General features: G+C 48.9%; 12 protein-coding genes across 15 annotated transcripts; 8 read left to right on the forward strand and 4 right to left on the reverse strand.

Annotated features, from left to right (window-relative positions):
* Positions 1-4,566: 4,566 nt before the first annotated feature.
* Positions 4,567-5,988, forward strand: LOC101786536 (pentatricopeptide repeat-containing protein At5g48910). Its single transcript, XM_012843691.1, has one exon. It carries the CDS (start codon positions 4,567-4,569, stop codon positions 5,986-5,988), a length of 1,422 nt encoding a protein of 473 aa, XP_012699145.1.
* A 1,150-nt stretch (positions 5,989-7,138) lies between these two features.
* On the forward strand, positions 7,139-14,519 carry LOC101762637 (transcription factor bHLH49). Of its 2 annotated transcripts, XM_004957045.4 has the most exons (10): positions 7,139-9,187; positions 9,327-9,835; positions 9,933-10,050; positions 11,551-12,183; positions 12,334-12,555; positions 12,666-12,731; positions 12,820-12,888; positions 13,117-13,188; positions 13,277-13,453; positions 13,879-14,519. In XM_004957045.4, exons 2-10 carry the CDS (start codon positions 9,759-9,761, stop codon positions 13,993-13,995), a joined length of 1,551 nt encoding a protein of 516 aa, XP_004957102.1. In that variant the 5' UTR covers positions 7,139-9,187; positions 9,327-9,758; the 3' UTR covers positions 13,996-14,519. The 2 variants fall into 2 exon arrangements, with proteins under 2 accessions (XP_004957102.1, XP_012698809.1); XM_012843355.1 differs by lacking the exons at positions 7,139-9,187; positions 9,933-10,050 and having other exon boundaries at positions 9,806-9,835.
* An 8,106-nt stretch (positions 14,520-22,625) lies between these two features.
* LOC101763050 (heat shock protein 90-5, chloroplastic) lies at positions 22,626-27,666 on the reverse strand. Its single transcript, XM_004957046.3, has 19 exons — positions 27,215-27,666; positions 26,890-26,963; positions 26,634-26,759; positions 26,451-26,544; positions 26,265-26,348; positions 25,973-26,116; positions 25,781-25,897; positions 25,644-25,688; positions 25,478-25,558; positions 25,209-25,313; positions 24,990-25,130; positions 24,804-24,896; positions 24,624-24,701; positions 24,250-24,504; positions 24,061-24,163; positions 23,800-23,974; positions 23,610-23,715; positions 23,408-23,497; positions 22,626-23,330 (listed from the first exon to the last, which is right to left on the reverse strand). Exons 1-19 carry the CDS (start codon positions 27,452-27,454, stop codon positions 23,127-23,129), a joined length of 2,355 nt encoding a protein of 784 aa, XP_004957103.1. The 5' UTR covers positions 27,455-27,666; the 3' UTR covers positions 22,626-23,126.
* A 2,294-nt stretch (positions 27,667-29,960) lies between these two features.
* On the forward strand, positions 29,961-31,597 carry LOC111256502. Of its 2 annotated transcripts, none has more exons than XR_002676612.1 (4): positions 29,961-30,209; positions 30,350-30,654; positions 30,867-30,913; positions 31,028-31,597. XR_002676612.1 is itself a non-coding variant. In XM_022824724.1 (4 exons), the coding sequence occupies exons 1-4, from the start codon at positions 30,132-30,134 to the stop codon at positions 31,202-31,204; spliced, it is 438 nt and encodes a 145-aa protein (XP_022680459.1). In that variant the 5' UTR covers positions 29,961-30,131; the 3' UTR covers positions 31,205-31,597. The 2 variants fall into 2 exon arrangements, 1 of the variants encoding a protein (XP_022680459.1); XM_022824724.1 differs by having other exon boundaries at positions 30,350-30,485.
* A 3,659-nt stretch (positions 31,598-35,256) lies between these two features.
* On the reverse strand, positions 35,257-39,473 carry LOC101763456 (phosphatidylinositol 4-kinase gamma 7). The gene is made up of 2 exons (XM_004957047.4): positions 39,241-39,473; positions 35,257-37,821 (listed from the first exon to the last, which is right to left on the reverse strand). The coding sequence occupies exon 2, from the start codon at positions 37,622-37,624 to the stop codon at positions 35,666-35,668; it is 1,959 nt and encodes a 652-aa protein (XP_004957104.1). The 5' UTR covers positions 37,625-37,821; positions 39,241-39,473; the 3' UTR covers positions 35,257-35,665.
* A 32,175-nt stretch (positions 39,474-71,648) lies between these two features.
* LOC101763863 (pentatricopeptide repeat-containing protein At3g12770) lies at positions 71,649-78,657 on the forward strand. The gene is made up of 13 exons (XM_012844123.3): positions 71,649-72,010; positions 72,176-72,286; positions 72,800-73,084; positions 73,707-73,913; positions 74,116-75,933; positions 76,263-76,380; positions 76,480-76,549; positions 76,638-76,733; positions 76,823-76,861; positions 76,967-77,177; positions 77,278-77,419; positions 77,684-77,810; positions 78,134-78,657. The coding sequence occupies exons 1-13, from the start codon at positions 71,998-72,000 to the stop codon at positions 78,245-78,247; spliced, it is 3,351 nt and encodes a 1,116-aa protein (XP_012699577.1). The 5' UTR covers positions 71,649-71,997; the 3' UTR covers positions 78,248-78,657.
* Positions 78,658-80,184: 1,527 nt separating this feature from the next.
* LOC101764800 (uncharacterized protein At1g04910) lies at positions 80,185-83,426 on the reverse strand. The gene is made up of 8 exons (XM_004957051.3): positions 82,922-83,426; positions 82,446-82,513; positions 82,181-82,269; positions 81,936-82,101; positions 81,547-81,836; positions 81,264-81,468; positions 81,030-81,184; positions 80,185-80,729 (listed from the first exon to the last, which is right to left on the reverse strand). The coding sequence occupies exons 1-8, from the start codon at positions 83,181-83,183 to the stop codon at positions 80,486-80,488; spliced, it is 1,479 nt and encodes a 492-aa protein (XP_004957108.1). The 5' UTR covers positions 83,184-83,426; the 3' UTR covers positions 80,185-80,485.
* A 1,248-nt stretch (positions 83,427-84,674) lies between these two features.
* LOC101765203 (protease 2) lies at positions 84,675-94,364 on the reverse strand. Of its 2 annotated transcripts, XM_022824502.1 has the most exons (13): positions 93,946-94,364; positions 92,381-92,538; positions 91,881-92,103; positions 91,642-91,783; positions 91,333-91,536; positions 90,340-90,474; positions 89,933-90,061; positions 89,210-89,601; positions 88,424-88,634; positions 88,092-88,285; positions 87,445-87,935; positions 87,135-87,275; positions 84,675-85,156 (listed from the first exon to the last, which is right to left on the reverse strand). In XM_022824502.1, exons 1-11 carry the CDS (start codon positions 94,305-94,307, stop codon positions 87,731-87,733), a joined length of 2,355 nt encoding a protein of 784 aa, XP_022680237.1. In that variant the 5' UTR covers positions 94,308-94,364; the 3' UTR covers positions 84,675-85,156; positions 87,135-87,275; positions 87,445-87,730. The 2 variants fall into 2 exon arrangements, with proteins under 2 accessions (XP_022680237.1, XP_012698916.1); XM_012843462.2 differs by lacking the exon at positions 84,675-85,156 and having other exon boundaries at positions 86,801-87,275.
* An 11,186-nt stretch (positions 94,365-105,550) lies between these two features.
* On the forward strand, positions 105,551-106,897 carry LOC101765607 (dof zinc finger protein MNB1A). The gene has a single exon (XM_004957053.3). The coding sequence runs from the start codon at positions 105,768-105,770 to the stop codon at positions 106,587-106,589; it is 822 nt and encodes a 273-aa protein (XP_004957110.1). The 5' UTR covers positions 105,551-105,767; the 3' UTR covers positions 106,590-106,897.
* Positions 106,898-109,406: 2,509 nt separating this feature from the next.
* LOC101766020 (protein MICROTUBULE BINDING PROTEIN 2C) lies at positions 109,407-112,190 on the forward strand. The gene is made up of 5 exons (XM_004957054.2): positions 109,407-109,601; positions 109,695-109,743; positions 110,065-110,349; positions 111,388-111,609; positions 111,772-112,190. Exons 1-5 carry the CDS (start codon positions 109,525-109,527, stop codon positions 111,919-111,921), a joined length of 783 nt encoding a protein of 260 aa, XP_004957111.1. The 5' UTR covers positions 109,407-109,524; the 3' UTR covers positions 111,922-112,190.
* Positions 112,191-113,360: 1,170 nt separating this feature from the next.
* Positions 113,361-113,840, forward strand: LOC101752788 (skin secretory protein xP2). The gene has a single exon (XM_004959482.1). It carries the CDS (start codon positions 113,361-113,363, stop codon positions 113,838-113,840), a length of 480 nt encoding a protein of 159 aa, XP_004959539.1.
* Positions 113,841-118,208: 4,368 nt separating this feature from the next.
* Positions 118,209-119,392, forward strand: LOC101766430 (fasciclin-like arabinogalactan protein 1). The gene has a single exon (XM_004957055.2). The coding sequence runs from the start codon at positions 118,289-118,291 to the stop codon at positions 119,108-119,110; it is 822 nt and encodes a 273-aa protein (XP_004957112.1). The 5' UTR covers positions 118,209-118,288; the 3' UTR covers positions 119,111-119,392.
* Positions 119,393-121,896: the final 2,504 nt, after the last annotated feature.

The following is a 121,896-nucleotide window of genomic DNA, read 5'->3' on the forward strand; positions in this document are numbered from 1 at the left end:
GAAAAAAAATTAAGTCAGAAATGCGGTGGATAAGAAGATAAAAAAAAATTGCAGCGACACCATTCCGGCAGTGTGATACTTAGTTTCTTTCGAACGGCGTAGTGCCGGAGGCTGCTATGCCAAATGGCCAAATCCCCTGTTCTTAAACAATGATCTCCATAACCGTTAGTGACCCGAGCTGGGAGCACATGCAACATGCTGCTCCCAAGAAAAAGTTTCACGGCGGCTGCCTCCAACCCACTGCTACTAGGCCTCAAATCTGCTCGTGCTGGTGCTGTAATGTATTATAGTACACAGCATCTGCGATTGGGGTTTTGGATTGGATGAACACAAGCTCCCCTTTTTGCTAAATCCTGTGCACAATCCACATGTGCCGATACAGTTTTCACGGACGATTGCAAGACCAAGCAACAGTTGAGAATACATGCGTGTGTTGGCGGCTGAACTGTTTGTGACCAGGATTCAGCAAGAAAAATCACTTGCTTTTTCGGCGAGGGAATACATGCATTGGGGATTAGCAGAGATTAAGCAGAAGATCCAGACGAAAAGGCACATGATCCGTGACCTAAAACCTGCAATACAGATCGGAGAAAGTGAGAGCAGCAATGGGGGCAGTCAAATCACAGGCATCGGCGACAAAGTGGTACGCTGAGTTCAGAGAGGAGACGAAATTCATCACCAGACGGGACTAGTCGTCACCGGCATTGGCCACAAGTTGCAACAAACGGCTTTGTGGTGTGATGACAATTTCAACACTTCCTATTCCTCTCTGAGTAAGGATTTGTAAACATATTTTTTTCTCACAAAAAATCTGAAGATATCTAGCGAGAATCCAAATCGCACTAGTACAAGATTTTTCACGCATAGAAAAACTTTACATAATATAGGATCCCCTGAAAAATCATCCAAAATTCATGCCTGCATTGAAAAACGGGGCTGACACTGCCAAGTGCCAACACATGGTACCGTAGCGTTGATTAGTCAGAGTGGTACACCAAAGACCCAACCAGGAGCAGAAAGGCAAGCGGCCGGGACGTCTAAATGGCACGCAAGTCCAATCCTGCGCGTCCCGTCCGACCACGGACGGCGGTGCGCCTGGGACTTGACGCGCGAAGCACGCACGCCCCGGCCAGCTCGACCGTACGACGACGCTGGCCGGCCGGATTTGCCACCGCTGGGGTCGCGTAACCGGGGGCCGGCAGCGCCACGCCCCCGCGGCCACATCGGTGCCGGCCACACGGGAGGAGCACCGGCCACCTGCGCGCGCGCCGGCGCCGCCCGCCAACCGCGGCGCGAAACGTCGCCGCGCCCACCCGGCCGATGGCGACGCGGGCCGTCGCGTCCTGCGCCTCGCCTGGACGCCTCGCCCCGCGCGCCTTTTCGGCGACCCAACCGGAGAGCAGTGGTCTCGTAGCAACGTCTCCTTTGCTCCCATTCGCTACTGATGGCGCACGCGTGCGGCGGGGTTGAGATGATCCACTGATGTGAGTGAGGTTCTCCATGTCAGGGTGTCACCCCACCACGGAAGAAAGACGTGGCGTACGGGCACGAAAATTTTTGGGTCTCCAAGTCGTTTACTAGGATTCTAGGAAGGATGATGACGAAGAGGGATATGTGCTTTGGTAAACCATGGCTTCTCTGACTAAATCTCGCATGCATGTGTGGTGTAAACATGCTGATGCGTTTTTCTCTGCGGTCTGTTTTTCCTACCATGTCTATCATAATGATAAATGGAATGCTCCTACATCTCTTTGTAGCTAACCAGTGTTAGAATAGAGATTTACAAGAATTTGTCCGTGAACCCGTGATCTTGTAGCTGCCGAGTTTCATAGAACACTCTCTGCCTCCAATGCAACTGCAGAGAAAAAGAAAATGTTTCACCATGCGCATATACTCATGTGCAAGTTGTGTTTGTTCATCATTAGCCTTTTCTCTAGAAGTTGCGCACTTGCGCATGAACATCTCTTTCTTGGCATAAAGCACAACTCTACTCACATCTGCTCAGATCATTCCCCAGTTTAGATGCCTTTTAATTGTGTTGAGTATTATATTTAGTTATTCATCCTAGTGAACTCCCCTCTCATTGGACTAATGTGGATAAGCCATAATCATATCTCTCTTTTCTCTCGTGCACACAAGCGCATCTCAATTCGTAGGACCTAATTAATTAAGCAACAAGCATTACAAAGACATGCCTAATCGAATCTTCTTATAAAATGTTTTAAGGAGATCGATTTCACAAGGAACCTACACATTTGGATTTGATTCCTAGATTCATTGTGAGTGTTTGGATCTTTCTATATTTATTTCACAAATTAAAACCATATATCACTGAATTGAGTGCCTACTTTGTTGGTTTCTTACATACGTAGGGGACGCTATTCTTATTCTTTTTTTTCCTGTAGTAGACTTAATAATGAAACGCATATGGTGATATTGCCAATCTCAAGATCAACTGCACCAGTCTTCGGAGGTGGTCATATGAGTGAGCATGCGTGCACGTAAGCAAACATTTGGGTTCGTGCTGTGTTTGGGGGAAAAGTATGTCCCATATAAAACAAACTTTTGCGGTTATTTTACAAAGAAAGTAACCTAGGGAATAGAACAGATATGATTAGGACAATTACAAACATAGTGGCTGCTGCCGAGAAAAATGACAAGGTTGGTAGATTGGTTGCTGCCACGAAAAAGGAGTCTCTAGTGTCAACAAAACCTTGACGCCTAAGATTAGGCCAAAACAACGGCACGCAAAAGTTGGGTCGCACCCTCAAGGTGATGCAAACAAACTTTGGCACGCATGTTAAAGTCTGCTTACGCATCTACTTTCAATTAATTAAGCTTACAACAACTAAGGTCGTGACGCACTAGCAGCAATGCGCGGGGGTGACGAGGATAACGAAGGCCATTAGGGCAGGGCAGGGGAAAACTTCTTCTATTGCCACAACATCCAGAGACCAAATTAATCGATGCCATGCCGTCCTAAACCAAAAATGTGTGCGACCAAACTTTTGAAACTTCAGTCAATATTATCTACTACTTACTACTATATGTAAGTGCTAGTTACGAGAATTGCATCGGCAGATTCGCCGTAAACATATTTTTCTTATCTTACTGATTTGCAAAATGTAATAGCAATAATGTTCATGGGTGTCCATTCTGTGTCCAAGTAAATCGGCCCAGATGCAGCACTAATCAAATGGCGAGGACCCAACAAAGGCAACTTACGTTGGTCTCATGGCGACTAGAAGAAGGGCCGCGTCGCCATCGCCCCCGTCGGCACTCGCTGTCAAGCTGCTGACGCCGGGGCAGTCGCCGTCGCCTTTGCGGGGGCACTCTGACGCCGGCGCGCGACGCTTTCAGGTGTCGCGCACGCAACGAGGCGCCTCTTACGCAGGGGGGCGCCTTTTCGCGTGGGTTTCGACTAGTTTTTCTCCCGAATTCTGGCCAGCGTGCGGCTTTGCGGGCTACGCCCTGTTGTTTATGGTAGCCGGATTTGTTTGTGTTTAAATTAGCTCGCTTGACGTGGAGAATAGTGCGGGAACACAGGTGGTGATCGTCGGAAAGCTGTGAGAAAACTGGGCGAGAAAAGGCGCCTGAATGGTCGTCCGAACTCCAAAGGGCGCAGTTCATGGCATGGATTGGATAATTGTTGCGGTTCGCCATTAGCGCATACTAATATTGAAGCGTGGTGCTTCGTTCGTCTTAGTGCCAGCTATGGGCGTGTCTCTTAATTTGTCGTCCTAATCTCGTAGCTAGAAGCACGTGTCTACTACACGAAGAAAGACATTCTATATGATATGGACATATGGCTCATCTCCCCATCGATGGCTCGTTTGTCGATCATGCTAGACATTAATATTGTATATGTACCTACGTGGAGTGGAAGCCAGTGTACCTAACCTGTGGCCTGTGAAGCTTGCACTCTCGTCTCCGTTTCTGGAACGGACTTGTTTTCTTGATTCCAGCATGCATAAGTAAATGGTTCTCGACTTCTCATGTCAAACTTCTTCGTTCCAACCATGTCCACCGTCACATTTATAGCATTACTACAATTTTTGCATACCGTTAACTAAGGAAAGGACCTGCTCCATGTTTCATCCTTTGGCTATAGAAAAGGTTCTTCAGATGGAACTGTAAGAAAATGTTCTCCACAAGGCCTTAAAAAGTTAATATGAATTCTCCATGAGTGGTAAGCACGTTTTTCTTTATCTGACAGTATTGAAGTTTGGTCCTTGTCTCAAACTCTCAAGTTCATGCGAATGGAAGAACAGCTCTAAGGTCCGGTCCACTCTGTTTCGCTCACTGGGACCTATTTTTTCTGGACCTGAGAGCCCAATGCGGCTGAACTTAAGCAACATTCGGTCGGTCCTAGTACTACAGTTGGGCCTCAACAAGGTGATCTGGGCCGGAACAACAGAATCCCACTTGGCCACTTCCACCTCATCCGCTGCACGACGCACGGCGGCCTCCTCGTGCCGGTGCCGTGCGCCCCCTCGCCGGCCGGGCGCGACCCAATCGCCGCCCGCCGCGAGCTCCTCCCCCGCACACACTCCGCTGTCCAAAGCAATGCCTCCCCCAACTGTCCCCTTCTTCCTAACTTCCACCACGCTCGCCACCACTACGAAAAAACCGCAGCCGCAAGCGCAACCGCCGACGCCGCCATGCGACGCGGAAGCCCAGGCCTCCGCCTCCACCTCCCACGCCTCGGCTGCGTCCGCGTCGTACGCCGCGCGCATGCGGCTCAACCCGCACCTCGCGCTCCCCCTGTTCGACCACCTCCTCCGCTCAGGCGCCGACCCGGACCCCGCCGCGCTCGCGCTCGCGCTCGCGTGCTGCGCGCGCGGGAGGGACCGCGCCGCGGCCGCGCAGCTCCACGCGCACGCCGCCAAGCGCGGGATCGTCGCCTCCCACCGCCGCGTGCGCGGCAGGCTCGTCCACGCCTACGCCGTCTGCGGGATGCTCCCCCACGCGCGCAGGGTGTTCGACGGCGGGACCGACAACGACATGTTCGCCTGGAACTGCCTGCTGCGCGGGTACGCTCAGGAGGGTGGGGACGCGGACGCGCTCTGCGATTTCTTTGCCAGGATGCCGTTCCGGGACAGCATCTCGTGGAACACAGTGCTTTCGTGGTGCGTCGCCAATGGTGAGTACGATGAGGCAATCGCGGTGTTCCGGGAGATGCTGGCGAGCCAGGAGTGCCAGCCTGACAGGGTGACATTAGTGAGCGTTGTCTCGGCAATCGCGTACTTGGGGGCACTCGCTTTGGGGCTGTGGGCGCATGCATATGTCATCAGGAAAGGGGTTGAAGTCGAGGAGAAATTGAGCTCGGCATTGATAAACATGTACTCAAAATGCGGGTTCATTGAGGGTGCAGTTTATGTGTTTGAGAACGCTGGAGAAAAGATGAGCTTGGATACTTGGAATGCAATGTTAGCTGGTTTCACAGCGAATGGTTGCAGTGCAAGGGCTCTGGAGCTCTTCACCAGGATGGAGTCAAAAGGATTGGTGCCTAACAAGATTACATTTAACAGTGTACTGAATGCTTGTAGCCATGGGGGGTTTGTGCAGGAAGGTATACGGCATTTCAAGAGAATGTTCAAAGTTTATGGTATTGAGCCTGACATTGCACATTATGGTTGCATGGTGGATCTGTTCTCCCGTGCAGGGATGTTTGAGAAAGCTGAGGAGATCATCCAGATAATGCCGATGGAGCCAGATGCTTCTATGTTGAAGGCCCTATTGGCTGCTTGTAGAACTCATAAGAACTTAGAGTTGGGAAAAAAGGCTGGCCATAGGCTTATTGAGGCTGCCCCAAATGATCACGCAGGGTATGTGTTGCTATCCAACATATATGCACTGGATGGCAACTGGGGAGGAGTGCATAAAGTGAGGAAGCTTATGTTGGATCGCGGTGTGCTGAAGATCCCTGGGAGCAGTTCGGTGGAACTTAATGGCGTAATTCATGAGTTCATTTCCGGAGATAAATGAGATTTGTCAACAGCTTAAAAATACAGGATTTACTCCTGACACTTCACAAGTGCTGCTAGATATTGATGATGAAGATGTGAAAGAGAGCTCGCTAGCTCTTCATAGTAAGAAGCTTGCGATAGCCTTTGGGCTGACCAGCACTGCTCCTGGCACGCCTATTAGAGTAGTAAATAACCTCCGGATCTGCGGAGATTGTCATAATGCCATAAAACTTCTAAGCGAGATTTACGGGAGGAGCATAATTGTTAGAGATGCAAATCGATTTCATCATTTCAGAGAAGGGTCTTGTTCTTGCGGGGATTACTGGTAATATTTTGATTGCAATGATGTTCCTTTATTTTTACTTATTACACTGAAATGTATAGTATATGAGACAACTGTTGCCAATGGTTATTATTGACCATTTGAGAAGAATTGTTAATGTGCCATGAAGCTCATGACTTTATTGCATGTCTATTGAATACTATGGTACCCTTGACCCAACAACATGATTGACATCTCTTATGTCTCAGCAACTTGAAACCTAATTATTGTCCTTTTCAGTCAGCATGATTCAAAACTGAACATGAACCTGAGATGTATGTCCTACGCAAAAGTATCATTAAATTCAGATAAATTTAGCTTCTTTCATATGGTAGGGACTCAGAACCATCAATTGCCTGATACATACTTAATGCTGTTTTTCCTACTGTACTACTGTCATTACACAGTTCAGTTTGTGGGTGGCCACTTCACATGAACTTGCATTTGAAAGAGAAACACATAGGAGAGGCGTTAGGGCCAACTAGGCCTGTAGCTTTCCTTTTGAGGCAGTATGGTTCATTTTAGTTTCTGTCTGGCAAGGAGGGCAACTATACTTTAATTCAACCAGTTAGCTTTTATCATTTTTTTAATCACACATAAGATTCATCTACCTGGTTGTACATTTCTATTTTTGCACATATGATTCATTAAGTGTTTAAATCTTTATTTGCACATTATTGCCACTCACTACCACTACATTGACTCTGTAGAAGGGTTGCATAGCATTATTATATCATTTAATAGGTATGTATGGTCCAGTGCCTTTAAATATTTCATAGTGCCTCCTTGGTTTGTATGCATGTTAGGCTTGGTCAAATTTTTTGAAATGGAGTTATAGATCACAATAAAGGGCAGGAGCAAAGTGGGATTTAGCTGTCCCATGGGCTACACCCTTCACATGCTTTGGTAAAGGCACGATAGATACAATGGACTTGCTGTTTTCTTCTTCCTTAACTGTGAAATTCATGTGCTATTAATGTTTTTTATTGAATATGTGCTAGAAATGTTATATTTCTGATATGGCAATTACCTCCAGTACTGCTGTTCAATATTTCACTTGCATCTTTCCAAAAAAAAAAACTATTTCACTTGCTGCCCTGCTGTTGATTTCGAAAGAGACAAAGCGTTCTGCACAAGAAATTATAGCAGTTATTAAACTGAGCAAAAGTAAAGACTGTTATTTGTGATAAGGACAAAGATCAACAATGTTGTGCAGAGTAATCACTTCCACCGTGCTGTTGTTATTACTGCCTGTTGGATGTAGGGGGGCCTTTGTTTGAACATAAAGACGAAGAGACACCTTTTATGCAAATGCATGCTTATCAGCCATTTTCAAGCACAGATGCTGTCAAATTTGAACATATGTGCTATTCTTTTCTGTGTTGAATCATCAAGATAAGGAGGAATCATCACATTTTATGTTTGCTACTGCTTTAGAGGTAGCACTGAACCCAGAGGGCCATAAGATTTAAATCTAATAAGTAACCCTGTTCCTTTTTAAACAAAATATCTGTAGACTTATTAGAGAAGACCAAGCAAACTTGGTAGTTCTACGTGAAGTATCATGGACAACAGCACTTGTTCAGTTGGATAATTTGCACTCTAGTTATTTGATACATTGAAATAGGCACCAAAAAAGCAAAGACTACTATAGTGAGTGTCCAGATCTAGTACATTATGTCTGTGAACTTTTTTTTCTTCGCACACAAGGCAACAAACACACGCATGCATACACAGATGCGCACGCACATAATGTTATATGATATACAGTCGAATTGCCCTAGCTCCATGCCAATCATTAACAGGTTGGCCTTGACAAAATAAGCAGGCTGCTGCCCTTATCAACTCTATTACTTTATTTCCCCTCTCGGGGATAGTTCTTTAGTGTTCCCCAGATATGTATTTTGCAGTTTAATCTCTAGCTTACAGCTCTAATCACTACTCTAGGAGTATAATAAGACCATTAGCGTACGACATAATGCGTAATTAGGGTTTAGAATAATGGGTAATTTCCAAGTCTTGGTTCGGATGATCATAACTCCCCCAAGGTTACACCTAACATAGACCTTTACCAAAAATATACTCACTTGCATCTCGCGTGCAGCTGGCTTTGCCACGGACTGTGCTTTGTTTATGGTTTTCAGAAAGGTGTGGCATACGCTTTCCTAAGCATAATTAGAGATCCTGTACCCTATGCACATGGGAATCGAACACTGAATTAGCACACAGTGTGTGTACTCGCGTCGTTCAGATATTATGGTCTAGCTTGTACTACAATCGAATCATCCATGTTCAACTCTCATCATTCACTCTTGGTAATGATCCCATTAAGACTGCTTTTGTGTTCTTTGCTTATCGATGCATCTCTCTAGTAACTGTATGCACAAACTTTTGAAGCATGTACAAATTATGGTAGGCGTGGTGGATTTGGTCTGATCATTCTGTTTTACTTTAGAGAAGCTTAGCCTGTCCTATCAGAACCCTTTCTGTTCTCCTCTGGATCTTAGATTATTAGCGTTTATATTCTGATTCAAAACCCCAAATCATTTGTTGGTATGCTCTTCTGATGATTCCCAAGTTTTGAAGGGTGCCAGTGCAGTTTATTGCAGCGAAGAAAAGGAACATCTCTGAAGCTGTTAAGCAGGAGGACAGTCTACACAGGGAGCAGGGTCTGCGGGATGAACGAATCCGATGTCGAAAATCTTATCTTCATATAGCATGGGTTGTGTTTTTTTACCTTTAGACTTACTACCCCAAAAGAGACGATTGCCAGCTAATCCAATGCAGGCACTGCTCCATTTGTTTACTTTGAGTTCTTTGGCTGCTATTTCTTGGAGCTGTTTTGTTTGCAGGAATCCTCTGACTTCGCTAGCCCCTGATGTCCCAGTGCCGACAGGTAGGGCCCTAGCGGCACAAGAAGTCTCATCAATATCAACATTGTGTATCCTGTAACTATGATTTTCTTCTTCCCTCCTCCTGAAGAGTGAGTGAAGGAAAAAAAATATGAATATGACGGTCGCTCTCTTATTTTTCAGCTCGGCCTCAGCTCCTGTACGTTGCCAGCATCCAGCAAGCTCTGAGCACTGAGCTGATATCATCCTGCCCTCGCATTATCCGGTTTCCGCTGCTGCAGGCGATGTGATGCGAGCGCCCAAGCATATGGTACACACGAATATGCACGGCAATGATTGGGAAAGAAGACACAGATCTGTGGCAACCTTTCTGGCGAGCATAATGATGCGCGAGAAGATAATCTGGCGGGTGGTCGGGGCCCCTTCCCCCATCCCTCAATGACTGCACGAGCCGAGCCCGCCCCGGAGCGGCAACGGTGAATGCGCCGCGCCGAGGCCGGCCGCCGCTGCTGTGCACGGAGCCGTGCAAAAGGAGCGCGGCAAGCCGGCAACTGGTCATGGCTCGCGAAGGCGACGCGTATGCCGTCTTCTTCCCGGTGAGGTCAAGAAAGCTGGATGGCCGTGGCTAGTAATCTACCAAGACTTGTTATCCACGTAGCCGGCCTGTGGTCCATTCTATGGTCCATTTCCTGGTGAGTTTGAAGTCCTATCCTTTGCAGTCCTTAGTTTACATTTCTCCCAAGATTCGGTTTCGTTTGCTTTCCCTGCTACCGCTTTAAGAGCGAGCAGCTTGGCGAGGGCGCCACTAATGTTTAGGCAGGAGAAAAGGCAGCTGCTGGGAGACGAGATGGTGGGAGGACGACGAGGCTGCAGCTGCAGCAGCAGCTGTGATGGTGCTGAAAGAAAGGTAAAGCGGGCAGGGGAATAACGAGTAACTTGCAGGCCACTTCTCGCGGTGTTTTAGTGAGCATGGAGGGTAGATTTGTGAGGGGTCCTGGTGCTTTTCTTCAGAAACCCTGGATTTAAAAGCTTAATGGAGGGGGGCAAAAGCGTGTTTGGAGTGAATAAAAGTATTGCATGGGCGGGGGAGGCTTTAACTAATCTAAAGCTAGATTCGAGCTCGCGCGCGCCCCGAGGCTAACGAATAGTTTTAACTTGTTTATTTGCCGCCAAAGAAAGATTGAGATTAGGAGAATCTGAACCCCATCTCTTTCAGCTGTGCCTGAAGCTCGGCACTAAGCTAAGGCTTACAGTTTCCGGTTGGTCTGCCCCTGCTTACAAAACTCGAAATCCTGCTTGTTTGCGACTGAATTTCACATCCAACTGTTAAGAGAGTGGCCTGACCTGAAGATAAGATTAGTGGGGAAAATGTGAAAGAAAAGGGGGTGGGGAGTTTCGTGTGGGTGAAATGAAAGTAGGTTTGCTTTGCTGTTGGGGTAAGTAGCTAATGCCTCGATCGGCACCCCCTGCTACTGTTGACCACCATTTTCTTCAACAAAACTAATCATGCCGATCACGAAGGGCGTGTAAATAATTCTCCGTGCCGGGCATAAAAAAACTGCAACAGTCAAATAATGATTCGGGTGGCATAATTTACAGCCAGGCGCCTTGAGGAAAGCGAGCGGTTGGCGCCCATAAACAAATGCCCGTGAGGGTTGGCACTGTCAGGGATGCCGGGATGGCAATGCTCCTCGTTGCTCTACGCTGCTGTGAAGAACTCTCGATCGGCTCAGCTCAGCTCCCCTTCCTCTTTACGCTTGCTCTCTCTCTCTGATGTGTATGGAGTAAGTAAACAAAAGCAAAGGTAAACAGCATGATTAAAGGGCTGTTAACAAAGATAAAGGCGAGGCCGCCAGGGGCACTTAAAAATAAGCTCCATCAAGGGTTAAACAACACCGGCCATGGTGGTGGTGATTAGGAGGAGTGTAAAGCGGCTGCCTGCAGCTGCAACATCGCCTTGCCTGCCCGCTGTAATCAATCCCTGTGCCTGTGGCTCGCCGTGTACTACCCAGTGCCCACTACTGGTGAAACTACAAGAGCTAGTGAACAATTGCTAGTAGCCCTATAAGTCTGACAAGCCTTTGCCTACAACCTCTCTCTCTCTCTCTCTCTCTCTCTCTCTCTCTCTCTCTCTCTTCTTATATAGTCTAGGCTCTCCCCTCTTTCGTAGCTCTTCTTCCTATGCCTCCTCGCCGGAACAGATAGCATCAGAATCTCCAGTGCCCGGCCATCTTTCCTTTTCCTGCCATAGGCCGTGACGAGAGCTTCTTGCTTGCGTGCTTGCCCCGGCTATCATATTGCCTGCCTACGCAGCCCTCTGGCCAATGGAGGAGCTAGCTCTTCTTCTCTAGCCTTTCTCGTCTCCCATTCGTCCATTGACCGTGGGTGAGCTCTATCTCTGTGCTAGCTGCTCGCTCGGGTACTCTACTCAAGTTGTGAGCAAGATCAACCGATGGACATGAACGAGAGCGGCGAGAAAGGGATGGAGGGCAACGCGTCCTCCGCCGGCGCCGGCATCCCGGTGGAGTGGCAGACCCAATTCAGCGCCGCCGCCTTTGCGTGCCCTCAGGCACAGCAGCATCAGGGCCCCATGATGGACTCCGCGTTCGCGACCGCCGGCATGTGGGCGTCCACCTCCCAGGCCATGGTGCTCTCCGACGTCGGCGGCGCCATGTCCGCCACGCGGGGCGGCGGCGGCTTCTTGGCGCCGGTGCCCGGGTTCCTCCCGCAGGGCCTCGGCCATTTCCCCGTCGACTCCGGCTTCATCGAGCGCGCCGCGCGGGCGTCCTGCTTCGGCGGCGGCGGCGGCGGCGGGGTGATGGGCGGCGCCGGCTTCGGCGCGGCTGATCAGCACATGAACGGCGCGTTCAGTGGCTCCTCCGAGGCGCTCCTGGATCACCAGAGGAAGGACGGCAACGAGAAGGGCGAGCCGGAGCTCGGCCGGAACGGCCACGACGGGGTGCCGAGCTCGGAGGCCGCCGGAGGGGACTGCTCGTCCAAAGGGACGTCGGACTCCAAGAAGAGGAGAAGGCCAAACGAGGTGAGCACTGTTCTTGCTTCCCGTGTCTGAAACCTTTCTACCGTCATTATTTGAAAAGTCTATCGACTCGAGTAGCCAAGTTAATTAACTGGTGAACGAACTAGATGTTAAACTGATGGATGCATCTCTCTGTGTTCTGTCTGATGAAAGGTGATGGGAGGCGATCAGGTTCAATCCTCCAACCTGCCCGCGGATTCGGCAAACGAGAGCGTGCACAGCAAGGACAAAGGCGAGGAGAGCAGCCCGGCAACAACCACCGGCAAGTCGAAAGGGAAGGGGGCGAAAGAGACCTCCGAGTCCCAGAAGGAAGACTACATCCATGTCCGGGCTCGGCGCGGACAGGCGACCAACAGCCACAGCCTTGCAGAAAGGGTACGGACTCGATCACCGGTTGGCACCCCAGTGTTCACCGTTTGGTGTGCAGCTTTTGATGCGCCCTGAAATTGACATGGCTGGTTCTGAAAACTCATCTTTTCCTGCAGTTGAGAAGGGAGAAGATTAGCGAGAGGATGAAGCTTCTGCAGGACCTTGTTCCCGGCTGCAGCAAAGTAAGTCGTTCTAGGGAAACGAAGTTGTGTATTACTATGTGTTTACATAACAATTCTAACAAGTTTATGTTTCATGAACTGAATTCAGGTCACTGGGAAGGCGGTGATGCTTGACGAGATCATCAATTATGTTCAGTCCCTGCAAAGACAAGTTGAGGTAATCATTAACATCCCCCTTGTTATGTCAAAATCTTCACAACTTTGTCTGAACTAATTAAGGGTTTAGCTATGGGCAGCGGTCACTAAAAAGGTAGTAATCACTAGATTTTCTTTAACTAAAAGTAATCGCTAGATATTGATACCTGAATATGAATAATATTTCCTGTAACCGCGATTGCTTACTGATGGCAAAAAGCAAAATATTGAGCTCATATTTATCTCGCAGTTCCTATCGATGAAGCTTGCGACAGTAAACCCAAGGCTTGACCTCAACATAGAAGGGCTTCTGTCGAAAGATGTATGATGCTTCTTGCAATCTCATTCTCCTTTGTTAATTATACATACAAGAATCTAACAAAGCCAGATTTTTCTTCTCCTACCATCAGCTTCTTCGCTTCCCTGGTGTCTCTTCATCTTCCCTCGGATTCTCCCCAGAGATGATCCACCCACAACTACAGCTATCGCAACCAGGCCTGATTCAGGGGGGCGCTGCTGGCATGGCCAATCCAGACGTGTTCAGGAGAATCATACAGGCACAGCTAAGTGCTAAAGACGGATCTCAGGTTAGCATCTTTCCAAAATGATTGTAGTGCACACAATACTCTATTCTTTCTTAAAAATATCAGCGCAGCCAACAGTATTCACTTTAGTATTCAGCTAGCAGTTGACATAGCTCCTTAAGCTATCATGTAGCAACATAATTTTTCCCAAAGATTGCACTTGACAGTCAACAGCCCTTTACATATCCAATAAACTAGCTCAACACCTACATACAGTACGCTCTTTGTAGTAATAGACAATCCATAGATTCCTCAAACACAAAGAGGCTCTCCTACTCAAATGCTTCTCTATTCTTGAGCAAGCTTGTGAGTTTGGCAGCAAATTTTTGGGAAATATGAACAATCTGAACTAGCAGTAAACACTCCTCCCAAGTTCATCCAAGCACACACAGGCTGGCTAACTTTTCGTTTCCGATTTCCTGGAGCAGATGCCCCACGCATTGAATGGGCCGTTCAGTGACGTCGCGCAGATGGGGTACCCGTCCCTGGGGTCGTCGGCACAGGACTTGAGCATCAGGCCGTCGCAGGACGGGTTCCAAATGTGACGCGCAGTCTGGCCCAGCTGCATTGCACATACTAAGAGCAAGCCTTTTTTTTTTCCATCTGATCGACGAACATGCAGGAGCGCAGGGGTGCACACATATAAACTGGCGCTGCTACTGCCGGAGCACAGCAGCAGCCTTTAACTGCGTCGTCGTCCACGGCCGGGTTTTTATTGTGTTCAGAACTGAGAAGAGATCGAGGAGGGAGGGAGCCCCCACGGGCGGAAGCAGCCAGCGCTGCGCTTGGGAGGGAATCTGTGACGTTGCCGGGCTGGATGGCTGGAAATTCTGCCTCTGCTGGGGGTGGTAGCGCCCATTAATCATGGCGCACAGTGCAGTAACAGTGGCTGCGTTTGTAGCGAGCAGATGAGCTGGTGCTGCTTCTGTGTGTGTGTGGCAGGATGTAATGTGGGGAGCTTTTGGTTACGTTCATTCGGTTGCTTTTGTTTTGGATGCTTCATGGATGCTAAACACTCCTAAATGGGGGGCGACGTTTATTAGTTAAAAGATCAAAATATTTCGGTAAATTGTGTTTGTAGTGCAGTGAAGGACGTACGCTATATCGTACTGCATTCTCGTGCATTTGTTCGTCCCAAAGTCATATGCGAATCGTTGGCTTGTTTGGTTGGTTACAGGATCTTCCCTCTTGTGGCGAGATCATCTTTCATCACAGCTTAGGGGAAACGGTGGATGCATGACAGATGAAATGAACTGTAGGGAGAAGAATATGTGCCGGGTCACGACTAGGACAAGTTAAGATCTTTCATCTCAGTCTGGAGAGAGAGAGAGATGAGCTCGTTCCCTCGAGACACATAATTAGCATGAAGAATCGTTCTCACCCCAACTTGCGACTGGTCACGCACAGTGAAACTTCTGTTCACTCTACAGCCGCCGCCGATGTGGACAACCGACGCGACGCAGGCAATAAAACAAGCGGTTTGGTATATTCTGCCGGTGTCGCCACGGTTCCAAGACAAGGCAACGCGCTGCTGCTCGGGCGGCCCCTTTGTATCCGCCCGAGACGTGCCGGACCCCTGGGCGCGACGCCGTACGCTGGCGCGATTCCGGCCGCGTGCGCCGTGCGGCCAGCTCGCTCGTGGGTTCGTGGGTGCGGGCTCCGGCGACCGCGACGACGGATCGGACAAGCGTCTGAGCGTGCGCTCGTCGCGCACTCCGATCGTGCTGCCGGTGGGATTCGGTACGTTTCCTCTCCTCTGTATGCCCGTCCCGCCCGAGCGTGTGCGGCGACCGATAACTGAGCGGTTAGGCCGCCGGATGGAGAGAAGCTGGGAAGGCGCGGAGAGGAGCGCGCGTTGGGCCGTTTCGGAGGCGATCCCGGCATCCCGCTCACGGCTCATGGGCAGAAGTTTTTTTTCCGAACGGACGGCAAGAGAATTGCCCTAAATTTTATTAGAAGAGGAGAACAAAATAAGAGAGAGACAACTAGTGGCAAAAAGAAAAAACACCCCCACATGACTAAAAAATTGGTACGAACACCCCACACGACTACGGACCGACACGACTAAAACACGAACAAACTAGCAAGAAGGAAGAAAACTAAGAAGAGGGTGGCGGTTCCAGCGATCCTGATGCTCGGGTTGCCAACTGATATTGGTAAAACTCTTCTCAAATAAGGAAAGCCACATCATCCACTGGTTTGAAAGTTTTCTGTTGCGTTCCTTCTCCAAATATTCCACCAAAAGTAAATAACGAAGCCATCAAAATGGAATCTATTTTCTTTGTTGATAACGACTCGGCATCTTTTCCACTATCTATGTATGGAGTTCGTGGAATTTTCCCTTGGCAAATGTTGTAGCTAGAACCAATTGACTAGTCTCAACCACACTGCAACGGTGCATGTACAATTTTTGCACAAGTGTTTAGGCGTCTTGGGTTTTGTATTGCAAAGTTTGCATATGGGATCGTGGGGCCATCATCTTTTCTCTAGGTTGTCTGACGTTAAAATTTTTCTATGAAGAAGAATCATGCAAAAATTCTACATTTTGGTTCGCTTTCCAAATTGGGGTAATTGACAGTTTCTTTGTTTGCCCAGAGAATTGTATACGTTATGCGCTCTTTGTAATAATTCACCATCAGGTGTCTATCACCAGATTATTTCATCTTCAGCTTTAGGGTTGCGATTTAGCGGGTGTATCTCCTCCCATAGGGTTGTGTACTCGCTCACCTCCTCCATCGTCGTTAGTGGGCACACTTGTTAGATCCAATAATTGTCTTGTAAAGCCTTATGCACAATAACGTTTTTCTTTTTGATTTGTTGAATAGGCAATGCACTATCTATTTTGGTGCTCTCCCATCGATCCAACTTGAGTGCTAAAAAATTGTTTAGCTGCCTCGGCGCCCCACTTTAACCACCGTCGAGGTGTTAAAAAGATCTTTATCATCCTTGTCACACGGGATGTCCAATCCATTCCATGCATGGTCTTGAGCCATGTTTCCATTGGAACCAACACCAACGAAGTCTAAGTGTCTCGCTAACCTTTATAAATCAAGAATTCCGAGTCCTCCTATGTCTTTTGATATGCACACCATTGACCACTTGACTAGGCAATGCATTGACTTTCTAGTTCATCTCCCTTCCATAAGAAATTCCTTCTCATTCAGTCGATTTGCTTTATGAGCCACTTTTATGCCGGGAACACTATCACGTGGTAGATTGGTTGAGCGGTTAATACAGATTTCACCAAGGTCTCTCCCTGCTGAAGAGAGAGATTCCCCTTTCCAACCCGGCAGCCTACCACCGATTTTGTCGAGAAGTGGCTGAATGTCAACCCTCCTAAGACGTCGGGTATATAAGGGAAAGCTTAGATATTTCCCTGGGAACATGCAAATCTTTCCAGGGAAATCCACCAAAGCTTCTGTTTTGCTCATGTTGATTTGGAGTCCTGAACAATTTCCAAATAAATCTAGCAGCTGGTTTACATGTTGTAATTCCCCTCGATCTGGATTTGCGAATAATGTCGCGTCATCCGCATAAAGTGAGCAACGCAATTTTGCCACCCTCGGAAGAATTTGCTTTAAAAATTCTTTTCTAGCAGCTAGCTCAATTAATTTTTGAAGGGGATCCATGGCTAGTACGAAGAGCATTGGCGATCCCCTTGACGAAGACCCCTGGCATGTTTAATTTGTTTCCCTAGTATTCCATTTTTTTTCCCAAAACCTAGAGCTTCTAAGGTTTCAAGGAGAAAAATCTATGAGTCAAAAGCCTTTGAGATGTCTAACTTGATGAACAGAGTTGTCCTTTTTGATTTATGCAATGCCTTGATCACACTTTGGACATAGGTGAAATTGTCATGAATACAACTTTTTTTGATAAAACCATTTTGACATCCGGAGACTAGCTCTTTTAATCTTGGTGCAAGCCTGGCCGCAAGGATTTTTGTGATTATCTTGGCCAAACTGTTGATAAGGCTTATTGATCAAAAACCTAAAATGTTGATTGCCTCATCGGCAGAAGTGACCACGAACCAGAACCTGAGCGTCAATGAGGTCGTCCTGCACGAGCATAATCGGGTTGACTCCACGGATGTTGGTGCGTGGCGCGTCAATAAAATTCTCCTCGAAGACCATGGCGGCCATCAAGGCAGGTGATGCTGACAACTACCCTGGTGGCCAGTTGTGCACAATTTGCCTACAAGTTCCGGAAGCTCGCTCAAAAACTAAGTGTTGATCAAATGGTCACAACCCTCTTCCATTTCATCGAATGAATTATCCCATTTAAGCATAAATTATTGCGACACATCAATTCAATGTCATGACCAGGAATACGCAAACATCAACTAGAGTTTAGGACATATTTGAAACCTAGGTATATAAGAAACAAAAGAATGAGTAGAAATACATGAATGGGTAGGAACGAGGTTGCAAGAAAAAGTAATAAACAACACATGAATAATAGAATATTTGAATGATAAATTAATATTAGTACATTAATGATGAACAAATTAATAGATATTTACAATTATGCTTATAGTATTTATTCTTTTGTGACTTACATCTTGGCCCCATCACCGTACATGCGATTAGCCGATTACAACGCCATGGCTTAGCTCAGTTTGTTTGATAGATCGAGCCGGGCTGAATTTAACTGAACCTATGAATGAGCCCAGCCGGCTTATGACCCTTGAGCTTTTTTACCTGTTCTAAATGCTAATGAGCTATTGTGGAAAGTTTCCTACAAAGCTTAGAGCTAATTTTCATGTTTCTCCATAAGTACATGCACAATTGTCGTTCCTTTGGAAAGTTTTGTGCTAATTCCTTTGTTCCAATCCGTGAGAGAGAAGATAATTCCTATGGAATGGGATTCCTGTACATTTCCTGCATTCTTCCACCAATACAAACAAGACCTTAAAAGATTGTAAAAGGTATATATATCATCATCCCATTCTGTTTAAAAAACTTCCGTACAATTCATGCAACTGGAACTGTAGAGCGTACCAAATATAAGCACATCTATTTCTATTAGAATATATTAGAATTTCTCCAGATATAGTAAATTAGGATCATTTTACTTGCCTTAGCGGAGGCCACTAGCCCCCTAAGCAATATATTTCTATATAGTCTGTTCATAAGGCTTCTATTTTCTCACATGATTCTAGACCTCAAACTCTAATCTTTCATTGCTCGGTGTGCCCCTCTCAACAAAGGGCAGTGTGGCCTGTACCTATGGCTCATGCTGCCGGTCATGTTGGTTGGCCATCCTATTGTGTTTTTTTTTCAATATGTTGACTGGGGTTTCTCCCTAATCGTTCCATGATTGACCCGCCATCCTCGCACGTCCCTAGAAAGCATTTTCGACCCGCCATAAGCCACTTAGCTCAATGAACTTGGACTAGCTCGTGACACTTACGGCTGGGCTTGTGGACACAATCACATGCCCTAAATATTTTTGGGCAATCTAAGCGCGTCTTGAATTATTTGTTTTCTCACTAAAAAATAATTGGAAGGTTGTGTCTGACCTGGACCTAGTCTTGAAAACAGGGCTTCCTCTGCCCGTAGGACGGTTGTGAGCATGAATTTTAAGCCTAAATCTAGTCTTTTTTTAGCCTAGTCCAACTTTTGCTCAGATTTACGAACCCCTACCTCGAATAGGCATACTCCAACAGTCTCTTCCTCATCTCTAATTATGCAGCATGGTGCGGCCCACGACGCTTTAGAGGATGCCCTCCTACACTGCCTCGATGCTATTTTGTTCGCATGTTGATCTACACTGGCCCATCGTCTCCCGCTACCGATCGGAGTTCCTACCAAATTGCTTCCTCACCGGCAAATCCTCCTTGTGTGGTGCGGCTCCCTCATGTTGTGCTGCTCTGTGCTCCGATCGACAGTTTTGGTAGGCCTAACCCATGCTTTCTATAACCTTGTGTGCCATCGGTCTATCCAACCGAGAGCCCGCGGTCCGCTTTATCTTTTTGGCACACGATCAGTCTAACCAACTTTGCCCCCGCACTTATAGGAACCTGTGAAGGTAGTCCCCAAGTACGATGCGCTTCCTCTCTGAGCATACATCTGAACTCACACATAAACAATCCACATACCTGTGAGTGTACCTCTTATTTCTATCACAACCTATAAATAATTTTTTGTATGTGCATAAATAGTAGACAACATGATTTGAAATTTTGAATCCATGTGAAAGGATTCGTAACTATACATATACACTCACTAAGAGGTGGATATTATAAGAAAACCATATAAAGCTTAATACCTTTAAATATGCTTCTAGACAAAAGATATTATCCTGAACATAGTTGAAAGCTATTATATAGCATCATGTAATGGCCAATACAAGCTATAAGTGTGAGACTTTATAAAAGGGTAGTCATTTCAATATGATAAACTAAGTCCATTGCATTGCTTGTATCTATATTCTATATCTGAAGTTGTAAGACCTCTCTATTTCTCTCATGTACTATCCTCGACATGTTAAGTCACCTTTCTCCACATAACAAATAATCATGAAAAGACTTCATGACAGCTTAGTCTTCACCATTTTTTTTAGAAAAGCAAATGCCGAGGGTTAAGGTTGAACGTCATCATACTTCCTCCATATACAAAAAGTAATACTTTGTGCTAACGTGTTCATTGACGGAACCCCTGGCCATTCAAAAATTATTTTTATCTTTTGAATGAATGACAAAGTAGAGAACAACAAATGTCTTTCATATATTAATATTTTATTTTAAATGTAAAATATTAAAATGACATATATTTAGCAACAAAACATAAAGAATAGAATATTTATACACCCATATGTAAAGTTATGGATATGCGACTAATGTATATTGCTTCTAGAATTCACAAAACAGGTGATAGTGTGTGCATATAAATAACAGACAATTTACCTTGGATAAACTAACGTTGTTATCTTAGGAGATCAATTAGTTTTTGAAGTAAATGTTGACATTGTCACATAATATAGCTAAATTGTCAATGTAGATAGTTTGTTCATGAAAATTTGTATATAAAATTTTGGTACTAATGGATCATGATAATTTTATTCTATTTAATAAAATGGATAGGGTTATATGCTGACATAAACTTTGCATCGTGTTTATCATGTATGTGTGATCTATCGCAAGGATACGTGGTACTTTGTGTCATTTATTGAACTCACGCATGTCTATTCGTGGATTATATGAGAAGAAGACGTCTTTGTTCTGATACCATAATGTATTTGCCTTGCATTAGTCAAGCCAAACGTTTAAGAGCCGTGATCCCGCTCTGCTACTAATCAAGATTGAAACAAAGCTCCATGGTGACCACAAACTAAAATTTGATAGTGTCAATGATGTTGTCCTATATGAGCATGATCATGTCAAATCTATTGACCATGTCCATGGTCACGACAGCTGTAAAGACACCCATCGAGGCCGCTGATGCCGGTAGTCTTTGCTGGCCATAAGTTCTGGTATCGTATACTTAAAAACTAGAATGTTTCTTAAATGATCAGCACTGATTCTTCCATTGCATCAGAATCCTACATTGATTCGATTGTATGATTGTACTTCAATTCAAAATTACAAGATTGTGATAGTCATATGTGTACTATCGTCAGCATTCGGTTTACAACTTGCATATATATATATATATATATATATATATATATGTATATGTATATATATATATGTATATGTATATGTATATATATATATGTATATGTATATATATATATGTATATGTATATATATATATAATGATCAAGGAGATCAAGGATAAAGCAAATCTACGAAGTGCAACGGGCTATGAGGATAAACAATATTATTTCAAATAATATTGTAATAGGCTTTTTTATTTGATTTTGCTTCATGTTGTTGGGAGTTCGAAGCTACTTCTCCACCCACGTCAACCTCTTTGAGCATGTCTTGCTCGGCAGCCTAACATCAACATTTGTTTAAGTAAGTCTCCCTCGACTATACCTTTCTTTTCCAAGTCTTTGGGAAAGGGGAGGAACTTGCATAGCAACTGTGCTAATAGTTTTTCATATCATTCATTTTTAAATTTTAAAAGAGAATTAGTTACAATTGGAAATAAACTTTTTGTATCTTCATCTATGGATCATTTACTCATATTTAATCAATCAAAAAACTTCAATCCAAAATTATGCTTCACAACTCTGTACTCAAAATCGAATTTGTGTTTTTGGATGCAAGTCATTTAGTCTTTAGATCCTAATTGCAAGAATTCTCTCACGCTATTGAGAGGAAAAGAAAGTACTAATTGAGCTTAGCTGGTAAGATTCCTTGTGGTTCCTTGTGGTAGAACCTACCCACACGAGTTTGAGTCCTCTGCTCATTACGAGTGTTTGTATTTTTTTAGATTTATTATATAATTTAACCAGCGCTATTCTTTTAATGGTTAGCATGGTTAGCGATGTGACCGTCGACTTCGTTAATCTTACCGGCTCCCTCTCGAAGGTGATAAGGATAATATTATTATGTACATGTATGCATAGAGGTGAGCGAGCGTCACGGCTTCAAAATTAGGTGTATATATAGATAACCGAATAATGCCGTATGTGAAAAAAATCCATAAAAGCAAACGGTAGAGTTTGAATACTTCCTTGATCCATACACATTTAGCAACTCTCAAGTAGCTAAAGCAAAACTACAATTGATTCAACGAGGAGTTGTTTGAAAACTAGAGATTATACATTCCATCAACAATATGCAAGAAACCCCTCTCGATAAATGTAGTCAATCAGTCATTCAATTGATCTCGTGCTATTTCTTAGCTTCTTCACAGAATTCATAACCATAAATGATCTTTAAACTAGAGGACAACAAGAATTGAAATTCAGCATGGGTGGTTCTCGCGCAGCTACGGTAGGAAGACTAATGATGCGATGATGGCTCTGTGCCCTTTTGTGGTTCTATGCGCATGCAGATGGGGCTCCTATGCAGTTGCGGCTCTGCAGTTCGGCTTACTGACATGTGATCCCAGATCCACGCGTTAAGAACTCAATTGCAGAATAATACTAAAACAGTACTTTAGAGGGTCCACTTTCGCACATGCATGCGTTATCGAGCCAGCACCAGGTAGTCCAGCCCAACACAGAGGGTGAGCACTTTTTGAGCAGGCTATTTCTTTTGTTTTAAGCTCAAATGTACGCAATATGGTCCAAATACGAAAATACATATACAGATGCATGTTACTACTACTCCCTCCATCCTAAATAACAAATCATTATACGATTCCAATAATATACGATTCCAAATATAGCTAATAAATAAATAGGGGCAATTAAGATCATTTTACATGTCCTAAATTCTTTAAGGGCAATCGAGATCATATCCTAAAATTCTTAGTCTTAGGTTAGACTTATGTTTTAGGATGGAGGGAGTATAATTTTTGATCAAAATTATTGGAAGTACATCCATGTTCATCAGCTGGGTCCACCCTTGTGTGCGTGAATGTATGTGACCGCTCGAGATGACACCAAAAAAAGGGCTCTTGAACGCACGATGTGCAACACATTTCGTTGGACGACTATAGCCTACAAAATTTTATCTTCGCAGCACAACCCGAACCATTCGTAAACCTGGCTCTGGTTCATACTTCTATGCTGTGCTCATACACCTTCAAGGCATAATCCTTGCCTGCAGCTGCAGAACTCCCTAATCCTTCCACGGATCGCTCTCGGTCCTCACTTCAGAGGGTTCAACCACCTCTGTCACGGCACCTTCAGAAGAATCAACCTCAACGCTGGCTTCGCTAGAGGTAGCTTCAGCGTCCTCCGTATCTGACCTTCCCCATCTCCCACCAAGGGCCATGGTCATCATCTCGTAGATCTTGCCTCCCAACTCCGCTGGACTTTCAGGCTGGATAAAAGAAGTAAAAGATCACGTCTACGGTCATATTTATCATCCTAACAAGTACATAGGTTTGTTGCACTTACAGTATACCCGCTGGAGATCAGGGCAGCCTCATATAACAACTCAACAGCCCTCTTGGCTTCAGTACTTTCGGGCTCATTTTTGCAAGCAGCCTGTGAAAGTTTGTGATATACAAATGAATTTTACACATTGAAGTATGAAGCATCACAAAAGAACAAACTAGGTAGTAAAATTTTAACAGAGAAGACTGAAGGAAAATCTTACGCTCAGATCCCTGATGATAGGATGGTCAGGATTGATTTCGAAAATTCGTCTACCTCTCATGAACTCTAAGCTTGACGTGTCGCCAAGTGTCTGTGCTTTCATGAGCCTATCAGATTTAAGAATCACATGTTAGGAAAACAAAGTTTTAGGGTAATATTCAGGTTGTATGGGGATCTCACCAATAAATTACCTTTCCATATTGGCTGACCAACCAAATTTGCCAGATACGAGAACACATGGAGAAGAGCTGAGTCGCTTTGAGATCTGGACCTTAGCAACTTTATCACCAAGCTGCTGCTTTATCCAGTCGCATAGAAGAGTATACTCCTGCTTGCTTTCTTTTTCCTTGTCCTCATCGTCATCACCTGTACCAGCCAATATGTATCAGTTTGAGCACTGCCAAACCCAAAGAATTCATATCAAGTCATATAGCAACTAAGGTTTTACTTACCTAATTCCAAGTCCTCTTTGCTAATATCGACAAATTTCTTCTCTTTGTATGTCTGTAAATTCTGAATCGCAACCTCATCAATCGGCTCAATGAGGTAAAGAACCTACAAAAGAAAGATCACTATGAGCAAAACTGTAGCACAACAAGAGGAAAACGATTATCTGTTCAATAACAAAGTTGTCCTCATACCTCAATATCTTTCTGAACCAGCTTTTCCAAGAAAGGAGCAGTCTTTGCACTCTGGAGACTATCGGTAGCAATATAATAGATTGCCTTCTGGGTTTCAGGCATGTTTTCTACATACTGATCGAGACTTATCAAATCTGTCTCATTTTTGGAAGAGTAGAACCGTAGCAATGGTGCAAGACGCTTGTGATTTCCAGTGTCCTCAATGCAACCAAGCTTCATGAACTTGCCAAAGCTCTCCCAGAATTTTTTGTAGTCCTACAGCATGAGTGACAGCAAGCTTCAACATAAATTAAATAATATAACAGCTTTTTTTCTCGAAAATAATAAGTTAACAGCTGCAGATGGAAAAGAAAAGGTTCACTCTTTGCTCATACCTCTTTGTCATCCTTCTCGGCGATCTCTTCAATCATGTCAAATGTCTTTCTAACGAGTCTCTTACGCATAATTCTGACCTGAAATATAGGGAGAATAACCATTATATTCAAACACCAACATACCCTGCATATGCCATGTTTAATCAAATACATTATATGAGAGATTTTTCCAGAACTTACTATTCTACTTTCTTGAAGGATTTCACGAGAAACATTCAGAGGGAGATCATTTGAGTCAACTACACCTTTCACAAAGCTCAAGTACCTGGGAAACTGTAGAGAATGATACATTCAGTAACCCATTCATGCCAACTGTAAGTTGTCTAATATGATGGACAGCTATAATGATACATAAAGGAAACACACCAGCTCGCCATCAAAGTCGTCTGATATGAAGACTCTTTTGACATACAGTCGGATATTTTTGGTCTTTGGATTCATTATCTCCTCATTACTAAGGGGTGCCATTCCTGGGACATACAGGACACTTCGAAATTCCACCTCACCCTGTTTAATACACAGATCAAGTTAACATGTTTAATGCACATAAACAGAAGAAAATGTAAAGTTTGAAACCGCCCACACCTCTGTGGTGAAGTGAGTGTAAGCAAGAGGATCCAGGAACTCATTAAATGTCTTCTTGTAGAATTCATTGTACTCGGTTCTCTCAACTTCCTTTGGACTCCTCATCTGCATGGAAGAAAACAAACCAACTTCAGTCTCTCCAACAGCAAATAGAAACCTAAATCTGTGAATGTACCCATGGCGCATATTTTAAATGAATATATTAGGAATATTGAGCTTGTGGTAGGAATATTGAGATTATGGTATCACATATGTTGGCATCAGCTTACCCATATGGGCTTCGTCTCATTAGCCAATTCCCAGTCCCAGTACTTCTCAGTTATAGTTTTCTTCTTTTTCTGCTTTTCACCCTGTAACAGAAGAGGATACATGTAATACAACACTAACAGTGAGTGAATTTGAAATCAAATAAAATCATATGAGCACAGAACTAACCTCAGTAGCCTCTTCACCTTCTTTTGATTCTTCCTCCTCTTCAACCTGTTCAGATAAAGAATGTAAGTGCAAAAAAGATGGGAAAACTTCGACAATAACTGCAGCAGAAGCAAGCATTAGAATAATCATGTCATTACCTCAACCGTTCTTGATTTCTCCTGCCATGTGTATATAGGGAACGAGACAAACTGCGAGTAGTTCTTAACTAGGCCTTGAATTCTTGCAGGATCAGCAAACTCGTACTTATCATCATCCTGATGTAACAAGACAGCAATAAGAATTCTGCTAGAGGATGGATATCATATTGAACAAGTCTTAAGTTTTCTTACTCTCAAGTAAAGAGTAATTTGTGTTCCACGTGTCAGCATTTTCTCAGGATTGGTTTCTTCCTTGATAACATAAGAGCTGCTGTCAGCCTCTGCCTCCCACACATACTGCTTATCTGCCTTTGGACTTTTAGTTGACACCACAACCTGCAAGGTGACAAAGAATATGCGGAATTACTAACAAGATCTAGAAATGTTTTCAGCTTGCAAAGTGGCTGTAAGAATATTTGGAAAAACAGATTTGGAAAGTGATGCAGATTCATCAACCCAGCCATATGATCCAGATATTCCATACCTTTTCTGCAACAAGGAAAGCCGAATAGAATCCGACACCAAATTGACCAATAAGTCCATTATCTGCACCAAGATCTTTGTTCTCCTGAACAATACAGGGAAAAACAAATTATTATCAACAAAGGAGATGATAAAAGTTGATTATGGAACACAAAACTGATGTAGCTAGATGGACAAAGAAGTGCACCTTTAAAGCCTTCAAAAATTTTGAGGTGCCACTTTGCGCAATGGTTCCAAGACAATCTTTGAGTTCATCTTTAGTCATTCCAATGCCAGTATCTCTGTGAGATTCACAAAACTAGTCTGAATAACAATTCAATTACATTTGATGATTAATCTGGTGGTGGCTGCGGACTAATGAACAACTCACGTGATAGTGATTGTCCCAGCATCTTGGTCGGGTTTAATCCTTATCTCCAACTCACCACCATCAGCCAAGACCGAGGGATCGGTTACACTGAGGAACCTCAGCTTATCCAATGCGTCACTCGCATTACTGGATGACAACATAAATTTTGTTGAGATCAGATGATCAGGAGGTGTGGAAATGCAGTTTGTGAACAGCAATTCATCCTTGGTCATAATAACAGGTCAATTGAATTCTACATGTCGAGAAGATGACTAACCTTACAAGTTCACGGAGAAATACTTCCTTGTGGCTGTACAGACTGTGCACAATTAAGTCCATCAAGCGGCTAACCTGCAGTGCAAAGAGAACCGCCACATAAATACCCAAGCATTCAATTGCAAATTCTACAAAGTCAAGCAGAATTTCAATTGCAAATTCTACAAAGTAAAGCAGAATTTGACGACAGGGTTATCTTCAATGTCACGAAAGGCGAATTTAGCCATAACAAAATGCAAGAGCATGCTGCATACATCCCACAGTGACAATTCAGGCACTCCCAATCCCAAATTCCACCAAACCGGCACAATTTCCCGAACACAAACCTCAGCCTGGTACTCGAACTTCTCGCCGGCCGTCTCCTCCTCAGTGGGCTTCTCGGCGACGGCGGCGTCGCACCCTACCCGGACAATCCTCCGCCTCCCGGCTTCCCATCTCACCCCTCTCGCCGCGGCGGCCCTACCCTGCGGCACGAGCGCCGCCCGCGGCAGGAGCCGGAACGACGGGCTCGGCCGCAGCGCCGCCACCGACGACGCCCCGAGGCTCCTGATCAGAACCGGCGCCATGAGGTAGAGATGGAGACCAAGGCCCCGCGGCTTGTTCCTGCGCGCGTGTGGTGGTCCGGTGTGACGCTTGGGAAGTGACGAATGGATAAGAGCTAGGGTTTATACGGAGAGACGGGGAGAGGTGCGCAGGAATGATGGGTGCTGGGTTTAAGAGGCAGGGGAGACTGCCGGAGGGCGAGGAAGGAGACGAGGCGAGGCGGGGAGCCCGGAGGCTTCTAGAATCGCGTAGGGCGCACGGGGGTGGCGTGTGGTGGGGCCGTTGCGGGCGCGCGGATGGCACGGTTGTGGTTGCGCACGGGGCTGCGGCGGGGGCGCCGTCGGATGAGGCGCCTCGACGGCGGGATGGCACGGTTGTGGGCCGAATACTGACTGGGCCCATGACGTCACACGGCTTTTAGGCTCTACGCGAGTTGCAGCCCGATAACAGTGAGGTGCCCACCGGCATTGGGAGCCCATCCAGCAGCCCGGCAAGACACTTTTCTTCTTTCTCGAGATGGCCCAGGCTCAAAAAATAACCTGCCAGATCCGCACATTTCCACTGACCTGGCCCAGGCCGCTCGCACGGCCGAAGCCGTCGGCGCGCCAATAGGCCAGTAGGTGCTTCTTCACTCACACGGCCCCAACAACATGCAGCCTGTTCGTAGTGCTGGCTGCACAGCTGCAGCGCTGCTGCTGCTAACGTAACGGGCCGATGGTCGCGAACCCGTGTCCCCGTACGCCGCCGGGTGCCGACACAGGCGCTGCCGCACTCCCGCCCGCCGTGTCGAGGTCGTGTGCTGCCTGCGTCCCGTCAAATGAAACAGAAAGAATGAGAGAAAAAGAAAGAAACGGCCGCGCGCGGCGCGCGCAGCACGCCCTCGACTCGACTCCTCCCACCCCGTTCCGCCGCGCCGCCGCAGAACCGGACTCGCCCCCGACCTGCCGGCTGCCACGTGAGCACCGCCGCCGGACAACGGACGCGAACGGTCAGGCTTCACAGTTCACACGTCCCAGCCGCCGTTCTTTGCCTGCCTAGCGCCCTAGCCCCACGTCCTCTTCCTTTCAGGCTCCAGCGGTCGCCGACCGTTCCTGACAACGAACGAGACCGTGCGCGCATCATGGGGGAATGCACTCACGTGCTCCGGACGGGATTGCCTGGCGCTCAAGTACATTTGGAGCCGGACTCCGAGCGACACGAACAGAGGACAAGCTCAGAAGCAGGCCAGCACACAACGGTGGCCTGGCCACTTGTGATTGTATTGTACGTTCATGCCGGCGCCTCTCAAACCCTCCGCACGATTATTTCAAAAAAAAAAACTCCGCACGAGAATTCCAGCTGCCGCGCCCGCCCGTGCGGCTCTGAGTCAAAGATCTGAGACGCCAGAGCCGAGTCAGGCGCTGGAGTCTGGAGCAGCAGCTAGCGCCGAGCCACTGTCATGTGGGTCCCGTCTAACGACCGGCCCCATGTTCAGCGTCTCGGGCTGGGAGACCATGCACCGTCGGGGAACTAACCTTTGCCTGATCTCTCGCGCCCATTTTTAATCCGGCCAGCACGACGCAGTTGGCTCCAGATCTTTGACCGGCCGGGGGGAGCGCTGAGGCTGAGCTGAGATCAAAACAAAGCAAGCATTAGGCCCTAAAAGATTACTGCTTACTAGGGCCACGAATCTTGACTGTCACGTAACGTGGCCTCACACCACTTGGGTAACCTCAAACTAAACCTCCCCGATCAGCTTTAATAATCCGTCTCTCACTCTGTCGACTCACTCGCCACTTGGACGGCTGGACCTCCAGATCAGTCACGCTGCAAGGGGTGGCCCAGCCTCGGTCGAACCAATGGCGCGGCGCCACGTCGAAACGGACACGGACGTAAATAAAGTGGCCGTTTTTGTTTAACTCCGTGTCGTGCAAGCAATTAAGCGCAGATCTTGGTGTTGATTAGCGCCCGCCCGCAGCACAGTGCCGGATCTGTGAAGGAATCCGAGACCGTAGCTAGTGATCTCCCTGCACGCGCCCAAAAAAAAAAAGTACCAAGTACTATAAAGACAACAGGGGTGGATCTCACGCGACGTAACTGCCGATGTTCACTGCTCCCCATGGACGCGAGGTTCGTCGATCCGAAGACACCGCAGGACGACGCGTTCGGATCGGCAGGCGCCTCAATGCAAGGGAAATTGGAGCCCGGGACGGTCGGCCCGAGTGGCCGGCCGCGGCCGGTGCGCCGTGCGAGCACCGGAGCCGCCCGGAGATCGGTTGAATTGGGCTGGCCAGGGGCCAGCCGATCGAACAGCTCCCGGCCTCAGGTTTTGACATCCTCCATGTGCAGTCCAACCAGCGCGCGAGGACCACCGCATCGGTGAGCGGGCGCGAGACAAGCCGGGGATTAAGAAAAAAAACGGGAAAGGCGCACGACGCGACCAGGGACAGTTTGGTTTTCTAGAGGGGGCGTGTCAGGCGGCGATTTGAATACGCAGCGCCTCGCTTTGACTAGCGTTGGAGTCTCAGCTCTTGAGTTGAGATCACTGTGGGTTCAGTTCAGTTCAAGTTCCTCTGCAGCTGCGAGCCACTGGCTCCTGACTCCTTATAAAACCCTGCACCTGCCACCTAAACCTCTCCTTTCCTTTGATTCTGATTCTGAATCAGCAGCTCCGTGCAAGTTGTAGAGCTGCCGAACAAGGGGGGTGGTGTGTGTGGCAAGATGAGGTGCGCAGCTGTTCTTCTGGCGCTTCTGCTCTCCCTGTCTGCGCTATCTGCCTCCACTGCTGAAGCACACGAGGTTAGTAAGTACAGTTTTGCAGGTACCTTCAGTTCATATGGAAGTCGTAGAATTTGGTGTAGTGTTAGTGTATTGATAGTGGTAAATGGTAATCTACTGCTCGCTGTAAATTTCTGAAATTGTTTTCATGAAAAATGCAGGAACGATTGGACGACGATGCGGTATTGTTAAGCGGTCGGAGATGGTTGAGAGGAAGGAGAATAATCGCAGCTACTGGGCATGGAGATGCTGGCAAGAAAGATGAGGTGGTGGAAGGAAAGGGAGCCAAGAGCACAGGTGCAAACGCTGTCCCTGTCCATGAAGAGGAGAAAACTGTAGAGGTTGTCGGGTTGAGTGGTGAGAGTCCTGGGCGTGGGAGCGGCGGCAAGCACAGATTTGCCGGCCTCGTGCCGTTCAGTGCCGATTACCGCACTCCGAGAACTCACCCACCAAGGAATAACTGAAAGTAAAGCAGGCAAATACCTCTCTTGGTTTTCTAGCCTCTGATAAGCGATATCTTCCGACTAATCACCTAGAGTAGTTTTCTAGCACTGCTCATTGCGTAGTCAAGTGTACCTGCAGCTTTTTTGAATGCAAATCACCAGTAGGTATAGACGTATAGCATGAACGTTTGAGGATTGAGCAATGGTCTGAAACGCACCATTTCTGTTGTTGCAGGAGCAGATCAAGAAGCAGACGCACCTGCTGAAGCTGTACATGATTCGGTAAGTGCATTGGTCTATCAATTCAGCGTCTCATATGCCTTTCTGCGGCACACATTTGCTTACCAGTTACCACTGCCTGCTGTGTTTGCTTATATTCCTGCAATCTGCTTTCAGGGTAAAAGGAGCAAGGGATCAGCAACTCATGCCATGTTTCAAGCACCAAGGCAAGGAGATACGGCCGCAGTGATCCCCGAGGTCCTCGGCATGGATTACAACTACAAGCTGGATGCCCGTCACCACCGACCCATCAACAACGACGCTCCGCTGGAGGATCTTGCCAAGAAGCCCTAGGTATTGTGAATATCCTGGAGCATGAGAGAAGCTGGGTCCTCTTGCTTTACAGATACATCTAACCACAATAGCCATTAGCTAATGGTTAGCTTAGCTAGTTAGGAACTCGCTCTCCAAGCCACGTGTAGCCCGTTCTTGGCACTCATGGAACAATCTGAGGTCACTGGAATGGTCAGTTTTGGTTGTAATGTGCTTGTATGGAGAGCATCTGTAATTTCTCACCAGCATTTCTGAAGTTGCAGACAATAGAGACTGATGCTGATCCTTCAGGTAATCACTAATCAGGTTGCAGCATGTGTGCAAACAGCCATGAAGTCATGAAATTCTGTCCTGTGACGGGAGTTGTTTCGGCCCTCTTGGGCCGATGAAAACATTAAACATGTAATGCTTCGGCCCATTACCTGTAAGATGGCCTAGGTTGGGGTTTGTGCTTCGGCCCATAAAGAACACTGCCAGCCTGTTGTTTGTAATGTTGGTGATGAACACCGCCAGACTTATCTCTGATGTAGAAATCCTCCAGAACTTAAGCACCCTAAAAGTTATCGCAAAGTTGAGGTAACAATGCGTTAGAAAACAAAGGAATCTTATATTATTACTCTGGAAACTTTTCAATTAGAATCAAACAAATTCATTTGAAGGTTGTAAATTCTGCCAGGTATATAAACAGTTTGAGGAGTAGTTTGTTACAGCAATAAGTTATAAAGCTAGTCAAACGAATAAAATTCTCAAGAAATCTCGTATCCATTTTATGATGTTCACAACTTCATAATTTTATCAGCAGGTTTGTATGCAGCAACTGTTTCAGATTACAATTGCAGCTGCGCACAAAGTGCTACTTCTTCTGAGAGCAGAGTTACAAAGCAGAAACACTGAAACAGCTACCAGATCTTCTGGTGCTACCAACCAGTCACAATCCCAGAGTTTTTTAATAAAGGGAAAAAAGGCTATGACATTTATCTGTAAAACAAGATAATATCCAAAGGGCAGGTACTTATTAATTTTAGAAAATGGCTGTGACAATCCGGGGTTAAAAAACCATGTGTTTCTGAAGAGTGATGGCCTGATGGGTAGCATTTCAGTTATAACACTGAATTTCGGCACCCCATTCAAATGATGTTCATCAGCAGCTAGTACTTAAAAGATCGGTTCATATACTTTGGTTCAGCTAATAAACCAGCAGTGCCATAGGAAAGACCAGAGTTATTTCTTCAAAAAAAAAAATCTGAGTTACATTCCATCATCCTCATCATCTCCGATCACACTTCCAGATATCTCGTCAGCCGGGAGAGAAGATTTGGCATCACCGCGGACTACGTCAAGGCGATCCGCTCTCGCCCATGCTGTTCATATTGGTGATGGACGTGCTAAATAGGCTGTTTGGAGCTGCCAGTGAGCAGGAGCTGCTCCAGCCGATGGGACACCCTGCAGTCAAGTAACAGTGCAGCATGTACGCGGATGACGTGAACCTCTTCGCCTCGCCCACGGTACAGGAGGCCCAAACAATTGCCAGAGTCATATCCATCTTCGGCAGAGCCTCAGGGCTGGTAACAAATCTGTCCAAATGCTCCATCACACCAATCTTCGGAGTAGAGGGAATGCTGCCAGCAATACAAGCAGTCCTACCATGCCAAATCAGCCAATTCCCAATCACTTACCTGGGAGTACCGCTATCAACCACTGCCATTCCCAAGGGACAGATAAGGCCGCTGGTGGAGAAGATTGCCAACTTGGAAAGGACCGCTCATGCCAAAGAGTGGACGGCTTACACTCACCAAATCGGTACTCTCTACGATGCCGATCTACTTGCTCATGGCCGACCAATTGCCAGCTTGGGCGATTAAGGAGACCGATAGGATACGACGGAAGTTCTTGTGGGCCGGCCAAGATGTATCGGTGCGGGGCAAATGCCTAGTGGCATGGACCACTGTTTGCCTTCCGACAACACAGGGAGGACTTGGGGTTCTGGATCTCAAGCTGGCAGGCTACGTGCTGCGGACACGCTGGTTATGGCTGCAACGTACTGACCCGGACAGAGCTTGGGCTGCACTGCAATTCAAAATTGAGCCGGAAGTCAAAGCACTCTTTGAAGCATCCGTAACAGTCCATGTGGGAAACGGAGAACGCACGCTGTTCTGGACAGACAACTGGATGAATGGCCAGTCTGTATGTGATATGGCGCCGACGCTGACGGCACTTGTGCGGCCGAACATCAAGAAAAGGAGAACAGTGGCGCAGGCGATGGCGAATAGACAGTGGGTGCGCGACATAACGGGCGGACTGTCGTAGAAGCTTTGGTCGAGTGCCTGCATCTGTGGGACACATTGGAAGCAGTTCAGCTGCACACGGAGCAGGAAGATGCAGTTCGATGGCGGTGGACAGCTGACGGCCAATACACAGCCAAATCAGCGTATCAGATGCTCCACAAGGGGCGAACAAGTCTACAAGGAGCAGAACTCATATGGAAGACCTGGGCGCCGTTGCGTGTGAAGCTGTTCCTCTGGCTAGCATGTCGACGGCGCATCTTAACGGCAGACAGGAGGAGGCGACGGGGACTGGAGGCGCACGACACCTGCTTCATGTGTGACCAATCCAACGAAACAGCAGACCACCTGCTGGCCTCCTGTTCAGTGGCAAAGGAGGTATGGTGGCTCGCGTTCTCCTGGGCACAGTGCCAATGCAGCTTCACAGGACCAGAGATGACGATCCAAGACTGGTGGGAGCATCCAGGACCGAAGTGCCTGCCGTGCGGCGCGCTGTAAAACTTTAAATCCATCTGTGCAGATCTCCTACGTATTCGAGAAAAAATGTGCAGTAAATATATTAGGACGCACAAATTTTTTTTGGCAAAGTTCATCAAATTTGAATTTTGTATCTTGCGCATCAGAGCAGCTACCCGATGTTGTTCGCCAGTCCGTGGCGTCTCGCCGGTCTCCGCACAGTCCACGCCAACATGCATCCGCTCGACCGCTCAGCAGGAAACAAACAGGTTCTCCTAGCGAGTACCAAGGCCAGCCCCAAGCCCCCAACTAGAGCTGCCGGCTGCGGGTCCTGCGGCGATGCTTCCGAATCTTTGGACTGCTCGCCTAGTCGCCTGCCCGCCCAATGGCAGCCATAGCGAACCGGACCACGCGAGCTTTTGCACTTTAGGTCCCATGCTGCCGCCGGGATAAGGCTGCGTGACAGCCAGGCCAATGATAGCTGCGGCCGGTCTCACTCTCTCTCCCTCGCTGTCACTCAAGCCGCTCCCTGCTTCCCTCAGCGTCGCGGCGGAGCGGCGTACGCGTCCGTCCATCCATCGGCCCATCGGCAAGCGACGGCGACGGGGCGGGACAACTGTCGCCGTTGGGCTCGGCAGATGGCGCCGCCGGCGATGGACGTCGTCTTCCTCCCACCAGACCGGACTGACCGGTTACTCTTCTCTTGATCGGCGGCGACTCATAGTTTCATCCCATCTCTGCCGTGTGGAAAAAGTGCATGCGCTTTGTCTGGCCCTGAGGCGGACTGGCCACCTAACCTGACGGGAATAAAAGGGTTAAGAGGTCACTTATGTTATGGATAACAACAACACCACCGGTGACGGAGACGAGACACGCAACGACACCCCCCGGAGCCCACAGTCCGCAGGCATGCTGCTGGCGAAATCAGGAACAGCAACAGCCCCGGACTCAACTCCTCCAGGCGCTGACGTCGCAGCAGGAAACTGAGTCAAAAATATTGGCTCTTTTCGCGACAAGATATTACAGGATATTATTGCACGAAAAAAATTATCCCAACTAGCAGTCAAAACAATGCGTGCTAATAAACCATATCTGGAGGTGAGATCGACATGGAAGGAACGGATGAGCCCCCACACCAATCATGCAAACCACGAAGTACGCGCGGCACATGGGATTGGAAAGATCTGTGGGCATTCTTTGACGCTTTCTGAAGCAAGTTCCAGATCGTTCCTTCCAAGTACAAGGCTATCAGCGTTGGTATTTTTTTAACACGTCCTGCACACAAGCTCCAGAGCAGAGGAACAAACATACAGTACAGCCAGAAAACTACAGATAGAGACAGCAGGTGGTATTTATGCATATATCTATAGCGATATCATAGTTCATATCAAGGTAAGCGTCTTCCAAAATGGTACAGCGGCAAAGCCGAAACACAAGGCGATGCCAGCACACTCACCACCATCAGGTAACGGCCGAGATCGAGCCCCGGTGTTGCGAGGTAGGAGTACTATATACATAAAAAGAAGAAAAGAACAACGCATCCCATATGTCAAACACTATGCACAAAACACACCATTCTCCTGGCAAAGATCATCTCATGTAAGGACGGTCTTATTCTCGAACCACCTCTACCGGCTCCATACACCTAAGAGCATATAGTACCTGCTGCAACCTGCAACTGCTGCTGCTGCACACCAGAGCTCGACGAACTACATTACCTCGGTAGCTTTTTCTTCTACTACTTTCAAAACTGGCAAGACGTGCCCAGCCTCGGCATCTGACGCGGGCCACCACCAGTAGTGTGCTTCCGGGCACGGAAGGCGTTGGGGAGCAGCTCCTGGAACATGTCGAGGAATGCACTCCACTCTCTAGGGCCCATGTCCGACACCTTCACAAAACTGGCGCTGGGCGGGAGCAGCTCATTGGCGCTCCTGCTCCCGGACTGATGCTCACTAGCTTTGCCGCTGTAGTTAGTTTTACTCACTTTACCCTTTGGAACACCTGTATGGTAGGCTTTAGATTTCGCAACGAAACCAAGCCGCTTCATGGACGAGGATAGCTTCAAGACAGAAGAAATCTTCTGGGGTAATGCACTGGTCAAGGCATCAGCATCCTCCTTGGTAGTGTAGGTGTTATCCTCGTCCTCGTTCTCATCTTCCTCATCACACTCATCTAACTTGGACAGTGGATTCCTGGAACTTGCCTTCATGCTCCCAAAGTTGCTGAAAGCTGGTAGTTCAAAGGCATCCGAATCATCCTCACCGTCAAGAGGGAACTGGGTGAAGTCATCATCGTCATCTTCAACTCCGGCTTCATCAGGAAGAAAGAACTCTCTTTCCTCAACCCACTTCCTTGCTTCCATGCAGAGAATCTCAAGCTCACTTGGCTCCTCTTCTTTTCCAGTGAACTGCCTGCTCATCATCTCTCCAATCTCGGACAGGCAGAGGCCAAATGCTGCAGCTTCCTTGAGAAATATTGTTGACAGCACCAGCACTCTAATGCATGCCTCACGTATCATGGGTAGCTCCATGCGGAGCATTTCAGCATCTTTTACAGGATCAAGTCTTGCAATGTAATCAAGCTCCTCCTCAGAGAAAGGAACAGATGCCTGCGGCCAGTGGATCCACTCAAAGTAAGGATCTTCTAGGCATTCTGGCAGACAAAGACCATGATCAATAGGAATGAGTTCCGTCTGCTCTCCAAAATTGTCAACCCCAGGGCCAAGCTTCCTCACCAGAAGATTTCCAGCATGCCTATCAGTGTTGAAGATTCTAATGTCAAGTATGCCAATCCTATGCACTGCAGATACAGGGAAGCTTGACGTCCCATGGTCGCTAGCATCAAAATCATGAGGAATGAACTGCTGCAGTGATGCAATCTTGCTCACAGCCTCTGACTTGTTGCAGAAGATTTTGCTTTTGCAGCCAACACAGTCATTCACATTGAACACTGTGTGTGTTATCTTGACCAGCATGGTGGGAGGAACATTGGCAAAGTGATCATAATCAAGCAGGTAAGCAGCAACCTCTCGGAACCCTGTCTCGCCAACCCTCACAGATCTTTTGAGGCCTGGCTGTCCCAGTGCCTTCCCCACAAAACCTTTTGGGTTGTTCGGGGCAAATGGTTCCTCATCAGTTGGCTTGACAATTGCAACACGCTCTCCCCAGATGTTCTTGAAGTAGTAAGCACCACCCATCCCACTGTTAACAGCTACTGGGTCGACACCATTCCTTATTGCTTTGATGACATCCTTAGCAAGCTGCTTCATCCGAGAGGAAGGGCTTGAACAGCCAAGGATTTCAATGGGCCCGCTCCGGTCTCGCTGCCAAACATCCTTTCCAGTAGGGGAGAGGCAAGGTGTGGAATTGCTTCGGTGAATCTGATTCCTTTTGAGAAGCAAAGGTGAGTCATTGCGAATGCTGGTAAGATCATTATTCAGAACCAGATCACCAAAGGTCAGCGAGCTCTCATCAGTGGGCACATTGAGGGCTATCTGCAGCTTCTTTTTCACAGCTTGCACATTTTCACCCCTCTCCAACTCAATGCCAAGGACAGAACCATTGTCAGTTTGGACAAAGACTCTCTTCCAGCTCAGTTGCCTCCCCTCAGTTCTGCTACCTCCAGGATATTCACTGCTGAAGCTCCGATCCAGGACTGCCACAGCCATCTGTGTCTGAACAGGACAGTCCAAGTCCCTGGACATAGAAGAGCTGAAAGGAGTAGCCTTTATCTGCTAGCTCCTCTCGTGCACTCCACCAGAGAAGCAAGCAGATGGGCAGCAAGGGAGAGGACAAACTCTTGCAATTTGAAGCCAGTAGCCTTGGAGAAGAGAAGGCGTTTTTCACCACCTCTGCATCAACTGGAAGCTGGGTATCACTGAACCATCGATTGATATATATCCTGAGAGCAAAAAAAGAGAAAAATGAATACTCAAGATATTGCACAAAACAAGCTTCCATATATTGATAAATGTAAGACTCCAGGCAAAGATAGGAAATATACAACAGTAGCAGAATAAACTTCGACGCAGATAGATTAACAAGCATGTAACAAACTAATAGAGCCTCTCAATTACTTCCTAAACAATATTCTTTGTATCATGTGGTTTGAGGAATCAGTTGTAATTGTACTTGTACCAGTCTTTCATAGCAGGGTAAAGGTAGCATGGTTTCACAAATTTATAACATACGTATAAACCACAGTTGTTGAACAGACCAGGTAGTACAGATTATATGGAGAATAGTAGAAACCTTGCATCTGGGTTTCAAGTTTCTTAACAGGAACATATTGATCAGTATTTTTGACAATGACCATGAGAACATTAGCTAGAATGACGGTGAACTTAGATCCCAATCTCAGGCAGGCAGAAGACATGAATCAAGTGGCATTTAACATCTCATATAGTCATATATAAGCAAGCAACCGTACCCCCTGTTTTATTGTTCACAAAATGAAAGGAACGAACCTTTTTTATTTTCTCTTAGCAAAATGAAACTTAGAACATTTCTCCCCCTTTTATTTACAGAAGGTGATTGTAGATCATGAGAATCGCGTTACAGGAACAAGGAGATGCTCCTATTGTAGGTGTATAAGACAAACCAGTTATTAAGAGGAAATAGCGAGTACCTAAAATGAACTCAGACACTACAGGTGTAGGCAGATTTAAGTTGCATGAAAGCAGAAATGAACTAACATGAATCAATGGTAGCAAGCTTTGTAAGAAATCCCCAGTTCAATTGATTACTCCACAAAATACTCGGAACAAATCGATTTCCCCACGCAGCTAAAAAAACAGAGTTTAAACGGGACAAATTCCCCTTCGCTGACCGGATCAAATCATTCAAATAGCTCCCACGCTTTCACAGCAGCGGGAAACACAAATCCAAATACTGTCTGAAATCTACACACTCGATTAACCCGACAAATAATCTATTATACAGCTTTTAAGAGACAAACTACGCATAGATCCTACACGTTTGTTCAGGGATTTGTTCGCCCCAAATCTCACACTTCCAATTCAATAACACCAGAAAATCACAAAGCCAACATTTCCAAAAGAATAACAACAAAACTCACGAAGCCAGCCTCATGACTATTCTGAAATCCAGTACCCTTCACCGATAGAAACTTTTGAGACGACGCTGGCGCGCTCGATCGACACGAGAAGAAGCAACACTAAATCACTCACAGTCGCAGGTGCTCATTTCGATCAAACACCTCCGCAAAATCCGAAAAATTCCCAAGCCCGCACTAGCCCCACGCCCCCGCCCGCCGCGGCTCCCGTCCAAGCACAGGCTGAGGAGTGAGGTGGGGACTCACCGGCGGGACCGATCTGGGCGCTCGCGGGCAAGGAACGGCCAGAGCGCCGCCTCCCTCCTCCTGCGTCGCCGGAGATCCGACGTCCGGTCGCGTCGCCGGCGCAGATCCGGCGGCCGGACGGTGCGCCGTACGCGTCCCACGGTGGCGCGATTTGTGTGCTTTTTTCCTCTCTTTGTGTGATTTGTCCTTTTCCCTCCGGGCTCAACTCGTCGTAGACCCAAGAGACGGGTTAATGAGATAACCGCGGTTAACGTGACCCCATCTCGCCTTCTTATAGACACGCACATTCTCGAATGGGTCCCTCCAAGTTTCGGTATTTTCATAGAGCTGCACTAATTGAGACCTTCTGTCTTCTGGAATCGCGACAAAAATTGCGACCCGCAGAATTTGGTGGTATGGTACTACGACACATCCCTAGCTCCCTTGTGCAAGTTGGGTGCATGAATTGCACACGACAAGATTGAGGAGGTTAGCTAGTTAGATAGAGCTTGCATACTTCACAAGAAGAAATGAAAATATTATAAATGTGACTCTGGAAACTATATAAAGTGAGTTAAGGATGCGTGGTCTTTTAGTTGTTTTACCTCAATCCACCATGTATTCTTGGTTGTTTTTGAACTATGGTGCCTTTAAACTTTACCAATTTGTTAAGATCACTTATGGAAATAATTTGAGTTGACACCACTTTATAGAGTTTCTTTGAACCATGGCCAAAAGTAACACAATTTATACTGCCCGTGTATTCATGCACAGCTAACTGAACAATTTCTTAGCTCCTAAAATGAAAACAACTAATAAGTTGTGAGCCGTAGCCCTAGTAGGAGCAGTTAGTACAGTCATATTTAAAGTGTAGCAAGCTATCATGCTATGTTTAAAGTGTAGCAAGCTATCATGCTTTTAGGAGCCGAACTAGTTGGTAACAACTTTGCTTATTAAAAGATTAAGAGCCAAAGTGTTAATGAAGTACCGCGCATGACATATTTTGTCTGGAATCAACAGAGTAGACAGCCTTGCATGCATTGCTTTTGAGTAATACTATTAGGCTAGTCTCAGTAGAGATTTCATCAAGAATTTCGTGACCATTTTAAATAATATGCCACGTTAACAATTTTGCAAACATGACAAGGTCATTACAAGGAGAGAGAAAATGGAGTTTCATCATATGTGAGATGAGTTTCATCACTATAAAATCTACAGTTATCAAGTTTTCAACCTTGATAACTGTGCCATAAAACTATACACTGAGACTGACCTACAAGCACTCCTAATTCTACGAACGATTAGTCAGCATTTTTATTATATCTAGTGAAAACCACTAATTATAGGGGTCATAAGAAAAATTTATGATGCCAAGTCCCTGTCCAGAAAAAGAAAATATGGCTGTACTTTTGTGCAAAACAAGCCCTGATACTTCCATGCGCCGAGCGCACACAGACAGACAGGAAATTAATTTCTCGAGAACATAAAAAAAACAGAGGGAGAAAAAGGACAGCAGAAGTGAATTCTAACGAGCCATCAATCCGTCTGTTTGCTTTGGGATCGGAAGGCTCTAGAATCCCCAGTACGCCGGCCTCCACATGGCGCCTGGCGACAGCACGGTGAGCGCACCGGGGGCGGGGCCCGCGTGGCAGCGGCCGCGTCCGGGCGCCGGCCGCTCACCCGCGGTGCGCGGTGAGACCGAGCCGCGCCGCGTCCCCCACGCGCGAGAGCCCCGGGCGCTGCCGGCGCGGGGGCGGCAGCGCAGGGGGCGGTCCAGTGGTAGTGGCGCGCGGCCATCGAGGAGGAGGGAAGGAGGCAGGAAAAAATCTGGCCGCGCCCCCTCGGCCCTCCCGCGTGCGGGGCCCGTTGCCGCGGCTCCCTGCCACGCAACCGCAACAGAGGGCTTTGAGGCTCGTCGTTCGTCAATGTCCATGGTCGTGGTCCGTCCGTGAGGCTTTTTGACGTGTGTTTGTGGCTGAAATTGACCGGGCGGGGCAGTCTAAAAGTTATGCAGATTACCTAGCATATTTGGCGTAAATTTGGTGCAAACATCGTCAGATGATGCTAACGATTTGTTAAACTTTTTGCGTGTTTTCGTGGGTTCTATCTGAGCTGTCTACCTCCAATTTGAAGCTCGAAAGTCTAGCGGCACGAGCAATTGACCACCTGAGTCATATTTTGAACAAGTACGCACCTACTACCTGATTGGCGCTCCACCATCAAGGCACAGTGATGTTTAGTGGAGTGATTGACTGTATATTTCTGTCATGGTCAGCTGTTTTCTCAGTCTGGGCTGTCCATTTCTACCTGATGCATATGCAGCCATGCAGACGCAGAGACCACGGTACCTGTTCAAACTCGAGCGTTGACACCCGGCGATGTGGGTAACACGATTGGGCGACTACTTCACAGAATTGGCACGTACAAAGCGATCTTATTGTAGTTTACTGATTAGCAACGCCATGCAGTCAGAAAAAATGGAAGTCAAGATATTGATACGTGCCTTTTTTTCGCCAAAAAAAATAGATGCATACTATATAGGTGCAGAAATATATTTTGGAGTAAAGAAAACAAAGTTCTCTGTTCCTACACCTAGAGAGCAGAGAACGTGCATGTCTGTCCGTGAAAGATGAGACAGAATTACCTGCTCGATCATTAGGCTTAGGCCTAGAGAATCAATTGGCAGTGAAGGAAGCAGTGCTAGCTAGCCAGGCACTAACAAACATATCATTGACCGGCAGAGAGGAGTGCCCCACTCCACTGCCACCAAAGCGACATCTTTGAACCAGAAATTAAGGTTAGATATATCGTTCCAAATCAAATACAGTACACTCCTCCTTAAAATAAGATAGAATTGTCGAGGAAAAAAGGGATGGTAAGATTTTCCCAACAATTTAATTAATGTCTGTTATAAGCTGGTATACAAAAATTCAGAAAAAATAAGCTGGTACAGATGGATACGGCCTGCCGGCCGCTGTAATGACAAGTTAAGATACATTCCGATTCGCTATACATCAACATGGCACTCTCTGTATGTAACTTCCACCGGCCGTCAGCCATGGCAGAACATTGTAAACAGTGCAGCACCGGTGGACGCTGGATGCCACCTGCTCGTAATGAGTATGTACTTCCTCCATCCTAAATTACTATTCGTTTTAACTTTTCTAGATATATAATTTTTAACATATACCTAGATATATATTATATCTAAAATCAATAACTTTAGAAAAAACTTGGGATTGGGGAGTGGCTCCGAGGCAGGAAGCAAAGGATCCTGACGGGTCGACAGGAGGCAAGGAACCAATGCACGCGGCGGGCCATAAAGTCGCCGCGCACACGTCCTCACGCCCCGGTTCTGAGTTCTGACCGGCCCTGTAGAGGCCAATTAACCCCTGGGCCAGCAGTTCACGCTCCCGCACCGCTACAGGCGACGCAGGAGTACGCACGGTGGCTGTACGACTCCGGAGTAGTAGAGTAGTAAAGTCCACTGCACGCATCGATCATCAGACGTTAAATTAACGCCCCCCGTCCTGCGCCCACTCCTCTCTCCAACCACACATGCCGGATGCCGCCAGATTCTACTTGCACCCCCAAACAAAAATTACGCTTACGTGGATGGATTACGCTGACACCGGATCCGATCGCGCGGCCTCAGTAAACAAAAATATCCTGCAGGGCTCGCGCTAACCTCGCCGGGGGCCCAGGCTTTTACGCAGCAGCTCACCCGTTTGGTGCGGTTCGTTATCCCCTCGCGCAGGCAAATTGCTTTGCTCCGCGTCCACGGACCGATCGGCAATTCGGCAGGCAGGCAGCGGGCACGGCGGGAAGCAAGCAAGCGAAGCGGCCGGACGGACGGGCGCGGCGTCGTGCGCGCATGTGCCGGGGGGACGAGGACGACGACGTGCCGGCTAACCTTGAGTGGGAGTGCACGGTACGACTTACGAGCGGGTACTCATGGCTAGGCGAGCGAGACCGAGCCGAGGTGCAGCGCGCTGGCTGGCCTGCGGCATCGGCCGGCACGGCACGCATAGCTAGTAGTACTAGCTGCCTGTCCCGTGCGTACGGGGTGCGAGGACACGGAAGGTTCGCGAGACCGCGAGGTGGCGGGGCGCTACTGCGTGCGCCCCGTCGCGGCCGTGATGCCGGGGGGCTAGGCAGCGGGCGGGGCGCCTGGTGGCGGGGGATCTCGTATCGTTTGGTGCCGTGCGGGTGGGGGCGACGCGACGCGCGCATGTGCCGCGCCAGTGCCCGCGTTGGAAGCAAGGGATAGGGTAGGAGTTTCCTAGCTAGGCTGGGGTTGAGCGACTACAGAGGAGTGTCATTTACAGTCACCTAAGCTGTGCCTGACGAACAATCCGCCCCATTGAGCGCATTTACACGCTGCGACACCAAGTAGCTACCGCGTACTTACAAGTGCGCCCTGACGCGCGCCCTGAATCCCGTAGCTACCGCTCGTTGTCCGTCCGTCTCTCGGCCGGTGGTGTCTCTACGGAGTACGTTGGCCGGTGCGTACACTGACTCACTGTGAGCGAGCGCGTCTTTATTTTCCACGCACCAAGTGTACGCTAGCACTGACCGCGTGTTTAAATGTACCGGGACCAGCCAGTCATCATGTTCCCCTGGCGCCCAACTGCGCTGCGAGTCCGCGACAGCCGCACGGTGCGCAATGCCAGCTTGCTTGGTTGGAGGTCTGAGCAACCGATAAAAACTGCTGTATGAGAGTTGCTTGTAAATTTAGAGATCTGCCTGATCAGATCCGTTTGGTTGGAAGTATGTGTCTGAGAGTACTAATAAGAGAAAAAGGATATATCATTAATGTATTTGTAATACCTATATATAATTATGATTAACATTATTCTTTTTTATTGATTTAATAAGGTTTTTAAAAAACTTATTTGAAAAAATATCCAATATTTTGTGTCCAATATTTTTTGTGCGCGGCGATCGGGCACTAGTGCCCGGGGCCAGGCTCTGACCCAGTGCTCGGATCTCCTCGAAGCTCTTTCCGCCGGCATACCCCCTGCAGATCGCCTCAAAGTCCAGGTCGAGATAGTGCGTCGCCACCGATGTCAGCACCCCCGACATCTCGTGGAACACACCGTCGAAGATAAGCATTTTGACCGTGTCCAGGACCCCCGCAAGCTAGACGTCAGGTCTGCCGGTACTCGGGCCCGACCCGAGCACCTCAGTCACCACCACATGCGCCATGTCGCGGAGCTGATTGAGCTCATCCACGAGAGCGGACCGCTCTGCTAGTGACCGGGCCAACGCCTCCGCGTTCTTAGTGACCGTTGCCTGGGTCATCCTCAACTCCCCCTCCAGGATTGCACAGGAGACCAAGTCAGCAGAAGGCAGAAAAGGGGTACAAACCCGCCTCAAACTCTCAGGACAGCGGGACTTACTTTCCATTGCAACAACAACTGTGACGCGTCCCTCCTCCGACCACTGCAGCTCCTGCTGAAGAAAGGCATTCCTCTCCCCCAGCTCTTGACTGGCGCTCTCGAGGATGATTTGCCCCTCTTCTAGCTGGATCACCCTCTTTTATAGCCGAGCGGCCTCTTGCTCGGCATGCGCAGGAGTCGCTTGCTCTACCCCCAGGGCCTTCTGCGCCGCAGTGAGCTCCTGTTCGGCAGCGATCGCCCGTTCGACCGCTCGTCGCACCACTTCTTGACGCTCCCGAGCCGCCACCACGGCCTCCGCCAGGCGAGACTCCATCGCGGCAAGCTCCCGCTTGGCGCCGGTCGCACGTGCCGCCTGGTCCTGGGACTCGCGACGGGCAGTCTCCAGCTTGCGAGCAAGATCACCGAACTGCCGCAACGCCGCCGTGTCCCGTTCCTGACGATCGTGCTCCTCTCGGAGGAACCAGGACTTACAGGTCGCTATCATCTCCAGGCTCTGCAGAAATAAGGGCAGGCGCGCTAAGGCAACCGGTTGGATGAACAAAAGACCAGGGGCGAAGTCAGGATTGCAGAAGGCTTACCTCCCCGATGTGCGGCAGGCCAATGGACATGGCCCGGTTGGCAAGGCCAGCTTCATCCAGAACCTCCTTTAACTTCGCCACGACGGAAGTAAGGCCCAATCGCACCGATTGTCCGCCGCTCCCGAGTAGGTCCCAGAGTTCTCGCTCCCCCCATCGCGGAGCACGAACCGAGCCTTCCCCAGCCCACCCGGCTGAGGCCACACCAGGTCGTGAGCCGCCTCCGACCCACTTGAAGATCTGGCCGCCACCCAGGTGACCTCCCCTCCGATGGAAGGAAGGACCACCACCAGGATGTCACGGCCCGCCAACAACGACTCTTCCTCCGCTCCAGTCGCCTCCAACACGCCACCCTCGGGCGAGCTCGGGAGGATACTTGCCCAAGCATGGACCTTGGCCAGCTCGAGGGACATTGGAACCTCTGTTGCTCCATCGGTGGTCTCGAGCCCAGCTTCACCGCCCCCCTCCAAATTCGACCAAAAGGGCGAGCCGACGTCATGCGCCCCTCCTCCGGGTGATACAGGCACCACAGGTTCCCTCCTCACCTCCTCCATGACCGGTAGGGGAGGGATTGCCACAGTTACCACCGCAGCAGATTCTGCCGTCACCACGGGACTCGCCGTCGCCGCAAGGAACGCCGTCGTCGCCGCCGCTGGCGCAAGTGCGGCTGACAAGGGGGGAGGATCAGCCCCATCAACGAGGATCGAGCCAACTCCAGCACGGTCCTCCCATCGCTCGCCATGACCCGCCGCAGGTTAGGCGTCCACTCCGCGTGTACAGGAGGCGGCGCGATGACCAGGGGAGTCGATGACGGATCGCTGCAGAAGAAGGTATGGGAGTGAGAAAAATAGAACCTATTGACACTGTTTTTTGACATGTGTCAAAACTAGTGTCAAAAGAAGCAAAGATACTGATGCATGACACAAGGGCAACGGCTAGTGAAAACAGCCGATAGAGTCACAGAGGTGTCAGCCGATGAAGGGTGACGGGGACCCAGCCGATGCGAGCAAGAGGATTCCAGTCGATCGAAGATATTGGGGTTCGATCGTTAAAAGGCAAGAGAGTCTTGATCGGCGAAGATATTGCAAGACAATGGATATAGAATTGTTCGAGGGAGGCCAAATTCATTTCTAACTCTTGTACGAGTCGTTTTATTTAGACAAGTTTGTTTCTTTAGTTACAGATATTGTATTGCGTCAATCGACTAGGACTAGGAGTCTTGAGTTTAGGATATAAATACAGATCTTGCAAGGTCTGAAAAACATGTACACACAAACAAACAAATCTACTTTATTCGTAATTTACTTTCAAGTCAGCGACTTCGCAAAAGTTCTCTTTTTCTTCACGAGTTCTTCCAAGCTAGCAGGGCTGCATCATCTTAATCTCCGGCTGGATTGTAAGTTCCGCGTTTATCGAGTAATTTTTAGGCTTTAACTTCCGGTGCATCGCTCTTGTTTCGTCTCAATTTATTCATCAAGTTATTGATATTTGCTAGATCTGCAAGTTTATTTGTTTAAATCTTATTGCTTTAGCTTTTATCATCATTATCCAGCTTGGAATAGATTCCGATCGACTTCTTATCCTGTTTTTCAATCAAGAATTGTTCTATAGCTAATTAGATCTGTTTCAAGTGTTGTTCGTGTAGCATTATTTAGGTTGCATTTCAACAATTCCTTTGCATTGATTACGCGTACATCAGCTGACCTAACCGATCGTCCTTTTCATGTATCGGCTACCCAACCGTAACAATCTCCTGGAGCTAATCGGAACACCAGCCGATTTGTTCTCGAGTTTAACGTTTTCTTTGCCCTTGTCAATTAGCAGGTTAAATTGATTGGCACGCCTTGGATCGAGAGGGCTACAACCTGTACTTGAGCGAAGCAGATCTCTCAGGTTTCGTGTGGTAGTACACGAAGGTCACCACCTAATTTTTGCATTAACAGAACCCGAAGTATTCACGCGAGTGAGAAGAACTGCAATCACGTACATGATCGGAGGAACTAGGAAGTCCATCGGATCAGAACCCGTCGGGGGCTGCCACCGGCTTGCTCCAGGAGGACCAAGGGAGAGGGCATCCCAGCCTGTGGAAAATCCATTGGAGCGGCATGTGAGGCATCCCTTTGCCGAGGACCAGGCGCGTCTGCCGATTCGTGGGCACCGTCGAGCCCCACACCGAGGGTTGCAACACCGATGGCACCTCCGGACGGCGTGGCGGCGACCGCGCCCGCGTCGCCTCCCGCTCACGGGCGGCATCCCCATCCGCAGCGCGCTTCCTCGACTCGGGGGCACCAAAAGGTCCCTCCGCGCCGCGCGCTCGGCCAGAGGGTGTAGCAGCGGGCCCGTGGCGCCCAGTCAAAATCACAGTAACGCTCTCGCTTGTCTCGTCCCCCGAAGAGTTCGAGACGTAGGGGTCGGAAGACTCGAGCTCCGCCCCTACAGCCGACGGGCTCTCGCCGCCACGCAGCCGCCGGCTGATTTCTCACTGCCTCGCCTCCTGCCTCTGGGCCTTCACAGCTTTCTTCTTTTTCCTCTCATCCGCAGCCGTCCTTTGGGTCACCTGACGTGCCACGCCCTGTGGCCCCTTTGGGAGGCTTGTCGGGACTTGTAACGCTCGAGCCCCTACAATGTGAATGGCTCAAAATCGGTTGGAAGGACTGGATGAAGGGGAAGCATGCTGCAAGGAGAGGGACATACGAAGTTAGGCCACCTTCCAGCTTGAAAGGGCTCCAACGTTCCACTGAGGGTCGCGTCGGCCCAAAACTGCAACACTTGATCTCCTTCTCCAGCAGCTCCGCTGGCGACACGCGATCGGGATCCGACGGGCCGGAATACTTCCACATTGGCCGCACCCACTGCCCAAGTGGGGCGATCCACCAACGGATGAAGGTGTCAAAGACCCGCAGCCCGTTGAGGCTCTCCTCCACACGTTGCCGCAGCGCCGGCTCAAGGACCTCCATGTGTTTCTTCTGCTTTGAAGCGGGTCCCCACACCTAGCTGTCCTGTCTCGTAGGCCTTCCTCCTGTGAACTCTGGGAACAACGCCTCTATCGGGTTCCAGATGTAGAACCACTCGCTGTGCCATCCCCTATTGGAATCGTTGGGTGTGTACGGCGGGTACACAACCTTGAGTTTCATCTGAAGCGTGAAACCCCCAACCGGGGCTGGCAGGCTCGGCCTCCCCTTTTCCTCCGACCAGGCTCGCCCGGAGAAAAACTTCGTGAAGAGGTCCACGTGCGGCTCTATCCCGAGGTAGGCCTCGCAAACGATGATGAAGCTGGCGATATGCAGCACTCCGTTGGGATTGAGGTGCTGAAACTACAACCCCCAATGGTGGAGGAGCCCACGTAGGAACCAATGCACGGGATGTCCAAGCCCGCGCTCGTGGAAGGTGAGGAAGGAGACGACCTCACCAGGCTCGGGTCGTGGGATGACGTCCCCCGCCACGGGCGCCCTCCAACCCGCAACCGCCTTAGGCGGCAACAGTCCCTTCCTCGCAAAGTCCTCCAGCAGTTCCTCCTTCACGATGGACGCCCTCCAACTCGACATCGCGCGATGGGAGGCGGCGAACTGATCTATAAAACTTCGTTCACTTTCACCCTCGAGCGTCCTCTCTCTCGGAACTCACTACGGCGCATAAGGAAGCTTTGGCGTAAGAGGAGAAGAGGAAGCGGCAACAGTCGAGGAAAGGTGAAAGCATGGGCCAGAAGACCTCTGCCCCTCCCCCTGTTTAATAGGGAAGGGGGCGCGGAGCCCTGGCGGATGGGACGCAACCGACGGGATGCGTCCCTACGTGACGGGGCGCGACCCGAATTGGGCCCACCTACTCCTACAGCAAAGCTGCAAAAAACGGGGCGTAACCGCACGTAAGCGTCCCTTTGGCTTGCGAGGCAGGAGAGCAGGGGGACCCACAATCGAAACGTCCACCGAAACGAGGCCAGTTGGCACTTGGGTTGATCGGATGAAGTGGAGGGACCCACCGTCGGAACCGCCGCCGAACCAAGGCCGGTAGGCACTCGGGTCGGTCGGACGGTTTGAGCCCCCGATGGGAGACAGGTAAAAGCAGGGGAACACTAACGTGCAGGGCGCGACCGACCCCATCACAAACAACGGATACGGACTCCACTCGGGCGTACTTTGGGTGACTCGAGCCCATCCCTCGAATTGCCGAGATAAGCAACGTCAGCTTAACCCCTCCTGTTGCAGAAACTGCGGATAGGGTGATGCCCGAAAGTTATATCGAGGTAACCTGCCGACCCCCGTTTTACTCACTCTGCAAACGAGCACTCACTCATTCATCCATCTCATGCATGCATGCATTCATTCATGCATACATCCCATACAAGCAATCATTGCATTTCAAATGCTTGCGTTGCGTCACGAAGCAATAGCGGTTCATTCAATATGAGCTGCGACCAACCGGGGTTCAAGGACCGGCCTGCGAAGGGCTCGAGGCCGCCTCGCGTCAAACAATGCCAGGAGGGAAGACGCAGATGAAGCCCCAGCGGCCTTCGCCCGACCTGCTCAGAAGCGGACGGGATCATCTTGACCTTCTCGTTCGATCCTGACCTCAAGCCACGTCCTTAGAATCTCCATCGAGGGGAGGCCAGCGGGCCACCTAAGTTGGTCCCCAGAACGACTCGGGCATCTGCCGGGAGGTGGGTTAAGGAGTAGTGGAATACCACATGTGGGCTGTTCCGACCCCGTCATGAACGACGGACCCGGATTCCACTCGGACGTGCCCGTTAGCGAGCTCGCCGAGTGCGTCACTTGAGCCATTGAGGCAAGCGACGTTAGCTCAGCCCCTCCGGTCACGAATACCACGGACGGGGTGACGCATGAAACTTGACCGACTTCGACCAAGCCCAACGGGACTCGGGGGCTCGGGTCGCCATATCCCGACTTGGGGATGTGACCGACGACTCAAGTCGTGATCGAAACGAACACACGCAAGCACCCCGACTTAACACCACGTCCTCCCGATGGACGGGGACACTGGGGTTCGCACCCTCGAAAAGAATGACTAAGTGTTCAGCCTCCGACCGACTCTCATGTCGGCCGCAGGCTTGGGGGCTACACCCACCGGGTGCGCTCGCACGCACCCGGCAGAAACTGAACTAGCAGTCGATCCCCTCCCCGAGAGGAAAGCGCCAGCGTTCGCTTGACTTACCTTTGGTCAAAGAAACGTCGAAGTGTTCAGCCTCCGACCAACTCCTTAGTCAGCCGCAGGCTCGGGGGCTAGACCCACTGGGTCCGTTCACGCGAACCCAACGGAATACATGCTACGAGTGAGTGCCCAGAAACTGGACACCCAACACGACTCGGCGCACCCTTGCAGTCCGCGCCAGTCATCTCCTCGAGAGCTAGGAGTCAGTATTCATCTGACGCGCCCCTGCGGCCCCTGCTAGACGTCCCATCAAGAGCTTGGTGCCAGTACTTACCCGGGGGCTAGAGCGCCTCAACCTCCTTGAATACCCTACGTAACGCGACAAACAAAGGGAAAAACGCCGGAAGTCCCGACAACAATCCACCTCGACGGCACGACGGGCACAAGAATCGCGCATGAAAGGTGAGCTTCTCATTAAGATGAAAACATAAGACAAGGGCTTTACAATATCAGGCAAAGTATGTGAGCACAGGAGCCCGAAGGCTTTACAATATCACGCAAAGCGTGCAAACACGGGAGCCCGAAGGCCTTACAATGCCACGCAAAGCGTGTGAGTAACCTAGGGACTACCCTACAACTTGGGACCAAAAGAAACAAAAAGAGCGTAAGCCGTGCAAGAAAGCTACGCCCAAAACCTCGCTTGCCGACCCATCCTCGCCAGATCTTCTCCGATCTCCTCCTTCTAAGCGAGAGGCGCCAGGGGGCGAGGAAGATGAGGGAACCCAGGCAGCATAGGAAGCTGCGCAAAGTTCTCTCCTCTCTCTATGGTGGCCTGGTACAGGAAGAAAAGGTGAGGAGGGAGTACAAGAACTGCGCTCTGGATCCCTGGGCAAATTGGCTCGAGGCCGGACGCCGCCATCGATGCCTATATATCTCCGCTACCACCACAACAATGCACATGCCTGACCAGGACGATGACCTCCGACGATCGGTGGCCCAGGGTATGAGCGCGGCATGGAGGACAAGGAGGTGGTGCTCCTCCTTCCTCCCGAGGCGGTGCCCTCGTCCTCTCATCCAGCCCCTCATTGCACAACGGATCCACATTACGAGAGTTCTTCTCGCATCGTGGCGCCCGGGCATACAAAAGGAGACTACGAGAAGGAGGTAGAACACCTATTACGATAGATCTTATGGCATCCTGAGGAGCGGCCAAAGCCACCTAGGGCAAAAAGCAAGAGCCTCAAACCTACCGGATCTACAACTTAAGCCATGGGATCTACAACCCGAGTCTTGGGGGCTCCGAATGCGGATGCTTCCCTATTTATGGACCGGGCAAATGGCCAAGATCCGGGAGCGGTTACGGTTCGTGTCCAGGGACGCGCGAGAAAAATGCCCTCCGGCAGGGGGACAGTTCAGCGTCCGCACATTAAAGGTGTCAGGTCTTGAGATGACTGTTCGACCACCGTACATCGAAAATCAAGGCGAAAGTACTGGGTCACGAAGTGTCGGTATGGCTTCCGCACGGAGCCTGTCCTTATCGTCTCGAACATGGGTCCAGATCCCCCAAAGCGGCCCGGCCACTTCGTAAACAGAGCAAAACTAAACAACACCCCTGTGTGTGTGATCCCCCATGACGGGACATTCCGACCGACAACCCCTTCATGGGGCTTCAACACAGCTCCAAAGGGGCTTGGGGGCTCCTGACGGGTTCATAGACCTAGGGTCTTCAATTTGACCACTTTCCCGTGGCACTTTGCCTAGTATGGGGCATAACAACGAACGTATGCCTGGGCCAGCCCAGCTACGCACAGCCAGGCCAAAACCGTGATCCTGCTGACGGTCGATCCCTCCTACCACGAGGCCCGGACTTGTTTTCTGGTATTTCGAGTTCTGTTGGGTGAAGTTTCTTTGAAGCTGAGAAAACTTGTTGCATAGTGCTGGGTGCTTGAGAGGTTGCGTTAATCTCCACTGCTTCGGTGTCACTCATAGGATCGCCGTAAATCTCCTCGTAGCGTTAGTTCTCCCTTGAGTCCTGGCATTTTGAGTACCAAGTAAACGTAGTGTGGTATAGCCATAAACTTAGCCAGAGCTGATCTCCCGAGTATGGCGTGGTAAGAGGTCTCGAAGTTTGCAACTTCAAACCTAATGTACTCAGTTTGGTAGTGTTCCTTGGTTCCGAAAGTAACTGGCAGGATGACTTGTCCTAGTGGTATGGCTGCGTTCCCTAGTACGATTCCGTAGAAGGGTAAGTCTGTTGGAGTGAGCATGTCTGTGACGTCAAGACACATTTTCCTTAGTGTTTTGGTTAAAATGACGTTGAGTCCGCTTTCGCCGTTGATGAGTACTTTTGTTAGTTTTGAGCCTGCAACGACAGGATCGAGTACTAGGGGAAATCGACCTGGTTCTGAGAATTTTGTCCATTGGTCCCTTCTGCTGAAGGTTATGGGTACCTCTAACCATTTTAGCGGTGTTGGATGAGTTGGTTCGATGGCCATGATTTCCCTAAGTACCAGTTTACTGGATCGCTTGGATGCGGTACCCGGGATTCCGCCATAAATGACGTTGACTGTTTTGGAGGCGGTCTGGAAGTTGCCTTCTCCTTCTTCGTTGTTATGGACTTTGTTTTGCCTTTATCTTTTTTCTTGTTGCACTCCTCGGGAGGTGGTGGTGCGGGCAAATCTTGCATTTCTCAGCTCATGTTGTAGCAGTCTATTGCTGAGTGTTTGCTAGTTGGGTGCCATGGGCACTATTTTTTGAGTAGTTCGGTGAAGCTTGGTCCGTCATAATTTTTGCAGGATCCCTTCTTCCCTGAGTTAGTCGTGGAAGCAATGGTGTTGTCAGGTTTCCGTTTGCGATTTTGATTACTCGAAAAGTTGTTTCGAGTATCGCTGTGTCGATTCCTATCCTGGTCATGGTTGTTATTGTCGCGACCGCGGTTGTGATGAGAGCCGAACCATTCTCGCTCTTTGTCTTCTTCATCTGCCCATTGTTGCACCATGACTTTGAGATTTTTGACAGTGGTTGGTCGTCGTCTGCCGAAGTCTTGGTATGTTCGTCGATCATAGAGGCCATTTTGGAAGCACTCAATACATCTGTTTCTGAAATGTCGACTATAGTGGCCTTCTTTTCGAAGAATTGTCGTAAGTAGTCGCGTAGTGTTTCGCCTTCTTTCTGTTTTATTTGACTGAGGTCGATCTTTTTGCCTGGTCTAGTCATGGAGCCGGCATAGTTATTGGTGAAAGCTTTTGTCAAGTCTTCCCAAGAGTCAATTGATCTAGGCTTCAGTGACTCAAGACATGTTAGAGGCACGGGTTCCATGCATATAGGAAAATGGATGTCTTTGGTGTCGTTATTGCCTCCGGCTGCCTGGACTGCCAACGAGTAACATGGGAGCCATTGAATTGGGTCTTGCTTGCCGTTGTACTTAGTGATTCCTGTTGGCTTGAATTTTTCGAGTAGTCTTGTTCTCATTACCCGAGTTGTGAAGGCAGGAAAGTGATTGTAGTTGTCGACTTCTCGCTCGTGTCGACTGTTGATTATTTCCCGTAGGTCGCTGAAATTTGATACTTCATGAATTTTCCTGATATGGCGAGGACTTTTCGCGAAATTGGTGCAGCTGACCTCTCCAACATCTTTTTGTCGTTCTGGAGCTTCGTGTTTGCTCAGTTCTTGGCTGTGTTGCCTTGGTCGGTTGACTACTTCGTTGTGATTCCTTTGTGCTTCATGGAAGCCATTGTTGACTGTAGCACCCCTACTGCCCTCTCGATGAGCCGAATTGCGAGGAACAGATGGGATTGGTGATTCCTTATCGAGTAGCTTGTAAGCTTGTTCTGCGAGTTGTGCAATTAGTCCGTTGCCTCACTGCGCAAGTTGAGCTATCATTTCGTTGTCTCTGTCTCGAGGTATGAGAGTTGATATAAGGTTGATTGAGGCAATTGCTGCGAGTGGAGTGTTGTGCTCTTGAGCTTGTACTGCGTCAAATGCTCTTTCAAGGTTTGTGATGGGAATGTTTGTAGCCAGCATTTGTCGGCGTTCAGCCCGAGTAATATTTCGCATCCTTCTTTGGTTTCTTTGATTGGAAGTTTCATCTTGTGGGGCGTTAGCTGATGACTCGTCCTCTAAGACATTGTCGAGTTGTGCTATCCGTCGAGGGGTTCTCTGTTGGCTAGTACCCGCGTTGTTATTTTGAGCAATGACAAAGACTTCTCTGTCTGGGTAGTAGCTTCCAGAGCTTGATGTTGCGATTTTCGTGGAACTTTCCTTGTGGCTTGAAGTGAGTGGAACGTCTTCCTGGTACGGAAGGTTGTCTATAAGAGCGACGAGGCGTGACTCATAGTTGCGGGCGAGGAGAGATGGTCTCATTCCTGGCCAGTGAACGAATCTACCTTGCGGTGTTGAAGTTATTACCAGACCTTGGGCTGGTCCTGATAGCGGGATCTCTGGGACGTAGTCCGAGTTGGAGTCGCAGTCCTTGTCTTCCCCGTGTTCGAGTTGAGTTCAAGTGAGGAGACCTTGGTAGACCTCGGCTGTATTGCGGAGTCCGTATGGGAACTGTCTTGGAGTCGAAGTCGATTTGTGAAGTGACTGGGAGCGACTAGTCCGAACTGGGGTCGAGTCCGCATCGTAGTCGAACTCGGTGTTGTTGATTTTGAAGTTTTGATTTTTCCTGACCGAATCCTCTGTTTTCGGCTGAGAAAGACTTTTGTTGAGAGATTTCTTCTCCTGGATGTTGATGATTTGGCGCTGAAATGATCCAACGCCGTTGGAGATGCAGAGCCAGGATCCGAAAACGAAGGTTGCTCATGCCTCGAAGGTGAAAGCAGGCTTGATAACGACAGGTGCCATCGAACTCGCGCAGAGAAACTCGACGATTCCCCCTACCTGGCGCGCCAGCTGTCGGTGTTTTAGATCGGCAACCCGCCTAGGGGGTACCCTAGGTGGTCTTTTGTGCGGTAAGGACCATCGAGTATCAAGGAGTCGATGGTGACGCAAGGGACATGATTTAGATAGGTTCGGGCCGCTAGATCGCATAATACCCTACGTCCTGTGAGTTGATTGTATTGAACTTGGGTGTGTTGAAGGAGTTGTCTTTGAGGGGGTCCTTGCCCGCCCTTATATACTCGGGAGGGCAGGGTTACAAGTTTGAATCCTAGTCAGGTACGATCACAGAGTTCTACTCGGTATAGACCGAGTAGTTTCCATATGCACATCTAACTAGTCCGAGTGGGATACGCTTCTTGCCGCGTAGCCCCCTAGTCTCGATTCTGTTCGAGTACGCCCCTTAGTGGGCCGCATAGGACCTACTCGTGGGTCTGGGATGTATGCCCGACAGACGCCTCCATTGGAGGGAGCCAACCGGGGATAGGGCCACAGTCCGACCCTAACTGAGTGCACCCGACTGGGTACTCCCGACTGAGTGCCCCCGACTGGGTACTCCTGACTAAGTGCCCCCGACTGAGTACTCCCGAATGAGGACTTTCGTACCACTTGCACCGATCTCCCCGATCGGGGACGCCCACCCGAAGTGGGCCCAGGGAGCAGGTGGGGAGATAACGAGGCGATGCCCGGGTCAGCCGGCCATACGCAGAGCCGTATTGCGCCACGCCCCGTGCCCGTCCGCACAGTGGCGTCGTAAAACTACCCGCTATGGCGTAGTGGTCTGACGAGGAGAACAGGGACCGAGGACGGAAGCCATATCGTATCCACCGACATGGAATTCGACAAGACTAGGCAGCGTCCGTACACTCACTCTATTATCCTCTCCCGACCTGTAAGGACCGTCCCCTTATACTATAAAAGGGAACAGACCCCCACTGCTTCTAGGGAGACACGAGAGAGACACCCTCTTACACTCTCGCGCGCACGCACACACACTCTTAGCGCTAGCCTGAGCTCCTGCCACTCTCATCCACCGAGACGAGAACGAGGCCACGACTCAGGCGCCTCTTCTTCTAGTCCTCTCGTTTGTACCCGACATCAAACTTTGAGCACATGGGCTCAGGAATAAAGTCGACCGACTCAACCCTGACTAGACGTAGGGCGCGTTGCCCGAACTAGTATACTCCCTCCATACCTAAAAAACCTGACGTTTAGGACAGGATTGTGGTAACCAAGGAATGATTAATTAGGGGTTAGTTTTCCTTCTTTGCCCCTAATAAATATGGTTGCGCTTGCTCTCTGTACGAGAAAGTTAACCAGCTCAACTGGCTAGTGCGCGGAGCCTGCATTGCTGCGCCCCAGGTTCGAATCCCGGCTGCCCCACCTTTTTTGTTGCCCACTTCATTTTGCATGGCGATGGTCCGCTGCATGGCACTGTTCGCCCTGCGTGGCGCGCGCGGACAGCAGTTTTGCTCGGCGCCTGCATTTTCGCTTGGCGCAGACAGCAGTCTTGCATGCGCGCGGGGCAATTGTTTCATTTTCGTTTGGCACTTGTTTCATTTTCGTTTGTTTCCTGCGCGCTCGGATAGCTGATGGTTCGCGCTCGTTTGGAATAAGAAGACCGACGTTTGAGCTTCCTGTACTCCACGCCACTGGCTTATTTATGCGGCAACTTGCTTTCTCTCTTCTCCACGCCATTTGCTTGCTTGCTTAAACGCCTCTCTTTCCTTCTTTCTCAACCATCTATTCTTGCCATCTTCTCTGTCCACTTAACCGAGCAATGAGTGCTTTTTTCCCTGCCTTTGATCTAAACGTTCGTTTGGAAGAAGATGACGACGGCAACCTTCCCATCGATCTCAAGGAGCCAGTTTTGGAAGATGAGAACCACGGTAATGTGTCTTTCTCAGTTTGTTCTTTCTCATTTATATGAACAGCACCCCATGCAAATTATTTTCCTTTCTAAGTGTGGTCTTTCCTTTTCAATAGGAATAGATTTGAACTTACCATTAGATGAATTTGGAGCTGTTGACTTTGATTACGTACAAAACCTCACTAGTACAGTCCTCTCACTTTGTTTTTTTATTTTACTAGTCATGCTGTGCCTAATTTGGAGCTGTTTTTTTTTACTAGTCATGCCGTACCTAATTTGGAGCTGTGTTTTTTTTACTAGTCATGCCGTGCCTACACGGCAACCTTTCTCATTTATATGAACAGCACCCCATGCAAATGATTGTTTTTTCCCCTATAATTACATCATGTCGTGACTACTTTGGACTGTAAATAAGCTTGTTGTTATCATTATTAAAATGATTGGTTTTTTCCTTTAACTACATCATGCCGTGACTACTTTGCACTATTAAAAAGCTTGTTTTTTCGTTTTGCTAGAACAAGATGGTGATGCTCCCGTTCCACTACACCAACCGAAGAATGACTATTCTGATCGTGTTAGACAACAAGTGTATCAAGCATTGTTGATGAGAAGCAAAAATGGGAAACTAGGCAACCATGATACAACAATTGTATCTAACCAATTTGGAGTAAAAATTAGACCAGTTCAGCGCATATGGAGGCAAGGTAAAAACCAACTTTCTCAAAACATTCCGGTCGTGGTTCCTAATCTAAAGAAAGGTAGAAGTGGCCGCAAAGCAATCCCTCTAGATTTGGAAAAGTTGCGGGATATTCCTCTCAAGCAAAGGATGACCATAGAAGATGTGTCTAGTAAACTTGGTATTAGCAAATCTAGGATACAAAGGTATTTGAAAAGGGGTTTCATTAGGCGCCACTCTAGTAGCATCAAACCTTACCTCACTAATGATAAAAAGAAGACTAGGTTGAAGTGGTGCATTGACATGATTGATCAAGGTTTGCTTGATGATCCAAAGTTCAAGGATTTGTTTGACTTCGTGTTTATTGATGAGAAGTGGTTCTACCTCACTCAAAAATCAGAGAGGTACTACTTGCTACCCGAGGAAGATGAACCACACCGCCTTTGCAAGAACAAGAACTACATCCTTAGGATCATGTTCTTATGTGTATGTGCTCGGCCACGATTTAGAAATGGAGTATGTGTGTTTGATGGCAAAATAGGTTGCTTTCCACTAGTCAATTTTGAACAAGCTATTAGAGGAAGCCACAACCGTCTTCGTGGAGAGGAAGTAATCAAACCAATTCAATCAATCACAAGGGATGTGATAAGAGATTTCATGATAAATAGAGTGTTGCCCGCAATTAGAGCAAAGTGGCCAAGAGAAGATGTCAACAAGCCAATATTCATTCAACAAGATAATGCTCCATCTCATTTAAAAGTTGATGATCCTCATTTTTGTGCGGTTGCAAAGCAAGATGGGTTTGACATTAGGCTTATATGTCAACCACCCAATTCTCCAGATTTTAAGATTCTAGATTTGGGGTTGTTTCGAGCTATTCAAGCCATTCAATACAAGAAAGATGCTAAGACAATTAAAGATCTAATTCTAGCAGTGCAAGAGGTAAATGATCATCCATTCGATTGATTAAATTGATCTTGAACAACTAAAGTACTCTACTCACTACAATCTGTTTTTTGTAGGCATTTTTGGAGTACTGTCCAAAGAAAGCAAATAGGATCTTTGTCACACTACAAACTGTTTTGAAGGAAGCAATGAAGGTAAAAGGTTGCAACAAAATCAAGATTCCTCACATGAACAAACAAGCACTAGAGAGGGAAAAGAGGCTGCCATTGCAAATCCCTTGTGAAGCTTCATTGCTAGCCGAATCACTTGCTAGTCTTCCTGTAACAAATTAGAAGATGCAAGTTTATGCAAATTATTAGATGAGTGTATCTTAGGTTTGCAATGGCCAAATTGAGAGATGTTGTACTGTACCTTAGTGCTCTTTGTTTGCTGCTTCTTAATATGCTCTTCCACCTTCTTCAAAACGTCATCAGTCAACTTGATTCTAGTACCATCCATTTCAAGTTTGGCCACATCAGGAATATAGAACTCACAATCGAATTTGTCCATTAGATGGAACCACTTTACTGGCATATCGTAATCTTCGTGTAGAAGTCCACAACGGCCACACCTGCGTGCGTTCCGGCGAGCTTGGTAGCAAGCTTCTCCGAAGACACCGCCAGCGTGGAACGTGCCACAGCGAGGGCATAGAGACTCGATGGAGTCAGGCTCGACGGAGTCGGGCACCATGTCGACTGAGTCTGCAACCATGTCGACGGAGGCCGCGACCTGCTCGACGGAGGCCGCGACCTGCTCGACGGAGTCCGGCACCTCTTCGACGTCCGCGAACGTCTCATCCGAGTCCGCGAACACCGACGAGGCCGCGACCTGCTCGACGGAGTCCGGCACCTCTTCGACGTCCGCGAACGTCTCATCCGAGTCCGCGAACACCGACGAGGCCGCGACGGCGAGCACCTCCTCCGCAACGGACTCCGACGAGGCCGCGACGGCGAGCGCGCGGCGAGCGGCGAGCGCCCTACGACGAGCGTACAGGCGAGCGAGCGGCGCGCTTCCGGCGAGCGTGTGGCGAGCGTCATGGCGAGCGTGCGGCGCGAGTGATCCATTCGTGGCGGCAAGGAACAGCAACGAACTCTAATAGCGAGTTGAGCGTGGAGAGGAAGATGAAGGAGCGAGCGTGCTATGGGAGATCGTGCTGAGGCAAATGAAGGAGTGGCGAGCGTGCTGAAGCCAGCTGCCAGCGTGAATCGAGGCGACGCAATTAATGGGGAGTGAAGACGGGCGGACGGCCGGACGGGCAATCGAAGCGAACGGGCGGCGTTGGCTAGGGGCAATCCAGTCCAAAGTTCACCCTGCCATGGCACAACGTCAAGCTTTGTAAAAACGGGCCAAAGGCCCAGAACGTCGACTTTTTTGAGTACGGAGGGAGTACATCCTGAGTTATTGTGTGCTAGACCATATCCGATCTAATGCACGGCAAAACTACAAATAATTACTTGTCAGCCAGATTTCGCACCGACACTAATATTTTACACTCCATATACTGTAATGCTTCTATGGAAAAGAAAACAAAAAATAAATCGTACTTCAGCTCACTGTAGTAAACGTTGGACTTAATTAAGTAACAACTAGCAATTAAAAAGCTTTAATACATCATTAGATCAGGCAATCCGAGCTGCCGGAGCCAGGCAGTCGATTTTGGATGTCTGAGCCTGCACGCTGCTACCTGCGTCAGGCAGATTGGCAGGATTCCATCCAAACAACGTCCAGTAATCCTTCCAACAATGCCGAGGACCGCATCCAAACAGGTCCTGCATGTGTGCATCAGTTGGGGTTCGGGGAACCTTACAGGAAGCTGCTGCACGCAGGAAAGCGCAGGAACGCTCCATCTAAAATTCAGAATAGCCGCACGACCAGGAAGAAAAAAAAAACGCCGACGCGTAATCAAGGGAGAGGGACGCCGGCCCGGTGAGCTCGCTTGCGGCCGGGGGCGGTGTCCTGATGGTAAGCATGTGTTGGTCGGTCCTTCTCCGACAGCTCAAGCTTTATTAAAGCCGATCGAATCGATCTCGGTCCATCATCACCGCGCCCGTAGCGCGCGCTTTCAGTGCAGTTTACGTCGCCGCTAAAACAGTTTTAGGCTTCCTCTAACCCGGTCATCAGAGCGCACCACACACTAATCACTCGCGCCGATCGGTCGACCACATGCCCACACGGCCCGTACGTGGCACTGTGGCAGGCCCCCGACGCAGACGCGCGAGACGGGTGGTCTAAGCCGGATAAGAGCTCGAGCTTGCCGGCCGGCCTGGCCGCGGCCGGTCTCGATCATGTTGTGCGTGGCATGACGGCCGCGTTAGGTGCGCCGTTGCGGCCTCGCGATGGCCGGCCGCGGCCCAGCCCCCTCGCAAAGCAGCCGGCCGTCACATGGGGGGTCGCGCCACGTACACCCTTTTCACGGGACCAGCCGTTGCAAAAGGATGGCGATCGAGCCACCAAACGGTACCGCCGCGACCGCGGGAGCCGGGCATCGCCCCAGCAGTGTTCATGCATCTGGACATCGGCTCGATATCTTCGAGCCGGCACAGGGATTGGTGGGCACTCGGGCGTGACATGGACGGAACGGCTCGCTATTCGTCTGGCAAAACTGCTGTTAGCGAACGTGCTGTGCCTACTACTACTTGTTACGAGTGTCTGTTGGTTGAAGTATGAAGGCTGGCTAACTGTGGATCCCGGCCCACTTTGTTGGCGCCTGCTACAAGATCCGCAGGAATGGCAGGTACAGGGCACTGAAGGTGGCGCTTTCACTCTGGAAATGTAGGATGAGGACGGACGGGTCCGATCAAATTGCATTCCTGAAGCTTTAGTAGGTGCTGAAATTGTCGTGGCGTGTGTTACTCGCCTCCTGTTGCAAATATAGTACGTTGCTAGATTTGAATCGAGGAGGTTAGATGAAGCAAGCGAACTCGACTTCATCCCAACTTTGGAAATGGTGGCTCGCCCATTTTGGCCAAGACCCAAGAGACTAAGAGAGTGATGCTTTCATTTAGTAAGAGCGCAGGAGCAAGAAATCGTGGACGTACGTGTACGACTGATCTACATAATTTGCATCCACTTCCCATCAAGTACCAAACCGAGGAGGTAGATGAAGCAAGCAAACTCAGACTCAATTCCAACATTGGAAAAGGTGGTTAGCCCACTTTGCCAAAGATCCAAGAGAGTGATGCGTTCATTTACATCGACTTAGCGCAGGAGCAAGAGAACGGTATGGTCGTCGATCTAGTGCATAATTTACACCGACTTCCCGGAAACAAAACGAACAACAACAGAGGGTAAAGTAAGAAGGTCGTTACACCCTGCAGGTTTAGTTCTTTCTCTGATGGGCCGGCCCGCTACACTTTGCAGCCCATATATTTGAGAAATCTTGGTTGATCTCAAAGTTCACTTCACTTTATATATCGAGCATTTCTTGCACCTCCTGTCGCCTCCCTCTCCATACTTCTCCAGAAAGCCAGTAGATCATAAAACTGCATGCACATGATCAGTAAGAAAGCACGGAATGACAGCAAATTTATCGCTGTAAAAGTGTTAAAATACGGTTACATACAAACGCTCACCGTTCTGTAGTAGCTGCCTGTGTCCACGAAGAAAACCCGGCGTTGTTCGTCGTCGTCGCCAGGATCGCTGAACCCTTCATCGAAGGAACTGGATCCCAGGCCGTGTTCTTGCTCTGGCCCTTCCGCCCGGTGCCCCTCTTCCGCTGAGGAAGCGTCGTCGTCGAAGCCGCCGGGCGCCTCGGCGCGGTCGACCTCGATGCAGTCTTGCTTCTGTTCGCGCACCACGCCGCTCGGGGGCTCACGCGCCCCGTCCGGCGGCGGCACGAAGAAGGGCAGAAGGATCCGAGCTGCGATCGCGCAGAGGATGCAGGCAGAGACAGCCATGCACGCGACGGGGAGGAGGATCACGACGGCCGCGGGGGAGACGAGGAGGAGCGCGGCGGTCACGACGAGGCGCACGCACAGGTTCCACGCGCGCAAGGCCAGAGTAAACAGCGATCTGGTGGTGTTGGTGGCAGTGGCGGTGGTCTTCGTGGTGCCGCCGGCGAGAAAAGAGGTCGACGACATGGCCAGTAATGCAGTACCGGGATGGTTAGCAGCTAAGAACCCAGTACGATTTAATTTGTAAGCTAGCACGTTGACTCTTTGTATATGCATGGGCTTCCATCAGGAAACACTGAGAATTGGGATAGACAAAGAAAAGAAAGATGGAGAGAGAAGACATGAGATATGGGCGCAACCACTCTCATCTATGAACTGCAAGAGTCTGAGGAACGTGAGTCTCGTTGCGACGGAGGCGCTCATTCAGACGTGTACACGTGGGGTTCTGGTGACGTGGGGCTAGCGTTCAGTTACACGTCGCAGGGAACTGGCTAGAACTTTACTCGGCTACGACGGCTTGGCGTTGGCGGGTGGCGGCAGCAGTCGCGTCTCATTTGATCTCTCTTCCGAGTTTCAAGACGGGCTCTTTGCCTGGCAGATTGAAATCAGCCCAGGAGAGAGCCCATTTCGTTATGGAAAACCGATCTACATGGGCCCATTCCGTGTAGGAGAGGTTACACGAGAGGATGCTACCCTTGGACTTAGAAGATAAATTTGAACTAATAAAAGGCATCGAGCACGTGATATCCTCGTGACTCCTACCCCAAAATTCTGGATCTAAGCCCTTTTTCCTTCCTTCTCTTATTAACTCATAATCCCATCCCCTTTTGTTGTCCTTTTGCTGATTTGTTGCGAATCATATTCAATTCTTAACAATTGGACTAATTTTCGATCATCCGATCAACGAGACAGCATCGACTCTCCAATTGCTAGGCCGTACACTATAAGAGCAACTCCAAGAGAATTGTTATATACCTCACCAAGCAGAAATTTGACAAGTAATGTAAAAATTCGTGGTCCAACTAAAATCCTATCTTGCTTGTTGTCCCATCCGGCTAGCCAAACTTCTCCTCCCGCTGGTCAAACTTGGCAAGCCAAAGTGTGGGCTAAACGCACCTGCCATTCTATATGTTTCTCATGCGGTCGCTATTGTCGCGCTGCCGTCGATCTCGCGCCACCGCGGCTGCCACGTAGTGAGCCACCTCCCTCCGAAGACAGCGCACACATATGCACCCCTTCCTCCTCTCTTCGCTGCAGTCCTGGCACGGAAGGGCGCCCCCCTTCCCCCTCTCTCCGTTGCAGAAGCAAAACGGAGATCATTGATGTTATAATTTGCTTGTGAAGCTTGCCTTTGAGCTAACCTCAAGAAGAGTGGGGAACCTTCAAGAATATTAATGGCATTGTGAGATCCTGGTAATAGAAAAAAACAATGCCATTCCCTCTCCGATTGCAAGCAATCTATAAGTATCATCTTGATTGGGAGACCTCCAATATTCTTCCCCAAATAATTCAACAATAGCCATCACAAACCTTCTAAGACTCTCTAAAGTAGTACTCTCAGCAATCCCAAGATAATCATCTAAAAACAGTGGCCACACCAAATGCTATCATTCCAAAAGCAGCGGTAATCTTTTGCAGTTCAGTTAATCCAACTAGTCCGACTGCATTTCTTTTTTTACTGAAGTCAGCAGGGAAGTACCTACCTAATTTTTATAATGTTTTTATTCCAGACCTGTTTAATTTGCCGACTTTTTTTGTTTTTTGCTCCGAAAGATTCTCACAAATACGCCCCTGACAGAACCATTTCAAAATCTGAACCCTCAGCTTGGCACCATCTACGCTGGCACCAAGCTTACACGTTTCAGCGCCAGCCATCCTGACGCCAAGGTCCATGCGCAGTTGCTGATGCGGATGCCGACGTGGCGGGAGCTTGGCGCTAGGATGGCGCCATGGATCTTGGCTCCAAGCTCGCCGCCGTACATCTTGGCGTCGAGCAATTTTCCCCGTACCTCTTGGGTTTCGAATGAAACAAATATAATTATTCCAAGAAGTATACTTGTAATTTTCCCCGACGCGGATGTGGATGCAATTTTCACCGTACCTCTTGGGTTTCGAATGATGGATGGTGCCAAGCCTCCTCCACGTCGGCGTCCGCGTCAGCAGCTGCGCATGGACCTTGGTGTCAGGATGGCTGGCACCGACACGTGTAAGCTTGGCGCCAGCGTGGATGGCGCCAAGCTGAGGGTCTAGATTTTAAAATGGTTCTACGAGGGGCGTATTTGTGAGAATCTTTCAAAAAAAAGGGTCATAAAAACAAAAAAGACAGTTAATTTGCTCCCACGGGGATTCAACCTAGACCTATGATGCTACTCAGGTACTCTAAGCACTAGGCTAAAGACCCTCTCAACTTCAGCTACATTTCTCCTTTGCACGAAATAAGAAACATGATTTTGTACAGAATGCACAATGCACATATACAAAGATCGTGCCATTCTGAACCTACAAATAAAGTGAAGTGCCATTACAATACGATCAGCCAAAGTCAAAAACAAAAACTGGGTGTGTACGTAGGATTATCTGAACAATAAAATAAAGAAGAGATTGTTGCATACTTTCGACGAAACAAAACCGACTATACGTAGGATTATCTGAAAAATAGTCCCTCATCAACCCGCGTCATGTCGCTCTGCTCTATCGCGATTAATCACTATATGTCCAGGAACAGAACCTCCAGCACATTAGCTTGGGTTTGGTAGTGATGACGTATCATTAGTGTTGTTGCCATAATGAACTCGTCGTCATCATCAGGTGACGCCGACTCCAAAGCAATTTTCATGGCTCGGCTATGGTGGCTCATTGTGACGTGGTAGTGGAGAAGCAAGCAGGGAAGATATGATAGTGTGGTAAACATGGAGTGATGGAGCACGTATATATATAGGGGTTTAAAATTAGCTGTTGGAATACGAAGAGTGTAAAATAGAGAGGACGTTGGATTGGATGGGGAAATCCTTATTTTTAGAGATGTAAGTTGTTGGGATTTGGAGAGTGAAAAATAGATAGTTTGTTGGAAGAGTAACTTAGTATGGAGAGGAACTAAAATAGAGTCCATTAGAGAGATAAAAATGGATAGTTTGATGCTATTTTCGGCATGCAAGGGTGAACCGCGCGCTACACCTGCATGCAGAGTCCGGCAGCCAGCCAAACCAACCATATTGTTCGCCATTTTTGTCATTTGTATGTACAAATCATAGTCGCATGCGTCCACGCCATGGAATTCGATACGCATTTCCATCCAAAAATGATTTATTTTTTTGAGCCTAAAAAACGATTTATTTGGGTGTGAGAGTGAGATTCGCAGCGCAAAAGTGAACGAAGGAGGAATGCGGCGGGGCCCACTAGGCCACCGGCAGTGAGTTGGCCACATGGGCCTGGCCCGCGTTGGTGGCAGGCCGGCCGGCCGCCAATACTATCTGGCTTCCGGAAGCCCATATATTATATCACTTCCGGTGTTTAAGATTCGTGCAAACACTTTATCCGTTGGATGTGTTTCATATTTTCAACCCTAACTCTCTCACCTTGCTGCTGCCGTGCGGACCGCCGACGCCGTGTGGACCACCGATGCCGTGCGCACCGCCACTGTCGCGCCATCGTTGCTGCTGCTGTTGCTTTCCGCCGTCGCCGCCATGCGCGCTGCCGCTGGTGATGCGTTGTCGACGAAGAAGAAGCTACCGGATATTATTTTTTTGAAATGTTCAATTAGGTTTAAAAAATGTTAAATCTAGTTTTTGAAAATGTTGAATATATTCTATTGAAATGTTGAAATAGTTCAAGAAAAATGTTCAAAATATTGAAAGTAGTTATTTTTTCTAAAAATGTTGAATGTGGTATTTCTAAATATTGAACTATTTCTCAAAAAATGTTGAATGTAATCTTCCGAAATGTTGAATTTATTTATCTATAAATTGAGCCTATTAGTTAAGTATAATGGGCTTTAAAGCCATGTTTGACACCAGGACACGGTACGCAGGAGCCCCCGGCCGGCTCCCTCACGTGACCCGCGCCGACGAGCCAGTCGCTCTCACGAGCAGAGCAAAACTAACCCGCCCTGCCGCCCACCCCAACCAAACCCTCACATGCTCCCACGAACTCTGCTGCAACCCGGGATCAAACCCCACATGCTTAGTTAAATCAATCCTGATTTATTTACTGATCCCTAAGCTGATTCCTTAAAGAAATAGAAGGCCCCTGCGCAGAGGGAATGTCCAAAAGCGAACGACGGTAAGCTCGTTTTAAAAAAAAACTCAGGCTTAGGCATAAGCTTCAGCTCCTTTTTAAATTATCGATCGGAATCTTCCTCTCTGGCACCATGCCGGGCTGATTATTTTATCTAATATAGAATGGCGTGATTAATTATTCCTACCCCGCTCTCGATCGCTGCATGGCTCGCTTCAGAGTTCAGACTTTGTTGCGTGCTGCATGACAGATGGGTGCTCGTTGCTACCTTACTTTTCTCTTCATTAGAGACGGATAGCAGTGGTCGCGTATGTGACGCATTGATTTCTTATTTGGTGATCAATTTGTCGTAGTACAGTAATTAATCTACCTATAAGATGGTAATATATACACGAACCTTTACCTCTATTTTTTCTGTGTTTTTTTAACTAAAACGACTCTGGCACAGTTTTCAGCATGCCCCATGCAGCCCATGAAGCACCCCCAACAATTTTTCAGCTATGGATGAGAAGATGAAGAAGGAAAGGAGGAAGAAAAGGCGAGGAAGGAAGGAGAAGAAGAAAATAAGTTCCCTTATCTAGATATTCTAGATTCGCCTTTGAATGTATGCGTAGTGAAACATTAGAGATCAGGAGATAATTGCATAAGGGATTTACCCAATTTTTGCAAGGCTATATGTTACATTAGTACATTCATGCGGGGTATATATCATCTGAAATTTACGTGTGGCAGATCACATTTTTGCCCAAACCCCCCAAATAAACAACATTTTTTTTGTTGGCACTTATATGTCGTTGTACGAAGGTTTGTCCTTCGTACGTCTGCGTTAAGCAGTGCCATATTATATTTTTCTTAATTGCTCTTGGAGCTCTTGTACATTTACATGTAGCTGTGGACACTCATGTATCCTAAGTCGTAGGGGTGGATCTAGCAGTGGGGCGGTCGGCCTCAAGCACCTCCTATATATAGTTTTAGTCATGGATGAAGGAGAGAAAGGTGGAAAGAGGGTGGAGGAAGAAGGAATGGAGGAAGGAAATAAAGGAACCCTCCTAGCTCATTGTGCTAGATCCATCAGTGCTAAGCTGTTGCTTGTTTATTAATTCATTATAAGACCTTGTGTATGAAGTTGATCTACGTTCAGTCCGGACATAATTTCACGTACAAGAGGGAAGAAAGAAAAGAAAAAAAAGGAAACAACGAGTTGACGAGACCTAGGCATGTCTACACGTTCGATTTGATTAATAACTAGTGAGTGAATAAAAGAGAAAAAGGGAAATTAAAGCGGCGGTGCACACATGGGGATGCCGCTAGCTGCGTGCACGCATGATGGTGCACGCCATGGCCCATGTATCTAAAGCTCCATCGATCGAATTCTATAAGCGAGATATAATATATATATACGTGCCGAGATGGATATATTATAGAACAAACTCCGACATGACAACTCATGCAAAAGTTGGAACGATTTGTTCTCGCTGCTGCTGCTGCTCGCCCTAGATATGGATCGATGGTCGGCGTACGGCTAAGGGTTTAGTGGAAATCATTAGCGGGCCGCACTTTGCCTGACACCGAGATGCTGCTGTCGATCGGCCGGGATGTATATATATATAATAAGTAGTCTTCTCAAGCGGAAAGATGTGCAGAGGCCATGATCGTTTTTCTAGCTTTAGTATAGTGATAATTTGCGATGCCGAAACTGGTCTATCGGCATTTCAGTGTATTACTTACTGCACATGCAAATATGTAGTTTTGACGTACTTTCTCGTTTCAAATTATAAATCGTTTTGAATTTTAATTTATAGGTGTTTATATGTATCTAAATATACACTATATTTAAATACATATAAATACTTATGAATAAAAAATTAAAATATCTATAATTACTTACGAATAAAAAATTAAAACATCTATAATTTGAGAGAGAGGAAGCACCTAGTTGCCCCTGGCTCCTCTTAGTGTTCAGACTTGCAACTGCCGTCTATCAGGAAGTGTCACGAGTTCATCAGCAAAGATTGCACGTTCCCGTGCCCAGTTGTGGTCGGTGTTCATGCTCTCCTAGCTTCTTTACCGCTGCTGCTGTACGCATGTATCATTATCAAGCCGGCTTTATCGATCCTCAGCACGCACACGGCAGGGAGGCTCCACCTCCATGCAGGCTGCAGAGAGACGCATGCATGCCGGTGCCGAGCATGGCCTACCGGTCGGCCCGGCACCGATCCGTCGACACCGTCTCGCGCCCTCTCCCGTCCCGTGGGCCGCCGCGCCTTTTTCAGATCCCGCAGCCGCAGCAGTACGTGCCGCCACTGTTGGCACGTGCGCGTGTGTCAGGGCACACACGTGAGCGCGCGCGCGCGCCCCGCGCCCGGCCCTGATCCTGACGCCTGATCCCACGCGGCCGCGCCGCAGCGATTCCAGAACTGGTCCCCCGCGCGGAGGCGACGGGGAGTCGGGGAGGGAGGCGAGCGGCGGCAGGCCCCGCCCCACCCCCATCGACCATCGAGAGCGTGGCTGGATCGGTGCCGCTGCCGCCGCGCGGCGCGGCTGTTGTTTGCGCTTGGACGTGACGGGTGCCGGCCGGCCGGCGGGGTAGTGCGTGGCCGGGCCGGGCCACCCCGGCCGGGTCTGCACACGCGCACGGGACCTTGTCTCCCGCCCTGCCCCACTGCGTCTCGTGCTCGGCTGATCCGGTCGTCGTACGTGACCATACGCTGCTGACTGGTCTCCACCCCACCCCTCTCTGTGTCGATTGGTTGATCGCCGAAAGAGAGATACCAGCAACCGTTTTGAGTGAAGAAATAGGCGCAGTAGGTCGTTGCACAGCATGATCCCGGGAAGCGAAAGCAAGCGAAGCTTGTGTTCCAGCCACAGCACCCGGGTTCTTAACTTTTCGCTGGGAGTTAGGCCGGCTCCCACGAGGAAGCAGCCAGCTGATCATCGCACGTGTTTTTATTTTGTCGTGCTGGGATAACCACCGGGCATGCGCACGCCCGGTCGTCGTCACCCCAATCGCGACGCGTGACGAGCGGGCACGCGCGTCCACCTCGAGCTTACAGTTTAATTTTCTTTTGTAGGCTTACAGGTTCGCTATCTAGAGTCCAGCGACGCAGCACATTTGGAAGGAACAAAGCATAGCCACGTTTAGCGAAATTCAACTAGCCAATCACATGCTACTAAATCAGTAAGTCTTCGGTGAAATTAGCAGCAGCAGCGATTTGGAGCTGGAGCCATACGTGTCTGTCGGCCCGCCCATACGGCGCGCACGGCGACATGGCGCGACAGACACGACGCCAGCCGGCCTGATCCCTCGATACCACGTACAGGTACAGAGACCCCCGCCTGTTTCCGCCCAGCACCAGCACGCGCGCCCGCCGGGTGCGGGCGCGCGTGGACTCTCAGGGCGCCGCAGTAGCGACTTCGCGGCGCCTTGCGTGCGGCCGCCCGGGTTCGCCGTCACGAGAGCTACCGCCCACGGCTCCGAGGTGAGGCAGGCAGGCCACACGCCGAGCCCCGAGAAGCCCGCTCCGGCGCGCGACATGGCCACGCCCCCACCACGCGCGCGCGGTCAGCTCCCTTCCCTCGGCGTGCGCGCGCCAACGACGGGGACGTGAACCTCGCGTCGCTAGCACAAGGGCAGATCGTCTCGTCTGCGTCTCCCTGTGACCGATCATGGCGTGTGACGTGCGTCCTCTTCGGATACGGTGCGTGTGCTGTTCGAGGAGGCGTGGAGTTTACGTGCCGCCGCGCGCGCGGGGGGTTGCTGTGGTGGGAGTGGGAGTGGGGGAGCCGGCCGATCGGTGCGGCGGGCCACGTGCGGTGAATTCGCCGGGAAGCGAGCGGTCGGCCGGCGGAGGGAGGATGGGGATGGATGACGGATCATCCATATCCTGAGGTCTTATTTTTGCGCGGTAAAACAAAAGGGCGAGTAGATATGGCGCCTTTTGTCTCGTACGCGCCACGTGAAGCGGCCTGCGAGTGTTGGGCGGGCGAGAGCACTGATGACTGAGCACTTGCCGCTTTTTAGCACAGGGTTTTACTTTGCTTCCCTCCGGTGATCGGTTTCACCGACCCGGTTTACCGCGAAGCGACATGATAGAAAGCGAAAGGCGGGGTAAAGCTCAGCGAGACAGAAAGGCAACGAAGGTCAAAGGGCAGCAGTAAACCACAAGGAGTTGGCGTGGACGTGTCCCTCCCTCCCAAGCGATTCTTTCACTCGATCGTACCCAAGTTTGTTAGGGAGGTAGCTCTGCTTTGTGCCTTTGTCACCGATGGCAACCGCATCGATTGCTCCTGTCCTGTGGTGGTTCTCGCGTGGACGACGACGGTGATCCGTCGTCCCTCTTATCTATTCCACGATGGATGAAGGCAATAAGCCCTGACCTGAGCCGAGAAAGGATCGGTGCCGCGGGTGAGGGCGGGAACCGGGGGGAGGAGATCGACGAGGAGTGAGTGGCCTGGCCGAATCTGGAGCGCATGACCCGGCCGTCGCCATCCACGGGATGCCCGCAATTCCCGGCCTCATGTGCCTCCCCCCTCCCCACCCCACGCGCGGGGCCCACGCGCCCCCAACCGTCACGTGACCCCTTCTCTTCTGCCTCGGGTTCGGGCGGGCCACGTCCATCTATCTAATCGCCCCCCCGCCGCGCGCGCCCTAATTAATCATCCCGCGTGCGTGACCCGACCCGCCTCGGGATTAACCCCAGAAGCTTTGGCGCTTTGGCAGAGCAGCAGCAGCAGGGGTACGGCGTGGCGGGTGATTAACCATTTAACCCCCGCCGCGGCACGTGCGCGCCGGGGCTAACCGCCGTCGTCGATCGCGCGCGTACGTGACGCCGTCTCGCTCCGTCTTTCGCCCTGTCGCGCGTGCGTGGTTAGTTGACGGGCGCCACGCGCCGTATAAAGCGTCCCCGCGAGCAGCCCAGCCATAGATTACATAGCTGGCTAGCTGCTGGTGGAGAAGGCGAGGAAGAGAGAAGGCGAAGCGAAGCCAAAGCAAGGTCGGAGAGAAGAGAGAGGAGTAGAGAGAGACATCTCTCACGTACGTCACGTGAGGGAGGACTCTCCGATCCGAGGTGTTTCTTGGACGCGGCTTCTTCAGGGGCGTGGACGACCGACGACGGAGCGCGCGGGGGCTATTGCTGAAGAGAATTGCGGTGGCGAGGAGCCGGCGTCCATGGCGAGGCGCTGCGATTGACGTGCGGCGATTATGGGCATCCAAGGTACGCAGACGCTGCAACAGCTAGCAAAGCTCGCACGGATGGTTACCATGGCTTCCTTCTGTGTTCTCCACACTTCTTATCTCGAACCGTTGCTTGGTGGATGCATATCGATGGCTGAAATTAAGCTGAAGTTCTTTTCTTCTCCGCCCGCATGAGCTCGCGCAGGGAACAAGGCGGCGACGCACGAGCACGACTTCCTCTCGCTGTACACAGCCGCCGCCGCTAAGGACTCTCCTCTCCAGCTCCACGACTCCAAGTCACCTCCTCCCTCTCAAGGTCTGCATGCACCTCTCTCTCTCTCTCTCTCTCTCTCCCATGGCAAATTCTACTCGCTCGAGCTCCGCTGTAGCGGTAGGTAGATCTGCGAGGAGGGAGCTGCACAATTCGTCAGTTCCTGCGGGGATCGGATCAACCGGCGGGAGGAAAAAGAAGCAAGCCTCGCTCCAATTAGTTAATTAATTAACCAGTTACTCGCTCCGACGTGTGACGGTTGGGATTTAAACAAATAAATTCCGTGGAAATTAAGCTGGCTGGCGATAAGAAGCGACAAGCAAAAGCAACGGCGGATCACGTGTGTGTTGGACGCAAGGAGCCGTCGACGGCCTTCCATCCCATCTGGCCGGGGCCCCACCCCCACCCGGCCACCCACGGGCTTTGCCTAATCATGATTAGCCGGACGGACATTATTATCCCATGGTGTCAGTTACATTCTGTTCAACCTTTGCTGCTCTGCCTGCTCACCAGCTAGTAGCTACTGCGGCTGAGAAGAAAAGCCACTGATGCATGCAGGTAATTTCTTCTTGAAGACGCACGACTTTCTGCAGCCGTTGGAGAAGCCGGAAGCGCCGCCGCCGGAGCCATCGCCGACGCTGCCCGCCTCCGGCGCGGACAGCAGGCACCACCACCAGCCGGTGGCCGCCAAGCAGCACGCGCTGCCGCTGCCCGTCGGCGTCGGCACGTTCACCATCTGCCCCGCGCCCGTCTCGGCCGCGCGGCCGCCGGCGGCCGTCGTCAAGGCGGAGCCGCCGTTCGTGCTCTGGGGCCAGCCCGCGGCGTTCCACCCGGGCGCGCGAGGTACGTTCACCATTCGCCATTTCCTTTGCATGCACACCAGCAGTCTAGCACCGGCCGCCGGTCACGCGCACGGCACACCCCAGTTTCGTGTAGCTGGGCAGCTAGCTAGCCATAGAGTTCGGCGTGCTCCCACGCGCAATGCACACGGACACGCCGGCGCTGTCGCGCGTGCGTGTGGCCGTGCGGCGTTGGTTACTCGTGCACGCGGGGTTTACGTGTGTGTCTCAACAGTGCATTAGAGAGAGAGAGAGTGGGGGACGGGCCGGTCTCGTGCATGTGTACACCGGCCAGCAAGCCGGGCCCGTCCGGGGGCCCATGTTGCCCGTGCAATTCAGCCTCTCGTGTCGTGTCGTGTCCCGTCGCGCGACCCATCCACCCACGTGAGCTCCAGGTGCCCCCGGCCACCGGGCCCGGCCCACTGCTGGCCCTAGACGCCGGCTACATCCACGCCGGAGGGGGACGCTAGCTGCCACCGGTCCCACCACCACGCCCCCGGCGTGTGGGGCCGCACGCCTTCCGCCTGCGCAATCCTTCCTTCGGTAGCTGCTGGGAAAAGAAAGGCTAAAGCTAAAGGCGGGCGCTTTGTGTGTTTGTTGTGTTGTGGCCTCCACCACCCCCGCAGGGCACCAGCAGCAGCAGTGGGCGCTCCCCTTCGCCGGCGCCGGGCAGGGCAGGCCGCCGCCGCCGCAGCAGGCGCAGCCGCCGGATAGGAAGGGGCGCGGCGGGGGAGGCGGGGCCATGGAGTCAGGCTCCAGATCCAGCGGCGGCGCGGGGTTCGACGACGACGACGGCCTCGCCGCGCGCCGGGAGGTCTCCTCCTCGCTCAAAGGTACCAACCCAATCCCGCTGAATCTACGAGGAATTCGTTCGTCTTTATTGCTCGTGAGATACGGGATGATGGGAACATGTAATTTTCCTGGAATTTTGACGATTTCCGCCCTTGTTCCCTGTTTTTCTATAATTGTTTTTTTGACGAGAACGCATTCTTGTACTCATCGGGCGTAGTGTTCCGTGTTGTGTTGGTCTAGCAGAGTTGGCGGTGAGGAAGAGGACGGGTAGTGTGGAAGGAATGGGTTCGCACGCGCTGACGGCGCCGGGCGCCGGCTCGCAGTGGCAGCCGGCCCACGTCCACCAGCTCCACGCCCACCTCCTTGTCTCCGGCCGCCTCCGGGGCTCGCCCGCAATCGCCGCGCTCGCGCTGCTCCGCGGCGCCTGCCGCGTGCGCGCGTCCCCCTGCCTCCGCCCGCTCGCCCGCTACCTGCTCGACGGAATTCCCCAGCCGCCCCCACAGCTCCTCCACGCCGCCGCGCGCCTTGCCTTTCGCCTTCGCGCGCCTTCCCTCGCGCTTCGCCACTATCTGGCTCTCCGCGCGCGCCACCCCGCCTTCCTCCCGCCCACACCTGCCATTGCAGACTTGCTGAAGTCCGCCCCTGGCCGTGCTGCGCACGCCCACGCGCTGCGCGTCTCTGCACACGCGGTGGACGCTCGTTTCCTAGACAACACACTCATTTCCATGTACTTAGCCTGTGGTGATGTCTGCAGCGCACACCTAGTGTTTGAGGGAATGGGTGACCGGGATGTCGTCTCATGGACTTCGCTAATATCAGGGCTTGTGCAGAATGGGTGCCCCTTGCAGGGGCTCCATCATTTTGCATCAATGATGCACAGTGAAGTGTGCCCTGACTTTGTGTTGCTCGTATCCGTCCTTAAAGCGTATATGGAGCTTGATGAATTGCCTGGTGCCACAGCAGCTCATTCCTTAGTGGTCAAGAGTGGCTTTGACAATGAACTAGATGTAGTGATCACACTGACATCCATGTATGCCAAGTTCGGGTGCATCGTGGCTGCTAGGGCACTCTTTGATACGGTGCCAACCCCACGGGTGAATGTGATCCTTTGGAATGCCATGATATCCGGTTACTCTAAGAATGGCCTTGCCAATGAGGCGGTGCAACTTTTCAAGCAGATGAGGAAGGTTGCGAGGAGCATGACCCCTGACTCCGTTACCTTACGGTCGGTGATTCTGGCTTGTGCTCAGCTTGGTTCTGTGGAACTTGCGGAATGGATGGAGGACTATGTCCAAGGCAGTGAATACAGGGATGATGTGCTTGTTAACACAGCGCTGATTGACATGTATTCTAAGGCAGGGAGCATTGCACGTGCACGTACAGTGTTTGAACGAATGCACATGCAGGAGCGGGATGTTGTTGTTTGGAGTGCACTGATTGGTGGTTACGGGGTGCATGGCCATGTCAAGGAGGCCGTTGCCCTGTTCGAGGACATGAAGCATGCTGGAGTGAAACCGAATGATGTGACATTCCTGGGCCTCCTATCAGCTTGCAACCATGCTGGTGTTGTGGAGAAAGGGTGGAGCTACTTCCATTCCATGAAACATGACTATGGGATCGAGCCCCGGCACCCGCACTATGCCTGCATGGTGGACCTGCTTGCTCGTGCTGGTCATCTTGACAGGGCTTACCAGTTTATAGAGGACATGCCCATCAAGCCAGAGATGAGTGTGTGGGGTGCCCTGCTTCATGGTTGCAAGATGCATGGGCACTCAGACATGGCACTGGCTGAGTGTGCCGCGCAGCACATTTTTGAGCTGGAGCATTCCAATGCAGGGCATTATGTGCAGCTTGCAAACTTGTATGCATCCGTGGGGATGTGGAGCCATGTTGCTGGTGTCAGGGTCACCATGAGAGAGAGGGGTGTTAGCAAGGCAACAGGGTGCAGCTCCATTGATATCAACGGAGAGATGCACTCCTTCCATGCAGGGGATCATTCACATCCTAGGGCTGCTGAAATTTTTGCATTGCTTAATCTTCTTTCTCCAACTGTAGCCGGAGGTGGAGGCGGACAAGAAATTTTTTGAATGCCCCTTTTCCTGCTTCTTCTTCCTGAAGGAGCATTTGTTACAGTTAGGCAAATCTGGTCATATCTCATAATTTTTTCCCTTGGCATCCTAGCATGAGCATGGATTGTGTTGTGTATCCCTTGCAATAACGCAACCATAGTAGAGCACTTAAATCAACAGATGAGCATGAGTGTGAAAATTTTGCTCCATAAAAAGAAGTGGCACGACCATAATTTCTTTTAGATGAGTAAAAAAGAGCTCACATCATTTTCCGTGCTATTTTGTTCTAATGGATGGTGTTTGTGTAAACATAATTGACAGTAAGGATGGACCGGAAGGGCGGAAGCTGTAGTGATGGTGGTACGGATCAGCGGCCAAACACGCCACGGTCAAAACACTCTGCCACAGAGCAGCGCAGACGCAGCAAGATCAATGACAGGTGATTTGTTTGATTCAATTTAGTGACCAATTTTAAGGACAAACAAGTTTTGACCTCTGTATGGATTATTTTTTCTTTTACTCCACATCATTCCTACAGGTTTCAGATACTTAGGGAGCTGTTGCCACACAGTGATCAAAAGAGAGACAAAGCAACATTTCTCTTGGAGGTAAGGTTTTCAACACTTTCCAATTTTATCGATGTAATCTTCCTCAGTTGATTAACATGGTTCTTTCTTGCCATCCTTTCTAATGCAGGTTATCGAATATATACGGTTTTTGCAAGAGAAAGTAACAAAATACGAGGCAACATTCCCAGAATGGAACCAAGAAAATGCAAAGATGCTTCCATGGGTAATTGCTTTTTGCTCCAAAGCTGCAATACTTGTTACTGTTGTTAGGAAAGGAACAGTCAGTTCTTGATGTAGTTTTACATTTTGCAGTCAAATATGTATTTTCGATCATTCTGGAAAAATGAGCAGGCAAGTGTTTGTTGCTAATAATGCATTTGCCCTATCGAATCTTTAAGATTGTATTGATTTTTCCCGACCAACATCTTATGTATGCTTCTTATTTTTGTGGTGCAGAGTAAGGGACAAATCCCAGGAGAATCCCTGCCTGACCCTTCACATTTCATGAGAAATGGATCCTCCCCTGGATCTAATTTCACTGGGAAACTCGATGATAATCACAACATGGTGACATCTGCAGCTGCATCAGGGGCACAGGATCAGACTGAAACTGATCCAATGGCTAGCATGTGCTTCAGATCAGCAGAAACTCCGGCAAATATTACAAGTATGGTCAATGATCCACTAGTGATCCTGCATTATTCTCCGAGGTGCTTTCTGAGACTCGAAGCAGCACTGGTTACTTATGAGTGTTTCTTTATACGCAGATAATACTTTATCTCAGTCCCAACCCCAATGGACAGGTCCGTCCCCTGTGGATGACTGTGCAGTTAACAGTGAAATGCTTAACAACCAGCCGTTGGCGATCAATGAAGGAACGATCAGCGTGTCCAGTCAATATTCCCAGGAGTGAGTCACAAAGAATATCACTTCTTTGTTACTGATGTTTTTCATACCTAAGTATTTTAATCCTTAAATGTTGATAGCTCTCATAGTTTTCTTTCTTGTTGCTAGCAGTAGGTTTTGCCCACCTGAAATTTCTCATTATTTCATTTGTACTTGTTATTTTACGATGTTGAGTTCAGAGAGCAAATTGTGGCGACTAAGAAATTTGTTAATTTTTGCCACAAATAAAAGTATGTTGATACATCTACATTTTTTTATTCGTAACAGGTTACTTAATTCGTTGACTCATGCCCTTCAAAGCTCGGGTGTAGATTTGTCCCAAGCCAGCATCTCTGTGCAGATCAACCTGGGCAAGCGGGCTGTCAAGAGACCTGCTGCTGGTGTATCCTGCAAGGTATGGTACCTCGACCATACACACAGATTCCCATTTAAAAGATAGCATGCCAGCAAAACTGAAGTTAGTTCAATCATTTGTACAACCTGCATCTAGTCTGAGATGATAAATATGTGATGGCTTCTTTACAATGAAATATGAGCCTGCTTGTTGATGATGGATGTTTTGTGCCTGCGTACTGTAGGTACTAAGCCGTGTTATATGCAAACTTTGAAAGTTGAGTGGTGATTATCACATAGGCATCTGAAACATTGTACACTTTGCACCTACATCATTTATCCCCGCTGATCCATGTTTTGACGTGGCACTTCAATTCTGTGTAGGAACCAACCGATCCAGCATCTAGTGACGAAATAGGTCAGCAGCTGGCAATGTTGGGTGGTGGTGCCGAAGATCTCTCGCAAGCAGCAAAGCGGCATAAACCGGGCAACAGCTGACGATGATGGTTCCCGCCTTGCTCCCGGACCGGATTGATCATTATTTCTTCCCTTCGCCAACGGAAGGCTCTCTGGATTGGTTGTACATTGTGCTAGCTGTGACAGGCTTCGTGATGAACGAGACACCGGCGCATTCTTTCATTTTATCGCCCCCGCCACCCTACCTAGTCCATTGTTTACTTAGTAGAGAAGAAAACAAAACCATGGAGCTTCCATCGCGGATTGTGAAGCCGCTCTTGTACACAGGCTTCCATTCATATGAGAAGCTTCCCCACCCTTTGACGAATCCTATGATGTAGGCTCGTAGTAACCTGTAAGATATCTCCAACAACACTACCTGTTAGTCAACTTGTTCCGTTCTGCTGGGTGCCGTGGCCCCGTCTCAGTGAACTATCTCGTTCCTGTTTCTCCCTCGTTGAATCGTCTGTAACTCCTGATCACCGGTGCCGCCGCTGGCTTCCCTCTCCGGTCCCGCCGCCGCTTGCCGTGGTTGCACGCCACGGCGGGTACCGACTGGGAGCGATCGGCCATCCGTCACGCGGGCGTGGCGGAGAAATTGCCTCCAGAAACTGTGGCCCGTGCTTGCCTGACGTGACGTAGCCGCGAGCGGTGCCGCGCGGGTCAGCGAGTTGACTATCTCGGTGCCGGCGAGTGGGCGGCACCGGCGGTTGCACGTCGGTGGGTGGCGTGGCCTGATGGTCGCCGGACGTCACGGCGGTTGACGGCGGCGGCGGGAGAGATCGAGTCCGAGATACGATGGCGAATCCGTGGCCATCATCTACCGACCGAGCGCGTCTGTTGAAGGCGCGAGTGTGCCCCCTTTGACTATGCGATCCGCTGACGCGGGCACGGTGACCCAGCGAGGGTCGTCGTCGATCCGCTTATTCGGATGGAGTGGAGACAAGCACGAGATGGTCACTCCCAGGCGGGAAGCAAATCTTGTCTTGAGTCTTGACGCGAAGTTGCGGGCTTGCGGCTGCTGCTGCGTGCTGCTAATTGCTAGACCAAGTCTCCAGTCCACATGCACGCACTGCCCTAGTGCGATCATGCAATCCGTCACTGATACACTACACCGGTGCAGTTGATTAGTGACCAACTGGAAAGATTTGGTGGACTCAGCACGCCTGAGATAGAGACCAGCGACAAATCCAAACTCCGGATTCGAAGCCTCCGACAAGCCAGGCCAGGTGATGACCGCGCGTGCTAAAACCCCCGTCACGATCGTGCGCTCGATCGGCACTACGGAAGGGAAGGAGGAAACAATGCGCGGCGAGCGAGAGGGCCCGACGCACGGCGCCGCGCACCATCTTCGCTGGCCCCGGGTGGGGGCCGGCGCCGCGCGAATCCCGTGTTGGCAACCTCATCCACGACCACGAGCTGGCGGCGTTCAGATTCTGGCGCACACACTCACACACAGAGTCTCATTGTTCATGGCACGAGTGCCTTTACCTCAAGGTCCCGAACGAGTTCTTTCTTTGATAAAAAAAATATAAATTAATCTCTGCGTTCGATGCTTGGCACGGACTGTTTGGGATCGTTCGTCGTTGGAACGCTACGGAATGGTTGACGACGGCACATGTACGAGTACGTGCAGCTGCACGTGTGCAGGTGCTTGCAGGGAGGACGGTGGCTTGAATCCGAAGGCGTACTGCTTCGGTTGCGTGCTTGCGTGGCTTCAGGAAGACGGCGGCGGCTTCCGAGTTCCAATGGCTGCAACTCCTCCAAACTTGCGTCACATCTTTGTTCACGTACTTGTCACCCACTCCACTTGAGCGGCTATTAAGCTTCAGGTCAAACATGGAACAAAAAAGTCCTAAAATAGTGTTGAGTTAAAGTCCATGTTCAGATATGATATTGCTGTGCACTTCAGGAAGGAAAAGGAGGAGAATTGCAGTGCACTGCAGGAACAAACGCCCAATTGCACACCGGAGGAACCATTTACTATCATGGCAACGTCATCGGTATGTATTTGCATCACAATGAACATCAATACTGTAACAGACAAAATCCCAATTTCTGTTATCTCTATCTGTACAAACAAAAATTTAAACACTGTTTATTCTTGACAAAAAAAAAAGAATCAGCGAATCACATCGTCAATCTGTGTCTAAGAATTCCCTAACTGAAAGGAGGCCCTTTATCTGTCGTAAGGCTTGTTCATCAGAACAAACGGCGCCAATCCTGTCAAAATTGTACTGTGGTTCTGAGCTCTGAAAGGCAGCGCATGTACTGTGGGTATCACAAGGCTGATAGATCTTCTGGTTGGTGCAAACACTCGTGTGGGTTCGCGTAGAAGTAGTCCTCTTCCTTGGGTTTGTCAGGAATCGCCTGCCTCCGTGACGGTTCGCCCATGCGGCTGGTATGTGATGCCTTGACAGCAGAGGAGAAATCAGCCCAGCGCAGAGTGCCGTTTCTGTACTGATCAACCAGCTCTACAATAAGCCTCCGATCCAGCAGTACCGTCTTCTTGAACCCCAAGTATCTGTGCTCATAATAATTACAAGACATGATCCCATCAGCAGTTGAAAAGTGACTACATGTTTATTATGACAAAAAATCGTGACATTCTACAACATAGCTAAGGATCCTAACTTTTGTTTTTGTTTATGTTACTATGCGATAGTATAGTACAACATAGCTAAAGAAAAAGTCCATATAACATGGAGGAAAGTTGCTTAAACATAATTTGGACAAATTGTCAAACACAGCATCCTCTAGTAAGGATAACCATGCCCGTGAGTTTATTATTGCTGAAAATTACTATTAGGATGTAATTACGTACCTGCGATGACCTTCTACCACTTTTGCCATGTTACCATCGTAAGTGGGGATGAAAATATCACTCTCCAAGGATACCATATAATCCAGTGCTGCCATTTGGGAAGAATGGTTCTGGAAAAGATTGAGATCTGAAGGTAACAGTGTCTCTTTTCTAACCTGATCAGCACCGATAGTAAACAATTTTAGGAACTGAATCATAAGAATGCAGAACTAGCAGTAAAGATGTTGAACTGACCACATTGGGATAAGCTAAGGTAAGGGCAGCCATTCTTCTTTGTCCACCATATATTTCACCTGCGGCAATGTAAATTTGATAACTGCGATCAATGCCGAGCGCCTGCAATACCAGTGCAGTCTCCTCTGGTGTTAAAGGACAGAGCCCATCTTTCCTCTTCGCATCAGAGTCAATCACTTTCTCCTTCCACCACGGGTAGGCATATCTTCCGAGTTCAAAATACAATTATTTTTCAACAATAGATTAAAACCCACTCGAAAAAAATTGGAGGATGGTGTAATACCTCATTTTCGTGAGCTCTTCAGCCTCCTTGTTGCTGCAACCATGTGTGCATCCAGAGAAGGCGAGCATGTCCATCTCATACCGTAAGTGAAGTACTACAAAGGGTCCATTCCGACGGAGAGCTTGAACCAGACGTATGCCCAACTTTTCTATTTCGGGGGTAAATCTCAATGCATTATAATTGACACGACATCTTAGTTTCTGAATCTCCATGGGTAAGCCATTATATGCAAGCCGAGCATCTGTTCTGTTCAGGTGAAGGACCTTGTACTTCCTTATCAGAGGTAGAATCTGTTTTCCCCAAATAAACACTTACAATCTTCACCTGGTTTCGGATATAGTTTCAGCTCATGATGTCGCATTAGCGAAAAAAGGAAGATGCAATCAAACCTGATTATGGTAATAGGAGATATCAGACCAACTAACGGGTGGCATGGAGCGAAGGAATCCCATTTCAACTCTTCTTTTCAGCCTTGGAGGCAGTTGTCTCAGAACTCGGACCTCGTCCCTTAGTGATGCTATGAAGTAGTCCACATCGAATATATCTTGGAAATCACTGTAAAAGAAGTACCAGAATAAATTGAAGGCAAGACAATTGAAAGTGAATTGCAGTGAATGAAGAAAGAAATTATCACCTAGGATCAGCCCAAAATGAAGCTTTATCCAGCTCTGGTACGATAAGAGTGACGTTCAGATACCTTGCAATCGTCACCATATCACAAATCTATTTGACCAAAAAAGGGAAGAAAAAAGTGGAACCATTGGGAATAAGTTTTAGCATTTTAACAACAGCAAAGATTCATAAATATAAACTTTGATATGCAGACATTTTAACAAGTGCGGAAATTCAGAATATAACTCTGTGATAGTTGTATTAAGATTCTGATACACAGAACTTACAGCTGCTCGCATCTGGTTAAGCCCACCGTTGCAGGAGACCATCAGATAGCCATTGTTCTTGTAGATTCCTGAACGTAGTATAGAACAAATCAAACGACTCGCCCTGCTACTATCAGTGCCTTGATATAGTTCATCGACGAATTCATGAAAATACATGACAAATTGTTCGGTCACTAGACAAAACGAGCGCATAATTGAATAGGACTGGAAATAACCCCCGAGACTTTTGCACAAAAAAAACATGTCAACATATCAAATACACCAAAATAAAAGCTGGAAAAACAAAAGAATTCAAAGTTATTATTCTGTTTTCTGGGGAATTGAGAACAGAATCTTTTTCCCGATAAGAAAGGAGAAAAGATGTTCAAAAGAGAATGGCACAAACAAGAAAATTCAGAAATTCCTAACCAAAGAAAGAAGGGAAGCCTGATTCGCAAATATTCCAGAAACCGAGAACCAAGAAACAAGCAATTTACTTTTGGGCGGAAGCGCCACGGCGCGCACTGCCTCCCTCTGGCCGCCATCTGCCACCGCCACAGCCTCCGACGGGTGCTCCACGACGTGGGTCTGGGTGAGGCAGCCGGGCCACCTGGTGAGCACGCTGGGCGCCCACAGCTCCCGGTAGGCCGCGAGGTGGACGACGCACGTCCAGAGCAGCACGGTGCTGACGCGCGCCACCCACAGCCTCACCCGCGCCGGCGACCGCCGCGCCTTCTCGGCCTTCCCGCCGTCGCCCATCTCATCCGAGGCACGACGCCGCAGAGGCACCTCCCTCCAAGAGTCCTAGGCCAGCTGCTCCCGTGACCAAAGCTTAGCGCTGTCTCGGCGTATTGCCTGACTTTATGGTTCTTGGCTCCTTGCCGAAACCTGCGTGCGCGCGCGGGGCGGCGAACGATGACGTGCCCGCGTCGCCGTGGGGGCTGCGACGGCTACCGGCGGCGAGGAGGAGGCGCGTGTCAAGTCGTGCCCGTGTGGGTGTGGCCGCCCAGGGTGGCTTACTTGTACGCGCACGGGGCCACACGGGGCCTGTCCGTACATAAGGCGACGGTCAGCGAGGGCAGGGGCTATGAACCCGTGAGGGAAGACCAATGTGCGGGACCCGGATGTCAGGGGAATAGTAAACATGGACAGGGTGTACGCAGCCTCCGATTTGACTTGAGCACGTATCAGCGGACATTAGCATGCAGTGTGGGGGCTTAGTAAGGAGTGTTTGGATATTAAGTGCTAAACTTTAGCAGTGTCACATCAGAGGTTTGGATGTTAATTAGGAGGACTAAACGTAAGCTAATTATAAAACTAATTGCGGAACCCCTGGGCTAATTCACGAGACGAATCCATTAAGTCTAATTAATCCATCATTAGCAAATGGTTACTGTAGCACCACATTGTCAAATCATGGACTAATTAGGCTTAATAAATTCATCTCGCAAATTAGACTCCATCTGTGCAATTAGTTTTGTAATTAGCCCATGTTTAATACTTCTAATTAGTATCCAAACATCCGATATGATAGGTGCTAAACTTTAGCGGGTGGTATCCAAACACCCCCTTAGTCACATCGACGTTTGTATACTAATTAAAAGTATTAGAGACTAATTACAAAACTAATTGCACAGATGGAGGCTAATTTGAGACGAATCTATTAAGCCTAATTAGTTCATGATTTGACAATATGATGCTACAGTAAACATGTGCTAATGATAGATTAATTAGACTTAATAGATTCGTCTCACGAATTAGCCTCCATCTATGTAATTAGTTTTATAATTAGCTCATGTTTAATCCTTCTAATTAACCTCCGAATATCTGATGTGACATGAATTTTAGTCCGGACTAAAGATCCAAACACCCCCGACGTCCTATGTATAGTATACTTTGTTTAGCATCGACTATTAGTATCAATAAATATAATATCTTAATAAAATAGTTTTATACTATACAAATAGTTTTTATAACGCATACAGTATAGTTTGTGGTCAATCTATATAGAATTTTAAATATTAATAGTAGCTCAGTTTGTTTAGGTTCCTTATATGAAAAACCAGGTTCAAATCTTTGATTCAGCACAAATATTTATATTTTTCTATATTTATTTCAAGAATTAACAACACTAAGTATACGTGCTCCATTTTGGCAATGTCTAGCACCCACGCAGTAAGGGGTATATCTCGAAGTCACTCCGGGTTATCGGGTATGGTATATGTGCATGTCCTCGTAGGGGTAAATATCCATGTATGTACGTATTTATTGTGTTTTTTTATAAAAATAACTTATGACAAATCTTAATATACTTGCATAATTGCATTGGCCATTGCAAGATGAATCGATGAAAAAAAAAAGTAACCTACCATGGGTGACTGGCTGACTGGTGGCTACGCTACGACCCCACGTCAGAATGTTCTTATAACATGATGAAGAGAATAGGCGGACCACAAAGTCAAATGGGAAATGGAAAAGAAAGTGGGTGACAGCCGGAATATCTGTGGGGCTTCTTCCGTGCGGGCGCATAGAACCCACCCGCGGACCCACAACAGCGCCAGAATGAAGCTACGAAAGTGAACGGTCAGGATTTCCAGGATGGACGACGTGGACCTCGGATGGAGAAACGTCGAAAACAGAGGAGGCTGAAGGCCTCATCTCTTCAACTTGAAAACGGCCAAGAGTAGTCCCCTCAAATCAGGCATTGCTTGTAGACGTGAGGTGTGTTTGGTCTGAAACAAATTGTTGCAAGATTTCAGTTGCTAAATTTTGATGGCATCCGTAATTGGTAAGCCGTTTGCTGGTGAAACAAAAATGACTCTTCTCGTAATGGCAGCAAATTTGTCGTGCTATCAAAACTGGCATTAGGTTGAAACAATAATGGTAAGATTTTTGGTATCATCAACAACAGAAAAGTCATCTGTTTGCTAGCCACATTTTATCATGGTCATATTCGCATAGGCATGGGCACGTCGTCACAATTGCATATAAGGCTTAAACGATGCCCGGTTGCAAACCTCTAAAACCTGCTTATGTGTTGTCTAGGATGCGACCATGCATCGCAAGGCAACAAACGGCATGAACATGAACACACGATGAATTTGACGGCTCTTTCTACCTGTCCGTTGGTAACTCCTCCAACCGAACCCTAACAGCAATTGCTTCTCTTAACTCTTTGAACACGGGAACAAGATCTCTACAAGAAACTGTACTGTTTCTGCGAGAAGACACCGGAGTTATGTATCACTGATTGTCCGTCCATAGTGATGTACGTTTATGTACTTCCAATCGCAACTACCACGATATCTCGGTATATTTGTACCGCCAGTCAACACCGTGAACAACTCTGTTCAGAGCAAGTAGTAAGCCACAGCAACAGAATAGCTACCACGCACTCCCATGGTGATGTAATGATCGCATCATAGACCTCGTGGATCGCGATGGCAACCATAACCAACGCACGCCGCCGGCGTCTCCACCAGAAATCGGTGTGGCCCAATGATTCCATGACACCACCGCCGTGGAGCTAGAACTGAAAGCAGGCGCCAACGGGAAGCAAAGTAGCTAATCCCATCGACCAACGACATCACACAACACTGCCATTGGACGCCCAATCCAATTACAATGGCAAGCATGCGCCCGCCCAGCATATAATCGTCAAACCAACAACCACCAAGGTCTCGTGGCCATCCCTAACCATAATTGTGATATGGCACGTCCTGCCTGTGGAGTGTGGGGACTATGTAAAGTTGTGGCCGCATAAGCTCATGCCGGTTGGTACCTGCGGTTGGTGATCATAACCAACTGAACGCTTCCTAACGAGACAATCACGAAATCAGGTGTGATCATGAGTGCATGATAAAATCATGAATCCGGGAGAATGATATGGACTAGATCGGCACTGGGAAACCAAACGTAATCAGATTGGGAGGCTGTTCATCGCATCCTCCAATGAAGATTTTTTTTTTAATCCTCCAGCAAAGTTAAGATTGAATTGGAACACCAGCCAGCAATCAGATCCAGGTATTTTATTCTAGACTCACCTTCAAGCACTCGGTACAGGTGTCTCTGGTATCACCACATCGGAACACTTGAGTAATAGGAGCTGAAAAGGGTATCAGAGTAACAATAACCGCACCCGTACAGTAGAACCTGGTTACGCGTATTGACAAAAACAAGGACACATTGAACTCTGCGACTTGTCCTTGGGGTTTGTTAGCTCTAGAATATTCTATGTATGACAGTTGTTTATATCACGGACCCATATGCACCAAATGGTACTTATTGGTGCGAGCACCGTGCGCTACAAGCCTAAATAATTGAAACACATAGAAAGTGCAATCTTAAAATAGGATATCGCGGAGAAATGTGCTCGGTACGTTTCAAACAGTCATCATTTGCTTTGTATTGATGCATGGACAATGCAGACACATGTATAATAGAAAGGGTGATTAGGATCCTCGCATAAAAAGAAAGAAGGTAACAATGACTAGGACGCTCAGAAATGTGCTCAATACGTTTGAACAAGCCATCATCTAATTTGTAATGTTGCAATGGACATATGTGGCATAGCAATAGGACGAGGACGATACACTCATAAAAAATGTGCACAAGAATGTGACAGGTAACCTGATCTTAGTTTAAGGATAGTGTAAAAACAGCATATCAGCTGCCAGATGAGCCAAGGAGAAGAAAGCAACATGCACTAACCTGGCGCACAAAGTAGAAAGTCAAAATCCACATCCACGCTCAACCATTTATCCTTTGCCCAATAGCTCCTATCTAACACCATGAGGACATCAGCTTTGAATCGCATTCCATGACAGAGCCATGATTCATGCCGATTGGTTTCTGCAGAAAAAGAAAAGGCGGTTTCATGCAAGCAATAGTGCATTACTAAATCATGTTGTAACAGGAGGATTCCTCGACTACAGTATGTCTAAAATATGGCAGACACCATGTTTCTACTGCACTAGCGAGACTTGTTCATACTATGTCAACTAGAGTCCATGTTACTGACCTAACTGATGAGCACTTTGCCCTGGCACTGTTGATTAGCAGCATCTGGGTGTGGTATTTTGAAAGCACAAGTTGATAATCTGCAGTGCAGAAATCCACAACTTGTGTATCAAAAGCCAAACAACACTTCAAGGGTGTGCCACCTTCCAATGCAAGCTCTTTAATCAAATAATTATGACGATGAAATCTTGTCCACTGTGATACAGATCACAAAAGGTAATTATCCTAGCTTTTGCTTTCTGATTCGCACTAAATCTGTTCCATGAAAAGCCTCAGGCATGGGTCCACTAAGCCATAGTTATGTCATCCAACCCCAAGGCCTTCATGAGAAATGCATACTCGAAGGCTGTCTCATCACAGTGCATGAAGCGCCCACCCTCACCAAAATGGCCACTTTGCATATTAGTTTTGAGAATAACTGAATGGGAACAGGATGGGCATGTGATATCTCTCACTTTTGCAACCCACTTAGCAGCTTCCCAAATTCCTACCCTGCCAAACCAAGAAGGAAATGAAGATCTGACAAGGAAACTGATACGAAGAGGGATAATAAGTAAAAAAAATATGAGCTCACAGTTAACATGGAACAAGTATATAGAAATGATCCATGCAGTTCGTAAAAGAATGGATTTACTAGGGGGAAAAAACCTTGTATCATTAAACGAGGCAGTCACCAGGACTGGAGGATAGCATACACCAGGTGATAAGTTATCGTAAGGAGAATAACTGCAGATTGCCTCAAATTCAGCTGGGATATTAGGGTCACCAAATTCTTCATAGTCCAAAACAGTGAGAGGTAAAGTAGGATCCAACATTGTGTTGCAGATATCTAGAAAAGGGACCTGTTTTAATGTAAATACAGGTTAATGATAAAAGAAAATCCGAATAAAACGATTACTACCAGAAGCATAAGTAGGATGCAAAATGAATCCATTTACTTGCCCAAGAATTTGTCTGTCTAATTGAGCTGATCGATTTACCTTGAGAACTGCAGCAGAAAATAAGTCTGGAAGCGTGTTAATGACTGCACCCACCAGCAGACCGCCAGCACTACAGCCTATAGCGCAAAGACGATTTTTGTGAACCAAGCCTTCCTTGATGAGATGCTTACCGCATGCAGAAAAATCTTGAATTGAATTTATCTTGTTAGCTTTGGTTCCTGCCAGATGCCATGATAAATCCCCTCCACCCCTAAAAGATTAGGCTTAAGAATTTAGTGCCTCAAATAAAACAAGAATTTATCAATATAAACAAGGGTTATGACAACAGCAAATGAAGGGGAAAAAATAGTCTTCTGTTCATATTGCAGAGCATTTCTGACTATCAGCAACTTGCATTGTGTCATGCCACATGCAACTAGCCAGCCAAGACAAACTACATGTGGCTGTTCAGACCTCTGAGCAACTTTGGATAAGAATTTCATGACCACAAAACTAGTTTGAGAAATCTGGTGAATATCCCTGTAATAAGGGATTGTTGGATGAGGAACTGGACAGTAAATCACACATTGTTTTTGCCCTAGATGGAGAACCATTTATCCCAATAAGCTAGCAAAAAATGTCTTCAACAGAAACTAAAGGTTAAAATCCATGTACTGCTAAGATTCAGTGGATTAATGGATCCAGTTTTTTTTCCCCTTATAGTGGCTTGTAGTAGCTCCTGGCCAGATATATAGCAATGCCAGTCTGCTTGCCAAATAATGTTCATATAAAATTCTGAAAGATGGTGGGGGTAGTAGTCACTGCAGCTCTGTAAGCTAAACATACCTAACATCTGCAAATGCAAGAACCCAACCTCGAGAGAGGAGACTTAACCTCTCCGAACACCAGCTTTTGTCCAAATCTTCTCCATAAGCTCCATAGCCGTATAAGATCCCAGGTGATTCTCCATGACGATGTGCTTCCCGTGAATACAGAATGACTAAAGGTATCAAAACACCATCATGTGATACAACTTCAATCCTTTTACATGAGAATAGCTTGGAAAGATCACTCCAACTTTGTGAATTTTCAACAAGCTGCAGATTTTGTTGGATGCTTGAAACATTGGATTGCAAGCCCACAGTGCCTAGATTTGCAGACAGGCTAGTTATTTCCTCTTGATGAAGAATGGTGAAAGTTCTTTTTCTCATATCGTAGTCCACAGTTAAGTCTGGAATCTGAGGCACACAAATTTAAAGATTTATAGGAACAAACTTAATTAACCTGCAAATAAGTACTGCACGATACGTTGGTTAATCAAATAGTAAGCAGATGGTTTAATATGACGGAAAACTATTGTTTAACTTTACAGTTTTATGAAATACATTCAATTCTATGGTCAGTGAAGACGTACAGCACTTTCAGTGGTACAATGGAATTTGCTGGACTCTATGCTCTAATGGTGTTAAAAGGAAGCATCGGATACTGAAATTCAAGAAAAGGCCGGCTAGTGATATCTGGAATGAAAATATTATAAGAAAATCACTTTTACATAGATAAAAGCTGTACCACAGGCGATGAAACCACCAGGCGATAAGTAGATGACATGAAATCATTGTTGGATCCAGGAATAATGCTGCACAAGTTTGATGGAATTGGGAAATACCATGGATTGAGAACATCAAGTTCCTTTGGCTCCTGCAGGATCCATAAAGGTAGTAAATCAATCTGATTGCTCTAGGAAGGCTCGAAATTGACAAAAAGAGAAAAAAGAAAGAGAATGATTAGTTCCTATAACAAAAATCAAATACATTTTATAATCCACAAATGTTGTTAATAAAAGTTACAGTACAAGATATGTCAATGCTTGCAACAAACGCTTTACAGTATAAGACAGATGCACATCGAACATCTATGAGTTCTATCTCACTACAAACAAAGCACATTACAGATGATACAAGGCAAAGAAAATATACCTGAACATCACCATCAATTGGCATATTGATGGAGCAAAAAAGGGGAGTTCCATCCTTCTGAAGAAAGAGAACTAAATTATCATGAAAAATGTCCATATCCTGAATGGTGCAGTCTGACCCAGGGAACGCCACAATCTAGAAATAGGCATACAGTTGTGGACTTAGGAAAAGATTATGATTCCTGATTTCAAATAATATTGCCTAAACAAAAAAACTGCTTACATTTTACAACAATGATTTACCCATGCTAGAAAGAATTATATTGAACTTGTGTCCTTCAAAGGTGGATGTGATCAGCATGTTTTGAGATTAAAGAAGGGAAAATTGCAAAAACAAATGGTAGAAGTCAGTGGGGTTTTCAATTACCCACCTACATCAGAATTCCTAATAGTCTCACGCCAACAAGTTCTATTTGTTTTCATATTCCCTCTGTATCTGTTGAGCGGCCAATGCAGCTACAGTTTGGCCCCAACATCTCCCAACTTGTTCGGTTGTTCCACATACCATGAGGAGGTGCTAGAGATGCTATATGCAGTTATGCACGAATAATTGTGCCAAAGCTTGCCAGGTAGAAGAAACATGTCGGGCAGAGATTGCACTCAAACATGAAGAAAATAGAGTCAGTCTCCATGGTGAACATGCCAAACTCTGAGAGAACTCTGGCAAGCTTATTAGGGATAAACCAAATCACCCGTGAGGTTATGCAACAACTACATCAGTTGGTCAACAAGCACAGAGGGTATTTGAAACATACAAAACTTGTTGGAGTTAGACTGTAAATCAAGATGTGAATGGATATTTGGATCCCCTAGCTTGCAGGTGTGTTTTTGTAATTTTCTTTAAAGATATCAATGCTACCAAAAAAAAATATCTTATAACATTACAAAAGTAATAAGCTGCCTAAATACTAGTTTGTGCTCCAGCTCTATGAGCATATCTTCAACTTCCAAAGTGGAAGTTAATCTACCTGCAAACCACAGGAAAGAGACACACCTGCCATCTATCCATCAATGACTTTTCAGCCCTACACCTGGCCAGATAATAGCCTTCAGTCATCATTTCAGTATCATTTACAGGAGCATTGGTAAGGATGTAAAAGAACCCGTTGTGGTGCTCCAAAAAGTACTGAACTTTATCAACTCGTTTCCGTATAGGCCATAAGCCCTCTCTTACATTATCAGACTCCATCACAAAAACCTGCAGCCATATAAGCAAAAAATAAGAAAGATCTATGCAAAAGGGCAGAAGATAAATGTTGTGAAGTGCATTTGGAATCAGAAAAAAGGTATAAAAAAAACCTTCCTCGGATGATGTCCTTGTGTTAGAATTGACAGTCATATACTTAAAATCTTTCGTGCTTGTAATATCCACACAACAGTTTACATCTTCCTCTGTGAAAACTAGAAACCCTGCATCATCCGATTGTAACTTTTTACAGAAAACCCTGTCAAATGTAAGCATATCAAAAACAGAAAATGATCAAAACTGTTCAAGGTTCATAATAATAGAATATATAGCACCTTTAGTGGAAGGGAAATTACTGGTTAGGACGTAGAGTCTCATCGCAGACAGTGTAAAATAAATTTTCACTGTTGCAAGCCCATGCTAAACTAATTACTCCCTTGTCTGGTGAACTAAAGATGACATTCTCAGACTGAAGATCTTTTACTTCAAGGGAAAATAGTTCACCCCCAGATGTATCAACTGTATATGCAAGAAACCTATGATCTGGAGAGATTCGACAGCTCCCAATGTGCACATAACCTGCATAATATCCAAAATTACAAAGTAATAACATACCTAAGCAATAAACATCCTTATTTTGAAAAATCAGTAAAAAGGAGCAAATAAGCATGGTGCAAAGGCTGGGTGCCTTTTCCATGTCTAAAAAAAGGAGAGAGAAAAAACAACGTTTAAACACTAACTGCATGAGCAAAATAATCAATGAATATGACACTATAAAGAAGTAGATAAGGAGATTAGATGGATCTTCATTGTTAACCATGTGGAGAAATCCAAAATAATTCAACTTAACACCTACCATTTTTCTCTGCAACCTCGTTCCAGTCAAGCAACACTTGCTCCTTCTCTGAACCAGAAAGGTAATCAAGCAGGGCTCGTGCTAGACCAAGAGAGGGCTTCAACTTCCTAGATAAAACAGGGTATTCCTTTCCCTCTGGAACATACTGATAATACAACCTGGATCCAAAAAACGAGTTACATGTTCTAAGGTCTACCTCTGGAATTATTTTGCGAAAGTAGAACTGTATATTCAAGTACGAATATATGCAATTTATGGAATTGTACCCTAAATCTTGTACTGTAAACATTCTCCCACTACATTATTTTTTTCACTTATTTTCCAAAATCAAAAGAGATGCACCAAAAGCTACAATTTCAATTAGATGCGTATAGGGTCAAAAATGCCGTGTATCCAGGAAATCGGGCAAAATACATTGCAACCTTTCGAATTGTGGTTATGGAAAGGCAAAATAGGCATTGTGGTACTTAAACTTAGCACAAGGGTTCAAGTTCGTCCCTCAACTTTCAGATTGACCAATTTAGTCCCTCAACTTCCGTTTTTAGGTCAAACTCGTCCTTATGCTTATGTGGGGCTCTATATTAGCATGAGACTAATGCAAAAAGTCACTTTTGCCCTTTGACTCTTGTAGGTCAAACATGTATGTGCTCATACTCCCTTAATACATACACACAATAATATATTTTTTTAACTAACACAATATATGATTTCTAAAAAATATATCTACTCATACTCTTTAAATCATGCATGTACGCAATACACACACACATACTTGTTTGATTACATACATTTTGCATATCATAAGAATTTGATATGCAAAATGTATGTAATCAAACAAGTATGTACTCATATTATTTTGGTATATATACAATTCAGTATATGTACGCATGCTTTAAAATTAAAATTGACATGTGCTCACATACTTATGGTACGGTATACATGCTCCACATATGTATTCATACTCTCTCAATAAACACATATATGCTCATATTTATTTTGGATCATACTGTTATTGTACTTCTAACGGTGGAAATTGAAGAGGGAAAGAAGGATCCAAGGGTATAAAAGACTTTTGGCATCAGTTTCATACTAATATGGAGCTCCATATCAGCACAAAGGACGAGTTTGATCAAAAACAAAAGTTGAGGGACTAGATTGGCCAATATGAAAGTTGAGGGACGAACTTAACCCTCGGTGTAAAGTTCAGGGACCAAAATGCCTATTTTACCTCATGGAAACTGGAAAATGATATTAATCAGACCATCTTAGTACTTGAACTGCCAAAACTAACCAAACAATTCGAACACTTTGAACATCAGATCATGTCATGTACAGTTGTGCTAGTGCTACTGCACTATTAGCTTTAGAATTAAGAAAACAGCCATATATGTAGCTACTGGACGAATTAAACAGTCGATGTGCAAAATCTCAACCATGACTAGATACACTAGCTCAGAAATAACAGGACTAGAATAACGCCATGATATCGCCGAATTTTAGAAAACCGCGTCAATACATTCTAATCCATACTCTACAGGACAACGAGGCAGCGAAATACTACGAACCAAGGGCCCCAGGGCTGAGGCGGTGTCGCAGCGGAAGGGGGCAGCCGGGCGCGCATCTCGGCGGCGAGGCGCGCGCGGAGGCCGCCGCCGCCGGCCGAGCCGACGAAGGCGTCAGCGTAGGTGTTCTCCGCGGCGAGGTGGGACGCGAAGTCCGGGTCGGAGGTATCGCGCATCCAGTGGTACGGGTCACTCCACGACCTCCCGTGCGCCGACACAGTGAAGGGGACCTTCTTCGCCACCGGCGGCGGCGGGAGAGCGGTAGGATTCGGTAGGTGCGGCCGGGAGGGGTGGAGGGAGCTGCGGCGGCAGGAGGTGGCGAAGAGGCGGAGGAACGCGCCGGGGCGCGGGCGCCGGCGGAGCATCGGCCGGTTTGATGGTTTTGCAGTTTGCTACTGCAGTTTGCTGAGGAAGAAGTGGCTGGGGCTTGGGCCTGGTGGGGTTTTGACGAGGTTCAGGCGTCCAGCTACAAGCGTAGTATGTTGCAAGCTCATAAGTCAAAATTCAAAAACCTTACTTTCAAAAAAAAATTCAAATACATTCCCCCCCAAAAAAAAAAAAAGTCAAAACCACATTACGTTATCCTAAACAATCTGAGTAAGCCACTTCTTATTGTCAACGAGTGTTAAATTTAGAGCACTTTATAAAGCTCAGTTACGATGATACTCCCTTCATCTATTTTTATAAGGCATAGTATAATTTGGCGTTTATATTATATTACTTATCGTTATAAACTTATAATCATGGTAAAGTATATTTGATTACGAATCCAACCACATAAAGTTTACATTATAAAAATAAAAAAATTAATAGTCAAATTATTGGTTAAAGATTGCAAAGTTTGAATCTTGATATGCGTATGCGCCTTATAAATAAAAATGGAGTGAGTATTCATGTTGCAAGTGTTGTCAGTAATTAACTTGTTTCGAAGCATGTGCGCCTTATAAATGACGGAGCGAGCGTTCAGGCGATTCCGAAGTGGAGGCACCGCTGTCGCCGGGATCTAGCCTAGTCCAAACGAAGGATCATCTGCCGGCAATTGTTGCCGGGCAGATTGCTAGGGGAGACTCGGCTCGGACCTTGACTGCTACACATAACTGTTTTAGGGTTTCGTGGGAGCGGGCGTTGTTTAACTTGCACCGATCCCTGGAGGCGGTGACTCCAATCTGGATCCAATTAAGTTGGACCTGGAGTTGGAAAGGTATGTTGAGTTGAAGCAAGAATCCGTGTTGACTACGACATTGACGACGGAGTGCTGGTTTAAAACATGCCATCTGGCTAGGGTTGACCTTTTGTTCCTGAGTTGTTGCGCTGCCAAGTTTCTGCCATCCTAGGTTTGGTGTGTGCGATCTCTCGGTGGGGGTGATTAGGGATCTCCGGTGAGGAGGTTGCCCATCCGAAGCTGAGCCCGCGTGCACCAACCTAAGGATCAATACTTTACACAATGGCTGACAGGAAGTTGTCAATGGAGAGGTCTGCGGATGTTGCAGATGGAGATGGAGCGAAGCTGACGGGTTGTAGATCCAATCCAAGGCAGCACCATGATTGTGACATGCAACATGCGATGGAGAAGATTTCCAATGTCAAAGGGAAGTCTATCTAGTCAATATCGGTGAATGAGGACAGAAGGATCATTCTGATGAATAATCCTAACGAGGAGGAGAGGCTAGAAGATGAGGAGGAGTATGACTTCGAAGAAGATGTAGAAGCAAAAGAGGCCAAGAGCAAGTGGATGGTGATGGCTCGTTATTATTCTAGACAGGAGTTCAAGCTTTGGATCATCATCAATGAGCTGAGTAAACTCTGGGAAAAAGAAGTGTCGGTTCCTTTCCAAAGCCTAGGGGAGAATAGATTCATGGTGTGATTCGATTTTGAACGGTTATGGAACAAGGTAATGAATGGAGGACCGTGGAAATTTAATGATGATGATGTTATTTTCGTGCCATATGAGGGGGTAAGAAGGGCATCAGAGGTTATGATTGAATCCATAGTGTTATGGATTCGCATATATGATATACCAGTCGTCATGATGACTGATGGCTTTGCTTGCACTTTGGGTGCAAAGTTGGGGAAGGTGCTAGAAGTAGGAGATGCTCATAAAGATTATAAGAGAGTTAGGTTGGACTTTCCTCTTGATAAAGCCATCATGCATACAGTGCAGCAGAGGGTGAAGGGGCATGGCGTCATGGAGTTTCTGGTGAGATATGAAAACATACCGTATTTTTGTTTCAACTATGGTAGAATAGGCCACGCCCAGAGAGTGCCCAGAGGAGGATGTAGATGGTGGTGGTGTTCACTTTGGTAAAGTCCTGCGATGTTCTCCACAAAAAAGGGAGTGGGCAAGAGGATGATATACCGGCGGCTGAACCTAGTGCGAAGAAGAGGCTAAACTTCAATGGCGACTAGAAGAAGAAAGTTCTCTCAGCTGCAAGTTCATCAAATGAGCCTTTTAGCAGGAGGGTTAACTCAACTAAACAGCAAGAAGAGAAAGCTTTTGTTGAGGAGAATGGGAAGAAGGGCATGCGGATGAGGAGGTTTTGTTGGTATACGAGGTAGGCTACGCTAGCGTAAATCAAAATTTCTACCGCGTATAACCAGGAAGAATTGCCGTATAAGGATCACGGGATTACCACTCGACGCACTACTGGTGCGGAAGATGTAGATATGCGTCGGTGCAGTGAAGACGATCACGTAGTTGTACGTAGTCGATCAACGTAGTCGTACGTAGTCGATCACGTCCAGCAGCTCCTCAGCAGCTCGTCCACGTGCACAGCAAGATCGCCTCCGGTGCCGCGGCTCGTCGTCGGCTCGTCGTGGCTCGTCGGCGGCTCGTCGATGGCTCGTCCAAGTGCTGCAGGTGCAACACCTCCAAGGTATCCACACGTGCAGGGAGGAAGCGTCGCAAGCCGGACTGCTAGATCCGTGAGTTGCAACAGGCGAGGGCGTGGGAGGCGCGGCAAGTGTGTTCAGCCAAAAGGTGTGTCACCCTAGGGCGCCCCCACCCCTCTATTTATAGGGGTTCCTGATGGGCCTCTGGATCCGAGGCCCATTAGTACTCCTAAACCTAATCCAACTCGGATCAGATCCGAATTGGGCTTCCAGCCCCTTAAGTGTGTGACCCTATGGGTTCGGATACGTATAGACATGGCCCGAGTACTCCTACTCGGCCCAATAGTCGGTAGCGGCCTCTAGCAAGACGTGCCAACTCCTATACGCATACGAAGATCATATCAGACGAACCATCACAACATAATATACATGCTATTCCCTTTGCCTCACGATATTTGGTCTAGCTTCAAGCCGACCGCTCTTTCTCGATCCTGCGATTCGGAATCCCTTTGTAGGTTAACTCTTAACCGTACGTAGCATGGCCATGCATTTTCGGATCCGATCACTCGAGGGGCCCAGAGATATCACTCTCAATCGGAGAGGGGCAAATCCCATCTTGATTGACCATGTCTCATAGCATGCTTCTTGACAAACCCGAAAGCTACCTTTATAACTACCCTGTTACGGCGTAGCGTTTGATAGCCCCTAAGTAGGTTGATCCACATCTAGAATACATGCGACAATCTCAGGTCTAAGGACAAAGCGTATATGTTGTTTAAAGAGAGAACTACTTCTCGTGTTGGGTCAGTCCTAACACATGTCTCCACATGTGTCCACATTATTAGTTCAACATCTCCATGTCCATGACTTGTGAAACATAGTCATCAACTAATACATGTGCTAGTCTAATATTCATGTGTGTCCTCACATGAACTCCGACTAGGGACAACTTTAGAATAACCATACAAGTAAAGAGTTTCACATACAATTCACATAATTGCAAATCAATTCAAGTAGCCTTTAATGGATATTCAATGAACACAATATACAAATCATGGATACAAATGGAATATCATCATCTCTATGATTGCCTCTAGGGCATACCTCCAACAGGTTTCCCATGCAGGGATACCCAAGGAGGTCTCAGATGTTTTGATCAAAGGGGTGGCTCAAATGGCGGTAGATCAAGAGTTGCCTAATCTTAATGCGCAGCCTACTCACTTGGGTGCAGAAAAGGTCTCGGGAATTGACTCCTTTGTGGATTCAAGTGAGGAATCAGAAAGTATTTTGGTAGAACAAGAAGATAGTGCACACCCCAGTATACATGAACACCTGGCATTTTGGAAGTGCTCCAAGATGAAGGTAACCTTAGACAAAAAGAGAAATGCTAGGGGAGTAGGAGGTGTTGCTAAAAATATAGAGAAGCCAAAGAGCAAGAAGGTGCTGAAAGCTAGCATTGTTGCATCCATTAGTGAACTGTAACAACATGGGTTGGTGGCAAATATGGTCACGGTGAAGAAGGAGGTGGTTGATGAGTTGGAGTTGGGTGGAGAGGATTTGTCACATGCTAGTGGCTCACTTGCAAAACGAAGCAAACTCTCTCTTATCCCGCAGAATAACTTGACGGGAGCTCATGGCAGAAATAAATGCGTTAGCATGGAACTGCTGGAGGATGGGGAACACCTAGATAGTTCAGGAACTTTGCAGCTTTGTACAGCCGCACCGTCCCAAGCTTGTCCTCCTTTCAGAGACGAGAATGAGCGACTCTAGAGTCAGTAATCTTAGATGGAGATCGGGTCTTCGGAATTGCTTAGCTGTTAGTATTGTGGGTGTCAGTGGAGGCATTGCTTTATTTTGGGATGAGCCAATAATTGTAACCCTGCTGTCTTAGGGAGAACATCATTTCGATGTCTTAATAAAGGAAGAACCGAATGCTGCCCCCTGGAGGGCAACTTTTGTGGAGAGCCTTGAGTGAAAAACATACGTGTCATGTGGAGCTTAATTTGAGATCTAGCAGGGGTATGGGCAGGCCCATGGATGATGATTGGAAATTTTAATGAAGCCATGTGGCAATATGAACATTTCTCTTAAACTCCTAGAGCAGAATGCCAGATGATGGACTTCAGAGAAGTTTTGAGCCATTGTGATCTACACGATTTGGGCTTCATTGGTTTACCATGGACGTTCAACAATAATCAGGGATGCAGAAGGAATGTCCGGGTTAGATTAGATCGTGGAGTAGCAAATTCGGATTGGTCTTTACAGTTCCCGGGTGCTACTATTACTCATCTGACATCGCAAGGTCTGACCACAAAGCTCTGCTTCTGAAAATGGTATTGCCGGAGGAACGGACTAAGCACGTAAGCTCATTCCATTATGAGATCATGTGGGACAGGGAGGAGTCACTGCAAATGGTCATAGAAAATGTCTGGCAGTGGAAGAATCCGGGTAGCGATGTTGGTGCATTGGCTAAGTTTCTACATCAAGTTACTATGGACTTGAGGAGCTGGAGCAGAGAGAATTTTAGCAATGTCACCAAGCAACTGGGTGAGCTAAGAAAGAAAATTGAGGAGCTGGAGAGGAATGACCTGGTCCAAAACACATATGCCATCATAGTAGCGAAGAGAGAATTATATGAGTTATTGTACCATGAGGAAATGATGTGGTTACAAAGATCAAGAATTAACTGGCTACGTGAAGGAGATCAGAATACTAAATACTTTCACCACAAAGCTATGTGAAGAGCTAAGAAGAATAGAATTAGAAAGCTTAAGACTGAGGATGTGAGCTGGTGCACGAATCAGAAAGAGATGGAGGGTATGGCCTATCAGTATTTACAAGTCTTTTTTTCAAAAGATGAATCAATTATCCCGGATGATATTGTCAATCTCTTTGAGGCCAAGGTTTCCAATGATATGAATGAAGCTTTGTGCAAGCCTTACTCTGCGGAGGAAATAGGCGATGCACTTTTCCAAATTGGGCTGTTAAAAGCTCCTGGGCCAAATGGATTACCTGCCAGGTTTTTTCAACGGAGTTGGTCATTACTAAAGGAAGATGTGATCAAGGATGTCCAGGAGTTCTTTGTAACCGGGATTATGCCTGCAGAAGTAAATGATACTTGCATAGTGTTAATTTCAAAAATGGCCACCCCTAAATCGATGAAAGATTTTAGGCCAATCAGCCTGTGCAATGTGATTTATAAGGTGGTGTCGAAATGTATTGTTAACCGGTTGAGACCGCTGTTGCAGGATATTATTTCGCCAAAGTGCATTTATACCGAGTCGACTAACCACGGATAATGCAATTATTGTTTTTGAGTGTATTCATGCTATCAGTTCAAACACATACACTAGAGGGGATTTTTGTGCATATAAGTTGGATCTTTCCAAGGCGTATGACATGATGGACTAGAGATTTTCGAATAATGTTCTGCTAAAGCTAGGCTTTCATAGTACATGGGTGCAGCGAGTCATGTCTTACGTGACGTCGGTGCGCTACTCCGTTCGCTTCAATGGTGTCATGTCAGCGCCATTTTCTCCATCCCGGGGACTTCGTCAAGGTGATCCACTTTCACCATACCTGTTCCTTTTTGTGGCTAATAGATTTTCTAAGCTGATTAGCAGGAAGATGGAGATGAGGGAAATCCAAAAACTTCAAATTTGCAGATGAGCTCCAGGGGTGTCTCATTTATTATTTGTCGATGATACCCTGCTATTTTTTTTGAGACAAATGCTGATCAGGTGCTCAAGGTGAAAGAAGTTCTTATACATATGCCAGGTGTGCAGGTGAACTCATCAACCCAACAAAATGCTCTATTATGTTTAATGAGAAAGGTAACATAGATGTGCAGGAGGAAGTAAAATCGATTTTGGGTGTGGAACTAAGTTTTTTTGAGGCCAAATATTTGGGTTTGCCAACACCATCTGGGAGACTAAAGGGAGAAAGGTTCCAATCCTTGAAGGAAAAACTGAGCAAAAGGCTGAAAGATTATTCTAAGGAGAATACGTCTGTTGCCGCAAAAGAAGTTTTAATTAAAGCAGTAGCCCAAGCCATTCCTACATATATTATGAGCATGTTCAAGTTGCCTCTGGGTTTATGTGATGATCTCACTAGTACCATCAGAGAGTTTTGGTGGGGTGTAGAGAATGGAAAAAGGAAGGCAGCCTATGTAGAGGAAAGGTTGGGGTGGTCTTGGTTTCAAGAACCTCCGGCTTTTCAATCAAGTGTTGCTAGCTTAGCAAGATTGGAGATTAATTCACTTCCTAGATAGCCTTTGCGTGAAGTTACTGAAGGCCTGTTATTATCCTAGAGGTTGTTTGATGGATACGGCCTTCAGATCAAATGCGTCACAAACCTGGCAAGCTATTCTATATGGTTTAGATCTTGTTAAGCAAGGAGTGTTGTGGCGTATTGGGTGCGGTACACAGGTGTGTATTTGGAGAAACCCCTAGATACCGAGGAACCATTCTTTCAAAGTCACAACAAGGAAAGGAAAATGCAGATTGAATTGGGTATCGCTAGACAGTGATGGGAGAGATTGGGACTATGATAAACTTGTTGGCTATTTCAACCCGGTTGATGCGGATGCAATTGCTAAAATCAAGTTACCGGCAGGACGTACAAAAGATTTCCTTGCATGGCCTTTGGAAAAGAGTGGTTTATTTACTGTGCGGAGTGCTTATGATCTAGCCCTCAAACTGCAAAACCTTCCGAGTAGCAGTGCAACGTGCTCACTGCTAGATGGAGAAAGGAAGTTGTGGAACCATGTTTGGAAGGGTAATGTTCTGCCGAAGGTTAGTGTCGTGACGCTCTCCCAACCCAATGACGAAAGTATATTAAGAATATGGAACTGGATGATACTTGCGTGTTGTGTAGTATGGAGAGTGAGACAAGACACCATTCCACGGTAGTGTGCTCACAAGCAAGAAACCTTAGAGAAGCTATGCGTGTCCATTAACCATTGCCGGACGAGGAACAATTTGCATACTCTGGATTAGACTGGCTCCTTGTTTTGTTGGATCGGTGCACTGTGGAACAAAGAGATATGGTGAAGCTGGTACTTTGGAGGGCGTGGATATCCCATAACAATATCATATATCAATCTGGATCATTCCATATTGAGGATTCAGTACACCATTTGCTGAATATCAGGGAGACAACTATGAAAATGAAGATGTAGGAAACGGAGCAGCCCGTGTCGAGGAAGGGGAAGAAAGTGCTTACTGAACCAGGAGCCAGGAAGGTCACGAGAGTTTTGAATGAGACTGAGAAAGGACAGAGCGCTTGAGTTCCACCTAGAGCTGAGTGGACGAAGATCAATGTTGATGGGTCTTTTGTTGATCAGACTGGAGAGGCAGGAATTAGCGTTATAGCGAGAAATTCCAGGGGGAGGTCCTCTTTTCAGCGTGGAGAGTCATCTTCAGATGTGCCGGTGCAATAGAGGCTAAAGTACTAGCCTGCATGGAAGGTTTCAGGCTAGCATCTCAATAGGCATAGGGATCAATTATTTTGGAGATTGATTGCTCTAGCTGGTGAAGGCGCTGAATTCCAAGGAGGATAGGTTGGAGATTAGCTTTCTTATTGCAGAAGCAAAGGAGTTGGCCCAACTGCTTAACAATTGGGAGGTAGTTCAGGTAGAGAGAGAGAGGGTAATTCGATTGCTCATGAATCAGCTCATTTGGCTAGACGTAAGTTTCATTCTGCGGTTTGGCTTGGTAGGGCACCTGCGTGTTACTGAGCTGGTCAAGCATGATTGTATCTCAGACATTGACTAGTTAATAAAGCTCTCCTTTATCCGCAAAAGAAAAAATTCAAATGCACATCCTATGAACACATCTGCATACTTACTCCTATAAAAATTCTCACACACATTATTCTTATGAGGATCTTTAAAAGACTGAACCAACGATCTTGCGACAATGTTTTCTTTCTACAACAGGTAGCTCGCCTGGCAATTCTAGGAGCACTACTCATACGTTTGCGTGGCTTGATCAAGCAAAGTTGGACAAGATGTCAGGATACCCAAACATGCTTATTTGGACAGTTAGGTCTAGATGGATTGCATAAAGGTTCAAGGAGATGACCCGCATGGCGCACGAGGATATCTAGGTACGCATTGAATCCACAAACATAATTAGGGTGTCTGTAGCAAATCTTTTTGCTTTTGCCTTTGAACTATGACTGGATAGGTCGCTTACTCGGTAGCATTCACTACTAGCAACATGCTCTATTTAAGATCAATGGGATCCTGCCTATTATAATGATAATGCTCAGAGCAACGGTAAATGATTGGAGCTTCTCACATTGTTCACATTGCTTAGGGCACCCGAATGATTACAGACTAGATTAGTCACTCAATAGACTCACTGTACCATCTGTGGGTCTCACGGGTCAGGATTTTTTTTAATCCTCCTCCTCTCTCGTCCCCTCTCATCCATCTTCCCCATCTCCCCAAGACGTCAGCCGGCCACAGCTCCACCTCTGGCCGCTCCTGCTCACCGGCAGGCCGTTTCGCGCGGCGTCCGCGCACCTCCGCCACGCGCGGTGGCCCGGCGGCCACGGCTCCGCCTCCGCGGCAGCCCGACGGCCGCGCCCCCTCCGTCTTTCTCCTGCGAGCCGGCGGACCGGCCGCGACGGCCCTGTCTCCGTGACCCCTTCGTCTCCCTCCTGCTCGCCGGCGGACCGGCGGCCGCGCACCTCCTCCGCGCGCGGCGGACCGATAGCCGCGCGCCCCTCCGTCTTTCTCCTGCGTCTGCCGATGCTCCTCCTCCACGGCGGCTGCCCATGGACCATGGTGGCGGCGCTAAGGCCGCGCGCCGTCCATGGTTTGACGACCCCGCTCCGCCCCGGCAGCCGCACCTCATCCTCCCCACGATGTTGCCCGATGGACGTCCGGCGCCGTTGACCTGGCGCGCTCCGCCCCGCCTCCGCCGGCGGCGACAGCTTGATTGGAGGGAGCCTCGTGCGGTGCGGAGCCGGCGCTGGATTGGAGGGAGGGGGAGCCGCGCGCCGCCCCCGACGGAGGCTGCCCGCGGCATCGACCATGCTGCGGCAGCCCGGTTCCGCGCCCCGACCGTCTCGCCGGCGTTGGCGGCCCCCTCCTCGGTGCCCGTTCTCCCGGTCGGCCGAGATGCCAAGCTCCGCCCCAGCCGGTGAAATGGTGGCCTATGGCGCTGACGCCGGCAGGCCGGCCCGGACAGCAGGCGGTGGCCGAGCGACGCCCCAGGCGCCATCCTCCCCCTCGCCGGCGGCAGCTCCCGCCCGCCCCGACTCACCAGCCGATGGCCCATGGCGACGATATCCTGGCAATCGAGGCAGGGAGAGAGGAGAGGGAAGAGAACGGCACCGTTGGGCCCACGAGTGTTGAATTGTGTGCTATAGAACGTCGCTGGCTCAAGCGAGAGCACGTTCTCTCTCCTGCATTCTCTCCTACGAGGAACCTTGTAGAGAGCCTAACGGCAGCAATTACGGGTGCCTTTGCTCTCCACACTTTACCCCTTCTCTTGCACACTCTGTAGCCTTCAATTTGTCCTGTCTATAATGCAACCGCTACCAATTTTTTAGTCATATCATGATTGGTTTTCATTAAAAGTGGTCCCTTCCTTTTACCTTATTATGCTAGAAACCGGAAAGTACAGTACAAACCTAGGAAGCGGTAGGGAAGCACGAAGGCACGAACGCAAGCCCGTCGCCCCATCTCGGCATCTCGCTCGCGCCAGGCCGCCACCCGCCAGCACCCATGCTAAACCAGTGATCAATCAAACCACCATCATATGCGGCATGCCATCATCCTTTCATCCTCACGATCGCGTCACATGCGCTCCCTCCACTCCACCACTCCGCGCCTAACTTCGGGCCCACCGGCGTCGGCGCGGTGGCCACCGTTCCTCCGGCACCCGGCCCTGCCTCAGTGCTCACTCACTACTCACAGTACTCCTCTCTACCGTCTACAGCTCGCACCGAAACCGAATCAACCAGCGCTGCCGCGCGCGGGCCCATCGGTCGATCCAACATCGGCCCTGAACCGATGCACAGATGACAGATCGCAGCGCCATCCCGTCCGGCGTCGTGGACGCTGAGGTCCCCCGCGGGCCGCGGCGGCGGCCGGTGGCCGCCGAGGCGCCGACACGGCGCGCAGCGCCCCGTGCCCGTGCGACGAGCACTCACCCAGGAGCCCTGAGCCAGCCACTGGTCCCGCGCGCGGCCGCCAGAACCTTAACTTCTCTAGCAGCACCTGTAGCCGACTCGCCGCAGTTCAGCGGGAGTACTCCACCGACGGGCGGGGCCGGGGTCTGGCAGGGTCGCAGGGATGCCGCGCCGCGCCGGTCCACGAGGCAGTTATCGCGAGAGCGGGCCTGGTACGGCACGGTAGGTAAAGAGGGTAGACCAGAGCGGAGGAGGAGGGGCACAGGGAGCGCGGGTCCCGGTCGTGGGCGGCTGGGCGCCTGGCCCCGCCGGTGCCCGTGCGGGCGCCACGGATGCGTACGGCACCGCCCCGGCACAGTACAAATTCTCGGCGGTTCCTGCTGGCCCTGCCTGTCCCCGCCGGTCGCCACTGTGCCGCGGTCAAGGCCACGGACGACGGTGACGCGTGCGCGCGGGCGCCCCGCGCCACCCTGACCAACTCCACAGTTCACACGCCCCCACCTCACCGCACCTCCCCACGTACCGCGCCCGCCGCACCGCTTGACCGCGCGTGCGCGTGGGCACGAGCCACTGACGCGTCGGCCCGGTGGTGAAAAAAGCGAGAGCCGTCGCGGATTTTCACCGGACCTGCTCCACCGACCCGGCGCCGGTGCCCATAAACTCGAGAGCGACCACCAACGCTGGCAGCCGAAACGCACCGTCATCTCTACTCGTCTGCCCTCTTCCGCTGCTCCACACGCCGCTCGCTACGCGCTAGGCCGCCGGTAGCTAGCTCGGCAGTACTTGTGTCTCGCTCGCTCGCTTCGATCGCGTGCTCCGGCGGCGTCGCCCCCCGGCGCCGCGCAGCGCGCATGCAGGAGCCCGGGCGCCGGCCCGCGCCGCCGTTCGCGGGCGTCGACCTCCGCAGGCCCAAGGGCTACCCGGCGCCGGCGGCGAGGGCGGCGGAGGAGCCCGCGTCCGCGTCGTCGGCGTCGGCGCAGGCGCAGCCGCCCGCCGGCGACCCGTGCCCGCGGTGCGAGTCGCGGGACACCAAGTTCTGCTACTACAACAACTACAACACGTCGCAGCCGCGCCACTTCTGCAAGTCGTGCCGACGCTACTGGACCAAGGGCGGATCCCTCCGCAACGTCCCCGTCGGCGGCGGCACCCGCAAGAGCTCGTCGTCGTCGTCGGCCTCTTCTTCATCGCTCGCCGCTGCGCCCAAGAGCACGAAGCGGTCGAAGAACTCCAAGCGCCGCCGCGTCGCCCCGGCCCCGGACCCCGTCCCCGCCACGGAGGCCTCCGCCACCACCACCCGCGTCGCGAACAACGCACCGGTGCCCGCGCCGTCGACGGTAGCCGCAGCGATGGTGGTCGCCACGGGCAAGCCTACCGCGTCGAAGCCCGCCCCGCCGGTTGCCGCCGCGGAGAAGACGACCGCTCCGGAGCCGGCAGCGACGGTTGCCGCCATGGATGAGAAGCTGACCGCTCCTCCGGCGGCCGTCGGCTGTTTCACGTCGGAGCCGTCTACGGCGCCCGGGCTCGGGCTCGCAGATGTTGGTTGCGGCGGCGGGAAGGAGCTGCCGCCGGACCCGAACCACTTCGAGTGGCCGTCGGGCTGCGACCTGGGGTCCTACTGGAGCACCGGCGTGTTCGCGGACACCGACCCGGCGCTGTTCCTCAACCTGCCGTGAGTCCGCGCCATGGCTAAGTTAACTGATGATCAACCATCACGACGCACGAGATGACGAACAGAGCGAAGCGTCAAGGCCAACAAGCTCTCGATTCTCGAAGCTGGCTGCTGCTGCGCTGCAGTTTCCAGAGTCCACTGTAGTAGTGATCTCTACTTCTCTTATTACTAGTGTTTTGCTGGTTTTAATCGCCACTTTTTACTCCGATCTAAAGGCTGACATGCATGGGGGATAGTAACCATGGTGTGCTTGTTTTGAGCTAACCGTGGTGCTCTTGAGGCCATGGAAATCACAAGAACAGTTGCAAGGAAAACGGCAAGTCCTGTCGTTGCAAGTGTTGGCAGGCATATTCTAAAGCCGGCTCACCGTGTCATGCCGGTTCTCGCAAACGTTAAACTAGTATTATCGTTAGGCCACCATCGATGATAGCCGATCATGTTCCAGTTCGGTCGCCAGTTTATCCTCCACATATAATACGCAGTAAACTATTGCTAATCCCGGAGCAACGGCGGCATGAAGTCGATCGTGTCGTGCATCGCGGCCCGGCCGAGAGGTCACACGCGACAAGCCGAGGATTGTTAGATTCTCGGTGAGTAGGGCAGCTCAGGGCTGTTGCTGGCTCGCGTGCTAGTACACGCGCAGCGCAGGCGCCAGACGCCAATGATGCAGCCGCGCGACTGCTACGCGATCGTGTACGTCGGGGTGACTGGCAGTTTTTGTTCGGCACGCACGTACTACGTGCGTACGGGGTGGGGTGGGGTGTGGTGTATGGACGACGACGACGTATGGGGCTGGTGGAAGATGGAACCCGAGTCGGGGGTCCCGGTCAGTTGGACGTCGGCGTCGCGGGGGCGCTTCGAAATGCCGGGCCGCGCCGGGCGCCGACAACGCCTTGATTCCCGACGGCGACGCCTCTGGATTCCGACGGCGACCGGGGGGGCCGTCCCGCGCGCCGCGCCAGGGACGGGTCAGGGTCGGGGTCAGGGGGGTCAGTCGCCGCGCGCCCTGCACCGCCGCGACGTGTGTCGGGGCGCGATTGGCTTCGGGCTGCGCGGGCTAGGGCCCCGCCGCGGCGCGGATCACGTCATGGACAGTTCGCGGCCCTGCGCCCGCGCGTCCTCTCCTCCGACTCTTCACCGGGTTCGACGAGCGGGAGAGCCGGAGAAGGGGGAGGGCCGCGCCGGCCGGTGGTTTTGCTCGCCCGCCGCTGGCTGTGTTGCGTTCTGGAGGTCACAGTGATGTTGCCAACCCGCTGCGCGCGGTAGGCGGAGAAGTGAGTATCGTTTGTCAGTAAGTCAAATCTATATAAATTTCTTCCAACCGTTGTTTTGAAAAAAATCTCTTACCATTTTCGTAATCAATCTGCGGTCCTGTGGTTAAACGGGCCATACTCCATTCTTCCTCGCCTACCGCTTCCATTCTACATCTCTGATCTGATATGTACGCGTGAAGACAGTCGGATCTGAGTAGATACACATACACGCTGCGCGTAGGTTCTCCTATATGAAAGACGGCCTTAGAGTTTAGAATCCATAGTTATTCTAATTTTGACACAATATAGATGTACACACTTGTCGCAGATAAACCCGCTTGCATCTTATTTTTAAAGTACTCCCTCCGTCCCAAATTACTATTCATCTTGATTTTTCTAGATATATAGTATGTCTAGATACGTAGCACAAGCTATGTACTTAGAAAAATCAAAATGATTAGTAATTTAGGATGGAGGAAGTAGTAAGATGAAACAAATAGTGACCAAATGAGCGTAGTAAGATGAAACAATATCCTTGACCATGTTGGATTGGGTTAGATAGACTTTATATTAGACCTGAACTTGTGTCGAGCCAAATCAGTCCTAAAGAAATGTGGTATGCTTTTGAAGAATAATTTAATTTGAATGAAAAATACATGTAAGGATTTAAACTCTAAAGTAAGGATTTGGATTAGGCCTAGCTTTGAACTCTCAAAGTAAGGATTTAGGACACTATATACTCAATTTTCAGCGTCGAATAAAAATATCAGACACTAGTTAACAATCAAATTTGGACCCCGCGGATCATGCAAAGGATGTTGGGTGCCGACCCCCGACCGAAAAACATCGTTCTTTCATTTCTTGTACATACAAACAACTTATTATTTTGGGAAAATATACATTTTTTTAAAGAAGTATGGCAGGAGCACTGCCATGTCATCTAGGCCCCATTTGGAGACCATGGACTAAAAAGTAGTCCAATATCTGGAATACAGTTAGAATGACTAAATATAGCTAATTGTGAAACTAATTGTATAAGTCACAGCTACTTGATGAGGATTCCCTCCGTTAGTCCTTTTAGCTTTTTTTAGGTTCATAGATATTATCTAAGTGCATAATAATATCTATGAATCTAGAAAAATCAAAATGACCTACAATTTAGAACGAAGGGAGTAGAATCCATTTGATCCTAATTAGATCTTAATTAGCCCGTGTTTACTGTAGCACAACATGAGCTAATCAAAGGTCTAATTAGCATCAATGGGTTCTACTCATCAATTAGCTATGACTTATGCAATTAGTTTCACAATTAATTTATATTTAATTATTCTAATTAGCATCCAAACATCGAACTAATTTTCAGTCGGAGGGCTCCAAACGGGGCATTAAGAGAGGATAGAAAATCTGAAATTATAAAGGTCCGATTACATAAATAAAATTGCAAACTCCAAAGTCGGAAAAAGCTTAAACACATAAGAAATATACAAAAATTCGCTGATAGGCATACTACTACTTAACCATACCATGGGCCCACTACCCAGGTAGTGGTAGTGTTGTAAGCGGGAGCATCCAGCCATTTCACGGGTCCACGACGCTGCGGGATAGAATCGGTCCACCACTCCCGTACCCCCGACCACCTGAGAGACCGTGCTCCCCTCGCCGCCGCCGCTGCCCCAGCCGGAGAAGATGGCCGAGAAGCCAGCTGGCCCCACCCCAAGGACGAGGACCCGAGGCGGCCTCGCGGCCTCGGCGCCCTCATCCAGGTCTCCCTTCCCTCGATCTGCATTTCCAGAGCCGTTTCGCTTTGAATCTTTTTGAACTCGCTTCATCTGCTCGTTCCGCATTTCCTGATGCAGACGGCTGTCTTCGATATCATACACCGCGACTCCGAATCAGACCAAGAAGGTGCCGTTTTGCTAGTCCCTTTCGAAATATCTGCCACTTTCCTCTGCCCTTTCTAGCTTTTGGGATCAGGTGTTTGTTTTGTTGGTAGTTAGTGGGGTTCTTGTGTTCAAAGTTTGAATCTTTTTTATTTTGGGTACCAGCTAGTGCTAGAGAAGCTGTTGTGACTAGTGAGTGGGCACTGGGCAGTGCATTGATGAACTGGAGTGGGGGAATTATCCTTCAATAGTGCCCACCTGCCCATTGCGGTTACCAGAAATGCAGGCATGCTACTGTGGTACTACTGGTTGTTGCTGATCTCTCTACCAACATCTCCATGTGCAGGTGCCTGACCCCCCCAAGGCTGTAAGGCCAACCAGAGCCACGCCCGCGAAGAAGCGGCCTCAAGTGGATCAAGCACAGAAGCGGAGAGAAGAGATTGCTGCTCTGCAGGAGCAGGTTAGTGGCCTGCAAAGGCAGTTGCTTGAGAAGGAAGAAGCTCTGAGATCCGCGGAGAACTTGATCAGCCGAACTAGTTCTGCGAATGAAGCTGTTGATGGGTTGAGGAGCCAGCTCTCTGAGAAGGAATCGCTGATCCAATATACCGGTTCGGAGCTGCATGGTACAAAGGTGAATCAGAATTTGTTCAACATTTTTGTGGTGCACTACATTCGTTAAATATATTGGTGCCTTTGTAGCTCTTCCATTCAAGAAAGCACCACCCTAGCTACTGCATTATTGTCTTTATAATTTCGAGAAGATTGTTTAGTAATTAGTACCTTGTTGTCCAGTTTCAACGTTTTTTTACTTTTAGGGTATTGTAATTACTTTGACGGGGACAAAATTTAACTATTGTGATTTTCTTTTTGGCATTGTGCACTGTTGATAGTAGAAGACTATGCAGTGGAATTGAGGGCTAATTTATTAAATAGTCATGCTGAAAATAGTTCCATTAGATGTACACCATCTTTCGTAAACCCATGATGATCCCACAGTAGTTAGTCCATCCTTGTAGTATCAATTCATGATTCATGTTGAATTGCACTGAAGAAAGAAACTTCTGGTGCTATAGTTTGAGGCTCTAACTATACTGTTGCAGTGTTGCCTGACATTCAGTTTTGTTTTTTCATGGGTAGAGCCATTCCGTATTCAAAGAAGAAAGAGACCCCACTTCATAATTATACTCTTAGAAAAGTCCTATTCCTTTAGTCATTAGATCATTTCTCTGCTGAAGCATCCTGCAGTATCTCCTGACTTTTTACTGCTAAACCACAGATTTGAAGTAAGTGATCATGTTATCCGTATCACATGAAAGAGGTCCCACTTCATAATTATACTCTTAGAAAAGACCTGTTCCATTAGTCATTATATCATTTCTCTGCTTAAACATCCTGCAGCATCTCCTGAATTTTTACTGCCAAGTGATGGATTTGAAATAAGTGATCCTGTTATTCATGATTGAACAGCTCTGTTCATTGTGATATATAATATATTTGATGTTTTTGTAACTTTTGTACTTGTGCATGTTTCTGTCACACTATATATTTCTGGCATACCTTCTCCAACCTTTATTTATATTTTTATATGATACACTAAAAGTGCTCCCTTAAATCACATCTTTAATAGCAGAACTGTAGTAACAACTTGTGCAACTTTTGTGTATTGTAGATCATGCTAGCAGAGAAGCAGGCAGCAATAGAGAAGTTAGAGTGGCAGGCAAAGGTTTCAAATGAGAAGGTGGAAGAACTCCAAGTCGATGTAGCTTCTATGGATGCTGAAGTTTCTGCTCTCATGAAATTGTTCAGGAAAATAACAGAGAATGACCGAGCCCCTTCTCCGAGGGATAGAACTGACGATTTATCTTTGGAATGTGATCCAGTTCAACTTGATGTAAGTTATCTTTTCCTTGCTTATGTTCTGTTTCAGTCTTTACTCTTTAGTATGATACAGTTTTTCTTTATTGTACTAGTGTACTCTAGGCTGGTTAAAGTGTGCACATATTTGTGTTTTCTTTCTGAATTTTTACATTCTGCTCCTATTGATATGCGGCAGGATGTGGATGGTGACATTGACGTTGAGAAGATGGAGCAGGAAATGTCAGCCTATGTCTCGGCTCTAGCTGCTGCGAAAGAGAACCCTACCGATGAGTTCCTGGAAGCAGTAACCAAGGCGAGATTAAGACTTCAGGCCTTTGTACTCTGACCAAACTGAAGCGCAGTGTAACCAAAAGAGCAACTTGATACTCTCGCTGATCACTGTGTTTTGCCGGTGGCGCATGTCCCAGCTGACAGTGCTCGCTCATCAGGGCCTTGCATGTCAGAGGATTGGTGTCCGTATTCTCTCATTTGGATCTGAACGACGCTGCCTCTGAGCTTGCTGTAACTTGTAACCCTATGAACCGTGGTGTACGTGACTGAACCTCCTAATAGATGGCATCGTGTACCTTTTTAGTAGTGAACTTATTGCAAGATGGTTCGGCTCGTCTTGGTGACCGAAAAATTCTTGTTTTCTGTCGCCCATGCTGCACATATGATTTGCAATCTAGCGTTTCTGTTACTCTAAACTGGGAACTTCAACTATAAACCGATTCCATTCAGTGCAAGTACTGAATTCTGTCGATGCTTTAACATAAACACAACTGGATACACAGGTTGAAAACCTGACGAGGTACTTCCTCCAGTCACAAAGACCTTTTGGATATCAACACAGCCTTTCAAACACAACTTTAAATATACGTTTTGTTGCTTAACATTTATAAAACATATAGGTACATACTTTTGTGAAACTACTACATTTAGATACTGATGTCGTACCTGTGTTATTTTTAAATATCCAAATGTAACTTATGGAAGTAGTAAATGCTGACTACTTCTGTGAAACTACATCTAGACAATATAAAACATCATTTATGTGTGATTGAAGGAGAAATGATGCCTACTGTGACTCAGACAAAAAACACTGGACATTTAAGCAAGTTCAAATGTGGTTGTGGGTTTCTGAACGCGCGCGCGCCGCCTGATCCGACCAATGTAAGTGTCCGTACTCACCGATGCGAAATTGCGAACGGAGGAGCTCCGCGCGCCACCGCCTGCCACGGTGCCAGCCTGCCAGGTGGTGGCACCTGCCGCCCTGCCAAAGATAGGGGCGCCACCTCCGTCTCTCTCGCCCCGCGTATAGTTGCTCCACCGCGGTCAGTCGGTCACCGCCTCCGCGTCTTCGCATCACGGCGACGAACTAGCCACGGTGACAAGCCCGTAGCATCCCCAAAGAGACGTTGCACCATGGCCCCTGCCCCCGCGCTCATCGCCGCTATTCTCCTCGCCGTCATTGCGACGGCTGTCGGCGTCCACGCGCATGCGCCAGCCCCCTCGCCGGAGGCGTCGTCCGAGTCAACGACGTCGCCGTCAAAGGCACCCGCCGGGGCACCTGATGCCACGGAGATGGAGACCCCGTGGATGTCCCCCGCCAATGCCCCGGCGCCCGATGACGCTAACTCCCCTGCCGCCGCTTCCCCGGAGGACGAGGAGGCGCCGACCATGGCACCGGGCCCCGGCGCGAACGCCCCTGACGCCGCCTCCCTGGAGGAGGAGGAAGAAGAACAAGAAGAAGAAAAGGAAGAGGAGGACGAAGAAGCGCCCACGATGGCACCGGCGCATTCGCCCTCCATGATCGGCGAGTCGCCGGAGGAAGCACCGGCGGGCGCCCCGGAATTCGAGAGCGCTTCTATCGCCGCTCCCCCGCTGGAGGACGCGCCAGCCATGGCGCCGGCATTTGCTCCGTTCGGGATCAGCGAGGCGCCGGAGGCGGCCCCCGCCGGCGCCCCGGAGGCCGAGGCTTTGGGCCCGTCCTCAGAGGACATGGCCGCCGCCCCATCCTCCGAAGACTACGACGTGTTGGAAGAGGAGGTCCTCGCGCCTGAAGGGGCGGCCGGCAGTGGGGGCGCGTCGACCGGCCCGGAAACCGAGGAAAACCCGGACAAGGCGGCCGTCTCCAAGACCCCAGCGGCGGCTCCAGGCCCGTCGGGCGACGACGCCGACAGCGGAGCGACGATTGTTCCCACCCGTCGCAGCCTCGTGGCCTCCGTCTTCTTCGCGGCCGTGTTCGCCGTGGCTGCTTCCTGAGGTGCCTGCTGCGCGATCGACGAGGCGCCCGGCGGTACGGTGGAGCTCGGAGGACGGAGGGCATGCAGCCGTGCATCGTTCACGCATGTGCGGCGAGCGATGTCGAAACTGATATTGTGGAGGAATCGCGATGGCTGGTATTCTTTTGGGTAGTTCCTCCCGATTGGATCGTGTTTGTTTTGCAAGCATCACGCATGCATGTACTGAATTGCTCCAAAAGCGTGCGCTTAAATGATCTGGTCACTTGTACCTCGAGCATGGATGAATGAGAATGGAGTACGTCGCATTGAACAATGATGACCTCATCCTACCATGTAGTTTAATCGATTTTTTGGGACTGTCTTCGATGTGAAAGTTGTTCAGGGGAGGGGAAATTTTGGGCGCAATGTCGCATAATTGGAGTCTCCAAAGATTCTGAGCATGGGCCTCGGATAATCTTGACGGAATAGCAGCAAGTGCAGGTCATCTTTGGATCTCCGGTAACCGCAGCAAACAAAAAGCTCTAGCTTTTTTCAATAAAAACTGGAGGAACCGAAGTGGTCTTGGTTCCTAATTTCGGCGAAATTTCATTGAATTTCACGAATTTCAGTAATTGTGGTGGTGATCGAATGAAAATTCCGAAATTCACTATTACACTTATGCATATGCTCTACTATAGATATACTCCTTCCGTTCCAAATTGTAGGTCGTTTTGACTTTTCTAAGTGCACAGATATTATTATGCATCTAGTGTATATGTAGATACATAATAATATTTGTGCATCTAGAAAAAACAAAACGACCTACAATTTGAAACGGAGGGAGTAGTACTTTAGACTCATATTTTCAATTGTATGCGTTGCATATTCTTCGACTCAATAGTTGTACAACCATAAACCATACTAATTATTTGTTTAGATAAAAAAATTCGAAAATCTTATAATTTGGTGAAGACTCTAAAAAAATTTCGACGAAATTTCACAAATTTCGATAATTTCGGTGGTGATAAAAAAAATCAAAAACAAAATTGTAAACCTTCTTTGGTCTATGGGCCTCCAGTACGTTGGTCCGCAAGGCCTATACCGATAAACTGCCGTCTCGTTTTTTATTATTTTTGAAATATTTTCCTATATTGATTCTGGATTTCTGCCTGATCCCACCGGAATCCAACTCGTAATCGTAGCACCCACGTGATTGGACCATAGAACCGTGTGCAGGTAGTACGTGCGCTAATGTAATGCCTGTTACCGACCGCTAAAAAACTGCGACGCGGCGATGTTAAATTTTACGAGCAGGATTCTCCCGCAGGTTGATACAGGTACAGTTTAACCTGCGGTGCGCCTGCACACAGCGCCCACGCCCCCACAGCATGGCGTTCGTCGTCGCCTGCAGATTTTCACCGCCGCTGCCGCCGAAGCATCGCAGATCTTGAGCGTTTGTCCTGCTGCATACCAAACCCTCGTAATGAAGTACTCCGTCCGGCGTCCGCAGTAGTAAAGTACCATCTCAGTTCCGCCTCGTCCAAACCGGCATGGCAGCGTCACATGGCAGGCATGGCGAGCGCGTACGCTCCGACGCCGCCGCCGCTCGCGCCACCATCCTTGTGTCCGGCGCGCTCAGCCACCGCCTGCCCTGCTGGCACCGTTCTACTCACCCCACGGTGATTCACATGACGAGCTGACCCGACCCTTACTGTCACTTGCAATCTTGCATATGTGATTCTGTGCTTTGCTTGCCTGCGGAGGCACGGAGATAGGCTGTGCTGGCTTCACAGGCTTTGGCAGCCCACAGGTCGCCGGCGTACGCGTGTAATCATGAGTTCCTGAACTCCCCCGGCTCGCGGCAGGCGGTGGCCGGTGCAGCGGCGGAGCCAGGAATTTGAAGTTGGGTATTCCCATTTCTCATGTTAAAAAATCTCCAATTCTAAAATACAAAAATGTTCACAATACCGATATATAATTCAAGTCATAGTTTCTTCAAATCCTTAGCTTGAAAAAAGAATTCATTCTCAATGAATGAGACCAAACAATCTTTTAAATATTGAACAATCATCTTAGTTCTCAATTTATTCTCCATATAATTCATGGAGGAAAATACTCTTTTAATAAACACTAGTAGTTTGTACTAGAAATGCTAGCAAAGAAGCTTATATACAACATCGTATTTGATGTGCTTCTTTGTTTTAGCAAGCATAATGGACGGCTTAGCACGACTTCTTTTTTTTTTCTAAGCCTTTCATCTCGACAAGTATCATCACCGAAGAATTTTAAGTTGACAAGGAAGATGTTCATCTCTAATAAGCTTGAGAAATCGTTTGGATGAAACTGAACAGGCTTAGCCAAATTTTCTGTATCATATGCGGTAAATGCATTGGCAGGACTAAATGATATGCAATCCTATATCAACTGTGCAAGAAAATTAGAAAGTGTAAATTTGGATTAAGGATTGACGGACTATTGTTTCTCGCCACTCACTAGTCACTAGTAGTGAGCTGGTGCTTGCCTTTGGCGTTGCTGCTGCAGGGCTAGTTATTGCACTAAAAAACTGCAATGATCCAATGGTGGTCGGTGCAGTCAGGCCAAATTGGTGATGTTGTGGCCAGTCGTGGGAGATCGATAATGGAGAGAGAGCAAGAGATGAGTTTGAATCGATGTTGGTTTGTTTGCTGCTAATTTGGGGCCTTAAGATTGGAATAGGAAGCTAAGAAAGATCTAATTTAGCCCTACATAAGTTATACGTACATATAGACCATACATATACTCAATTTTTTGTCAAAATTGTTGGGTATTCCTAGGAATACCCATGCATCCCATGGCTCCGCCCCTGCGGCCGGTGGGGCATTCCGGACCCGGAAGCTTCGGTCGATCTGAAGCGAGCCGAAAGGCGTGCATGGCACCTCACGTGCTTGGAGCTCCCGTGGCACCTCGAGGCCGGCACTGCCGTCGGATCGGATGGGGGTGCTGATCGGTGAGACGGTGATCGGGCCGCTGCCAGATCGCTGCTGGTTCCGCCGTGCGTGTTCCCCGAGGCCTAGGCGCTTAGCTTAGCATCGGATTCGAAGCTTTTTGGGCTTTAGCGGCTTAACACCCCGCCGCGCAGCGCTGGGGATCCGGCGGAAAGCGACGCCGGCAGGTGCGCTTTTGCACCGCCCAGCGGCGCTGCATTCTTATGCCCAAGCCCAGCTGGTCGGAGCACACAGGAACCCGACACGCTTATGTTAAGACGGCACACGAAAACGTTGCATACAATTGAAGAGAAGGCATACGCGTAAGCGTGCCAATCTGAAGTGTGACTGCAAATTGCAATGGCATGCGCCAGGTCTAGCTTCTCCGCCGTCGTACGCCAGCCGTAAGTCCGGCGACGGTTGGGAGTTGGGACCCGTGTCCGCGGCGGTTGATGGCAGTTGAGAAAAGCCCCCCAGGCCAGCCAGGACCGGATCTAGAGACAGACGAGAACATATATCACCTTTTGACCCCGGAAAACGCAACGCAGCGCGATGCAGAACGTTCGAATTCGGTGCCTCGGTATTCGTTTCGCTAACTGTGCGCTCTCCCTCCACGCTACGCTACCTTAACAAAAAAGCACACTCACATCAAGTAAAGGCTGGTTCCAAAGCAGAGGCAGGAGAATTGTACTAGTAGTAAGCACTGTCAGAACACTAGTACCTGGTGAAAGTAAGATCTGGAGAGCGAGCAACGAACTGTCTGCCCACATTGCCCCTGTCCCCGGGCAAATCATTTTTGCCAGCGCCACCATCATACGGGTTATGGGGATTGGAGTATTGGACAGGCCGTGTACTCCGTCCGTATAAACGTCTCATGATCCATGCGTGGATAGGGTTATTCTGTTATCCGTAGGACGCAGGAGTGGTAGGACACAATTAGTAGGCGTGTGAATTTTGTTTGGCCCGTTGCGGGCCCGCTGCTCACCGTTTATGCCCATTACTCCATTTGCAAGAGGCCCGGTCATCATTCTTCTCGATTGCTCTTGGCATGCTACAAAAGAAGCTCCTCGCCCTCTCTCTACCTTTTACAATCGTGCAGGGGTGGGGGAAGAATTGGACAAAAATTACGTGTGTACATGCGTGAACGAGTAGGCGCTGAGCTGATGCTAAAAACAGCTGAAGTCGTTCGTTGCTTTTAAAAAAAAATCCAACCAAACACACGACACGACGCGACACGATATCTGGATGAAGTGATGGACACAAGACGAGGTGGCGGAGAAAAAGGAGACGATGATACTAGATGGGACAAAGAAAACCGTTCGGGGCCAGGAGCAATTACACGGGAAGAAAATGTTTGGAAAATGGCAGGTCTTGCAATTAAATGGAAGTCCAGGGGCATCACGCTTGCACACTGAGCTAAGTGCACGCCAGTGGCCATCCTGCTCCCACTCCCCTCACTCCCACGCGCACGCAAACCACTGCGCCCGCACCGCCCTCCACGCTCCACGCGCCCCCGCCCCGCACCATGCGCCGCCTCCGCCTCGCCGACGCGCTCCTCCCCCTCCTCCTCGCCCTCGCGGCCGGTGGCGCCGCCACAACAGCTGCGGCCGCCGCCGCGAAGGCTCCCGCGGCCCCGCCGGCGCCGCCGAACGTGACGGCGGAGATGGCCAAGGGCGGGTGCAAGGCGTTCGCGGACCTGATCGCGGCGTCCCCCGACGCGTCGTCCACGTACCAGTCGGCCGTGGAGGGCGGCATGACGGTGTTCTGCCCCTCGGACGACGCCGTCAGGGCGTTCCTGCCCAAGTACAGGAACCTCACCGCCGACGGGAAGGCCGAGCTGCTGCTGTTCCACGCCGTGCCGGTGCACTACTCGCTGGGGAGCCTCAAGTCCAACAACGGGCCGATGAACACGCTCGCCACCGACGGCGCCGCCAAGAACTACAACTTCACGCTGCAGAACCAGGGCGACGTCGTCACCATCAGGACCGGGGCGTCGGCGGGCGCCCCCGCGCGGGTCAAGTCCACGGCGCTCGACAAGGACCCGCTTGCCATCTACGTCATCGACCGCGTCGTCCAGCCCGTCGAGCTCTTCAAGCCCGCGCCGGCGCCGACGCCCGCGCCCGCGCCCGCCCCCGCCGCGGACGCGCCGAAAGCGGCCGGTGGCAAGCCCGCGCGCCGCCCGGCACCCGCCGTGGCCGACGCGCCCGGGCCCGCTGAGGATGACGCCGCTCCGGTGGACCAGAAGAAGGACGCCAAGAAGAGCGCGGCGGCGGCTGGCGCGCCGTGCTTCCGGTGGTGGCTCGCCACCGCATTAGCGGCGGCGGCCGCGGCCTCCACATTGGCTTAGCTGTCGACCGAGGGGCTTTCCTTTTTGTTTTCTTTTATTTTCGGTGTTGGTCTATTGGCGTGTGGTCGTGGGTGTGATGGCGTGCTTGCGAGATTTGTGCTTCTTTCTTGGAAGAAAATAGTGTATGTGTGCTTGCATATTCGTGCTTCATTTTAGAATTTTGTTCTTGTTTTTTGGTACTTGTGCTCCACTAGAGTGTGGCTTAAGTGTTCATCAGGAGCACTCTTTTTCCTTCTTCTTGTTCTGACTAATGCAATCTGGATGCTTAATTGCTGGTTTTGACACGAGAGCAACTTTGGTGGTTTCTCTTCGCAACTTCTGTGAGAGAAGCTTACGGTTACCATCGTTGCCAAGTTGTAGCGCTCTTGGTCAAATCTCCCTTTACAAAATCTGAATCTTGCTCTGCTGGTCTTCTCCATAGGCCATAAACAATTACTCCTACATCGCAGGATCCTTTGCCCTGAACCGAGTGCCGCCTCTGCGCATTCATTTCTTGCGACTCCAGTTGTCGGTGGATGCCATTAGGCACACTCTTCGCAGGTCAAACAACGCAAGCCACGCACTGCGAGTAGTAAAAAATAATTCTAGCGCGGCAGTAACATCTCCGTTTTTTAAAAATCAAAAGGGTGGCAGTAAAATCACTGTTTCTTCAGGAGGAAAGCGAGGTTCATCGGGGCGGCACTGTTGTGAGTGAACGGACGGCACGCATGAACTCTGGCCTCCGGTTTCCATTTAGGCCCAATCTTTGGCGACGTGGGGCACGAAAGCGAACTGCGCCACCGACGGGACTGTGGGCCTCAAACGCTGACACCGTCCACTGGGTTCCAAACATAGCCCAAACGTCTTTTGGTGCGGGAAAGTACTTTGGACTGTGTCGGTCCGTTCGTAGCACAGCGAATGCCAATCTCGTGTCAGTGCCAGTAGCCGATGATGCCGTAAATCCGGGTGGGAGCTTTCGCAGTTCAGTCACAAGAAACCTGGCAGACTGCCACGTCGGCCTAAGGCCTGTGGGCCCAGTCTCAGCCCGGTCCCAGCCGCCCAGAGCGGTCAACGACACCCGTCAGCTTTGAACCACCCGTTGTGACCATGCTACTGCAAGCACATGCCTGTAGACACGCTAGTTTCGCGCAGCTGCAGCCTGCAAGCCTGCAAGCGCGCGCCACCGCCGAGGCAACCAATGGCCAGGAGCCGCCATGGATGCAACGCCGCCTAAAAATGGCCGCCTCCTCCCCCTACATAAGCCCGGACGCGCGCTGCTCGTCGTCGCCACGATTGATCAGCAAAAGCCAAGCGCGGGGGAACGACGGTGAGCTAGCTAGCCAAGAGCCGTGCACGCAGACGGTCGGTCGCCCAATGGCTCGCGCAGCGCTTGTCCTGGGTTTGCTCCTCCTCGCCGCCGTCGCGGTGGCGCCGTTCGCCGCCGAGGCGCAGAAGAAGGCGGACTCCACCGCCTCCGCGCCCGCGCCGTCCGCGGACGCACCGGCGGCCGCCGCGCCGGCCGCGGATGGTCCCAGCGGGCCGGCCGCCGCCCCCGGCCCTGAGGGCATCGACGGCCTCTCCGACTCGGACGGCTCCGACGACAACTGATCAAGTCCGTTCGATTCGAAGCGGGATGGAAGCAAGCAAGACCGCAAGACCGATCGCCGGGTTGGATTTAAGACTGTAATAATATGGGTAGGGCGTGACGACTGTTAGGATGGTTGTCCTATGAATATGTGCTTGTCAATCTTTTTTACCTTTTCTTTTTTTGGTGTTTTCAGTTGTGTGATATCGTCATCTTCTTAAATAGTAACTGTAATATTTGGTAATATTAGACTATGCAATTATTTCTATACCTCGATGCTGAATGATTCTCCGAGTGCCCTGTGCTTCATGTTATGATTGTGCTTCGCCGTGTCATATGTATAAGATAAGCAGAGTGCTATTTAGGTCTTCATGATCACCTCATGAGCATTAATCCCATACAATTATCTCAACATTTTGCATAGAGCCACTGATAGCTCAATATAAAAGACTTGCTACAAGTATGCGAGACAACTCTCAAAATATAGAATTTCAGTAAAAAAAATAATTTTAGATTGTACCATACGACTTGATTACTCGAGCCTCTATAATCTTTTTACTTCCGCCACCACTAGAACCTAAGGAAGACAAGGAATAACACTGAAGTGCCAAATCCTACTACATGATTGGAGGATAATTGACGGCGGATAAGTGATTAGGAGTACGGCACCATACCAATAAGCTCGAGGGAAATGGAGGCATTCAGTTAGCCACTCCTACCTCCAATTTGTCCCTGTGTAGTCTTACTCTGAACTTGTCCGCCACAGTAGTGTTGTCCATTCGTTATTTATCGATATAATCTGCGACTGTCCACTGAAATGTTTCAAAAAAAACATCTTTCTCTACTGAATAGTGATGGAATAAACGTTGTCCCAATCTCTACATCCTAAGATGTATATGGCCGATAATTATTGCAAAGTTTGCATATCATACTTTGAATGTTCCTTTTCAAGCCTGAAGCCACTTGGACACTTTAGAAAAACAAAAAAAAATCCTATTCTAAAAAAACAAAACATCTAGGCACCAATTTTACTCAAATCATCGTAGCCGTTAGATCTATTATGTTTTCTAAAAAATTACCCATCTCTACCATTGCATAAAATAAACTAAAGTAACCCCTTGTTCTAAATTACCCACTTATGGTATTACAAAAATAATTTAAAATAACCACATAATTTGCATCTAAATTGTCCGCCACTAACATTGTAAAAAGAAAAATTAAC

Source organism: Setaria italica, chromosome II (assembly GCF_000263155.2).
Source record: "Setaria italica strain Yugu1 chromosome II, Setaria_italica_v2.0, whole genome shotgun sequence".
NCBI lineage: Eukaryota > Viridiplantae > Streptophyta > Magnoliopsida > Poales > Poaceae > Setaria > Setaria italica.

Coding starts and splice junctions, on each gene's coding strand:
- LOC101786536 (XM_012843691.1), top strand. CDS start 4,567: ATGCCTCCCCCAACTGTCCCCTTCTTCCTAACTTCCACCACGCTCGCC.
- LOC101762637 (XM_004957045.4), top strand. CDS start 9,759: ATGGCCGTGGCTAGTAATCTACCAAGACTTGTTATCCACGTAGCCGGC. Junction 10,051..11,550: donor GTGATGGTGCTGAAAGAAAG/GTAAAGCGGGCA, acceptor TCTCTGTGCTAG/CTGCTCGCTCGGGTACTCTA. Junction 12,184..12,333: donor AGAGGAGAAGGCCAAACGAG/GTGAGCACTGTT, acceptor GTCTGATGAAAG/GTGATGGGAGGCGATCAGGT.
- LOC101763050 (XM_004957046.3), bottom strand. CDS start 27,454: ATGGCGCCGGTTCTGATCAGGAGCCTCGGGGCGTCGTCGGTGGCGGCG. Junction 26,545..26,633: donor GCTGGGACAATCACTATCAC/GTGAGTTGTTCA, acceptor TGAATCTCACAG/AGATACTGGCATTGGAATGA. Junction 24,164..24,249: donor TGGTTCAGAAAGATATTGAG/GTATGAGGACAA, acceptor TTTCTTTTGTAG/GTTCTTTACCTCATTGAGCC.
- LOC111256502 (XM_022824724.1), top strand. CDS start 30,132: ATGAGGTGCGCAGCTGTTCTTCTGGCGCTTCTGCTCTCCCTGTCTGCG. Junction 30,210..30,349: donor CCACTGCTGAAGCACACGAG/GTTAGTAAGTAC, acceptor TGAAAAATGCAG/GAACGATTGGACGACGATGC. Junction 30,486..30,866: donor AAAGGGAGCCAAGAGCACAG/GTGCAAACGCTG, acceptor CTGTTGTTGCAG/GAGCAGATCAAGAAGCAGAC.
- LOC101763456 (XM_004957047.4), bottom strand. CDS start 37,624: ATGTCCAGGGACTTGGACTGTCCTGTTCAGACACAGATGGCTGTGGCA.
- LOC101763863 (XM_012844123.3), top strand. Junction 72,287..72,799: donor GTCACCTCCTCCCTCTCAAG/GTCTGCATGCAC, acceptor TGATGCATGCAG/GTAATTTCTTCTTGAAGACG. Junction 77,178..77,277: donor AACTCCGGCAAATATTACAA/GTATGGTCAATG, acceptor CTTTATACGCAG/ATAATACTTTATCTCAGTCC.
- LOC101764800 (XM_004957051.3), bottom strand. CDS start 83,183: ATGGGCGACGGCGGGAAGGCCGAGAAGGCGCGGCGGTCGCCGGCGCGG. Junction 82,270..82,445: donor TTAACCAGATGCGAGCAGCT/GTAAGTTCTGTG, acceptor TTGGTCAAATAG/ATTTGTGATATGGTGACGAT. Junction 81,469..81,546: donor GAAGAGCTCACGAAAATGAG/GTATTACACCAT, acceptor TGAACTCGGAAG/ATATGCCTACCCGTGGTGGA.
- LOC101765203 (XM_022824502.1), bottom strand. CDS start 94,307: ATGCTCCGCCGGCGCCCGCGCCCCGGCGCGTTCCTCCGCCTCTTCGCC. Junction 91,784..91,880: donor GAGACTCTACGTCCTAACCA/GTAATTTCCCTT, acceptor TACATTTGACAG/GGTTTTCTGTAAAAAGTTAC. Junction 87,936..88,091: donor GCCTCGTTTAATGATACAAG/GTTTTTTCCCCC, acceptor TTGGTTTGGCAG/GGTAGGAATTTGGGAAGCTG.
- LOC101765607 (XM_004957053.3), top strand. CDS start 105,768: ATGCAGGAGCCCGGGCGCCGGCCCGCGCCGCCGTTCGCGGGCGTCGAC.
- LOC101766020 (XM_004957054.2), top strand. CDS start 109,525: ATGGCCGAGAAGCCAGCTGGCCCCACCCCAAGGACGAGGACCCGAGGC. Junction 109,602..109,694: donor GCCTCGGCGCCCTCATCCAG/GTCTCCCTTCCC, acceptor TTCCTGATGCAG/ACGGCTGTCTTCGATATCAT. Junction 111,610..111,771: donor GTGATCCAGTTCAACTTGAT/GTAAGTTATCTT, acceptor GATATGCGGCAG/GATGTGGATGGTGACATTGA.
- LOC101752788 (XM_004959482.1), top strand. CDS start 113,361: ATGGCACCGGCGCATTCGCCCTCCATGATCGGCGAGTCGCCGGAGGAA.
- LOC101766430 (XM_004957055.2), top strand. CDS start 118,289: ATGCGCCGCCTCCGCCTCGCCGACGCGCTCCTCCCCCTCCTCCTCGCC.